The sequence below is a fragment of the Pecten maximus genome, chromosome 14 (genome assembly GCF_902652985.1).
Source record: "Pecten maximus chromosome 14, xPecMax1.1, whole genome shotgun sequence".
Classification (NCBI taxonomy): domain Eukaryota; kingdom Metazoa; phylum Mollusca; class Bivalvia; order Pectinida; family Pectinidae; genus Pecten; species Pecten maximus.
The window spans coordinates 19,454,096-19,598,274 of NC_047028.1; the positions used below are offsets into that span (position 1 = coordinate 19,454,096).

General features: G+C 35.1%; 8 protein-coding genes across 14 annotated transcripts; 4 read left to right on the forward strand and 4 right to left on the reverse strand.

The window, feature by feature from the left end:
- Positions 1-2,510: 2,510 nt before the first annotated feature.
- Positions 2,511-15,506, forward strand: LOC117342431 (monocarboxylate transporter 9-like). The gene is made up of 6 exons (XM_033904589.1): positions 2,511-2,720; positions 10,288-10,406; positions 10,590-10,733; positions 11,558-11,704; positions 11,922-13,124; positions 14,048-15,506. Exons 2-6 carry the CDS (start codon positions 10,343-10,345, stop codon positions 14,203-14,205), a joined length of 1,716 nt encoding a protein of 571 aa, XP_033760480.1. The 5' UTR covers positions 2,511-2,720; positions 10,288-10,342; the 3' UTR covers positions 14,206-15,506.
- Positions 15,507-22,619: 7,113 nt separating this feature from the next.
- On the forward strand, positions 22,620-28,456 carry LOC117341980 (putative mannan endo-1,6-alpha-mannosidase C1198.06c). The gene is made up of 2 exons (XM_033903892.1): positions 22,620-23,095; positions 24,901-28,456. The coding sequence occupies exons 1-2, from the start codon at positions 22,904-22,906 to the stop codon at positions 26,080-26,082; spliced, it is 1,374 nt and encodes a 457-aa protein (XP_033759783.1). The 5' UTR covers positions 22,620-22,903; the 3' UTR covers positions 26,083-28,456.
- On the reverse strand, positions 26,891-57,887 carry LOC117341978. Of its 5 annotated transcripts, none has more exons than XM_033903891.1 (4): positions 57,869-57,887; positions 31,641-31,811; positions 29,497-29,577; positions 26,891-28,927 (listed from the first exon to the last, which is right to left on the reverse strand). In XM_033903891.1, exons 2-4 carry the CDS (start codon positions 31,803-31,805, stop codon positions 28,607-28,609), a joined length of 567 nt encoding a protein of 188 aa, XP_033759782.1. In that variant the 5' UTR covers positions 31,806-31,811; positions 57,869-57,887; the 3' UTR covers positions 26,891-28,606. The 5 variants fall into 5 exon arrangements, with proteins under 5 accessions (XP_033759782.1, XP_033759779.1, XP_033759778.1 ...); XM_033903888.1 differs by lacking the exon at positions 57,869-57,887 and adding an exon at positions 54,787-55,070; XM_033903887.1 differs by lacking the exon at positions 57,869-57,887 and adding an exon at positions 34,841-34,994.
- Positions 57,888-62,845: 4,958 nt separating this feature from the next.
- On the reverse strand, positions 62,846-75,182 carry LOC117341981 (arylsulfatase B-like). Its single transcript, XM_033903893.1, has 14 exons — positions 75,012-75,182; positions 73,088-73,199; positions 72,172-72,223; positions 71,732-71,835; positions 70,905-71,011; positions 70,344-70,420; positions 69,609-69,710; positions 67,984-68,047; positions 67,388-67,485; positions 66,669-66,805; positions 65,926-65,984; positions 65,236-65,359; positions 64,585-64,730; positions 62,846-64,030 (listed from the first exon to the last, which is right to left on the reverse strand). Exons 1-14 carry the CDS (start codon positions 75,124-75,126, stop codon positions 63,858-63,860), a joined length of 1,470 nt encoding a protein of 489 aa, XP_033759784.1. The 5' UTR covers positions 75,127-75,182; the 3' UTR covers positions 62,846-63,857.
- A 2,163-nt stretch (positions 75,183-77,345) lies between these two features.
- LOC117341982 (arylsulfatase B-like) lies at positions 77,346-96,530 on the forward strand. 2 transcript variants are annotated; one of them, XM_033903894.1, is made up of 15 exons: positions 77,346-77,574; positions 79,065-79,176; positions 79,740-79,791; positions 80,285-80,388; positions 84,029-84,135; positions 84,470-84,546; positions 85,722-85,823; positions 86,468-86,531; positions 86,913-87,010; positions 87,737-87,873; positions 88,501-88,559; positions 89,834-89,957; positions 91,440-91,585; positions 92,565-92,796; positions 95,573-96,530. In XM_033903894.1, the coding sequence occupies exons 1-14, from the start codon at positions 77,469-77,471 to the stop codon at positions 92,735-92,737; spliced, it is 1,461 nt and encodes a 486-aa protein (XP_033759785.1). In that variant the 5' UTR covers positions 77,346-77,468; the 3' UTR covers positions 92,738-92,796; positions 95,573-96,530. The 2 variants fall into 2 exon arrangements, with proteins under 2 accessions (XP_033759785.1, XP_033759786.1); XM_033903895.1 differs by having other exon boundaries at positions 77,492-77,602.
- A 1,237-nt stretch (positions 96,531-97,767) lies between these two features.
- LOC117342124 (RCC1 and BTB domain-containing protein 1-like) lies at positions 97,768-113,358 on the reverse strand. The gene is made up of 15 exons (XM_033904133.1): positions 113,285-113,358; positions 111,831-112,055; positions 110,895-111,002; positions 110,402-110,568; positions 109,594-109,684; positions 109,068-109,135; positions 107,388-107,495; positions 106,406-106,548; positions 106,054-106,244; positions 105,434-105,489; positions 105,108-105,178; positions 104,600-104,653; positions 103,417-103,514; positions 102,662-102,792; positions 97,768-102,193 (listed from the first exon to the last, which is right to left on the reverse strand). Exons 2-15 carry the CDS (start codon positions 111,994-111,996, stop codon positions 102,053-102,055), a joined length of 1,593 nt encoding a protein of 530 aa, XP_033760024.1. The 5' UTR covers positions 111,997-112,055; positions 113,285-113,358; the 3' UTR covers positions 97,768-102,052.
- Positions 113,359-113,375: 17 nt separating this feature from the next.
- Positions 113,376-120,500, forward strand: LOC117342125 (aprataxin-like). The gene is made up of 6 exons (XM_033904134.1): positions 113,376-113,615; positions 114,246-114,364; positions 116,812-116,865; positions 117,318-117,421; positions 118,102-118,183; positions 119,994-120,500. Exons 1-6 carry the CDS (start codon positions 113,436-113,438, stop codon positions 120,073-120,075), a joined length of 621 nt encoding a protein of 206 aa, XP_033760025.1. The 5' UTR covers positions 113,376-113,435; the 3' UTR covers positions 120,076-120,500.
- A 3,133-nt stretch (positions 120,501-123,633) lies between these two features.
- Positions 123,634-135,018, reverse strand: LOC117342509 (acyl-coenzyme A thioesterase 9, mitochondrial-like). 2 transcript variants are annotated; one of them, XM_033904685.1, is made up of 14 exons: positions 134,919-135,018; positions 133,678-133,802; positions 132,843-132,888; positions 132,236-132,429; positions 131,824-131,916; positions 131,241-131,344; positions 130,550-130,623; positions 130,096-130,163; positions 128,937-129,048; positions 128,372-128,462; positions 127,884-127,969; positions 127,146-127,233; positions 126,424-126,580; positions 123,634-125,630 (listed from the first exon to the last, which is right to left on the reverse strand). In XM_033904685.1, the coding sequence occupies exons 1-14, from the start codon at positions 134,936-134,938 to the stop codon at positions 125,587-125,589; spliced, it is 1,302 nt and encodes a 433-aa protein (XP_033760576.1). In that variant the 5' UTR covers positions 134,939-135,018; the 3' UTR covers positions 123,634-125,586. The 2 variants fall into 2 exon arrangements, with proteins under 2 accessions (XP_033760576.1, XP_033760577.1); XM_033904686.1 differs by lacking the exon at positions 134,919-135,018 and adding an exon at positions 134,406-134,496.
- Positions 135,019-144,179: the final 9,161 nt, after the last annotated feature.

Below are 144,179 nucleotides of genomic sequence, written 5' to 3' on the forward strand. Positions count from 1 at the left end.
AATGCCTTATGTTTAGTAGTATGGTTAGTTGTGAGAAGTATTATAATCAGTTAAAATGCATACGTGTTTTAGCCATGTGCAAATTTTGTCTTTGCTATATATGCTATTCAATATATTTATGTTTCTTTCTGATTTTCCAGCATAAACTGTTACTGTATTGCTCTTGTAGCATGTCCAATGTTGTCTTGCAAATCATCAGTGTCAGCAGAGTTACGCCCCCTCGTACAATGTATCGATGTAGTTACATTTAAATGTATACCGCCTTTAATGTACACAGCTTATAATAAATGTCTTAACAATTAAGGTGATGTATTCATAGCGAAGTTCTTAAAGAGGCTTACCCGCAGACGGACCGGTAAACGGCACATCTCCGATCACTAAATAAACTTCAGTACACGTTTCTATGTGACAAAATTAGAGGCTTTCCGACTTTATTTCTTGAAAACAATTACAGAATATGTATTTAAAAGACGTTTTAAAACTCAACCTGAGAGGGAAATGTATGGAATATAACGGCAAATCTTCTTTGTAAATTGCCGCTGCCTTTGAAGTTATCACTGTGCGGCACTGAGCACGTGCTTGTTTCTTTGATGTGTCAATCAAATTAGACTTATTGCAGGTTGCGATTAAATAAATAATATTTAAAAATGAGGTTTTAATATCACTTTTCAGCGTTTTATAAGGAAAATAAAATGAAAAACTCAACAATTCCAACAATCTGTCATGTGTAAAAAATCTTTTTCTATTAGCCAATTTTTCTGATCTCTCTGCGGGCAAGCCTCTTTAAACAACAACATCCATTGCGATGATCACGAGGAGTAACAGTAATGTAATGGAGGTACTATCCTGTCCTCTCTGAAACCCTGTACAGTCTCAGTGATGGGTGATAACTCTGTGTTTTCTTCTGTACCAACATCTATCGCGGAATCCCCAGTAACATTTATAGCTTTCGTATACCACTCTAGCTTATAAAATGGGTTGTATTTCACTGAATGTTTTCGTATGTAGTGCCTGATTTGTATATCAAACACAACAATGTAGTTCATGAATAATCTCAGTGATAGATTAGAAGACAGTATTCAAGTAAGTATGGTTTTTGAAAATAAAGTGAAAGCTGTTTTACGAATAAAAAATGTTTTCTGTTATAAATTGATTACTTGCATTTTTGATTTTAGTTAAAAGGTAACTTTATTTAGAACTTATGCAGGATATTGTAGACTTTAAATCGCACAGAGCAACGCATTTATTGCTTAAATTATGTTTGCTTCGTAAAATCAAATTACTTGATATCACCCAGACTCCTACCCTAGCGAAGGAATTAAGTCATTTTACCAATTTAAAAACTCACTACTTAACAGGACGCATTAATCCTTTGCGTGATTATGCCGATCTGTAAACACATGGTGTTTTGTTTATAATTGCATCCATACTATCAATTTTTTATACGTTTTGTTCGTTAGAAAATCCATGTTATTTGGGATAAGCTTTGATTGGCAAACGATAACGCTAAAATGTTAGTAGTTAGACATCTTGTGTCCTATAGGCGTACACTAGCCCTTCGTGGTAATTTACCATTAGAATAAAACCTCAAAACACCTGGGTAACCCTTACCTTATAAATTTTAATTTGTCGAACACATATAGTGTTTGATACTTCATATAGCGTGTTGTATTTATTTATGATGTATGTTATCATTGAGTTGACTGGTAAAAAGCAATCAATCAAAGTAATACAAAATCAATGTTTCGTTGTGATATATATATTCAGAAAATGTATGCTGTTTTCATCTCCTCATGAACACCGTTGCTCAAGCTTTAAGTACCAAATGGAATCAAGGAAAGGAGTAGATCAATGCATTTCACAAAGCGAAAAACCTCCAACACGTCCATTTCATTTGATTACGTAAGAAGTGGTACAAATTTTAATAAAGTGTACCGTATTCCTTTTTTTTCTACATCAGCCAAAAATAACCAAATCTAAAAGTATATAGATGAGAACAAAAATATCGGCATCCGTTGAAAAATATTGTGACGGACAACTGGAAACCGTCAAGAATGACGCAATTTTAGAAAAGAAAATTAACCCTCTATCCTTAATCCGGAAACTTGCCTGATGTGATAATATGACGTGTGTCACTCACATACAGGCTTTAGATATTAGAACTGGTGTTTTGAAAGTGATTTCTTAAACCGGAAAAGTGCAATTGTCCTGTTATCCGGTTTTCATTTCAGTATTATTAAAACATAAAGTATCTGGACGAATTCAAAAAATCAACGTATACATTTCTTCACAGACCTTCGCCTAATTATGTATCTTTCATAAAAACAAGGCACATTTTTGTTTATTGCGTATAATCTGTGTCCTGAGTACAAAGTACATATGTACAATGTATATATACCCAGATGTTTCTCCGTGGTAAGAATGTGGCAGTGTTCTAATTACGTCAGAACAGGGTAACGTCTGATAGAATGCAGCCGATGAGAGACAATCGTAGCGTGTTGTACACGGTATTAACACGACGAGATAGGTTCCCAACTTACGGTGTACGACGTCGCACACATGTGTACACGAGTCTGTTTACCCTGCATACACTCAAGTCTCTGTGTTAAATGTGACCGAACAACAGTCTGTCGCAAAGACACGTTATCTCTCTACATACTTCAAAGGTCAAGGGCTGCGATCATTGGCGAGCTACGTCACGTAGGATGGAAATCTCACAGGTAGGTCTAACTTTATTGCATTTTAACCCCTTTTTCGAGAAAATTTGTACAGATAATTGATATTTTTGTTAAAATATATTATTATTGAATATATTTGATAAATGTCCTTTTCCAACATTTAATTTTCGGTGGTTATCACGTACATGAATGAAATGCTTCCGATAATTGTCATGTGATCAAAGCTAATATTCTGTTATTCGGATTCTCTCTGAGCTTATCATATAAACGAACGTGTACGACATTTTGAGTTCTTTGAGTAGTACAAACCATGACTTACGATAGTAAATATTCATTGTGTTTTATGGGTATCTTCAATAAATCTAGAACCTAATTAATGTGAGACCCTGTCTTAGGGAATTAAAAGGGTATCCAGATGAGGAGCTTAGCCATATAAAATTACCATATATGGTCTGTTTGAGTAGGAATCGAACTGTAAATCATTGGTATAATGATGGTGGTCTATATTCGGTTTTTTTTTAAAACAAACTTTGGAACCTGTCCTAATCTGATGCAATGACCTGTTTTATTATTCAAATTGAATGTATATGACAACATCTGTAATTAGAGTAAATGTATGCGTTTGAGCACAGACGTATATATCACATGTGACGTCTCTGGTTTGAGCTACCCAGAGTCTTTCCAAAGTCTGTCTTCAGTTAACAATATGTTTTATGTTTGTTTTTTGTCGATTTACTGATTATTATTACAAGTTATATGTATATGGCAACATAATTATTTATAGTAAATGTAAGCGTATTAACTACCCAGATAGTCTTTCCAAAGTCTGTCTTCAGTAAACAATATGTTCTATGCTTGTTTTCGTCTATTTACTCCATCGAGGTTTTATCGTGTTTTTGTAGCAAGATTAATGTAAGACTGTACGTAATTCTCGGTCTGATACAGATACACTGTCAGATCGAGCTACTATAAATTTCTGTAAATCTACGATATTACGCAATCTAATTAAAATCTAGATTGGTCATTCTCACTACGTTACATGAACATCTAACAACATCCCATAAGGAGTCACGTCAAGGTGACCTTTTGGATTAGCCAATCAAATGACTACTTCCAGAATCTTGGAAGTGATTTTTTTATGTCCGAATTAGCATGTCTAGAGTGCATAGCTTGTATAATCTGTCAATTTGTTTCAAGTCATTTCGTCCCAGACAGCATAGAGCTATATACTGTGCCGAAATGGTTTGCTTCAGATGCCCTTGTGACGAAATGTTTGGCTTCGATGACATCGACAAATGGCCAATTCGCCCTGAAAGTGAAATACACACATCTCAGAGGTCATCGGAACGTGACCCCTTATGGGATGTTGTTAGATGTTCATGTAACGTAGTGAGAATGACCATCTAGATCTTAATTAGATTGCAATATTGCGTTATCTATTCAAGAGCTTAGCTATTACGCAATGTTAAATCTTACATCCGCTAGGTTACCTAACGTCCAGAGAATGTATGACCAATTTATACTGTAGTCATTGCTAACAACGGTGGAATTACAGGATATCTAACGTGGTAAATGATTGGCTTTATATTCCTTGAAGCAAAACTTATAAAACACATTAATTCGCTTCACGACGAGGATATCAATCAGAGAGCCCTTATATGACACCCATCTATCACGGATTTTACCTAGATACCCTAGTTTTAACCGTATCACTGTGACATGTGATACATTAGCCCGAGTTTCCTCTGACCCTGACACCATGTCTGGTGTCAGGGCCGACACCATGTCTGGTGTCAGGGCCAGAGGAAACACGGGCTAGTGATACATGCATGTTCTAGTTAATGTGACGTTTCGCACGAATTTTTCTTTGTGTTAAAGTGAAATCGTTTGTATTTTTATACACTATATTATACACCACACCCTTTATTTCACATGTGTTATTTGCTATAGAGCGTTTTTCATTGACTGCACGTCATAATATGGACAATGACGTGACGTTATCATTTGTACATTGGCGCAACACAATTGCCGTCCTCGTTTGGTTAGTCCTCCACTATTCGACATTTAGACCCGTCAAAATAGAAGGTTTTTTTTTTACTTGTATAGGAAAAAATTCAGCTCGTAGGCTCGCAAACATTACACATAATTATTTATTTAAGATCCTACATAATATACGTGTATTATTAATATTTAATTCATCTATCGTAGAAATACCTCAAGGGAGCTAAAGGTATTCTGGCAAATCTTAGTAATAGAATATCAAATTGGTAACAAACCACAATAAAACATATTGCTTGTGAGCTTGATTACACATGAACATGCAAACGTATTCCATGTCAATGCTAATCTATTTCTGTTAAGACAAGTCATAAATGATTCACTTGTGTATGTTTGATCCAGAGGAGACGCGTTTGGCTTTTGAATTGAGTTTGTTTCTTTTATATTCATAAACTATATCTTAAAACCTTACAAGAAAACACAGCACAGCTGTTTGTTAAATCTTTCTCCGATAAGTCACGATGTGCTGAAAACATCTGTCATCAATACAATAACGTAGGAACATGTCTCCCATCGTATGTGATATCGATAGCTTTATGTACAAAATCTTCGCTTATATCAAAACTTGTCAAAGCAGCTGACTGTTTATGGTTTTTAACCAATAAATCCATTAATTTTAATTGTTTTTTCCTCAATAATGGTTTGCCAATGGTTGTTTTCCGATACCTTGAGTATATGTTTATCCTAGATTCCTAATTGTTTGTAATGACGTCACTCTATTGTTCTCTAACAATAGGTGATAGTAAGTATGTTAGATATATAAAATGTATGTGATGAAACTACCGTACACATTAACATGTGATCAAGTCCTTTCGGTCGTTTGGTTAGTAAACAGACTTAAGCTGTCGCCCCAGATAATATCATTATCAACAAGTGGAGTAACATCACGTGTGGAGCCCACATATGTTGTTAATACTCTTTTCTTGAATGAGTAACTATAACATGGCTTGTGACTACTACAATATAACACGTACATATATGAACAGCCATAATGTCCGACTACAACATGACATGGACGGACAGTTATATATGTCCGACTACAACATGACATGGACGGACAGTTATATATGACTCACTTCAACATGACATGGACGGACAGTTATATATGACTGACTACAACATGACATGGACGGACAGTTATATATGACTGACTACAACATGACATGGACGGACAGTTATATATGACTGACTACAACATGACATGGACGGACAGTTATATATGACTGACTACCAATACACGGACGGACAGACATATATGACTGACTACCACATGGCATGGACGGACTGTTATATATGACCGACCACAACGTGACATGGACGGACAGTTATATATGACTGACCACAACGTGACATGGACGGACAGTTATATATGACCGACTACAACGTGACATGGACGGACAGTTATATATGACTGACCACAACGTGACATGGACGGACAGTTATATATGACTGACCACAACATGACATGGACGGACAGTTATATATGTCTGACTACAACATGACATGGACGGACAGTTATATATGACTGACTACAACATGACATGGACGGACAGTTATATATGACTGACTACCAATACACGGACGGACAGACATATATGACTGACTACCACATGGCATGGACGGACTGTTATATATGACCGACCACAACGTGACATGGACGGACAGTTATATATGACTGACCACAACGTGACATGGACGGACAGTTATATATGACTGACTACAACATGACATGGACGGACAGTTATATATGACCGACTACAACATGACATGGACGGACATTTATATATGACTGACTACAACATGACATGGACGGACTGTTATATATGACTGACTACAACATGACATGGACGGACATTTATATATGACTGACCACAACGTGACATGGACGGACAGTTATATATGACTGACCACAACGTGACATGGACGGACAGTTATATATGACTGACTACCAATACACGGACGGACAGGCATATATGACTGACTACAACATGGCATAGACGGACAGATATATATGACTGACTACAACAGACATGGACGAACAGTTATATATGGCTGACTACAACATGACATGGACGGACATTTATATATGACTGACTACAACATGACATGGACGGACAGTTATATATGACTGACTACAACATGACATGAACGGACAGTTATATATGACTGACTACAACATGACATGAACGGACAGTTATATATGACTCACTTCAACATGACATGGACGGACAGTTATATATGACTGACTACAACATGACATGAAAGGACAGTTATATATGACTGACTACAACATGACATGGACGGACATTTATATATGACTGACTACAACATGACATGGACGGACAGTTATATATGACTGACCACAACATGACATGGACGGACAGTTATATATGACTGACCACAACATGACATGGACGGACATTTATATATGACCGACTACAACATGACATGGACGGACAGTTATATATGACTGACTACAACATGACATGGACGGACAGTTATATATGACTGACCACAACATGACATGGACGGACAGTTATATATGACTGACTACAACATGACATGGACGGACAGTTATATATGACTGACTACAACATGACATGGACGGACAGTTATATATCACTGACTACAACATGACATGGACGGACAGTTATATATGACCGACTACAACATGACATGGACGGACAGTTATATATGACTGACTACAACATGACATGGACGGACAGTTATATATGACTGACCACAGCATGACATGGACGGACACTTATATATGACTGACCACAGCATGACATGGACGGACAGTTATATATGACTGACCACAACATGACATGGACGGACAGTTATATATGACTGACCACAACATGACATGGACGGACAGTTATATATGACTGACCACAACATGACATGGACGGACAGTTATATATGACCGACTACAACATGACATGGACGGACAGTTATATATGACTGACTACAACATGACATGGACGGACAGTTATATATGACTGACTACAACATGACATGGACGGACAGTTATATATGACTAACTACAAATGACATGGACGGACAGTTATATATGGCTGACTACAACATGACATGGACGGACAGTTATATATGACTGACTTCAACATGACATGGACGGACAGTTATATATGACTGACTACAACATGACATGGACGGACAATTATATATGACCGACTCACTACAACATGACATGGACGGACAGTTATATATGACTGACTACAACATGACATGGACGGACAGTTATATATGACCGACTACAAAATGACATGGACGGACTGTTATATATGACCGACTACAACATGACATGGACGGACAGTTATATATGGCTGACTACAACATGACATGGACGGACATTTATATATGTCCGACTACAACATAACATGGACGGACAGTCATATATGACTGACTACAACATGACATGGACGGACAGTTATATATGGCTGACTACAACATGACATGGACGGACAGTTATATATGACCGACTACAACATGACATGGACGGACAGTTATATATGACCGACTACAAAATGACATGGACGGACAGTTACATATGACCGACTACAACATGACATGGACGGACGGTAATATTTGATAAATTAAAACATGACGCGGATGTTCACATGTCTGTAATGAACTTAAGTTCACAGCACCTAAAATCGATCTTTTACCTACAGGTAGTAAAAACCTAAACCTATCATACGGGTAGCATTAGTAAGAAAAACCCCATTATAATGGTTAATCAGGTACAATCTGAACCACAGGTATCATTAAAATGGTATAATTGATAGTCCCGGAAATTATGTTCGTGTCAGAGCATCGCCCATACTTAATAAACCGCCATTACCTGCTCCACCTGTTTACACCACTATATAGCGCAGGTATATCCTGATACAACGTTTAACGGTTTGTAATATATTCGTTCTGTTTTCTTAGTTTATATGTATGAAAGTGGAATACTATATACACAGAGCGTTATTAAATGCCATTAACATGATCTCAAACTTTAATTCAACTCCTAACAATCGGTTAAAGTATAAATGGTATGCAATATATGATACCCTGTGTTCAGGATGTTCAAATTCGAGTTCGTGCTAGAATTGAAAAATTGTACAAAGAAATCTAAAAGAAGTATAAAAGAAGACCAAACATTGCATAATCTGCTAGAATTTGTTAGACATGTTTTGGACTTAGCTCGTTGAAATTATAAACTTATTTTGATAATATATAACAAAAACTCTATGATCTTTACGTTGGTATGATGTTGAATTGTGGAATAGAAATCCATTATTTACCAACTGAAGTACAATGTATGCAAGAAGAAAATGAAAAACAGTGTCTCATAAAATTTGCATGTATCTGTAAAAAATGGGGGGCTTTGGAGGATACGAAATCAGTTATGTCTGTACTTACAGCAATTCGAAGATGACACTTGTAAATGATTTCCATCTGAGATAGTTGATAAATATGATGAATAAGGTAAAGGGGAAAAAGAAAATGTTTTTATTGGAAGTCATATAATGAATTAATTATTAATTGTTTACATCAGTTTATTCATTTGCAGCAAATGACCTATTGTCCATTTTGCTGTGTTTGTAAGCGTGTCTGTTGTCATTTATCTTTAATATAGCAGTATATTGTACTTCACTGTAGTAGAAATTGTGGAAATGTGTAAGAAAAGGATCCGTTTATAGGAACTGGTATATCGGCATGTAATTGTTAGCGAGCGTTGAACAACTACGTAGGTTCGTGCTAGCTGTTGGTAGGTAGTTTAATTAATTAATTTGTAAGCGTCATTGTTTGCTCGATAGTCATCAATTCAAATTAATCAGTTATAAACGTAAGTTTTGTGCCCCGAGGGTTGCCACAATCCGTATGCCGGGTTGTAAGTTATACACATACGCTTGACGTTCTTTTGAAATCCAATATTCCAAATTATGAAGTTCATTAAATTGTAGGGTTAATGCAACTTCCCCTCCAGATGTTTTTACATTTTTGTTGGGTTATTTTCGATTTTCTTCCGTCAAGTAACACTTTAGGCCCTTTGTGTCCCTGACGAGTCGCACAAGGAAAAAAGTTGCTATTTTCATTAATGGCTCTGTTGTATCTAACTTTAGATTACAACTGTAAAATCAATTTCAAGACAATATACATCGGCATTGAAAAGATGAAATAAAAAGTGATAGCCTCTCAACAACATTACGACTACTCCTCTTGAATAAATGAGATTTTAGATATAAAACTTACAAACATCGACAAGGAGACGAGAAACAACAACTCAGATAGTTTCCAAAACGGAAAAATCTTGTTCGAGATAGCATTTGGTCTTTTTAGTTTTCTTAAATCACTCTCACGTTTGACCATTGCATATAGGTTTATCCGGTTCCGGTTGACCATGCGTAAAACCTACTCTCCCATTTTAACCATATTATTTACGAACAGTGTTTTTCAAAGTTCAAAGAGAAGCTATTGCTTGTTTTTTCATAACAACTATTATTGTAGCTTCATGTATATATATTTTTTTTCATTTAAGGTGTTAATTTCACTGACTAGAGGATGACCGAGACGTCGCGACAGCAGCAAATGAAATGGAAAGTGAGAGAGAAAGATCACTTCCGGTAGACCGAGGATGGGCATGGGCGGTCCTTGGAGGTAAATTTGTTATATTTGCCCTTTTTTATCATATTTATGATTAACAAAAGTATAAAATTATTATTTTGAACTTTTAAATTAGTAATATCACATCTTAAGATACCATGATATTTATTACAGCAAAGCATATCAAGACCTATGCAAATTTATTTGTGGTGATAACATTCTAATTTCTGTTTGCAGGTTCAGTATCGACTTACTTCTTCTATGCCGGGATATTTAAGTCGTTTGGTATCCTCTTTGTGGAGTTTCTGGACAAATATCAGGAAAGTGCGGCAGTTACCGCCCTTGTTTCTGGTCTCGAGTCAGCATGTTTCACGATAGCTGGTGAGATGACGAAAATTGTTATGTAACATTAAATTATCAATAGGTAATGTGGAGATAGTAGCTTTAATACAATTTCAGAAATGAAATATTATTTAACCTCCAAATTTATCATTAATATATACCAATATGGATATTTAAATAAATAATAATCCTCACAAGTACGCGCTTGCTTTACATCAACTGGAGCAAGTCAGCGAGAGACAAAGGCGTTCGCCGGATACCTAGCCCAGTAAGATATAAATGCCTAATGTATTCTGTCAGAAAAGAAATAAACGCCTAATCTGTTCTGTCAGAAATGCTTAATTATTTTGTATTATTACAATTCATTATATTGTTTAAGTTAACGAAGAAATGAAATCGCCTATTTGATATAAACTGTAATAAACTTTAAAAAAACCAAAAACCAAAAAAACAATCCAAACTTCAATAAGTATTCATTGCGTCTTTATAGGATAAAACGGACTTCACATGTATGACAATTAAATTAAATTCGTTTTGCATTTAACCCTAATTTACGTAGTACATTAAAAAGAATCGTGTATAGGTCAGTGAAAATTGTCCTATTTTAAAAATATTGTTGTAATACAATGTATATACCTATAACTGGTATGTCATATATATGGTATGTCATACCTGGTATGTCACTGGTATATCTTTTGGAAAATATTTTGCAGCATATAAATGAGTATCGATTATAACAAAGTTAAACACAATGAAAAGATTAAAACTATCTATGCTAGTTTATATCAATATATATGTGTAATTTGTTGACAATGTCATATTTTAAATACGATAATTGTATTTTTTTATACTTATCGCCATAGCGTTGCTGTCCTTAACGTTTGGTCTGCGGTACACAAACTGCCGGACGATAGTCGTTATTGGTGGACTGCTCTTGGGCGCAAGTTTTGTGCTCAGCAGCTTTGCGCAGGATATCTACTTCCTGTTGGTGTCATACAGTATCATGTTTGGTAAGTGAGGCAAATTAAAAAATATATATATATATTTCATTAGGAATGAAGATACAATAGATGCCGAGAGTAGACTATATGTTCACCGTAACACTGAAAGCAAATTAAAGAAATTTCTATCATAATACTGCAACATTATCACACAACATCAACTGTACTTAGTTTCATTGCACCTAGGCATGCAAAATATAATGTAATACTGGTTTGTTCTTGTCAGGTTTAGGGCATGGCATGGTCGCGGGTCCGGTTCTGTGCATTCTTGGTGATTACTTCGATAAAAAGAGAGGCATCGCAAACGGAGCCGCCATGTCAGCTTGTAGTGTGGGGGGATTATTGATGGCGCCCTTGTGCCGAGCTTTACTCGACGAGTACGGCCTCCAGGGAACTCTTCTTATTATGGGTGGATTGGTGTTTAATTGCGTTGTAGGCGGGGCATTGTTACGACCAATTGACTTTTTCTCACTTGAAAAAAGAAGAGCGAAAATGAAATCTAATAAACATAGGAAGAAAAGAAGAGACAAGAGAAGACAAGAGGAAGAAGAAACAAATGGCAATATATCAAAAAGCTTACCTTTATTAGATACAGATGAACCTTTCAGAGCTAGGTCACCGACGGCTGATTCTACATTCTCGCCATTGGCTCGTAGGGCTATGCTGAAGAGAATGCGGTCTCGGACTGAGTCAGAGGTAGCAACACAAGAACCTATGTTGTCTCCACCGTTGTCCGAACAGACTCAATCACCAACTCTGCAAACAAAAGCGGTCGAGGAACCAGTAAAACTAGGAATCGCGCGATACTTCAGCAACGAAAGTCTCATAAATATAGCATTTGCGTCTTCAGCCGGCTTCAAGACATCTCGCGACAGTGTGAGATCTCGTAAAAATACAGTTTCGGAGAGTTCAGAAGGTAGTGCTTCTAACGTTAAAGAACAAAAGAGCACATTTCAAGGAATATTTAATTGTAAAATATTTTTGAATCTATCATTTATCCTCTTCGCTCCTGGTTACTGGTTTGGAAGCATAGCCGGGTCATTACCAGTGCTATATATGCCTGCCCACGCGGGGGAAATAGACGTACATGGACAGAGGGCAGCACTTCTCCTATCTATTTTCGGTGCATGTGACGCAGTGGGTCGGTTCCTGGCAGGAGTTGTCTCTGACCACTTCCATATTAATCCAAGATATTTGATTATTTTTGCTTGTGTAATTAATGGACTTATGCAACAAATGTCGGTGCTCTTTACTGTGTACTGGCATTTTGTGTTATATTCTCTTGTGTATGGTATTTTCGCGGGATTCCTGTACTCTCTGTACGCAGTGATTGTGTTACAAATGGTAGGAACTGAGGACTTCCGAAGTACAATAACAGTTCTCATGATTGGACAAGGAATTGGATTTAGTATATCCAACCCCCTAATCGGTAAGTTGTAACAAAACAATTTTGGACAAGTTTAAATCGTAATTAGAAGACACAGCCTTAGGGGAGATATACCCAACATGGTCATTTGTCTTTGTTTGTTTCCTCCAGATATAGGGTCGTTATAAAAGGCAACATTTAGACCAAATTAGAAATACAATTTATTAATATATATTTCAGTACAATTTTCCATGTAAATCACTAAATGATAAACATGAAAGAGATATACATAATATTTTTCTATTTGTTTAAGAATTCTTTCGACTTGACTCATCTGTGTAATGTTAATATATCTTTATTTCATCTTCAGTGTTCATAGGTTAACATAAGGACCGAATCTTTCAGCTCGATTTCCGGTCTGTTTGAATTCACACCATGATAACAACAAAAAATCGATAACGACTGTGTACGCATCGTTTGAAAACGGTCTAAAACATGCTAATAGCTTGCTATTGCATCATATAATTAATTATTGGTCAATCTGTGCCATATCCGACAGATATAGTGAAATGATGACTCTGGTCTTGACATCGATTGGTTTTTAAGTGGAGATTTTTTTTTTTTTTTTTTTTTTGTAAAACACTTTATGATTTACCTGTGAATAGTTGTTAATTTTACAGGGCTAACATTTCGCGATTGTCCGATCGGACCTAGCTCGTTGGCATGAAATTCGCACAACCGCGTCCTGCAAGCACCCTGCAAGCATTCTGCAGTAAAATGTTCGTTTTATTAGTTTGTGTATAGATATATTCGCTTGATTTTATTTTCGCGATATGTTTTATAACTGCGAATAAATCGAAATTACATATCCCATAGATATAATTTCTGTTTAAAATATAAGTAACAAAATTCGCTCAAAAAGGCAGTCCTTGCTAGGGACGGATATCACTAGATCTACTTTGTAACTCTGTTTTCTATTATTTCAGGAGCACTGAAGGATAACTACGGTTCCTACGACGCCTCCATGCATTACACAGGGACATGCGCATTGTTGGCAGCTATTCTGTTTAGTATAGAAGCAGTTATTCATAAACATAAATCATCTAAACCAACAGTACCGGATATAGAATTGTCACCAGGATGATCCCACGTGTAAACTTGGTGTGCAATGATATCAACATATTCCGGAAGTGAGTTCGGAACACCAACGTCAAAGACTTTCCTACCACGTTGCTATAATCAGACTTGATTAAGGACACCACTGTGGAAAATACATACTGAGACAGTGACCTCCCAAATTACATATGTATCTAGAACACAATAGATGTTACCAGGACATATGTATCTAGAACACAATAGATGTTACCATTGTCATCTCTGAAATCTGAATCAACAACAACCATTATTATCGTGTACAAAGAAATATATAGTTATCTCCGTCCTATATACCTTAGCATGATACTATCATAATGATGACAACGTAATTAATACATTCTTCCCCTACCTTGAGGATGTACAGAGAAATTTCAGGATTTCTCTGTCACGTCCTCAAGGAGAGAAAAGGTTATCTCATGGTCATGCAGCTTTATGACAACACCAAAAACGATCCAGTGTATTTTTGTTAAATATTCTAGTTTTATATCAAAAACATAATATGTAATTTACCGGATGTACATATGTCAGCCTAAGAAGAAGAATCCGATTCTAAGGATTCAGATCCATCTTGTCCCACTCCCAAGGAGTGAATGATTATGTTTACCTGATCCTGTTTCCATTCCTAAAAATTCAATATTTGAAAAATACGCATGTATCACAATAGTGACGTGACGTTATGGAATTATCAATACGACGTGATTATAGTGTTGCCTTGACCTCATGACATGGTTACCGAGTATTCGTTGTACTGTTGCCTTGACGTCATGACATGGTTACCGTGTCTTCAATTAATTGTTGCCTTGACGTCATGACATGGTTACCGTGTCTTCATTGTATTGTTGCCTTGACGTCACGACATGGCTACCGTGTCTTCATTGTACTGTTGTCTTGACGTCATGACAATGCTACCGTGTCTTCATTGTACTGTTCCCTTGACGTCATGACAAGGCTACCGTGTCTTCATTGTACTGTTGTCTTGACGTCATGACATGGTTACCGTGACTTCATTGTACTGCTGCCTTGACGTCATGACATGGTTACCGTGTCTTCATATAAAGTATATTATTGTGTATTTCATTATAATTTTAAATTTCGATCTCGGATTAACACTGGAAATAGTAGTAGTATATTTCAATGTCCGGTGATGTTACAGAATAATCCCATAATAAAACAATCCAACGCTTATGTAAGGGAAAAACTCGATGAGAAGACAACGAACTTTATATTTGTGAGAAAAAAATATTTATTTATGTTTTATCTTGAATTAAAATGAAATGTGCCATAAACGTTTATCTTTGTTTATTAGTGATTTTATTTTATATCTATAATCAGATATTCCTGTTACCACATGTACGGCATGTGTGGTATCACATAATGCTTATCTATTTCTTTAACACGTTAACAGTGACTAGAGTTCTTAAACTACCTTTGCTCACCCATAGGTTGATCTATACACTTCGGATAGAGGTTGATCTATACACGTCAGATAGAGGTTGATCTATACACGTCAGATAGAGGTTGATCTATACACGTCAGATAGAGTTTGATCTATACACGTCAGATAGAGGTTGATCCATACACGTCAGATAGAGGTTGATCTATACACGTCAGATAGAGGTTGATCTATACACGTCAGATAGAGGTTGATCTATACACGTCAGATAGAGGTTGTTCTATACACGTCAGATAGAGGTTGATCTATACACGTCACATAGAGGTTGATCTATACACGTCACATAGAGGTTGATCTATACACGTCACATAGAGGTTGATCTATACACGACAGATAGAGGTTGATCTATACACGTCAGATAGAGGTTGATCTATACACGACAGATAGAGGTTTATCTATACACGTCAGATACAGGTTGATCTATACACGTCAGATAGAGGTTGATCTATACACGTCAGATAGAGGTTGATCTATACACGTCAGATAGAGGTTGATCTATACACGTCAGATAGAGGTTGATCTATACACGTCAGATAGAGGTTGATCTACACACGTCAGATAGAGGTTGATCTATACACGTCAGATAGAGGTTGATCTATACACGTCAGATAGAGGTTGATCTATACACGTCACATAGAGGTTGATCTATACACGTCACATAGAGGTTGATCTATACACGTCACATAGAGGTTGATCTATACACGACAGATAGAGGTTGATCTATACACGTCACATAGAGGTTGATCTATACACGTCACATAGAGGTTGATCTATACACGTCACATAGAGGTTGATCTATACACGACAGATAGAGGTTGATCTATACACGTCAGATAGAGGTTGATCTATACACGACAGATAGAGGTTTATCTATACACGTCAGATACAGGTTGATCTATACACGTCAGATAGAGGTTGATCTATACACGTCAGATAGAGGTTGATCTATACACGACAGATAGAGGTTGATCTATACACGTCAGATAGAGGTTGATCTATACACGTCAGATAGAGGTTGATCTATACACGTCTGGTAGAGGTTGATCTATACACGTCAGATAGAGGTTGATCTATACACGTCAGATACAGGTTGATCTATACACGTCAGATAGAGGTTGATCTATACACGTCAGATACAGGTTGATCTATACACGTCAGATACAGGTTGATCTATACACGTCAGATAGAGATTGATCTATACACGTCAGATACAGGTTGATCTATACAGGTCAGATAGAGGTTGATCTATACACGTCAGATAGAGATTGATCTATACACTTCAGATAGAGGTTGATCTATACAGGTCAGATAGAGATTGATCTATACACGTCAGATAGAGATTGATCAATACACGTCAAATAGAGGTTGATCTATACACGTCAGATAGAGGTTGATCTATACACGTCAGATAGAGTTTGATCTATACACGTCAGATAGAGGTTGATCTATACACGTCTGATACAGGTTGATCTATACACGTCTGATACAGGTTGATCTATACACGTCAGATACAGGTTGATATATACACGTCACATAGAGGTTGATCTATACACGTCAGGTAGAGGCTGATCTATACACGCCAGATAGAGTTTGATCTATACACTTCAGATAGAGTCGGATCTATACACGTCAGATAGAGGTTGATCTATACACATCAGGTAGAGATTGATCTATACACGTTAGATAGAGGTCGATTTATACGGGACAGATATAGGTTGATCTATACACGTCACATAGAGGTTGATCTATACACGTCAGATAGAGGCTGATCTATACACGCCAGATAGAGTTTGATCTATACACTTCAGATAGAGTCGGATCTATACACGTCAGATAGAGGTTGATCTATACACATCAGGTAGAGATTGATCTATACACGTCAGATATAGGTTGATCTATACACGTCAGATAGAGGTTGATCTATACACGTCAGATAGAGGTTGATCTATACACGTCAGATAGAGGTTGATCTATACACGTCAGATAGAGGTTGATCTATACACGTCAGATAGAGGTTGATCTATACACGTCAGATAGAGGTTGATCTATACACGTCAGATAGAGGTTAATCTATACACGTCAGATAGAGGTTGATCTATACACGTCAGATAGAGGTTGATCTATACACGTCAGATAGAGATTGATCTATACACGTCAGATAGAGGTTGATCTATACACGTCAGATACAGGTTGATCTATACACGTCAGATAGAGGTTGATCTATACACGTCAGATAGAGTTGATCTATACACGTCAGATACAGATTGATCTATACACGTCAGATAGATGTTGATCTATACACGTCAGATAGAGGTTGATCTATACACGTCAGATAGAGGTTGATCTATACACGTCAGATAGAGGTTGATCTATACACGTCAGATAGAGTTTGATCTATACACGTCAGATAGAGGTTGATCTATACACGTCAGATAGAGGTTGATCTATACACGTCAGATAGAGGTTGATCTATACACGTCAGATAGAGGTTGGTCTATACACGTCAGATACAGGTCGATCTATATACGTCAGATAGAGGTTGATCTATACACGTCAGATACAGGTTGATCTATACACGTCAGATACAGGTTGATCTATATACGTCAGATAGAGGTTGATCTATACACGTCAGATAGAGGTTGATATATGCACGTCAGATAGAGGTTGATCTATACACGTCAGATACAGGTTGATATATAAACGTCAGATAGAGATTGATCTATACACGTCAGATAGAGGTTGATCTATACACGTCAGATAGAGGTTGATCTATACACGTCAGATACAGGTTGATCTATACACGTCAGATACAGGTTGATCTATACACGTCAGATACAGGTTGATATATACACGTCAGATACAGGTTGATATATACACGTCAGATAGAGGTTGGTCTATACACGTCAGATAGAGGTTGATATATACACGTCAGATAGAGGTTGATCTATACACGTCAGATACAGGTTGATCTATACACGTCAGATAGAGGTTGATATATACACGTCAGATAGAGGTTGGTCTATACACGTCAGATAGAGGGTGATCTATACACGTCAGGTAGAGGTTGATCTATACACCTCAGATAGAGGTTGATCTATACACGTCAGCTAGAGGTTGATCTATACACGTCAGATACAGGTTGATCTATACACGTCAGATAGAGTTTGATCTATACACGTCAGATAGAGGTTGATCTATACACGTCAGATAGAGTTTGATCTATACACGTCAGATACAGGTTGATCTATACACATCAGATAGAGGTTGATATATACACGTTAGATAGAGGTTGATCTATACACGTCAGATAGAGGTTGATATATACACGTCAGATAGAGTTTGATCTATACACGTCAGATAGAGGTTGATCTATACACGTCAGATAGAGTTTGATCTATACACGTCAGATACAGGTTGATCTATACACATCAGATAGAGGTTGATATATACACGTCAGATAGAGGTTGATCTATACACGTCAGATAGAGGTTGATCTATACACGTCAGATAGAGGTTGATCTATACACGTCAGATAGAGGTTGATCTATACACGTCTGATAGAGGTTGATCTATACACGTCAGATAGAGGTTGATATATACACGTTAGATAGAGGTTGATCTATACACGTCAGATAGAGGTTGATCTATACACGTCAGATAGAGGTTGATCTATACACGTCAGATAGAGGTTGATCTATACACGTCATGATAGAGGTTGATCTATACACGTCAGATAGAGGTTGATCTATACACGTCAGATAGAGGTTGATCTATACACGTCAGATAGAGGTTGATCTATACACGTCAGATATAGGTTGATCTATACACGTCAGATAGAGGTTGATCTATACACGTCAGATAGAGGTTGATCTATACACGTCAGATAGAGGTTGATCTATACACGTCAGATAGAGGTTGATCTATACACGTCAGATACAGGTTGATCTATACACGTCAGATACAGGTTGATCTATACACGTCAGATAGAGGTTGATCTATACACGTCAGATAGAGGTTGATCTATACACGTCATATACAGGTTGATCTATACACGTCAGATAGAGGTTGATCTATACACGTCAGATAGAGGTTGATCTATACACGTTAGATAGAGGTTGATCTATACAAGTCAGATAGAGGTTGATCTATACACGTCAGATAGAGGTTGATCTATACACGTCAGATAGAGATTGATCTATGCATGTTTATTTATTAATGAACATTAATACTGAATGCGAACATAAAATAACTGGGCCTAACACAACTTACAATATAATGACACGAACAAAGTATAGACGAAAAAACATTTAAATGGTAGAAAAATAAAGTAAATTAGGAAAACCGTTAATATGAACTGAATCTTGTTAACAGTGAACAGTAAAAAAAGAGGATACCGACAAGCAAACGAGATTATGATTCTAACTCAATTTGCTAAAACGAGGACACATGCGAAATATCTGAATTGGCATACATACCATACAAACTACCAGGATAATAAGACCAGGCGTTCCAGGATGGTAAGCGTGTTCAACTTCGTCGACATCAACCGTCATACAACGGTAAGTCATATGAACACACGTGTGAAGAACACGGAACCACCAGAGACATATCAATAGCTATCAAACACATCCGACTTAATACCTCACAGGGAAATGGACTATTCACCGATAATAAATTATCTTAACAAAAATGGTACTTAATGTGGATATAAGGGGGGAAAGATTGCAAAAACAATCCATGTGTTTTTTCCAGAGATAAGAGTTTCTTGAATTCTATATCGTTAAAGAATCTTTGCTTGTAAAGGTTTTTGATGAGTCCCATTTGAAACATTTTTAGGAGAATTGTAAATTATCTGACATGTCATTTAAGATTTATAACATCAAGGTCTGACATTGAGATCGAATATTCCCTTGACATCAATTATATTACCCCTACTGTAATATATTACTGAGATACATGACCATGAGTTTTGCAATAAAATGACAGTCCATTTCAACATTGATCATATCCTTCAACTTTCAAAAACTGACAGTATAATATCATTATTTTACCTAAATGACAGATATCAGTCAATAATGTAACATTAGGTAAATAACTGATAAGATTATAATAATATTTACCAGTTCTCTGAACATTAAATTATTTACACCACACTGTTGAACTATTTTATAACTGTATCAACATCTGCCCGCTCTCACTCCCGAGTGTAGTGTTTGAGTACTGGTATAAAAGGGCGAGTTTTTACAACCTGGACCAAGTAGCTGTCTACGTCCCTGGAAGATAGCCATGTTGTCCATGTCTTTGTTCTATATGATTTTACTCGTGGGTAAGTTTATATCAAACATTTGTTTTGATTGTAGATTTACGTCTGGTCTTTGTGTTATTTATAAATTATCCTCCGAAGTTATCCCACCTAAATATAGCTATAGTATCATCACTATCCCAGCTATATATAGCTGTAATATCATTACCATCTTATGATTTAAAATCATCTGACAGACATACACTAGCAGCACATCGAATCTAGAATATATCGTAGATAAGTAGATAAGTAGAATTACACGTTTAAATTATAATTGTTTTCTTGTTATGTACTTCATAGGTTGTACTTTTTATAAAAAAAATCTAATTATGAGAATAATTAAATTATTATTTTTTGTTTGTCTACCAAAAAAGATCTGTTTTGTTACACTACAATTACTAATACAATGATACTAACGTTCCTCCTATTATTTGTCGGTAATATGCGTCCCACATATTACTTGTACAGTAGGTAATGTGCGTTTCTTCTATTACTTGTAGGTCTAGTGTCCCTTCTATTATTTGTAGATACGAAACGTTCCTGGTATTCCTTGTAGGTATTATTCGTTCCATGTTTTACTTAATAGGTCTATCCTTCCTCCTATTAATTGCAGATAATCTGCGTTCCTTCTATTACTTGTAGGTTATATCTGTTCCTCCTATTACGTGTAGGTACGGAGCGTTCTTATTTTTACTTGTAGGTACTATACACTCCTCTTATTACTTGTAGGTACTACTCATGGAGTAGATAGTGATGAAGGCTGTCAGATTATCTGTCCAATGTCCTACATGCCAGTCTGTGCGGATAACGGACAGACGTTCGCTAATGATTGCATGATGGCTAGCGAGAGTTGCAAGTACGTTAATCCACAATGATGGTTAATTAATGCCATGTAATAAGATAATTGATATAATAATAATCATTACTTCATGCACAGGGGCAAATATAGCCCGTTATAATCACATTACCTTAAGGTATCGTAAGTTTAATTGCATACCAAGATCCTGTGTGCATCTTTCCACGATAGCAACGTATTTAACCAACGGGTGTGTTTTGCATAAAAATATGGACATTGTATACAATGGAGTCTATTAATTAAAAGATCCCAAGAAATAGTCGTAATACGATTGAAAATTAGACAAAAAAAAACATAGAAAAGTATATAATGAGTTATTATCCTCGTTGATTTCAGACTTAAGCGCAAACTGAAGGTTGCACACAGCGGGGAATGTTAATGGCTGAGTTGTCTCCCTTCGTCTTCAAGCTACATTTGTGTACTTGTATAAATGTAGCCAAAATAAAGAAATTGTATGAAAGTACATAATTATCGTGAATGTTCTAGCTTATTTTTGTATACATTACACTTAAAAAATAGCATAATTATTTTGATAATTTTGTATAAAAAATGTACGTACGCATTGACAGATATACAGCAAACTGGCAATATCTTCGTCACGTGTTATACTCCTACACGAAAGTTGAAAGTTAGTGCCATCTAATCCAGTTACATTATGTGACAAATGTTAACCATTTCGTAATTACGCAAAGAAAAGGAAAGGGAAATTTTCTCCAACGAGTTAGAAAAAAAAAAGATTATTATAATTTACATATATTTTGATAATAAAATGATTGACTCTAATCGCTTGAAGTGATAAGTGTTTGCAATTTTCAATAATCATTTCCAAAAAGATACCAAGACAAACAACAGGGAAGTTATGTTGTCGACACAATGATCTGATTGGGAAATATTGCTTAATTCAATAGCATGTATATAAAACTATGAACTGTGGGAGATATTTAAACCTCTGTAGGTCAGTGATAAACTTATCTGATAAACATACGAGTCCATGAGGACAATGTTTCCTATATACATTAGATAAACGACAACAGTGATTTCATTGATATAAAACAGCATATACATATACAGCAAAAATGAACATGACTCTTCGTGTCCTGACTTTCTTCTTCATTGTGGGACTTTCTGTTTCCTTCGGCAATGTCAAACTCCCTTGTACAGAGGACATGTTCCATAGCAACACAAATGCATATTGGGCATGCGCAGCACAGTTCGCTTTGCAGTCCAACTGGTTCCCGTCGCCTATAGCTGGTTTGTTCAGTTACCAGGTGAGTATTTATAAATCCTGTAGAAGATCATATTCCTACAAACAATCAACGCAAAAAAAACACTGATTATGTAATTGAGCTGTTAGTCTCGTGTTGAAGGAGGTACTCAAGGATGTTGTTAGTTTTTAAATCCTACTATTATCTGACTATATAGCCAAGGACTAGTCTCATTTGATTAGTTTATATCGACGAGGTAGCATTAAACAAGACAAGCGGCTTTTGCAAATTGCACAAAATCAGTTAGGGTTAGGGTGAACGAGTCTGTCATTGCCATGGCTGCAATTCACGACTGTGGCTTTAAATTGATTGAGAATCCACCTTATTCACCTTATCTTTCATCTAATGCCAAAATCAAAAACAGCTATTTCAGGCACCCTAACCCTTACTCTAACCCTAACTCTAACCCTAACCCTTACTGCAGTGGAGGATTTTCTGAACAGCCAAGAAAAGGAGTTCTATAAAAGTGGCATTGAGGCCCTTAAATACCACTGGGAAAAGTGTAAAGATACTGAAGGGGATTATGTCGAAAAAAATATACAATATGTCCGGCGAAAATCCTTCAATACGAGGCTCACAATTCATCAATCAGCCCCGTATATCCGAGGAGACTGCCGTTACCAATCAATGGTTGTTTTTCCACGACTGTCGTTATATATAATACAATTGCTAAATGAAGTCTGAGACGATTTTAGTCTCTATAATATTTCTAATTTTCGATAAAAGAAAGGATGGGGGAACATATAGAAGAAAACAGATGCACAGTTCTTCATAAAACACTGGGAACTGATGCCTAGTTTTCATGCTCGTGAATTTAGGACACTGGACTAGGTTAGACTGCTAAGACGCAGTAGTTTTTGGTAAGACAATGGTCAAGGTTGGTATGATAACAGTCTATTGGTGAGATGCTTGGCTTGGATAGGCTGGGTAGGGATGAAAGCCTGGTATAATGGTAGGATTAAAGGATCTTTAGTTCAAGTTCCTACACGATAACTGTTTGGAATGTGACAAGACAATGCTGGAGATGTTGTGTATAACATGGTATCACAGAATAACAGATCAAGTTGTATGTTCCTCAGGCGGTTATAAAAGATGTCGATTTGTAGTTTAAATGTCTAATAACGACAGATAATAATTTGTGTAGGAACCGATTTGAGACGACGTTGCTTTGATAGAACTACACATTAATATATAAACCTGAAATTGTGTGTATGTTCTTATGTATATCCCTTCTAAAGCTTCGAAACCTACGTGGGGCATTTGCCAGATACTGACCGCAGGCCGGTGGTTTATCTCCGGGTACTCCGGCTGTCCGCCACGTCCAAAACCTGGCACGTTCTTAATTTGGTTTGTTTTTGTTTAACGTCCTATTAACAGCCAGGGTCATTTAAGGACGTGCCAGGTTTTGGAGGTGGAGGAAAGCTGGAGTACCCGGAGAAAAACCACCGGCCTACAGTCAGTACCTGGCAACTGCCCCACGTAGGTTTCGAACTCGCAACCCAGAGGTGGAGGGCTAGTGTTAAAGTGTCGGGACACCTTAACCACTCGGCCACCGCGGCCCCCACGTTCTTGAATAACCCTGTCTGTTAATAGGATATGAAATTAAAACAAACAAAAACAAACAAACATTTCAAGTCCAATCAAACTGTAGATCAGCAATATTTGAAAACATTTTCATTGCAGAAGTAGGATAACCCCATTTGGAACGTATTCTTTTCTTCTGACAAAGGAAACTTTTAATGACAAAAACAAAATCTAATTGCTTCTGCAATTTGGTGTTTATATGAATTCTTGTCTCCTTTTTCCAGATCTGGAATGGATTCGATGGTTTCTGGCAAAATGGTGCCGTTCTTGAACCTTTCGTTAATTTCATGAGCTATGCAAACCATACCCGGTACAAATCTGTGGTACAGAACTCTCAGCGAAGCCTCTACTCCCTATTAGAGGCGTACGGACCGTACCCTTCATTTGACGACATGGGTTGGTATGGACTCAGCTACGCGAGGATATATGAGGTTTTAGGGGGAGACGACTTCCTAGATTCGGCTGTAGATATCTTTAATTGGGCTTGGGAGACTGGATGGGACCAAAGTTCAAAATGTAACGGAGGATTCTTTTTCGATAATCTTAAAAGTTCTAAACAAACTATAACAAACGTTGAGATGTTCCAACTAGGAGTAAAACTATATCGGCTGCGGAAAGATCCGGATATTCTTCAGAAAGTCCAGAAGATACACAACTTTATATTCAGTAATGAGATTGTGGATATGAAGACACACTTGGTAGTAGATGGGATATTTTTAGAAAACTGCACAAGTAACGGCGTTTATGGCCCTTCATATAATGGAGGAGTTTTTGTTGGCGGTCTGGTAGAATATTATAAGGTCACACAAGATATTTATTATCTAGAACTTGCAAAGAATATTGCGGAAGCAATCATCGAGACAAAATCCAACAACAGTCGCATTCTAACGGAATATTGTGATCCTAATTGTAATGAGGACGCAATGATGTTTAAAGGGATATTTGTGAGGAACTTAAGATATTTAATGGACGCCCTGCCGCCCAATGATACAACAACCAGAAGTAATTATCAGAAATATTTAGACACAAATGTCATGGCTATACTAGAATTAAACGTTTGTGACAAAGATCCTATTTCCAAATGCAATATAACTTTCCAGGACGGCCCCCCATTTTATAATGTGTCAGGTCCAGTTTTTTCACCAAACTGGAATGGCCCTTTCACAGTCGGAGCACCCATGCAGCAAACATCAGCTGTTGACCTTTTAGTATCCAGCATCTACCCTGGCACCACATGTGTCGGTGAACTTTGTTCATATGACCCGTCCTATCCGCCACCACAACCTCTTACCTGTGGGAGTCATCCGTGCCCGAATGATGAGGAGTGTTGTGAATACAGCCCCTATACGTCCTACACCTGCTGTGCTAAGGGTCAGAAATGTAGCAAACAAGGCATCTGTGTATAGTACCAAGCGGAAATTGATTCAAAGTGTATTTGGTCTGTGGAAACTTTAAAAGAAAACAGGAAAAATGTGTTTTAATTAGAAAATGGCATTGGTAAAATGTTACTTGGTGTCTTCAGTAGGCAACTTCCACATGTTCTTTAATAAACACTATTGTAACCATTACAATACCAGATCAGATGGTGGCTAATAAATGAGAATAATGACCACGGGAAATCATCCATTTATTCAATCATTTCATTCATTCATTCATTTCATTCATTCATTCATTTCATTCGTTCATTCCTTGAATAAAATATATATTGCAGTTGTAGATGTGAATATTTAAACCCTAGATATATAAAGGAATTGTAAATTTTTGCACCGTACATGGAATACCAGTTAGAGTTACCTACCTTTATTCATAATGAAAAAGGAAAATATACAATGTAGTCATCATTGTTTAATATGTATTCAGTATTAAGTATAATTAATCTGTTAAAATTAATAATCGATAATAAAGTTATGGTAAAATATATGCTAGTTATTCTGGTACTATGCAGTGATTCTTGGGGGATTATTGAAGCCACAGATGTCGACCATGAACATTTTTGTACCATGTATATGTAAAACGATGTAGACTAATTTATAAAACAAAACGAGTCAAGTAAATTTGCCACGATTTGACAGCTAGTACTCTGTACCGTCATCAACTAATTTCTAGTAAAATGTAGATACACTTTGCCAATGTAAGATATAACATTAACATGGGCAGGACGTTTGATTATTTCGAGAAACAAATGCATTTGAATAAAGACAAGCAACGAGATAGTATGTTTTAAGCATTTTTACTTGTTGTTGTATCCTATACGCCTACATGGCATTTTTTTTAAAGTAATAGTACATGTATAGAATATAAGTTCATTTGATGTTTAACATACTTTGGAACTCTATCGAATACCATAATAAATAGATATATTGCGATTACGCGAGTTTATGAAAATAGTTGTTTTTATTCAAAATATTCGTATGTATTTTATGATTCAAACCAGTCGATTTGATAGAAGATCGTAATTGAGAACAGGTTAACGCTCTCGATCACGGAGCTATGGCAAGTAAATCCAAAGGTCAAATTCGTTGTATGACCTTTATAAATGACCTATCGTGACATCATCAAACAATAATGATTAGACGCTAGTCACAGGTCTTATAATTGTTTGACGTCATAATAAACATGTCAAGTTCTTTCTGAATATGATAATGCAGCGAGTCTAGAGTTAAAACAACTTAAAAATAAAATATTGAAGTAATTACTAATGTATGATTTTCTATGTTGCATTTGTATATAAAGTGAATAGGTAAAATGTTAGTGAATTCCTTTCTTTTTTCTTACATGCGATGAGCTGTTTCAACCAAAAATGCTTATAAACTTGATAAAATGATAATCTTTGTTTAACTATCTATATCAAATAACAAGCTACATATCTCTAATTGAAAACATTTCTGAACTCCTTTATACTCTGAAAACTCAGACGCCTCAATTATTAGTTCCATATACAAACTATATGTATACACATAAAAACATGGCAAGATTGTACTTTGTAGAAATTCGACAAAGCCACTCTCAGTATTTCAGAGATGTACATATATGCAGTAATTCGTGAGTTTAATGTTTATGATAAAGTAAGTGATGGTGGAACAATTATTTTTTCAAACAGATGCCGATGGAAACATTTAAATACAGTACATGTAAATTGTAACAATATAAACTATAGCTCAACTTTCACAAACGACTAATCCTATCAAAATAGAATAGAATAGAATAGAATTTATTACACTTTTTATTTAAAACAGCTATGGTTCGTCAACATGATATATACTATATAGAATAGTGCTTTATTACATTTACAACTAAATACATTCTGCTTTGCAAAAACTCTTCTCTGCATTTTTACTCTCAATGCCGCACAATTGGATATCATTTGTATACTATATATACAATTGTAAGTTTGACAATGTGATAGAATGACGTCACGACCTTTTTATAAAATAATGTCACCTTCGAAATAAAATGACGTTACACTTTTATTAAAAAATGATGTCAAACCTTTATAATGAAATGACGTCACACTCTTACAGCAAAATCATGTCACACTTTCATGATTAAATGACGTTTCGTCCTTATTATAAAATTATATCTCACCTTTAAATTAAAATGACGTCCTACACTTTCCCTATAATTAGATACGATTTTATGTAAATTTATGTTAAAATGAGTAGATCGTAGTAAAGAGGAAACGCGTGTGATTTGGAATTTAGTGGTATGATCAAAAAGTAAAAAAATAATGATATATATAAATACACAAATGGGTATATCAACCTGAAAATTAAAAAAAAACAAAATTTAACATACAAAGCACATGGAAAATGCAGTACGGCTCAATGGTTAGTTTCTTTGCAGGATGACAGATTGGTTTGTGAGTTGAATAAAAGTAAATAAAACATATCTGAAGCTCTACAATACATTGATTGAGTGTTTTCTGATTTATCATATTAAAACCTGTTTGATCTTGACCGGCTCTACAGAAACAGCAGACTCCTTTTCATTTTCCAGAGTGTGATATTGCTGACGTGATGCTCCAACAGAACGCTTATGATCTATCACTGACAGGAAAAACGCTGACACCACGACAACGGTCAGACTCGTCAAGACGATGGAACTTAGCAGCAACATGTATGCCATTGGCGCATGTTTAAGAGTCAGTGTTGTCGATTGAAATGAAAAAATGGAAAATGCACAAGCAACAACCGTGACTGCTATGAACGGTATCCCAGTACATAAGATGAAGTCACCATTGAAAAACCATGTCTGTAATAGAAACAGTGATCATGATATATATCATTAGACGAGGCGACAAAAGTTTCACGGCTGGCTTGGTTCGGTTTTGAAGACAGAATTTTTTTCCCAATAATTGGTATTTAGTTAAATGACGCATGTTTGCCAGAAGCACAGATATTTATATATAAAATACCAGTCATATTATAAAGAAAAATCCCAAACAGTTGGCGCCTAGAAAACGAAAGCATGCACAGCTGAAGACAGATACACTTAGAGATCATCAGACAATCAGCAAAATGGTTGCCAAGGAAGCGATATCGTGGATAACAGAAATGGTGCCAAGGAACTACATCGTGCTGAGATCTAAATTTAATACACTTTGTGTTTGGTTGAAGACTGGAACAAATTGTGGTTTAATTTTGTTTAATACCTTGGGCAGGGGAGGGGGGGGGGGGGGGGGGGGATATATCAAATTTATCTTTGTTTTGATCATGCCACAGTCGGAATTCTTTTGATTGGTAAATTAGATTAATCGTCGTTCAGCTTAAAAAGACGAAAACAATCTGTCAAATATCGCTCATTCATAATAATATACTTACACAGATCTGTACCATATAGTATGCGGATTGTTTTTCATCCCCTGTCTTTGCTAGCCATCCGCTTGTTCCAAGTATGGCTCCCTGTAAATCATTTACTATTACTTCATGTCACCATAGTAACAGAATCATTAAGGACAAACTATTCCTAGGTTCAATCACAATCAAGACTCGGTTTCATCTTGTATAAAGAGCTTTTGTAACTTTTAACAAGACATTGCCAATCTTTTATAGTGCAATGTAACTAAAATGTGTCATAAATAGTGGTGTCTGTTGTTTGTAAAACTTTAATTCAGAAGTTTTTTTTTTAAATGACTAACTCGGTAGCTATTTCGCAGATGTTTTTCTGTCTATATCTATAGTTTTTCTTTTTAACTCTAGACTTTCAGAAATGTTATTCCCGAAAATCATGTTTTTGAATCATAAGATTTACTAGAAATTTCCCAATAGTGTGGCACATACGCCCTACTTGATGTCTTGGTATTTTAAAAATTATTTTAGGCCCCGTAATGGACACACGACTTCCATCTTATTGGACCATAGATTTTCCAAGGACGATACAGCAATACTCATAGCAGTTTCATATTTCGTTGTAAACAATTTAGTGACGGAATCTGGCTCCTTACCATCATGTGTAAATGTGATATTTCAGCATGATAACACTGTAAAGACGCTCACTAGTGGCTAGTCTATGTGTAGATATTGACATATGATATCCAAAGGACGTCGTATAATGCGTCACAAAATAGGCAAACGCTGGGCTCTTTGTACAATTTTTAACCTAAGAGCACGTTCCTTTCACTGATTAAATAAATTCACGTAGCATGTCCGAATATTACTAAGAATGTTAAAGACATTACGGTCCAGCGGTAACTTCATTAAGGACTGTAACATAATTAAGTGGAAATGTACCTAACCTTAATACCGTTTATTAATCAATTATAACCATCTAGATACAACTAAACGATGCCATCTCGATACAACTAAACGATTTCATGAAAGTTGACACCTTGCAAGATATCAACACATTTAAATGAATTATATATACAATGAAATTTTCTGACACTCTTCCTATTATACGCTAACACTTCCCCTTCGTAAATATGTTCATCCTACTCTCCCTTTTATATCATCTCTCGGCGTCCATGCATCAATTGGCACGTATAGCAAACTATCATGTTTAGAATATTCAGTATTTTCAACACAATATCTTTTCTATTCCATAATACCACAGAGTTAATCGAGTTATGTGTATTTTTTATTCAGGAAAGTGTTCCTTAGAGGTTTTTATAATTTCCTCTTCTGAAAGGATTATTTACCAGTGTATTTAATCGCGTCATGGACTGAATGCTAGACTGATCCTATTTATAGATATTTTTGCTCGAGGCTTATAATATGTTCCAAGCTTACATCTAAGCTACGTGTATTAGCAGGAGTGTAGACTTTCAATATGCAGAAATGTAAATAATCATATCTCGTCATCTCGTTTGACAATCATCTGTTATACGTGTAAGAGAAATAGTGTTAGGTAGCTAATGATCTGTTTATTTATTACTGTCTTTGTTAATTACGAGTTACTACATATCTTGAGATCAATCTTGTTCCTTACACATCAGGCCACTGGATGATGAACGAAAATATATTTCAAAAATGTTCAAACAGTGTAGTTATATAATAAATCACTAGTTTAACAAATATCAAAATAATGGAACGACATTTATACATATATAATCATTAGGAACTAATACTAAATAATCAATACAGAACATACAAGATAACAACATTGTTAAAAACTAAAAAGCAATACAACTGGAAATGTTATAGCATACACCAAGCAAAGGTTGCATATTTTCAATTATCTGATTAAAATATCAATGGAATCAAATTTCGATAGAATCCAAATAAATGGTTAATTACATACAACCTGGGCTTGGGAGATTTGTGCACGGTATGATATAGCTACCTGTTACCAGAAATACAAATAGCCTGGGCGATAGAGATGGGATTATGGTATAATTTAGCTACCTGGTACTGAAAGTTCAACACAAAGCTGGACTGGAGAGATTCGGAAATGATATCATTTAACTTCTTGATACCGGACATGCAAGATAAATTGGCTAAGAATGCAGTGTGCATATTGAACGTACCAGTGCCCCGGTGATTAATAATAATACCGACAGGAACCGGAAATCGGTATGACCTCTCCATAAGATGACACCTAGCAGAAGCACCAGGACATTCACGATAACCAGACATTTAGACTGCAAGGTCAGGTAAGTGCTTGTTTCATTCACAGTCCTCATCCTCACCATCTAGTACTGAAACAGAGAGGTATAAATTACAGTCCTCATCTTCACCGTCTAGTACTGAAACAGAGAGGTATAAAGTACAGTTCCCATCCTCACCACCTTACACTGAAACAGAGAGGTATAAAGTACAGTCCTCATCCTCACCACCTAACACGGAAACAGAGAGGTATAATGTACAGTCCCCATCCTCACCACCTAACACTGAAACAGAGAGGTATAAAGTACAGTCCTCATCCTCACCACCTAACACTGAAACAGAGTGGTATAAAGTCAGTCCTCATCCTCACCACCTAACACTGAAACAGAGAGGTATAAAGTACAGTCCTCATTCTCACCACCTAACACTGAAACAGAGAGCTATAAAGTACAGTCCTCATCCTCACCACATAACACTGAAACAGAGAGCTATAAAGTACAGTCCTCATCCTCACCACATAACACTGAAACAGAGAGCTATAAAGTACAGTCCTCATCCTCACCACATAACACTGAAACAGAGAGGTATAAAGTACAGTCCCAATCCTCACCACCTAACACTAAAACAGAGAGGTATAAAGTACAGTCCTCGTCCTCACTACCTAACACTAAAACAGAGAGGTATAATGTACAGTCCCCATCCTCACCACCTAACACTAAAACAGAGAGGTATAAAGTACAGTCCCCATCCTCACCACCTAACACTAAAACAGAGAGGTATAAAGTACAGTCCTCGTCCTCACTACCTAACACTAAAACAGAGAGGTATAATGTACAGTCCTCATCCTCACCACATAACACTGAAACAGAGAGGTATAAAGTACAGTCCTCATCCTCACCACATAACACTAAAACAGAGTGGTATGAAGTACGGTCCTCATCCTCACAATCTAGTACTGAAACAGAGAGGTATAGGTACAGTCCTCATCCTCACCACCTAACACTGAAACAGAGAGGTATAAAGTACCGCCCTCATCCTCACCACCTAACACTGAAACAGAGAGGAATAAAGTACAGTCCTCATCCTCACCACCTAACACTGAAACAGAGATATAAAGTACAGTCCTCATCGTCACCACCTAACACTAAAACAGAGAGGTATAAAGTACAGTCCTCATCATCACTACCTAACACTAAAACAGAGAGGTATAATGTACAGTCCCCATCCTCACCACCTAACACTAAAACAGATAGGTATAAACTACAGTCCTCATCCTCACCACCTAACACTGAAACAGAGAGGTATAAAGTACAGTCTTCATCCTCACCACCTAACACTAAAACAGAGAGATATAAAGTACAGTCCTCATCCTCACCATCTAACACTAAAACAGAGAGGTATAAAGTACAGTCCTCATCCTCACCACCTAACACTGAAACAGAGAGGTACAAATGTATAAAGTACAATCCTCATCCTCACCACCTAACACTGAAACAGAGAGGTATAAAGTACAATCCTCATCCTAACTACCTAACACTGAAACAGAGAGGTATAAAGTACAGTCCTCATCCTCACCACCTAACACTAAAACAGAGAGGTATAAAGTACAGTCCCCATCGTCACCACCTAACACTAAAACAGAGAGGTATAAAGTACTGTCGTCATCCTCACCCCCTAACAATGAAACAGGGAGATATAAAGTACAGCCCTCATCCTCACCACCTAACACTAAAACAAATAGGTATAAAGTACAGTCCTCATCCTCACCACCTAACACTAAAACAGATAGGTATAAACTACAGTCCTCATCCTCACCACCTAACACTGAAACAGAGAGGTATAAAGTACAGTCCTCATCCTCACCACCTAACACTGAAACAGAGAGGTATAAAGTACAGTCTTCATCCTCACCACCTAACACTAAAACAGAGAGGTATAAAGTACAGTCCTCATCCTCACCACCTAACACTGAAACAGAGAGGTATAAAGTACAGTCCTCATCCTCACCACCTAACACTGAAACAGAGAGGTATAAAGTACAGTCCTCATCCTCACAATCTAACATTAAAACAGAGAGGTATAAAGTACAGTCCTCATCCTCACCACCTAACACTAAAACAGAGAGGTATAAAGTACAGTCCTCATCCTCACCACCTAATACTGAAACAGATAGGTATAAACTACAGTCGTCATCCTTACCACCTAACACTGAAACAGAGAGGTATAAAGTACAGTCCTCATCCTCACCACCTAACACTGAAACAGAGATATAAAGTACAGTCCTCATCCTCACCACCTAACACTGAAACAGAGATATAAAGTACAGTCCTCATCCTCACCACCTAACACTGAAACAGAGAGGTATAAAGTACAGTCCTCATCCTCACAATCTAGTACTGAAACAAAGAGTTAAAATATACAGTCCTTACCTTACCACCTGTAAACATAGAGAGATGGATCCCATTTACCCCATAAAAACAAACATCTTGAATATCCCGAAGCGTTTTACTTTCTTTATAATGTAACAATACATAAATGGATACATACTTTACAAACGATTTTCTATTTACCTGATATGGATGATCTTGTATTTTATATCATACGTCTCAACGATGTTGAACTGTATCATGAAAAAAGTTTCTGTTTTGGTAAAAAAAATGTTATGAAAATATTATCAAACTTTACTTTCTTTGCATTTGTGATTTAATATAAGATTCATCAATCAGTAAAGCCACATTAAGATTAATGTTTTGTTGTAATGAATCAAGAGAAACATGGATATGTGTTTAGACCTGATCTAGTCTTACTTAAACATAATCCCATTTCAAATTAAGCCATCAAAGATCATAGAAAACTACCTCTCTGTTTTACAAGTGATAAAGAAAATTATTCGGTTATAATTGCAATACTTTAAACATACCTTACCTGTTGTAGATCTGTATGAATTTTAAATAAGCAAACCGGATTTATATTTATCGTACCTGCTTTCTGAATAAATTGGTTACCTAGCCACGCGTATCCACCCTGGAGCTCATAGTTAGTATTAACCTGTACTCAGAAAACTGTACGTCAGACTTGTATTCTGTATGTAGGCACACATGAAAGTCTTACACATACTTACGTTGTTATACAGGTTACAAAAAGATGTCCATACACTATACACTTATATAGACGATAATTCTGTGCCAATGCTTGCTTGATTTGTGATGCTCTATTTTCCATCAAGTCTGTCACACTCACTGGTCCACAAGCGTTGTGTCACTGTACACCTTTACAACTATATTACAACACCAATGTTTACCGACCTATATATCACTACGCAGACGTGTTTGTTTACAATAATGGAAATACCAAACAGTGCAACTTAACTTCATCAATACGTAATGTGATATCAATGAGCTGAGATTAATTCAAGATACTAGCCGGCGATAGTTACATAACATTGTTTACAATAGACGGACTAGAACTTTGCGGAAATGATACAATAAGGTACTATCGTAATGGTATAAGGGTATCAGAAATGGGTGACATTTTATTATTTTGTAATCAAATATTGACCGGACTGAAAATCGAAACGTTGAATGTGATATGATTGTTGTAGGCTTTTGTGTAAACAAGTTAACAGATAAATGTTCGCTTGGTAATGGGCATCATTTATATATATATCGACTTTCCATGTGACCGGACGTTTTTTTCGCAAGGGGGCTAAGTAACAAATGGTAAGATTCGAAAGATATCCAACGAATTATTACTATTCAGGAGATATAATCAGTGAAAAGTAAAACAATAGCCCTGTCTGATGTATGGCATTAAACAACCATGAATAGCAATGGTTCAAAATCTCACTTGAATGCACACCACTAATGGGTAGGACAATTTGAAATTTTACTTATTTTGAAAAAAAAATCATTATTATAATTAATATCGCAAAACCGAACATTTGCAATCTAATTGTAGATTTAAATACAGGACATCAGTTGTATATTTATTCATTGACTTATAATGTTGTTGATTTGTAAATTTGTAAATATTTTTCTTATGTATTTATTTATTCATATAGGCAACATATCATATCTGTATTAATTTATGACTATCCTTTGTTATATATTTATTTATCTATCCCTTGAACTTCGATTATAATATATTCATGAACATTGTTTATGATGTAGTCATTCGTTTGTATATTCATTTGTAATTGTTTTACTATATATTTATGTATTTGAAAATAATGTTTATCATGTATTTATTAAGAATGTATGCACGTTGCTTTCTCAATATACATACAATCAAACGTACAAATTCGATGATCTAGCTAATGAACACAGACGGGATGACACCTAGCCAACGTACATGAAAACATACTCTCCCCGACACCTCGCTGGACGGATCTCCAGTATGTCACAGACCCTTATAACATTCATTCTTTGTTAACATACTTAGTTAAAATTGTTTTAAATCGTGAATATTTATGTTCCATCAATTTATAATGACACTCATTTGCTCACATTTTGTTATAGTCAAACATATGTCCTCCATATTACTGTTAATGGCTGTCAGTAATTTGAGAGTTTTTTCGATAAATTTCATAAAAAAAGATAGGTCTGGTACATAAGAAACAATGTGTATAGATTTGATTTGATTTATAGATATATATATATATATGTGTGCGTGTATAATTCTCGTTGGTTAATGGACTTGAATTTAGTATCATGCTCTAATAAAGTCGAATCTGTTGCCGTTGCTACTTGATATCAGAGGATTTTTAGGGGAAGCCTTTCCCGTAGCCGTTTCCAAAATGTATCGGGCATGGGCGACTGCATTATGGAAGAAAACCAACGAAATCAACAGTAGAGTTCCCCGACTTTATAATTTCACTCTTTCTTACATGCAGGTATATTAGTGTGTAAACAACGTTAAAATCACACCAGGCGATATGCTCATTGGAATACACACTGCGAGGCATTGGTTAATATGTGCTTCGCACCTTCAATGAGATAGTTACAGCTGATTCATGTTAAAAAAACTGCAACATGATATGTGAAAAAACAAACCGTTAATATCTGGTCATTACTATGATAGTTATATCACTTTTGCCATGCCTTATACATGCTGGTACATGTGTACCAAGTACCGGCTCTGGATGTGTGTTAAAGTGGTATAGATGATCAGACATGTCAAAGACGTTAGCATTGTTTCATCAGAGGTATTTAGTCAAAGATGTTCAAGATGTTATACAAACAACACTGAAGTCAAGTTTGAGATGAAAATGGCTACAGCTTCTTCAACAATGACATTGATGAACTTTGTTACCAATCAAAATCCTTGCGTTATTACAAAACGATTTTACTAGATATATAACTTAGCAAGATTTTTGATAATCTAATCTAACCAACCGTCGCGGTTATGTATAGGTATATACTGACATGTTAGCAGTCCCACACTGCTACTAATGGAGACCAGGTAAATCGGGTAACTCAACCCTAGGGCAGCCAAACCTAGATGACTGTTACGCTTACTTACACATGTTATCAAAACAATTACAGTCTACGCCATTTTGAACTAGATTTAAAGGGCATACCTTCTTTCGAACGGCAGATATGACTTGCACAGCAATTAATTCGATTGATAGATGAAAGACGATTACACTCGTATTTGTGACTAAATGTGATGGAATACAAATCATATTTGTACAGAAAATACGCAAAAATCTTCCGCTGTGCACATACATTGACATATTCAGCCACGCATCCTCTGATTCATTTAAATAACACGTCATACAACAGACAGCCGTAAACAGATCACTGCACATGTAGCCAGAGACGTAGATGTATCGTTTTTGTTGTGATGATAAACCCTAATTACATGTATAGCAATTTTTTCCTCGATTGTTTAGATTGTGGTAACATGCATAAAATCATATAAATATTAACACCATAGGGCACAAACACATGTGTTTACAGACACTATGCTTCGTGTGCAAGAATTTAGTATCAAGATAAGACAAATACACAGTGTACTTGTAAAATAATTTATTGTGATTCGATGAGGTAATATAATTGTGACTGATCAGCACGGTAGCAAGGGTAACTTCGAGCAGGCTGTCGGGCCGTTTAAGTTTTCAGAAGCAATGAATGCGAATTCCTCGTTCAACTCGACCGACGCAGCCTTCTTCGCTTTCTTCTATTTGCCAATTTTATGACGTCCATTATCTTACCACGTCCTCTTTTCTCGCCGATTCCGATTCCAGTGACCCATTAGCTAATCGTTAACTCGGGGAGCCACGTACGCCATTTCGTTTCTGTTCGTGAACTTGTCTGCGCATGCTCGCATTGAAAGTCGTTGTTGGCGATTAATTTTTGCAATTCGGGTCGAAGTGACATTTTTAATAACTTATTTTTAAGAACTTTGGGTTATCTTCTGGCTTTGAGTGTTCTATTAAGGTGAAGTTTTTAACTTTTACTAGATAAAAAATACAGGTATCACGTTTACTATCAGTCTTATAGCATAAACTCATTTCAATGACGGTGTGCCCCTTTATATCTTGAGATAACCTACAGCAATTACACTGAAGCTACACCAAACCAACCAATGTTCCTATTGGTTGGTCATATCACTGGCTGCGTGAGAGTCCCAGTATGGACTAAGACCACAATTAGCTTCGCTATATTTTTCATTGTAACATTAAAATTCATAATAAATTCCCAAAATCTCATATGCAACTTTCCATCTCACCTGGCTAAGACCAACATCTGAGAAGCAAAATATAAAAGTTTCAACCCAGCATGTTGGGCATTTTCTGGAGATAGCTGTCAAAATGTGTTACCAACGTGGATTATATACATCCGGGTCAGGGGTAGAGGTCAAATCAGGACTCATCACACAGGGTCCTAGAGCACATAATAAATGATCAATATTATTATTTTACATCACAAAACCTAGATGGACATCTCTACTATAAATCCACATTAAATTCATCAACAAAAATCAAGTTCAAAGAGGCATTTGATTTGTTTTCCTGAAATACATACATTTTTTAGGGGACTTCATTCCTGGGGCCTGAACCCGGAAGTACTTAATTGTGGTCTCAGTCCTATTATTTAAATATATAATATAATATCCAAACCAAATTAGCGTGTTAGAAATTCCGCCACACGAGCCGGACTATCAATTCCTTGCTCACAAAAAATAAAAATTCATTTTACATGTAACAGGAACTTCCCTTTTTATTCAGAACCCCTGTTTATATGAATGATTGTTTCTATTTTGCCCAAAAAATCTTACTAACTGCAGTATATATGAACCAATATGTATAGCACGTAAAAAGCTAAATGATGCTGCTCAGGAGTTGTGATAAATTCTAGTTCCGATTCCCAAGGCATAGGGCGACAACGCCTGTATTTATGGACTTGTTAAATATAGACACAAGATTGGGGCGATTTCTTTCAGAAATTTAGATTTAAGACCGTCAAGGCATTGAATGTGTTTATGCTTAGTAAGAGTTTTAGGATACTCATTTGGTGAATAGTGATATAGGGCATTATACGAATAGGTTCATATATAAGTTCTACCTGGAAGAGAATTGTTAATTTGTGAATGTTTCGGGAGGAGTAACGACCTATTGGGCATTGCGGATCTGAGCTTTACATGCAGGGTTCAGATTATTTAGACGACCATGAACGTAGTTTCGCACACCCATGTAACTTCCTTTACCTTACTGATCAGGATATTTTTTTCCAACATTTTTTGGGCGAACACCATACCAAAATAAGGTTAACCCCAATTTTATACTTAAAATATTTTCTTTAAATATGACAAAATTGGAAAGCGTCAATTATCCACACACCTTCTTTAAAAAGTATAATGACTGCTCCCTTTGGAGGTAATGTAAACAAGGCGACGAAAGTGACAGGGTGTCCGTATTAGCTACCTTTGGTGGATTTGTATAATTTCTGTTAAGTTCTGATGAAGTGGGATTATTTAAAGTAAAACCATTTATTACTCGGTATTCATTTCTTCTGAAGAGTGTCATATCGGTCAGATTTTGTCATCAAAACGAACTTACTCATACGTGATATATTTAGAATGATTCTTTTAATATTTCAAAAGTACGACGAAAGTCTGGCATTAGTCACCATTTAAACGAAAAAAGCACAGCCATCTCGGGGAAAAAAATTCGTCAGGTGTGATACAGTATAATTTATGGCATTTTGTTATTTCTATATGTCTACTGACGAAGAAGGAATTTCCATTGAAGTTATTTTTGGACAATCGATAACAAAAAAAACATCTCTTTTTGAAACAATCCGTAACATTTTCGACTTAAATTGCTATAAAAATCAAGAGATCAATCCGTAATGTAAACAGAATCATTGCCCTTCCTGTTTGTAAATATTATAGGACTTAAACACCATGCTTCTTAAAAGCGGATGTCATCAGAGAGTCTTTATCACAATAAAGATAAACGTTAGGGTTTTTACGAAGGATGTACATGTACAGTTGTTTATTAAAGAGGCATCATTTGATAAATGTTGTAAGATAAATTCTTACTTTTTCTGAGTTCGACAGTGTACTTGTCTAAGTCCCATCGTTCTAATCAATAAGTGGATTGTAGCTTAAAATGCACTACTATCTTCTGTGATCATGATGGCACACCATCTTGAAAAGACAATTCCCTATCGAGTACACGACATAGTATATATTAAGTTATCTATACTACACTTTCTAACCTCCATGCTGTTTAACAGCTGTAACTTATAAGAAACTATTTTATTTTATGTTAAAGAAAAATACCCAACCGATACAAAAATACACTTCAAACTGGTGAAAAGTTCATACATGTATTTCGTAGATTATTAATGAAAATTCCACTCGTGTCTTTGTATCTTCTGTATTCAACAAATTTTCCTTTGACATTTCAACCGCCTTTGGTACTCCCTTGAAACTGATCAAAAGTATTCAATAGGCTGGAAGCTTGTCAGAATTCTTCTAAAATGAAAGGTTTCTTTCTGTTTTTGAAGTGTCGGGATTTTCGATGCTTCCATTACAAATCCCAATACACAGTCTTAAAAACATATCAGACCTTTTGGTTGCCCAAGTCAACTCCATCCGTGACATCAATTGTTGTCAGTAATGTAGTACTGTAAATAACATTCGTTGGATGAATATATTGAATTCAACGTGCAACATCCAATTTACAGGACGATTCTAGTATAAGTCATTCTTGGATATATAGAGATGAGCAATTATTCTGTATGTCCTTTTATATGTGTTCGGTGTTGTTGTTACAACACCGAACACTCCCAAGGTAAGTCTCCATTTACCCAATGTACCAAATAAACTGATGATCCATTAATATTTTTACCGTTACTTGTTATTCAAAAATAATATTAGTACATGTATTAACAAAGATAAAACATAGTTCAAAACATGCAATTAAAAGATGTGAAAATACTCACTTTCAGAAGTGAATGCATGCTTTACACATAGCCGTGTAGTAGCGCTATACGCTGTACATACCCTACAATATGTTGCTGCATCATTGGTGCATAGTTCCCTTTATATCATCTGGTGGTGGATTAATATACATTGACGTTGAGTAGTATTGCTGCAGAAATACTACAAGCGCCTTTTTTCTTTAGACGTACATCTGCACATGTTACAAATACGAACACACGAACACCCTCACATCCCTACTTCCTCCGCCAGAATTGTTTGCCTCCAACAACAAGGCTAAATCATGTATGTTTTAAAGGAAAGAGCGTAGCGCCTAAGGGAAGACTCCACAATTTTAGCCCGAGGTAGCTTTCTTGTCGGTAACATGACATAACCGCCATCAGAACATCTCTTATCCGCTTTGGATCATTTACATAAAAATTTCAGGTTGGATGAATACTAATAGCTCATATTTTCTACTTTTTTTTCTGTATTGTTCTTCTGTGACTTCTTATTATCGGTAGATGTACCTGTATTTGTATACTCTGTTGAAACACACATTATACTCCTTTACTGTAGTAGAACTTTGCGTATTGGATACGCTATTGAACCATACATTACTCTCCCTTACTCTAGTAGCCCCTTGCTTATTGGATACTCTATTGAACCATACATTGAATTCCCTAACTAAAGTAGCCCCTTGGGTATCGGATATTTCATTGAACCATACATTGTATTTCATTCGGGGCCGCGGTGGCCGAGTAGTTAAGGTGTCCCGACACTTTATCACTAGCCTTCCACCTCTGGGTTGCGAGTTCGAAACCTACGTGGGGCAGTTGCCAGGTACTGACCGTAGGCCGGCGGTTTTTCTCCAGGTACTCCGGTTTTCTTCCACCTCTAAACCTGGCACGTCATTAAACGACCCTGGCTGTTAATATGACGTTAAACAAAATAAACCAAACCAAAGTATTCCCTTACTGTAATAGCCCCTTTACCTATTGTATACCCAATTGAACCACACATTATACCCCCTAACTCCTATATGTTTGGTTGGTTAGACAACCGAAGTCTGAGTACAGCACTAATATAAATTTAGTTTGTACTCGTTCAAGTTAATATTTCAATAGTAAATGGTGATATGGCTTGAACAGAGCGCCATCCCTCTGGTAAACTGGGCGTATCAGCTGTTGAGTTGAAACCGTGACCGGGTTTGATAATACTACAACTATGTACAAGAAAACGAAATAGCAGTACCAATGTAACTAAATAATGAGAGTTGGTGGCCTGGGTAGATTTACCTCATAGCTTAACAAATCAGGTACTGTTCGATTATTTTTTTCAGAGAGGAAGCTATGCTATCGCCCTCTACCTACGTGTATAGGGGGACAACTCGTAACAGATGCTGCTAATAACTTGGGGCAGCGTACAAGGGGAACTAAATCTCATATGGTAATGTCCCCATCAAAAAGACTGCTGCAAAGTATAAATGAAGTTATTTCAGACATTTAAAGATAAAATATTACTTGATAGATTATACAACCCTGCTGTTTGACTTTATATTTATTATTGAATGCTTAGAAATAGTTGGGAACGGCTTATAATTCTAGCAAATATTCGTATGCCTTTGGTTGGTAACCATTCACTCGGGCAGCCAACAGATAGTTTGCATTTTCACAAATCAAGTTAAGTTCCACGTCACAGTTTAGATTTCCAATACTTTTCTTTAGATGAAATGACAAATTGTAAATCACAATACTTTCAAATGAACATACATTCTCCACCCGAGGCCAGAGTACAACACCTCACTTATGAACATATGTTAGACAACCGAAGCCTGGGTACAACAGCTCAGTCAATTTGAACTTTGTTTGCCCTCATTAAAAATGATTTATTAATAGTAAATGGTGTTGCGGGATGAACCGAGCGCCATCTGGACCGCTCGGTTAAGGAATAACTTGTCTGAGTGGTTCAGCGCCACAACACTAGCCGTAGCCCAGTCTAAGTAAACTAGTAAATCTCTGGGTAAACTGCTGAACCCCATTATGAAAGCATTGAAACTCCCTTTTATAATGATCAGGAAAACAAAACAGCCTATCATTGACAAATGAACTTGATCAGAGTAAAAAACAAAACAAAAAAACAAAGAAAAACACCATTTGGCCAAAATTCGCGGTCAGCATATTTAAGGAAAATAACCTCGTATTCTTTGCACCCTTATCCCAGCTGCATTGTTTACTCGGATTCTAACCTGTTTCATGGCGTCTGTGTTTCCCTTCCTATAGGAACCCCTGGGAAATCTGCGACCATACAATATGGGTTGCTGGCATTAAGGCTTTAATTTTCACTAGGTCTGCCATGATAGTCTCCTTTAGCTGTTTGGCAGGGATAAAACCTACATCTGTAGCACCACTTTTTTTGGAATTACCTCACACTAGCCCAATCCACTTTTGCCCTGTACAGAAGATACTTGACACACTTAGTCTTTGTAAGCCTAGTCGCGGCTATCCGATTACGTACAGCATTGTCAGGAAAGTCCTATTTTTATAGTAGAATCCACAATTATCACTGTGAAGTTACCTGAAAGGCTAACATCGATAATTAGAACACTGACATAGGATTGCCATTCTGAAAAGAAGTATTTATCTTGACCCTATAGTGGCAAAGGAGTGGGCCTGATGTGTTAGAGTGGGTTGGCAGTTATTGCGTCACATTATATAATGGACAAATGCCTTTATTGTCTCGAATTTCCTATAGTAGTAAGGTAGAGGAACACTTTATTCTCAACGATATTTTTTGGTGTCTATATTCAAGTTAAACCTGTTTAACGCACAAACCAACCGATTTGTGTTACGAGGGGGAGTGTTTTTTTAGGCCTTCAATAGCTTTCTTTACCACGAAAGCCGTGAATAGCTTCATATTTTGCACTGATATCCTTGCCCCACTATGGAAGTCTCAGCTGTAGAACTTGAAAAGCCCTTTAATGACATGTGGGCATTACACAATGCTAATTGGTCGATTGGTGGAGGCCACAAATCATCCATGCCTTATTCCCTGCAAGGTGAAATGCCTCTACTCCTCGGTCAAAGACTGAATGGAATTGCTTGCTAAAGAACTATTTAGTTGGTTAGCTTTACGTTAATTTGTAACTGCATGACTCTCATTGATTTTTATGTCTGTTTATTTACTATCACCACTAATGTATGATTGTCTATTCTGGGAAAGATCTTATCATTAACAAGTTCATATCTCCATATCATAAATGCCAAAACGACAGTCCCAGAAAAGTGATATCCTTCAGGATAGTTTCCCAGTGAGGGGGCCATTTATAATTAACCGAACTGTTCCTTAGTGTTGTCCCCACCCAGGTCAACTGACCCAGCCCCATCTATACAGTGTTAGAATGTCTTCACTAGCCAATTAAACCTCGTCGTTTAATGATTCTATGAAATGAGTCACATAAACTTGTCTTCGCTCATACCCTGTGTTGTAACTCTAATACGATGATAACGTTTTGCAACTCATCCCATAGCATCAGAGTCGCACAATGAAAGCATTTGTTTGTCTCATTGCCCTGCAATAGCAACTTAGGATTCCAGCAAATGCAAATTCTTTTAACTTTAGTTTGTCCCTACAAACAAAACAAAAAGTAATGTTCTGAGCTCTAATATCTTTTTCGGGGGAATTCACGCCAAGACAAGTCAAGTCCTCACAAACATTTGATAGTGCTGACATTAACTTCTGACAGTCCCCGCTATTGGCCTGTCCGGCAAAGTAAAAAGCATCAGGATAATGATCCAATGTCTCTAACTAGCTTCTCTGAGCTACCGCCCATTGCAAAAATGTAGATTTTTTTCCAAATATGCTACGTGATTTTAAGCATCCAAATGGACGCAATATGCCAATAAAAAGCATGAATGCAACTTGTAGCCTAATCAGTCATAATTCCATGGGTTTATTTGTAATAATCTAAAGGCAGACTTGATATCCATTTGTTCTATCAGTGTCCTTTCCTAGACAACTTATGATTTCAATGACTTTGTCAAAGTTAGTATACTGAACAGTACCAAAACCACGCATTTCCCCATTTCCCATGCACCATCGCTCTTTGACAATAAACCAATAGGTGAATCCTCAAGTTTGATATTGGCTTCTCACTAAATGGAGCTGCTGATCGCCAAAATCTAATTTCAGAATGTAATGTTTTCCTATAAAATATTTGGATGTTAGTTTGATAAACAAGGTTGTTACACAATTATAGATTGGGTCAGAGCACTTCACCCTAAAACTTTTAGCAAAACCTGTTATCAAATGATATGCTTACTCCCTATCAGAATATTTTTCAAGCATTTTTCAAAAATCTTCACATCTATCGACGTATTCCCTATTTGGTGTTTGCTTACTTAGATATGTACCTATATGAACACTGCATGGGCATATCATTTTCTTTGTCTTTTTTATTGTCTACTTTACATATCGACATCTGTAAACTTCTTCTGATTATTAGATTTATTGCCTTAAAATAGTTTGCCCTGGGTATTGGAGGGACCTAAATTGGGAATGACTCGGCCCTGTGGCCTCGGGTTACCAGTTGAATGCCTAAATATATTTTGTGCAATGCCCGGGGCCCCAAAGTGATTACTATTGCCCGCCCCGAAACATTGACCCAATGGATGCTTCCCCCCACCGTCCAGGCATGAGTTGGAGATGTTCCTTCCTCATTCTATACCGCTCGTATTTTCACTACCCTCCTGACTTGGCCCTGCCTGTCCCGAGCCTAGCATCACGCATATGCTTAGGCAACGCCCCAACCCTTTCTTGGAGAGCGTCTGTATGTATACAGTGAACTTGCAAAGATAAAGACTGCATTCATCCATTTTCTCATTATTTAAAGATTGCGCTTGTTTTGAATTATCAATCAGGATATCCAACTCGATATGTTTGCTATCACTCATTATTTTCTTTACCTTATCCGTGATATTTACCAACAAAAGACTCCATACATTTGTGTATCACTCAACTGATCGATTTCGTCCTAATTGACCCCATTTCCTGAAGCCTGATTACTGACCCAGGGGTAGTTCGCCTGATCTGCCTCATCCTGCAAGTAAGCCCCATCTCCCGGCTCCTGTTGACTTACCTGACCCTGTCCTGAGTGAATGAAATCGTCTCCTGGATCCTAAAGCCCAAGACCTCGTTGCTATACGTTTTCCTTTGGCTTTAGGCATATTAAATGAGGTTCAACAATCGCACAATGGCCGCCATCTCCCAGCTGCCCTACAGTATTGGTTGTTTTGTTTTTGTTTTTTTTCCTCGCTTTACTTTAACGCCCAAATCGCCTTTTTACATAAGCATGCATTGAAATCAAGTCTTTGTCATCTGTTAAATAAAATGAACCTAATAAACCTGTTAAAATATGAAAATATGCAGATTTATATCATAGCTAAACAAATTACAAACCATTCGCTTGGATTTTTCTTCAGAGAGGAAGCTATGCTATCGCCCTCTACTTGCGTGTATAGGGGGCATAACTCATAATAGAAACGAATGCTAACTTAGGGCAGCGTACTAGGGGAACTAACTCTTAAACTTAAAACACCAAAGAAAGCATATTTATGGCGAACTTTGGTATACATATATGAAGTTACTGTAGTAGCCTCTTACGTATTGGATACTCTATTCGACCATTCATTGCACTCCCTTACTGTAGTAGCCCCTCACATATCGGATACTCTATTGAACCATACATTGTTCTCCCTTACTGTAGTAGGCCCTCACATATCGGATACTCTATTGAACCATACATTGTTCTCCCTTACTGTAGTAGCCCCTTACGTATTGTACACTCTATTGGACCATACATTGCACTCCCTTACTGTAGTAGCCCCTGACGTATTGGGAACTCTATTTAACCATACATTGTACTCCCTTACTGTAGTAGCCCCTAAGTATCGGATACTCTATTGAACCATACATTGTACTCTATAACTGTAGTAGTCCCTTACGTATCATATACTCTATTGGACCATACATTGTACTCCCTTACTGTAGTAGCCCCTTACGTATCATATACTCTATTGGACCATACATTGTTCTCCCTTACTGTAGTAGCCCCTTACGTATTGGATACTATATTCAACCATACATTGTACACCTTTACTGTAGCAGTCCCTTACATATTAGATACTCTATTGTTTATTCGTAGTCTTATCAGCTGTTATAATAGCATGGAAGTCAAAGGTTGATATTTATGCCATGTTAAGAAAACCACGTATATATCTATAATAGTTTTATTTGTTTTGTTTTTTTATTAAAAAAAAACGCTTGTAATACTTTTACATGCAGTGATAGAGACAACATATTACATATTGTAAGCATTAAAAAATCAAAACCATAAACGAAGCATTTAATTACATCCAGTAGAAAATCTATTGAATCCTTTTGCATGAGGTCAATTCCAGGTATCGACCAAATTTAAAGTCTACAATTGTTCCATCATAAAGGATCGATTGACAATTTTGTTGCTTGCATGGACTGATGAAGTGAACTGAAAAGTAGTTCATGTAACATTTGTGAGGTTCACTTCCCTGTTAGCCTATGCAAGCAACAACATTGACAATCAATTTTTATACTTACTTTAACCGATTCAAAATTCTCGACTCCAGATTGTAAATTCAGTAGACATGATACAAGTATAAGATAAGTGCGTCTCTTTGTAATATTGTACAAGATATTCCACATGTATTCACACTTGCAGAACAGCTGCCAGTCAACTACTCTCGTCACCATATTGACAAAAAGCGAAAATCTTTAGATTATTTGAATGCTGATATATCTGGTTGTGACATTTCAGGACAAAAATGCTCATGTACAACAAATAGTATGCTTTTATGGTAAATAATTTCCCGTAAATACATATATGTGCAGTTGTGGTATATTGCATTATCATCTATATACAACAATATACCAACCACTGAATACATAAAACAAAATTATTTCCTCTGATGAAAATGAGAAAAACTTGAGAACGACTTGAGAGCAACATGATATGAACTTGAGAAGAACTTCTGCTGTGACGCTTCTGCTGAAGAAAAGACGAATTAGAGTGATTGACAGTGACAGACATTGAATAGATTAGCTTTAGAAAATGAACTGAAGTATAGATGAATAAAATTGTACCGTGGATACATCATTTTCTTTCTGTTAGTTACCAGCTGATCCATCGTATCAGCTATAAGCCGTATAACACATACTAAGTTGTACCACTCCGACCAAAAATAGTTCGTTCAGATATCTTTAATTTTTTTTATCAAAAACTCTAACTTATTTGGAAAGAGAAATATAATTTCATACACAAATATGCATTTTTAGAGTAAATTGACATTATCCATATTTTGTTTTTGTTTTATTAAATTCATTGAACGCTAAATGTTACTCCGAACATTGGAATTTCGCCTTGACATATGGAAAGACGGTAGCCCCATCAACATGAGCTTCGTTGCTGTTGGAACTTGTGTAAGTCGACAATGTTATTGTTTAGAATTAAAATTGACTTTCCTTCAAAAAAGTAAATGATGAGTAGTATATAGATGATCGTGAGAACAATTTTCTCAACGCTCGCTCATGAATAAGATCGAGGGGCCACCGCAGGTCGAGCTCACGATGGGAAAAAATGTTCTCATGACAACCACTGAAAAAAAACAGTGTGATAATATATAAGTACAGCATGTGCGTAATTAGGTCACTCGAGGCACAGTTTCGCACATTTAAGTAAGATCTGTGACTCGAGCTACAATACAAAAGATGCTGTCAAATAGGTGAGATATTTTTCAGAGCTCGTGAAAAAAATGTAGCAAAGCTGATTTTAGCCACAGATTAGTGGATGATTGATGTGACAATCTTGAGATATGGGACTTCACTGTCACACGTGCGTTTTGGAGTGTGAATTCTGATTAAAGGTAAGTAGAGAAACGTTAAAGTTTATTTTAAAACTTACAGTAGAGATTCCACCCACCGTAACTTGCCTTCCCTTGTCACATATTTAATATTGGCCACAGGGAAGCCTTACAATAGTGATGTGCCCCTGTGCCTCGCTGAATAGTATTACATGTGTTGCATTAGATACAGTAGATAAAATTAATTCGGTGCTCTCGGGAGCGTCGGTGTCTGTCGGGTCATGTGTGTTTAAGCTGTCTGCACTATAGTCACATTTTATAAGCAGAATAATCAGCTATTTCACTTGTACGTTTACATCAATGTTATAAAATCTAAAACATGAAAGTGCAACTCGGAGATGGTATAAAGCTAGATTGATAATGTAAACGCAGTGAAAATGTGATTTTATATTCATCAAGAAAATATCTATACAAGGAATACATGTAAATGTGTATCTTTCTTAATTAATTTTGATACACGGTGTACTGATAGCCAACATATAAAATTTATCTTCAGAATTTAACAAAATTGGTTTCAGCAGTACGCCTACTAATGTTGTAATTATTACAACATTTTAAAAATTGGAAAAGTGATGGATACTGCAGTCTCTTGCGTTTCATCTTCACTAACATAAATCACACTCACACAGGGTCCATAAGTGGTAAATATCTTCAAAGCATATTGCTGCAGAAATATGGTCGTTTAGCACAAGATCAAAGGGCCTGTTTCCAGAAATGTTAATTCTCCATAGGAGCCTGCCCCCGTATAATTTCTTATCTAGCTCAACTACAGTTTTTTTCTTTTCCGAAGAATAATTTTACAACTTTCCGACACCCAGATTTCATAATGTCAGTGAAAATGTATTTTTATAAAGTTGTCATTTTGAGCATCAAAGACATAAGGTCGTAAATAAAAGAAGGTTATCTCGAAATTGTAATTCGGAACATAGTATAAATTTCTTTTGATAAATATTTCCAAAACATCGTGTTTATTCATAAAACATAAAACAAAAATTTTCTCGGATGAAAATGCACTTGCAGAGACACAATTATGAAGAAAAATGCCATAAAATTGCAATTTTCTCCCGTTATATAGTTTTGGATGCAAATTTCCATCACAAAATCGGATAGAGCTTTACTTGTTTCATATGTGTACCAAAAATCAGCTAATTCCATGTGGTGGAACGTTCTCATATCGCCGCCTGAATGTGGTTGTAAATTGAAAGAAAAGGGGAAATGAGTAACAACCTTGCCTGAAACCCTATTATATAGCTTATTATATACAAAATTGTATATTGAATATCAGAGCGGATATTTTCATGACAGTTTTATGATATCTAACGACTAAATAAACAGTATCGATATAAAGATTTACACTGAGGACACCCTTATACATGAATACTGTTCTATCTCAAGTTGTCCTCTTTTGAATTTTCTGATCGTGTGGCCTTGTACATTTATCCGTATCTTCTTGTCTCTGTCTATACGTTTACGGAATCATTGACTCGGCGCTAGCTATTCTTGTCTCACTTTCCTTGTTTTATTGTCCCATCTCCAAAGCGTTGTGGCTCTGTCAGGGTTGGGACCCTGACTTGTCTCACTGTCTTTGTGCCTGCCGACCACGCCACATCGAATAGATAGATTATCCATATGAAATACTTATTTTGTTCTAGGTAATCAATCAATTCTGCGCTTCTTGGAGGTATTGAATGTGATTTATTATATTGTCTTGTTATTTTGTGTAATTAGTTGTTCGTTATTTATCACACATTTTCGCATAATTGTACCAAACTACTAAGTATTAGCTGTTTACAGCAATCATCGGTGGCTTGCTATTTTGTAACTTTATCGACGCTTCATAAACCAATCGTTATTGTTTCAAGATGGAGGGTAAATGTGTTGGAGAAGGCTGTCAACTATACTTCAAGAAACGTAGTGGCAATAAGAACAGAAGTGCACGCAATGTCAATAGTCCACAATATAAATGGCTCCTAGATACGCTGGTGCAACAAGGATTGATGTCAGCAAAGGAACAAGCACTTATTTGCCAGAAGTGCTACATGAAGTATCTTCGGAACAAAAATCAGCCTGAACCTGAACCCGAGCAGAACCAGAAAATAGAGGAAGAAGACGACTCCCCGTCCCATATCCTGCCGTTGCTGACCCTTCATGATCTTTTGAATGGATCATCTTCACACAAATAGTGCTGTCTCTGTCTTGTTACCTTTGCATTAAATGGAACAAAATCATCAGTCTTACCAAAACGTGCAAGACATCACCTGATCTATTCACACAAACTGTGGTGTCCCATCTCATCCCGCGTCTGCTCCATGCACCTTATTGGTAACGACTTAGATCCGTCTACAGAGGTTGTCCTTGATGGTAGAGGTTCCTTGGAATCTCAGTTACCATCAAAATCGTCCGAAATCATTAATGACCTCCTAGAGGTGTCGAACGTCCTTTCACAGAACCAGTCTGCGTTTACAATAAGCTTTTCTTCTCTTGATGACTCGGCATGCATGGCCTGGACAGGTTGGTCCAAAGATCAGTTCCTCGAAATCCACTCGCACTGTTCCCCATATCTTTCATCTGGTATATATACCAAGACTACACACGATGCTCTATTACTGTTCTGTTCTGAAAACCGACATTTCCTGGAGTCAGTGTTCTTCTCTTTTTGGAATTTCCAAGTCAAGTGTGTCCAAAACTTTCCACTCCATAGTACAGGCATTAGACACATCGATAGTCCCACAATTTCTAGGTCCGGATCACTTGACAAGAGAACAGTTGCTCGGGCACAATACTGTCTTTTCAGAAGCATTTTTGGGAGATAAAGCCACTGCCATATTAGATGGCACCTATATTTATATCCAGAAAAGCTCCAACCAAACGCTCCAGAGAATGTCTCGAAGCCTCTGGCCTCAATGCTAGCATGCCGTCATACCTGAAACCCGGTCAAAGTCAACATTCTGACGTCCAAGCAAATCCTGACAGAAATATCATCAAATCGAGGTGGATTGTGGAATCCTATCATTGTCGTCTGAAACACTGGACGTTCTTCCGAACGCAATTGGTGTCTAACAGCTTTATCAATGTCATCGAGGCTTTGCTTCGAACCGTCACAGCCTGTCTGAATGGTATTAGAGGACCGATCTACCAGCGATCTCCAGAGAGAGGTGCCAAAGATAGGCTAATGGCTGAATGTATGAAGGACCGTTTGACAACACCGAACGGTTTAGCTCAGAGAGTCAAGACAGATCCGGATCTATCTAGACGGGCAAGGTCCGAGTTTGTCAAGATGGATGCATCTTCCGTACTGTTTCCCCGTCTCGATCTCGATTACTTGAGAACCATTACGTGTGGAACGTATCAGATATCTCTGGCTCCTGGTTACATCGCCGAACATTTAAGTGATGACGGAGACTATGAGGTGTGGCTTTACCAGCACTCCCCAGACCTTCTCCGATGTCAAATACATTCTCGACGCAAAAGCCAAACGAACTATAACATTTGGATACGGTTCACCGTTTCACCCGATGATGAGGCCCCAATAAAGGACTACTACTGCCAGTGCCCAGTTGGAGAGAGAACGATGGGAATGTGTGCGCACATCTCCAGTATCTTGTACTACCTTGGGTATTACAGGGCGCTGGAAAACCCTCGACCATTACAACCACAGGTGAAGAAATTCCGACAAAACTTGAAATAGTTTTCCATGCGGCAACGGAGTGCATATGTCGAAAGTATGTTTTGGGCTCGATATGAAAGATCCCCGTTACCATGTGACTAACCAAACTTATAAATATAGGTATTATACAATCGCCCATAGCTATGAACACTCCCGTAAATGCGAAAACAACCAAAATCATAAGGAACACGTTTTGTTTGTTGTTCTGTCTATTTGTCAGCCAATGTCTTCAACAACGGGGACTTGTGAAGTAGCCATCTTGGATTTTTTTATAAAAAAATGTTTCTCTCACTTTTTTTCATATCTGTGTACATATTCTCAACATACCGAGCAAATACTCTCGTGTTTTGTTAATTATCTAAAGAAAGTCGAAAATCGTCAATTCAACCATAGCCTAATTCAACCCAAGATTTGAAAATGTTCCACCACTTACATGTTGATGATTTTTCCTCTCATCAATAGCATATTACGTACTGTTTAAAATGTGTCTAAAATGTTAACATCGAAAATGGCATTTTTGAGATTGTTTCTTCCATAAAACAGCCAAATGGCGCGATGAAAACATGATCTTTTGTCACAATCATGCCATGAATGTATTCTTTACGGTGACCATCATTTGATTAGATTTTCATAATTTTATATTTTACATAACATGCACATTTTATCAACACTCAGCCTCTGAAAGGTACAACTTTGAGGAGCCAAAAAAACAAACCAAGTGACCTAAATCTTTATACTTTATAGATTTGTGACCACAACGGCATGGGCAATGCACCACCAACAGGAAATTTGAATCAGAGAAGGGGCCATTTTGGAAACAGGCCCTTTCTAGTGAACTGCGAAACATATATAGTCATGTGATTATATACATGTATATAGTCCAAGGGCACTTCTCTCTGCACATGCATGCATATCTAGCTAACAATAATAGCAAGTGTAATTTTCGGCGAAAATTGCCTAATGATCAGTTAACAGTTCGTGAGAAGAAACAGGATGCATACATTTGGGAAAGATATGATCTGAATCAAATGGTACTAGGTTGTTGTGTGCATTGCACATGTACCCAATAGCACTCTTCCATATATAGTAACGTGTACATGTGCGCCCAGGGTGTGTGACTAATATTTTGCTATATTTTTAGGCCTGGTTAACGGTTTGGAAAATTCAGTCATCAGCTGCAACCAATTGTTTCAACGTTTTAACCAGAAATTCAGTATTGATAATAAAGCTTACAATGATATGTCATATTGTTTATCTACAAAACTGTTCGACATGTCTATATGTGATCGTTTACGATTCATTTGTGTCTTGATAAAGGGGCACATTGTCTCGGAAATTTGACAATACATTTGCCTGTACTCTCGTTATTACTACATAACCAATTATCTATAGGATTCAGTACATATAATGGTCCATACCGTCGTCATTACTTACTAGATCCTATATGTATGTATAAATTTGATCTGTAACAATGGACATGGACAATAAAGGAACATTGTGTCATGATGAATACATTACAGATCAAATTCCACAGGCACTCCGCTCCCTTTTTTTCAAAACACTAATTATGTAAATTACATTATATTGAAAAAATGTGAGAAAAGCAGCTAGAGATTCCCCATTAAGATGTACACATCAAGTGCGATTTTGTATAGATTTTGCTGGCCGTTTTTGAATATATGTAGATACAAAACTATAACATGAAGATTGTCTTAAGACTAGAAAACATTTCATTATTATATTTTCCTTTATATATAAGATCCAGTTAGAACAATATACAACCGCAAGGAATAGCATGTAGAAAAAAAGAAAACGAAATTAATTAAATATTATAATATATCGTCCTATTTACTCAGCATGTATATTGCGCGCATTCGTGTAGTTATCTTAATATCATATACAAAGAACGAGCACAATATGTAAATAAATAAACAAATCAATTCGACGGAGGCCCTTCATTATGTCCACATATTACTAATTATATTGATATATCTTTAGCTAAATCGTTTTACTTACTTGTTTTACAGCATTCCTAAATACAGACCGGACAGGATCCAACAGCGATTTAATGGCGGTGTTATGATATACTAGCATATATAGGCAGCTGGTTTCACCTCCCTGGCTCTTCTTCTCTCCACCCCCTCCAGTACCACTTAAATCCACCTTTTTATGTTCATTATATTATAACGACCTATGATTAACAATATCGGATATCCATACCAACAGACACCAAGTTATTTACATTTACGTGTGTTGTGAAATGTTAAGGTACATTATGTATGCATACAGGACAAATTATTACAAAATGTGATTTTTTGTACTCGGGCTGGCTTGAGGCACTCGACTTAACGCTGAGAGCCACAAAGCGACGATTTAAAAGAGGTTTCCATAGGGGTAATTTTCATTTTTAATTTTCATTCGAGTCATTTAAATAGAAAACAAGAAAAGCCTCGGATCATCTGCTACTGCGCTGACAAGATCATCTGGCAGGATATCTGGTAAATGGAAACATTTCATAAATCAGCCTCGACACGTTTTTGATATACTGGTTGACTATCGTTTTTTTAGAACATCAAAGATTAAATGTTATTTGTAAATCAATATTTATCAAGATGTTTTTTTTTTTATTTCATTCCACCTTTAGTCATTTTTGTGAAGTATATTTAGTTGATTGCAATATACAATATATATGTGTGAAATTGTTTTCCTTCAGGGAGCCTCAGACATCTGGCCTTACTAAGAACAATATAAAATGAACTCCTTCTCCCAATTACCTATACAATAATATAGACATATTCCAGAGTTAAGAGTTGCCAAATCGTTTCGAAGAACGGAAAAAAATGTTATAAATATAAGAAAAAAATAACAAACAATGTTTATACTGATAAAAAATATATAAAATTACATACACTAAAATCTCATTATTCAGGAAGTCACTCTTAAAAATACTTTATTTGTTTCAATTTACATCCGGAACATTTTTGTATAAACCTTTTCAGCTATTCTACTCCTATATACTACAATAATACTTAACTAAACCTATGTAATTATATTTGTATAAATAATTAATATTTATGTTGTACAGTATTATAGAAATGGCGATTGTACAATACAAGTTAAAACAACATTTGCCCAATCCTTTTCTAATCATTTACAATAAAATATGTTTTAAATAAAAATATGCCATGCCTACTGAAATCACAACTAATTGTATACAAATTTTATCAGTGAAATGAGAGGGGGTGTGGTATGCATTGGTATGATTCGGTCATATTCTTCACTAGCAATATACGTACATACACGGCGGTAAGGTTAAATCTAACATGTGGAACATAAGCGATCGGCAATCTGACAACAGGGAAGTATCCATTTCCGCAAAAGAACAATACATCTGGTTTATATTTCCATACTTAGCTCTCTATCAAATCTCTTTTTTTCATATTTCCGCATTTATGTTATCTTAACATTATACTGCTTGTGTCCTTAACTATTTTAGAGGATCAGGATTTATGTGTAAAGTACTCAATTAATTATTTGCTCTAACAATATGGATTTATTGCTTTACAATAAAAATTGAAAACAAGCTAAATGTACTAGTATATCTATTATTCTTTTTATCGGCGATAATTGACTACCATATGGATATTGTAAATATAGGCAAGCCTGGTTATGTCTAACACTGATAACTCTAAGGCACTGTTTAACATTCAGTTCCACCGGGAACATTATATGGAAAATATACTAAAAAAAAACTGATAAACTCTAAAAAAATTTCACGATGACAATTGTAGGTATCATGCTGTTTTTGCCCAGCGAATCACTCCTTGCCGGCGTATGAATATATTGTTTACATTAACAATCTAGATATATGCCAGTCCCGAGTTGCCCTATAATGTTGTAAATTTTATAACATTGATGTCGGCTGTTTGTTTGCTTATAAAATGTCAGTATAGTGAGGTCAGTCTAAATAAACATGATCTGAAAGACACTGACACGGGGGCACATCACTTCACTTTGGCTCATTTTAAACATGTGACGAAGTAAGACGCAAGTTCCGGTGAGTCAAATCTCTACCATCTCTTTGTGAATCAACATTAACGTTTCTCTACTTACTTTTATCAGAGTGAACATTCCGAAACGCTTATGTGACAATGAAGTATAATTGTCTGTTATTTTTAACTAGTACCTATCTATATATACATATATATATATCCGGTCAGGGCACGAGTCAAAAAGTTGTCTTCCTTCGTCATTTGTGTTACTATGTTATATATCTATTTATTAGCACAATGTATCATATACACTATGTGTTGGTGATCGGCAAATGGAGATTTGAATTTCGTGTCGTAGTTGCATCGAGATAAATATATATGATATATGTACAATTCGTATCTATGTATGTAAATACATTGCGATCCAGGTATTCATATCATCTAATAGACGATTTCCACAATGATCATGTCAGGGTATCGAGTCGACCATCACTGCGCCATTGAAACGTTCTTTTTTAAGAATGCCGATGTGGCGCAGAGGTATAAGCTGTGGGTATTTCTGGCTTGGCGATTAAGTGCCGTAGATCATTAGTTCGAGGCCCGGTCAGGGCACGAGCCAAAAAGTTGTCTTTCTTCATCATTTTTGTTATAATGTTATATATATATTTATATTTATACATTATAAGTAAAAACATACTCACAGTATATATCAAGGTATTCCTGGTAGATCTTACATATTTATCAATTTTGTGCTATTATTGTCATGTAATAGCTATCTGCTGGGAATTAAAACAATCATAATTAATTTCTTATCATATCTTAAGCTCTATATCTAATCTGTACAAAACAAATGCACATTGCAAGACTTAATCAAAGCGCAATATAACATTCTCGAGTGTGGCCCTTACTTATAAATTAAGATAAGTTATAGATGGTAAAGCGCAGTGTTGCCCTTTCGTTGTTGTTCATTATCGTAATACTTCCAGTTTTGCCAGTATGTTAGATCGTGTGAACTGGTGTAGCCTTGAAGAACGGAAAAAGATGCGAGGCTGACTATGCTATATAGAATCCATTATAGAAACTATTACATTACACGAAACACCTACCCCAAATCCTAGGCTAACTAAGCATAGCCAGCAAACTTCTTTTCACAACATCTAATGTCGAACGTCTGTCGGGAGAGAATCCTTCTTTCCTCAATCAAAGGTTAGAACAACATACCTTCTGAAATTATTTCCTGTATAACTTTACTTTCCTTCAAATCAGCTATATCTGCGAATCTATATTAAATCATGCTGCCATTTAAATAGGTAATAAAACTTGTATTACTAGCAACTGTGCGTACAGGTGCATTCAAATAGCACCTCTACAGATATTTATACAAGCACATAAATCACTACTCCAGTAACAGAAGAAACAAGTGTTAGTATGTATCATGGATAACAACGGAACTTGTTTTCGGACATGAAATTTGTTAAACTTTAAGATAGCAGGCAGAGTGGTGTTAGGGGAAATACTTGAACTTAAGGTTTTGGGGCTTTTGCAGAAATCTGCATATTTTGCCTCAAACTCTAATCATTTTCAAAAAAAAATAAATAAATAAATAAATAAAAAAGTAAACAATATCTATTAAGTGCATTTTTTAAGATTAAAATGCGCCTCCATGAGCTATATTTGTGTTATATTATTCACAACCGCCATTGGCATATAAAGGTAAAAACAGAATCAATGTGAATGCTTTTATATATACATATATAGTCAAACAAATGACCCTGTTACGTACTATAGCCACAATGTCATGGTTATTATGTGCAATATATGTGATAAAAATTAGCTAATTGTGTTCTAAGGAAACATGTATTTCTTCGCATGTTTTATCAAAAATAACAAACGGTTTAGCAAATGACATGTCAAAAACTAGGTCCATTGTAAATCATGATTCATAATAACAATTGATCAAGAGACTTCCGTTTAGTTACACCAGGGTAGTGTTTAATGGCTTGCAAAAATATCACTGCATTAATGCTTTCTATATGTTTTAGTAAATGCGGCTAGTGCGCCACTTCAGTGGATAAGCATTGCACTAGGCTCGAGTGTTCAAGTTATGTTGATTTCATGGACTTTAGCAAGATAATATAACTACTTACATAAGTCTGTCAGGCCATTGTAGGCTATTCATCAAAACCACAACATCTAACGATAATTCTCCACAAGCAACAATGATGTACACTGTCTACCTCCAAACCACAATGTTAGTCTCTGTTTACCTCCAAACCACAATGATGTACACTGTCTACCTCCAAACCACAATGATGTACAGTCTATCTTCAAACCACAATGATGTACACTGTCTATCTCCAAACCACAATGATGTACACTGTCTATCTCCAAACCACAATGATGTACACTGTCTATCGTCAAACCACAATGATGTACACTGTCTATCTCCAAACCACAATGATGTACACTGTCTATCTCCAAACCACAATGATGTACACTGTCTATCTCCAAACCACAATGATGTACACTGTCTATCTTCAAACCACAATGATGTACACTGTCTATCTCCAAACCATAATGATGTACACTGTCTATCGTCAAACCACAATGATTTACACTGTCTATCGTCAAACCACAATGATGTACACTGTCTATCTCCAACCCACAATGATGTACAGTCTATCTTCAAACCATAATGATGTACACTGTCTATCTCCAAACCACAATGATGTACACTGTCTATCTTCAAACCACAATGATGTACACCTGTCTATCTCCAAACCACAATGATTTACACTGTCTATCTTCAAACCACAATGATGTACACTGTCTATCTCCAAACCACAATGATGTACAGTCTATCTTCAAACCATAATGATGTACACTGTCTATCTCCAAACCACAATGATGTACACTGTCTATCGTCAAACCACAATGATGTACACTGTCTATCGTCAAACCACAATGATTTACACTGTCTGTCGTCAAACCACAATGATGTACACTGTCTATCTCCAACCCACAATGATGTACACTGTCTATCTTCAAACCACAATGATGTACACTGTCTATCGTCAAACCATAATGATGAACACTGTCTATCTCCAAACCACAATGATGTACACTGTCTATCCCCAAACCACAATGATGTACACTGTCTATCGTCAAACCACAATGATGTACACTGTCTATCTTCAAACCACAATGATGTACACTGTCTATCGTCAAACCACAATGATGTACACTGTCTATCGTCAAACCACAATGATGTACACTGTCTATCTCCAAACCACAATGATGTACACTATCTATCTCCAATCCACAATGATGCACACTGTCTATATTCAAACCACAATGATGTACACTGTCTATCCCCAAACCACAATGATGTACACTGTCTATCTTCAAACCACAATGATGTACACTGTCTACCTCCAAACCACAATGATGTACACTGTCTATCCCCAAACCACAATGATGTACACTGTCTATCTTCAAACCACAATGATGTACACTATCTATCTCCAAACCACAATGATGTACACTGTCTATCTCCAAACCACAATGATTTACACTGTCTATCGTCAAACCACAATGATTTACACTATCTATCTCAAAACCACAATGATGTACACTGTCTATCCCCAAACCACAATGATTTACACTATCTATCTCAAAACCACAATGATGTACACTGTCTATCTTCAAACCACAATGATGTACACTGTCTATCGTCAAACCACAATGATGTACACTGTCTATCGTCAAACCACAATGATGTACACTGTCTATCTTCAAACCACAATGATGTACACTGTCTATCGTCAAACCACAATGATGTACACTGTCTATCTCCAAACCATAATGATGTACACTATCTATCTCCAAACCACAATGATGTATATTGTCTATCTCCAAACCACAATGATGTACACTGTCTATCTTCAAATCACAATGATGTACACTATCTATCTCCAAACCACAATGATGTACACTGTCTATCTTCAAATCACAATGATGTACACTGTCTATCTCCAAACCACAATGATGTACACTGTCTATCTCCAAACCACAATGATGTACACTGTCTATCTTCAAACCACAATGATGTACACTATCTATCTCCAAACCACAATGATGTATATTGTCTCCCTTCAAACCACAATGATGTACACTGTCTATCGTCAAACTACAATGATGTACTGTACACTGTCTATCGTCAAACCACAATGATGTACACTGTCTATCTCCAAACCACAATGATGTAAACTGTCTTTTTTAAAACCACTAACTATCCTGTATGCAGTCTATTCCTAACCATTATATTACATGGGGTCTAATAAATAACAATGTTCCAATGTTGCTGATATATCGATTTCGGAACCGTATGTGTTGGATTAACTCTTGTTGACGTTTAAGATTTGATAAGTGAGACGTTAACTTGTATTGACGTTGAAAAGTGCATTCGCGTGAAATTGATTGTAATTGACGTTTTAGAGTGAGTATGCGTCAGTTTCACTGCTGTTATCATTTTAGAGTGGGTTAGCGCAAGTTTGACTGTTTTAACATTTGAAAGTGGGTAGTAATTTGATGTTTTTGTAGTGTTGAATTTAATGTTTTTTAGTGTTGAATTTGATGTTTTTGTAGTGTTGAATTCGATGATGTAGTGTTTAATTGAATGTTTTTGTAGTGTTGAATTTGATGTTTTTTGTAGTGTTGACTTTAATGTTTTTGTAGTGTTGAATTGAAGGTTTTGTAGGGTTGAATTGGATGTTTTTGTATGGTTGCATTGGATGTTTCTGTAGTGTTGAATTGTTAATTTTGTAGTGTTGAATTGTTGGTTTTTTAGTGTTGAATTCGATTTTTTAGTGTTGAAGTGGATGCTTTTGAGTTTGAGAGTGTGTGTACGTAGGCTTGACTGCTGGATTTGAATACTGTTTGGGATCGAGTTAGGGTAAACGAGGATTCAATTGTCCTTGACGTTTTAGATTCGATAACTGTAAGTTTGACTGCTGTGATATTTGAGAGTGTGGAGGTATGGGTATGCCTTTTTCTGGTGAGAATTAGCAAGGGCTTCTTATATTAGCTTAGTTTTGACGTGTGAGTTTGGCTGCTAACATTTGGAAGTCGGTAAATGATACAATGTTGTTGACGTTTTAAGTGTGTAATTGTGAGTTTGACAGGGTTCCATATGCTTTGGCTAGGGCTGGTTAGATTGATGAGATAAGATAGAGATCTTATTGTTGTTCTTGAAGTGGTAGTTATGTTTAAAAGTGACAATAATTCTAAACATAATGCTTAATACAATAATCCTTGAAAATTCCTCCTTATTGACACAAACCGGCTCCCCTACCCTGCCTGTCCAGATTGTGTATGTACTGGTTGAAAGGCCGTGTGGTTACATAATCGGCTGTCTCTTGTGCATGCTTAGGGGAGTCTCGCCATGCATATTTTGAAATTTTGTAATGGCTGTAGAACAGATATTTTCACATCTTCGCCTACGATATGGTCCTTTTCCCCTTTGTTTGAATCAGTAAACTCCATCCATATATATACAACGAACTTGTTATTTACACATTATCTCCCACAGTATCCAATATGGACAAAGCTTGCTTTACCACTGAACCCATTAAAAGATCACGTCAACATTCTAGATTGTCTAAGGTCTGTCTGATGCATAAACATATGTGGATATTCATTTAAACCGGGCATAAATCCGACCAGTAGAGAAATAACAAAACCCGTGAGGGACAAATGGAAGTAAAATGTCATGTCATATGCTAAGCGTATATTGCGTTTGGAGAGGTGATAATTGGTTTCCCCCTATCAAGAGTCTGTCATATGAGTAGCCAGTGTCTGCTATGCATTGGATATGCATAATATTATATATTCATAGGAAGGAAGATATTTGCTTTGTTTAAAGCATTATCCCTCGTGCATTCTAATCAATATATTTTGTGTGTCCATAATTTCTCAGTGCCAACACATGGGTTTGAGTTTTCTTAGAGAATCATTAATTCTACATACACTCATTGCACATACGGTGTACTTTAACACTCAAAACCAAAATCATAAAACTGAAAGCGGATTTTTAGATCAATTTTATTTTAGACTATAAATATTTCTTCCCAGAGAAAAACACAGATTCGGGGTTCTTGTCGGGGTAAACATTGATACTAAACGGTTGGTAAGTTTTGTAATCTACAATAAGAATTTACCATAGAAACTCGAGAAATAAATAAACATTGTGTTTCCGCTGAAAACTATTGCGTTAAGAAGTTGTACTGTTCATATGATCAATATGGAAATCATATTTCCAATTAAAGTATCTATGATATATTGAAACTACGCCAATACAAAATGGAAGAGAGGGATTATTTCTTAACTGTCAGTCACGGAGAGCAAAAAGGAATCAGAAATCCATACGAAACCGTCATTATTACTCTAAAGCGAGGAAAAGAGACGAACCAAGTACGGATTTATATGGAAACATTTTAAAACTACATAAAGAATAAGACCAGGTGTTTCGGAAATGTTACCGTCTTTATCAACAACATCCGCCATGAAAATCTGGGTAAAGTCAAGTCTTCAAAATGATAAAATTAAGATAAATTGAGGCGATGTCACAACAAATATGTTCAAAAAGAAAAATTGTGAACGAACGAACACTGCTGATACTGGTCATGTAAGCAACGTTTATAGACGAATATCAGAAAGAAAACAATCATACAATTTTCAAAAACGTAAACATCCAAACACCTTTTGAAATAAATATAAAACATAAAGCACACTACTATCTACGGTGAAGATCATGTGCATTAAACGCCGGAATATAAAATGATAAAAATACATTATTTACGTTCTATACGAAGATATTACAACCATAAAGAAGATTTGCCCTTAAGCCATTTAGTGGTGTCGTAAGGGAGATGTTTCTCCCTTCTTTTCTCATGTATTTTATTTTTTTTACTTTACTGCTTAAGGGCAAATTATAATATGTAAGCGTCATCGAAAGAAACCAAACAGTACCAGTTATATTACATTTTAAAGCAATAATATCTTAGACAACAATACGTAAAATAACTAAATGTTATATCAGCACCATCCAGGAGTCCAGAAACCATTGTAGTTCTTTGGGTCAGATGCGGACGTAGCCGGTGGGTAATTAGCCGGAATCATCTGTTTGTGGTATTCTGCCATCCTCTTCCGCAGTTTTCCCACAACATCTGGCAGCGTTTTAGACAGATCGATATATTCGTTTGGGTCATCTGCGGTGCAAAATGAAAAGCAGCAGAATGGGTTGTGAGATGAAATGTTTTCCTCATCTTATTTTCATTAATGATGATATCATTAATATCATTTAAAAACGTTATGTAAAACAAACGGCTACGTTTGGTTACTATATTAGTGACAACCTTATCCATAGTAATAATAAGCTGGGTAAAGTTAGCTTAACATTCAACATACGACATTCAACATTCAGAATTTGAATGTTGTGTCAGTGCGACATCAGACATACAATATTTAAACTTTGAATGTTGTGAAAATACAGCATTCAATATATACGGCATTCAACATTCAGAATTTAAATGTTGTGCCAGCACGACAAATGACATACGACATTCAACATTCAAACGTTTAATGTTGTGCAAACGCAACATTCAACATACGACATTCAACATTCAAATTCACACAGCTATTATACTATTATATTTAACAAACGGGAACACTTGATAAAAACACGTCCTTTTGTGTCCTGAATCTTATCCCTACGCATTCTTTTAATTATTTATTTAGTTAACAAAATTTTAGAGATTGTCACCTTTCAGATTAAACAGCTGTGTTGTGTTATCCTGGCTGCCATCGTAAGGTATCTCCTTGATGTAGTTATCACGTGTGTATGTGGGAGGAGGGTACCAGCCTGGGTACAAACCGGGGTAGCCGACTATCAGCTTGTAATCTCCCACACTGTCGACAAGGACAATGCATTTGTTAGTGAATAATTAAAATAGTATACCTGTTATATCTACCATTGACAATTTCCACATGTGAGAAATCATTTTAAATTAGCATTTGGTTTGTTTTTATCTAACGTCCTATTAACAGCCCGAGTCATTTAAGGATGTGCGAGGTTTTGGAGGTGGAGGAAAGCCACCGGCCTACGATCAGTACCTGGCAACTGCCCCACGTAGGTTTCGAACTCGCAACCCAGAGGTGGAGAGCCAGTGATGAAGTGTTGGGACATCTAAACTACTCGGCCACCGCGGCCCCCTAAAAATTAGGAACTCTCTGTAGTGTTGAAAACTACTTTATGTACATGTACCATCATTCAAGTCTAAACCTTTACCGACTTTGTCAGCAACGTCAATAATTGTTATAATTATCAATAGTTCTATAATGGATCTCTCCTGTAAAACTAATCGTGTCCCTTTTAAATCTAAAGTTATGTTCACTATTTATTAGCAAATCTCACCGAATAGCTGCATGGCCTGCTTCATACGGAGCCAGATCGTCCAGGTTGTAGACGAACTCTGTCCGGCCGGACTGACCATTCGTCCGGATATTGTCCCACTGGTTTATACCGTCAATGTTTGTGTCTAAAGAAACACACAGACATTTATTACTGATGGCGTCATGCAATGTTATTTTAGATAAATGCAAATCCCATATACATATATAATAAGATCTATTTGCGAAAACAAAATTGAAAAAAAAATAATACCTCTTGAACATATATTACTGGTGAGTGGAATCTACAAATGACAGTATCATAGTAGTTTAATTAATTATTGGGATTAACAATACCTAAACGATTATATCGGATATTGCTTTGTCGAAAACATCTATTTAATTTTAAATTGTGTAATTTTCGTGATGTTCGGTGTGAAAATATGATGTACTAAAATGAACAATTGAAAGTGTTTGGTATGGAGTTCATAGTGCTATATTAATGACAAATAAGAGCTCATATATATCCACAATTAAGTTCTGTTATAATATAAAATTATATCTTAAAAGATGCTTCAGATATCATTATCTGCAAAACACAACATTACAAGAACAATATGATGTTTCAAAATGAAATGTAATAATTCTGTAAAGGCAATAATAGAGCGTTAATCAATTAGAAAATGGCTAGCACAAAACGAGTTCTGGACATTACCGGGTACTCCGCCAGCAGCCGCTACAATAGTTGGGTTCCAATCAATGGCGTGAATCATCCTGGGATTGAATTAAAAATAGAAATTAAAACAGGAATATATATAACGGTATACTAACCTACGAAACATTCATTGGCTGAAATACTAGTTTCCTGACAATTCATATAACATTCACGTACTTGCAATAGTTCGTTATTTCACGGATCTATGAACTAACTCAATGAAAACAATTACATTTATTGTTTTCAATTAAAATCAATTTATACTTGTCACCCACATTGATAAAATGCTTGTACATTACTTATATTCCCTACATTATCAATGTAATATCAATTTTATTTAAACAATGTTAATAATTCATATATAACATTATTGCATATGAACATACATTCTATTCAGACATGTGGGTACAATCACTGCATTATACGATATACAGTTTGTAAATTTTATCATAAAGGTTTTGTTTTTAAATTTGTTATCATCAGTGTCTTTTTCTTAAAAAATTGCGGTGATATGCATATGTCATCATTGATGTTTAACAGGAGAAGACGGACCATGAGTTTTTAAACTTGTGTCTAATACCATTTGTATATTTGCAAATAATGTATGTTTAAGTCAATATAATGGCATTATTACCAGTGTGCGATCTTTATCGATCATTGATGAACTATCAACTACGTAATGCATGGCTATGTAATAAGTCCTAACAGCAATGAAGAGAGCATATATTAAAATTAAAACATACCCACTATACGTGTATTTTGTTTTCTTAAGACCAGCTCCGTGTACGAAGGCCGTCACCCTGGTACCTCCCTCGTATAGTGTTATCTTAGAACCCCTTAGTGGAAAGTTGTTTCCAAACTCGGCTGGCCAGCCGCCATTCTAAATGAAACAAAAGGTCAAATGGGCCTGTGTCGCTCAACATTGTGTAGCATATGGATTCAAAACTTTGTTTTAATTCATGTTAAATTTGAAGTTGGTAAGCTTTTGCTGCGGAACTCAAATATTGAATTTGAATGAAGGACGAACGGCGCTTAATGGAGTAACCTTACTTCCACTAAGGGCAGATAGCTAACAAAATGCTAAACCGAGCGTTTAAGTTGAACTTAAACGTATACACAAATCATATGCAGGGAAAATTAAAATACTCATAATAATGTCATCTCAAAGCAACATTCAGCACGTGATTTGACGAAATATCCAATAATTATTCACATTTCCGAAACCAATAGTTTTAGTACTTTCTTTCCTATTTTGAAATTGGTTTCTTTCACAATATTTACATATCACACCTGGAGAAACAGCTCTATGATCCAGGTGTGTTAACGATATGTCATGTATACATATTTTATTTACCTTGATGCACTTTTTGTCATTCTACGAAGGCCCACATAGTGGGTTCTGTAACATGTTGATCGGAATGAGGCCAAACAATACAAACTGAATTTACTGATTTAAACTCACGTCTGATGTAAACATAATCAGTGTATCGTCGTACATGCCATGCGCCTTCAGAGCTTGTGTCACGTTACCGATGACGTCATCCATCGCTGTTACCATTCCTACATATAAACCACACCCACATTAACACTAAAAATTATGATCACTTATTACAACGTTAGGTCACATGAAACGAAGAGGGTCCGTATGTTTTAATTCCCTGTGCTTACATTTTCCCCTTCAGTCATTTTATTTAACAACGTCTTTTACAATTTTTGAAAATTAAATTTCGAAACATTTCTACAATATTTCAGATATTTGTTTATTTCTTGTCCTCACCACACTATTTTTACCTCAATTCATATAACCATTTTAATTCGAATACTATCACTAGCATCATAGAATATTCCAAGTTTTTTTTCAGCGATGTACAAGGTCAGTAATTTGATGATTTTTTCCAAATAACTTTTGTTACGATCAACACTTACTTGACTGATGACTGGCTAAAGTAACTATTTTTTCATCCAGTACAATATCCGTAACTCTTATTGAAAATTAGGACAGCTTGTGAAATGTGTATAGACATTGACTCTGTCTAAACTATCTAAAATGTGTCTCACCAGAAAACTTTCTTCTGCCTTCATTATGAATATGTTTGTACATATTCTCATACTCAATGGGAACCTGAAATATTAATTACATCATAGGTAAATCATTATCATCACGATGTGTAAACATGAGGTATAGTTATATGTTTGGTACTTCAATATTATTTGCACCATAATTATATGTTAAACAACATGATGTATAGTTATACCTGAAAGTCAGCATTAATACATTGTTCTCATTTATAAGTCCGTAATTTCCTGGGAAGACTTCTCCATTGCTAGCACAGTCCTCATAAACTACGTCAGTCCCACATAAAGCTACATCAGACCCATATACAACTACATAAGTCCCAGGTAGAACTACATCAGTTCCAGATAAACTATATCAATACCAGATAAACTTCACCAGACCCAGATACAACTACTTTAGACCTAGATACAACAATATCAGTCACAGATATAACTTCATCCGTCCCAGATACAATGTCAACAGTCCCAGATACAATGTCAACAGTCCCAGATACAACCTCGATCGTCCCGGATACAACTATATCTGTCCCAGATACAACTGTGTCAGTACCAGATACAACTATATCATGAAATAATGATAACATGGTATTAAAAGAACATAACAGATAACATTCTCTCACTATATTACTAACGCATTTCCTATAATCTGATATATTCGTAGTTATATAAAACAAATATAAAAGATGTTTCAGAAAACTACACTAAACCCTAATTACACCTAGTAGAGTGTGACAGAATTTCATATGTGGAATTCATTATCTCCCCAGCCGAGCAAAAGAAACTAATTATAAGTGCACTTCAATATACTACCAGTTTGTCATGCGAAAACTAAATAAGATTATGATGTATGCACAATTATATAAACGCTGCTATGTATTCTCTTCAATCTAATTAAAATTAGACTTGTAGCTTCCAGTCCTCTACGATACACTGCAATTCAAGATCTAACGATGCCCCGTAGGAGGTCATCTCAGAATGGCCTTTGAGCTCAGCATATCAACGCCCCGCCTATGAAAATGTCGGTGTGATGACATTCTTCGGAAGTATAAATACTTACACAACTATTCCGAGGCATCCCGATGGTGGATAGCAACGGTAAACAACATGGCTTCGCCGACGCCGGCTCACCAAGAAACCTCAACGAATTTATAATTTAACAAACTTGTGCTGTCCGTTTTGGTTTCCTTTATCGTACGAGAGATTGACAGTGAAAGCAACAGCGTCACGAAAAAATTAGTTTGAATGGGAATATAATCATAACGTGTATTTCAAATCAAGCGCTGAATTGAGTCGTAAATACTAAAGTGACGCACGCGGAGGCGTCATTGACCAGTTTGCATTGGCTCATATTTGAAGCCCAAAGGTCATGCTGAGATGACCTCCTACGGGGTATCGTTAGATCTTCTATTGCAGTGTATCGTATAGTATCGTAGAGGAGTGGAAATGACAAGTCTAATTTTAATAATATTGGTATTCACTTTATCCAAATTAAAACCTAAAGTGTCGCGTCTTCGTGAAGTGCTTTAGCACATCAACCCCGTGACACAGATATTGTTCAAGCCCTCTAGGAAATGTATTGATCGTTTAGTATAGAAAATATCACTTACCTGGATAGGGATGTGGACGGATTGCAAAGGCATATACAGAAAAAATGGCTGACTCTTATTGTGCTGGCTAATCAATTCCAACGCTCGAGCAGTATACTGAAACTGTAAACAAGTGTTGATTTTATACCATAAACGATATAAAAACGATTTTTTTTTGTACAATAAAAGCAAATCCAATACAAAAATCTTTTATAATTTAATGCATTTCATGGACTTTAAAATAATGACTGTCTTCGAGGTATTTTAATTACGCATCCCTTAGGACCTTGTATGATTACACTGAGTAAAATAAAAGTTGTTGTCATCCACATTTGTTAAGAATGAACTTGAAGTATGACAAAAAAAAATTAGTATGAAATTAGATTCCACGTGCCTTATATTTTTTTAATTTCTAAATGCGGAGTAACGTATCAGATAAAATTGATTTTTGTGAAACTTCTGGACTATTTTTGTGTCGATGGATTTAACGTCTTAATTCAGCTATGAAAGTTTTCAGTTCCATTGAGTTTTCCATAACTTATGTGCCCTGCTCTCGATTATATATGTGGACGTGTTTGATAGATTTCAACTTTCGAAAATTATCACCACAATTCTCGGATTTATGAAACTCATTTCCACATCAAAGATTAATTGCATCATATGAGAACACTAGAAGTTAAGTTAACTAGAGTTTTGATGAAATTGACCAACAGCATGTTAGACATTAACTTTGGATTAAATTGATATTCATCTTACCGTTGAGTAAGTACCGTTCCCTCCTTTGTCAGTCTCCATATTGTTCCTGAAGTCGAAGCCCAGCTTTCCTTGATAGGCTAAAATTTGACTATGTGCGTTATTTTATATAAAATATGTATTCCCTTTCTAGCTAGCTATTGATGTCTAATGAAATGTCAAAAGGTTTATTAAGACATCGAAAACGTGCAAGGTATTAGACATGCAAACGAAAGCAATGCATATGAAATAAAAACACTAGTTACATTAAGATAACAACAGATTATTTGCTTATTACGATTGAGAATCAGTGTCTCTTCATTCATAAAAATATGCAAATAACCCAGGAACCATTGAGTCAACGTCCCTTTTGGGATGGATTTACTCTTGAGATAAAACAGTACTCTTGAGATGAAACAGTACTCTTGAGATAAAACAGTACTCTTGAGATGAAACAGTACTCATGAGATAAAACAGTACTCTTGAGATGAAACAGTACTCTTGAGATAAAACAGAACTCTTGAGATGAAACAGAAGACAGACATGACGACATATAACAATATTGTGTTGATAATAGGTGCCTACGGTTTGACTTTTTGTAATAATCCTCTTCTCCGGTGTAATAGCCATAGAAAGAGTCAAATCCACGGTAGGTAGGCGTACATTGCCATTTACAGAACCCAAGGTGCCACCTACAACGGTACACTCCTATATAGACATGGTATACAGCAATGCATGGTAAGGTAGGTAGGCGTACATTGTCAATTACAGAAAACAAAGTACCACCTACAACGGTACAGTCCTGTATTAACATACTATAATTCCTTGTAAGGTAGGTAGGTGTTTACTGCCATGTGTGTAAATCTAGATGCCACCTACAACGGCACAGTCCTGTATAAACATTATATACTATATAATACATGCAAATATAGGCATGCGTACATTGTCAGTTACAGAAACTAAAGTGTCACCTACAACGGTACAGTCCTATGTGAACATTATACACAATAATACATGGTAATATAGGTATGCGTACATTGTCAATTACAGAAACCAAAGTACCACCTACAACGGTACAGTCCTATATAAACATAATATACAATAATACATGGTAAAGTAAACATGGTATACAATAATACATGGTTCAGTAGGTAGGCGTACATTGTCAATTACAGAAACCAAATTTCGACTTACAACGGTACAGTCCTGTATAAACATAATGTACAATAATACATGGTAAAGTAGGTAGGTGGACACTGTCACTATGAAAACTAAGATGACATTTACACCTGTACCGTTTTATATCACCATTGTACATTGTAGTAGTGTATTGTGAACCTATCAATTATATATCTGTTTTAATGTCATAACTGTTTTTAATTGGTTTAATATACAATGTATTTCACACTTACTTTCCTATCATATGTGTTGCATATCCAAGCTTCTTGAGGTGTTGTGGCAGGAATGTGAAATTTGTTGGTGAACACACCTTTTGGTTAGGCCATATCACGAAATGCTATAAACATATATATATAAGTATATAACGTTTTCTTTGTGATTTTCTTTGGTTCTCTTTTAATTACCAGTGTATAACACATAAGTCATTACTGATTCACGGTATTTTAATCTTGCCTTGGTTGATTTCCAGACTTCTTTTTATGAATTGAGCATTTGGTGGTTATCCCTGATAATCAATCCATCCTTATAGCATAAATTGATGGAATGTACAATGTCTCATTAAGTTTCTAATCACTGTGTACCATTCATGAATGAGAATATTCATTCCATATTTTCTTAATATTCATGTTCTATAAAACATTTTCATCGGTGTTATATCTTAATGCAATCTCACCTGTAGTCCTGATTTAAAAGGATACATCCCTGTCATAAAAGCGCTTCGGGATCTACATTACAAAATGGTGCATTAATAATCAATGTTCAATATAGATTATAAGATATATTTAGATAACTCTCGACAAAAATGTTATACAAAAAGTCTTATAACATTATCCCATTGTCATAATATATCATAAAAACTACTAGCATGTTATCATATGGTAAGTAATTATTCTACATACATGCCCTTGAAGCCTACACAACACTGACTATAGTTGGTGAGACAAAACCTTACGGGAGGAGTCATGTAGGCGGTAATCCAGTAACTTACTAACGCGGAAGGAACACTTACTATAGCCGTTGATACGAAACCTAACGATAGGAGGAGTCGTGTAGGTAGTAAAACTGTAACTAACTAGCCAATACATACATTTAGCCCGTTTCTTCTTTGTGGGTAAATATTAAACCTCACATCTTAACTCTGTGATCAAGAATATTATAAGGAAAGTAATTTCAACAGCAATTTCCCAATTTAGGATATATTAGATGCTAAATATTTATTTCCAAATAAGGTAAAATTTATCTGAATTTCGTTTTCACGGTGTATGAAAAGTTAGCATTTTATTTAGAGGGTAAATTTAATTCAAAAATAGATCGATCACAATTTTTAAAAATAAATATAATTATAATTCTTATTTTTACTATAGCTCATATTTGTAAGAGTCTCGAAGATCTGTGACAGGAATATAAAACAACATATATCCCTTTCGTGAGGAAACCCATAGGGCTTGCCCTCGAAAAATATGATACCTCCGGGTAAATAGACATTCATATAACCCTCCAATTACGGCCATAAGTGCGTAGCATTGTATCAAACAAATAAATTGTACACGATACAAATTTGTGTTACGGCAAATGTGTAGAATACCTACGGTGAACACACAGGCTGTACATATGCCTGATCCAGTATGACTCCCTCCTTCGCCAATGTGTCAATGTTTGGGGTGTATATGTCTTTATTACGAAATCCCACATCATTCCAACCTGAAATTATGCCAGAATAGAATAGATATATCCATTTTCACTTCATTTATGAGATATTCTTTTAATGATTTTTAAATGCGTATTGCACTGAGTCCCTGTTTAATGAAAAAAGGTATAATAAAATGTTTATGGTGTGGCTTTAATGATATCACACGTATCAGTCCTTTAACCAGATGCAGACCTTCTAGTGTCAGGGCTAGGACATTATTGCCCTCTGACCAATACCGCGGTATCGCCCTGGTAAAGGGTTTAATTCCAATGTAGTATTATAATACAATAATACAGCACATGTAATCATAATAAAAAGTTCACTGAAATCAGATAAAGGGAGTTTCACAATATATATATATATTTATATATCAGTAGTAACACAATTGATTCATTGCTCTGAACACCACCATGCTGCATCGTGATTTGTATATACATTAAACATAGGCTGTACATTAAGCCTATAATTTTACTGACAGCCGCCATAAATAACTTTTTTTTAAATTTTTTTTTATTTTCCAAAACACATATATCATTAACAATCAATAATTTTAATATATCATCTAGCACACTACTGCCATCATCTTTTAACAATTATCATCACCACTCACAATCATCATCATCATCATCATCATCATCATCCAATCACCATCCACATCATCATCATCATTATCATCATCTTCAATCATCACCATCATCACCATCATCATCATGCATCATTATCATCATCATCATCATCATGATTCACCATCAATAAAACTCACAATTTTATCATCATCATCAGCAGCAGCAGTATCCACATCATAGGAACAATTCATAATCTATGACATATGTGTAATATAATTTTTTTTCTTTCTCACACACACTCGCAGTCACTACAATATACAGACTTTTGCACTTTCAAATACACACATCAACACACACTCATACCATCATCACAAACATACATACACAAAAGCAAACACTTTTGTAGCCATAAATACCTTGAAAAGCAAGGTCTCACGTGTCATCTATGTAATGACAGCAAATTATGAACAAAATAAAGATTTTCACAAAAACTTTTGAAAGGCCAAAAAGAGTATAATACTAGATGTCCCGGATAAAGGAGACACTACTATCAAATACAGGTATAGGGAATGTTCAGAACCGTGAAATTAAACTCACCACGCATACTATACATCTTATTGGAAGGCTCTATCATTTGGTTAGGGTTTGATAAGTTGTCATAATAAGGCATTCAATAAATTCATCCCTGTTTGGAGCTAAAGCTTGCTGATAAAAGCGCCAGTAGTCGGTTTAATGAAGTAGCCAAAACGACAAATGAAAACTTTTGAGTTAACATGGCCACATCGGTCAGACGCAGGCGTCAGGTCAGTGCATTAGCTAGCCATTATCGACCAGGCTACCATTCGTTGGGAAATACAGAATTTGATGTCTACCTAACATAATACTTTTCGATTCCGTTACGTAATAACTCGTTGGAAAGAGTTCAATTAACGTTTCTCTTTGGGATTTTCTTCTGAATATAGGATAATCACATATGATAAGATATAACATTTCCTGATAAGTTACCTCCCTTTGCACACATATACATATCTGGACAATTGAGTGGAAAACCCTCTATACTATACAGTATTTGGTTACCTGGGCGTTCAATAACAAATCCACACCATATTTGGCGAAGACACTTTTTGATAACTGTTGTCAGTCCTGATGTGTATTACCTGTAAGCATTAGGACTAGTATTGTGGTTTATACTATCATAATACATACAAACCACTTCCTACATATATTGTACGTCAAAACACACGACTGGCTACTTACCGAAGTCGTCTGCCACTATAAACAGTATATGTGGTGATTTGGCATGGACGTGTGCTATTGGTTGCACGAGAATGACACAAAGAACACGAAGGACATTTTGTAAATAATTCCTCATTTTCCGGGTATAACAGGTACTCTCGTCCTCATCGAACGCCTCCTCTGTGGCTTGGCCTTCTGTATTTAGACTTAACGCGTACTTCGAACGCGTCTGTATAGACCGGATTATCCCTATTATCCATAGGTGAGGCTTTTAAATACCGCTCAATACTGATGTATCAAGATCATATTAGTGTTTTTATATTATCTGGCCTTTTTTTCTATAGTAAGCCACGATTTAGACGTAAAATCTTTTTTTTCGTGAATTACCTCAGGTAGATGGGATAATATATTGGATTGTCATATGTTATGAGATAATGTTTTTCCTGCGAATCATTTCTTTACTGGTAGAAAATAATAGTGATACTACAATTTTTTTATTATTATTATTATTTCAAGAGTCTCGTTGCAAATCTATATTTTGTGTACCTAGTTTGCGCTTGTTTTATTAATTGTTAGTTAGACTAATTGTTTTCTCTATTATGTCGGTATTTTCTATCATTCTAAAATCAAGTTTTTTTATCATGTCGGTATTCTCTGTTGTTTTGTTACTATTCTTTTCATAAGTGTTTCCTTTGTCTCAGATTGTCTTCAATAATAATTCTCCAAGAAGCTTTAATTGTCAGGTTTCTTGATTTGCCCAAATGAAGGTAAAGTTTTGTACTTTATAAACGTTATAATATTCAAATTACTTCTGTTTTTAGCCTACATTCTTAAGGTCATATTTACAAATATAGTCTACTGTCCCGGGCGCTGAACATGACTCTTGGGTATGGCGCGTTAAAAAAATAGCCTTGTCTGTTATTTTGTGATCTCCTATGTTTCCTTTCCTCAACAATTGAGAACCATTTCATTAATGTTTATTTCTGACGTTAACATTTTCATTCAATATATCACTTTTGTTCCAGACATTTAGAGATTTGCCTATGATTCCAATATCGGACTACATTTCGCTGGCTCCATAGTGGTCTGAACCGCCGTTTACACAACATAATGTCCTATTTAAGTCGCCAGTATCTGCCTTATAATGGCTGTTTGTAACGGTGTTAATGATTGTTATACCTTTACTGTTCAAATGGATTTGTGCGTTATTCATAGGATGATTAGTTGGTGTCTTTCAAAAAAATAGCTTTCTTTAATCCTAATTTATAAATCTATGTGTTCTCTTAACATCATATCCTGTCAGTTGAACTTCCATCTACAGAACATCATTACATCAAATTCTGTAAGTTAAACTTTCACCTACAGAACATGATTAACATCATATACTGTCAGTTAAACTTTCACCTACAGAACATGATCATCATCATATCCGTCAGTTAAACTTCCATGCACCTACAAAACATTATTAACATCATATCGTGCCAGTTAAACAGCCACCTACATAATATGATTAACATCATATCCTGTCAGGTAAACGTCCACCTACGTACAGAACAGGTTAACATCATATCCTGTCAGGTAAACATCCACCTACAGAACATGTTTTACATCATAATCGGGCAGTTAAACTTCAACCTACGTACAGAACATGATTACCATCATATCCTGTCAGGTAACCTTTCACATGTACAGAATGTGATTAACATCATATCTGGCCAGATAAATGTTCACCTTCAAAACATAATTTACACCATATCCGATCAGTAAAACTTAAGTAACCGTCATTAGAAATATATATACGTTATGTGGAAACATGGCTGGTATAGATTTACATTTAGAGATACATATCAGGCACACAGAAATGCTGTTCTAGAATGTATCTTGATTTTCTTATCTCCCTTCTAATCTTCTTCTCGTCCTCCAATCCATTCACAGAAACATATAAACAAAGCTAAATGTAGCGCAGAAGACAAGCTATCCATCACTCTTGCTTTAATACAGATTGCATTGGAACTTGTGTCACGCCTCGCCTATCTCCATGACAATGTATTGTCTCAAACTAGCCATAAGTTTTGCTTTCCAAATTTGCGGAATAGTTAGAGCCTATGGTTTAAAGATTAGTGAGGAAGTATAGCACTGATGTAAAAATAAGCCCTGCTGAACTAATCAATAATAAATGCATAGCATGGCTTCATATATACGTCAGACTCACAAATATATTGATTGTACCACCCAATGTATAAATATATAAATAGGATAAATATATAAATAGGCATTTCTGTCCAAAAACACTGATACGAACTGTTCTATAATAAGGACATACATATGTATACAGGAGGTTGAAATATACCATCCATGTTTATATATACAGACGTTATACGTGAATGCGCAAGGTCGAACCAAGTCACATGAGGTATTTAATTACAACTTGAGTACCCGATATCAACACCCGTGATACACACTTAGAAGACCCGGAAGATGAAGAATTGTTTACAAAACGTCCTGTTCGTTGTCTCTATAATTCTCGTGCAACACGTACATGCCAAATCACCACATATACTATTTATAGTAGCAGACGACTTCGGTAGGTAAAACCCAGCGTTTTGTAGCAGGTAATATTAATATGTGTATATTATCACTATGATGTACATGCACCACAACATCACTTTAAATGCAAATAGAAAGTAAACTATCACTCAATGTATGTATGGTCAAGACCTTATCATGCCCATTAAGGTAAAATGATTAATATTCTCCGGTCAGGTATAAAGTGTATACAGGTAAAATCTAATAGCTTGTGTATTTCACTATTTTCTCAATACAGTGGTTATATATACTACACTGGCTACACGCCGACGTCTTCTATTTTGATATAGCCTGACAAAGCATTTCCACATGTTTATATCCCTTGTGTTCCACTGAATGTGTGTGTATCGGGCTCTGGGCAAATCGATAAGCAATCTTATGTATAATGGAATAGACTCGTTGTTGAAGGTGTCCGTCATATGACACGTATATAACATGCATTTGTATTGACTAGGATACAGGTTATTGCTTATAAATATCACTTATATTGATAAAGACTAATTGGGTGGGTGAGGGCATTGTAGGAAATATAAGTAATTTATCATACTTTATTTCCATGTGCAAAAGGTATATATAGCCAGTAAAATTCGTTTATGCTGGGTTTAATATCATTACCCTGGTTCTATTTTTGAGAGATTTACATCACTAGGCAATATTCGATTAAGACTATAAGGAGTAGGTAGTGGATGAAGCATATCAGTCATTACCCTCTCAAATACAAACATATGTAGATGTCTGAGAATCGTTCAGATAGCCTTAACTCATGTTCAATATGGAGTTCAATACTGGCTAGTGTGTGTATGGTTAATAATTACTCAAATTATAAGTTCTCAAAATTAACAACATTTGAATTCAATAAACAAATAAATACATGACATTATCTGTGATTAAGTATGATTTTGCATTGCTGTGTATCCATCGATTTAGACTTAGAAGTATGGTTTACTTAACACAGGGTTTGTCTTGTTATTTACAATTTAGAGTTCGTGGACTATTAGTTATTGTATTAAATTCTGTAGACAAATGGTAACAATATCATTTATCCTCTGTCAACACATTCGTTAACTGAGCAGAGTTTATAGCATAGTAGAATTTTTAACGACCATGGAATACCAAAAAGACACCTGACTGTTGCTTCTAAGCATCTGACAATCTTAGTGGTAAAGTATAATATACGCCATGAGGTTATTCTTGCTTAGAATATAACTCAGAAAAATTGAATCCTGAGTCAAGGATATGAGCTTATAGATTCATATATCAATTATCACTGAGGTCATTTGTCATACTAATATATATGCATGTAAAAATATAAAAATTTCAAGTGGTTATTAGAAATGTTTCTGTCTTAGATATTAAACAATTACAATTGCACTAAAATGCCAAAGTTTTATTCCAATTTATTGAACAATGATCAAAGTAAGGCCTATTCTGTTTTGCAATAAATAAATGAAAATGTATTATATATTTGTGTCGCAATCTACATTCCAGGTTGGAATGATGTCGGATTCCGTAATGAAAACATATCAACCCCCAACATCGACACATTGGCGAAGGAGGGAGTCATACTGGATCAGGCATATGTACAGCCTGTGTGTTCACCGTAGGTATACGACACCTGTGTGATTCCTTTAATAACAATAATAACAATGATTCAGTTAACTCTAAAGATTTAATTCTTTAATGTAACATCAAGATGCAATTTCTTCGTTATGTCGGTCAATGTTTAGTATACATTGACCGGAATAACCGCGAAATCGGAAGGATTTTTCTTATTGTGGTAGAAATATTAATAAAGCGGAAGATTTTAACAATAGATCGTTAGGCGGAAGATCAGTGTAAAAAGCGGTGGACTACCGCTGAAATCGGTAGAGGTAACATGTCTTATGTATACAATGTATACTAATGGTTATATTTTGTGAAATAAAAACTACGAATATTAATGTAACTTAAACAATTTTGTATGTCCACCTCTACAACATGGCTACAGAAACAAGAAAAAAAATCAAAACAAAAACAAAAATTAGAAAAATTCTTCGCATGAATTGCTTCCTCATGTCATCATTCTTTGTATTTTCATAACAATTTCTCCCGGTAATGTAAATAGATGGCTGTAATCGGTCCTGTAAAAATGTATATATTTTATTTGTGACATTTTATGTTTAGATCCCGAAACGCTTTTATGACAGGGATGTACCCTTTCAAAACAGGACTACAGGTAATTAAGATTTCATTAAAATAGAACATCGATGAAAATGTTTCATAGAACATAAATGAAAAGGCATTAGGGAGTGAATATTCTCATTCATGAATGCTTCCGGGCCTACAGTGATAAGATTAACGACTAGAGAAAACAACAAATTATATCAGATATGAAAACAAGAAAAAGCAGTATATATCTTTATGAATAATGATAAAAAAAAATAATAAAATAAAAAATTAAAAAATACAACACATTTTTTCGCCTTCAAAATCTATGTGATTATAATCGTGTGAAACAGTGATATTTTAACGAATAGTTAAAAATTTGCTTCTTTGTTTAAATAAAGGTGTTAAACGGTATAGAAATAATCCCGGAATAAGTATATGAATATCGCAATTAAAGATAATGCTATAAGATACAATGGCAAATAATTGTAAAATAGTATTGCATATTAAAGCAAGAGACGTGAGATGCTAATTAGGAAATTATCAGTTATTTAATGTTCCAGCATTTGGTGATATGGCCTGATCAACAGGTGTGTTCGCCAACAAATCTCACCTTCCTACCACAACAGCTCAAGAAGCTTGGATATGCAACACATATGATAGGAAAGTAAGTGATACGGAGGTTTAACCATTACATGTATATCTTAATTATTGTGCGTTATACTAAACAGGCCTACACCTGTTAACACTTAAGAATCAAAGAAGAGCACGTGGTTATAATCAAAACATATTTGTTAAACACATTAATGCAGGGCTGCCATGATGTTGAATTGTATAAATAACAATGTACATGTCATCTATAAACATGATGTTACCATTGTAGGTGGCACCTTGGTATCTGTAAATGGCGGTGTACACCTACCTAGCTTGGCCATATCATTGTATACCATGTTTATATAGGACTGTACCGTTGTATGTGGCACCTTGGTTTCTGTAAATGGTGGTGTACACCTACCTAGCCTGACCATATCAGTGTATACCATGTTTATATAGGACTGTACCGGTGTAGGCATCTTCGCTAGCCAAGCCTTCTGATTACGTTACACTCCACGAACCCTTGTCGGATATAGTCGTCAGTTCTGGCCCTCTAGCGGAGATTCGAAATTACCACCCTTTATTCATGAAATTTTTGACCAATCAAAATGAGCGTTACCAATGTACTTCATCGGTGATGTTTACAGACATACATGAAGGCTTGTGTCAATTTCGATGAGATGTGTGATCAATGACTTATATAAATTGATCAAACACTGTGAATGTTTCCCCAATGATTGTACGTCTCTGTATTTAGGTAAAATGCCATGACATAGTCGACAATGTAGTTCTGTACTGGGTGCCGCAGTTTTTGTTTAATGCGAAACCAAGCCTGAATGTAAAACGGGATTTGATTGGTTGCCCTGGGATTCCAGGGCGCGACGGTTTGAACACGACTATATTCGCCAAGGGTTCGTGGAGTGTAACGTAATCAGAAGCCTTGGCTAGCGAAGATGCGGTGTAGGTGGCATCTTGGTTTGTGTAAATGGCGGTGCACATCTACCTAGCTGGGCCATATCATTGTATACCATGTCTATATAGGACTGTACCGTTGTATGTCGCACTTTAGTTTTTGTAGTTGACAATGTACACCTACCTACCTTACCATGTATCATTGTACACCATGTTTATATAGGACTGTACCATTGTAGGTGGTACTTCCCTTTTTTGTAAGCTGGGCCAGTTGATACTGCTTTTAATTCCCTTTTTAATGCCTTGAGTACATGCCACGGGTCATTTTGGTTTGTAACACCGGCATCTTTGACAAGTTTGTTGATGGATAAATTTCTGTCGTGGGCATGAATATTTATTGTGACATCCTTTTCTGTCATTTTCTCATACAGTATCTGGGTTCCAATTTTTTCATGTCTTTGAGATACTGGATCGTCCTTTGTTGTCACATGAATATGGTTCAAAACTTTGTGAGTTTTGTACCCTATTGCCACCACACTTGAATCCTTTGCGTTTTTACGCCAGCCGTGCCTTGCATCAGTCATGATTTCAATCCCTTGATCTTGGTCTTCATAGCTGAAGCACTCTTCATCCAATGCATGACTGATACTTTCTTCATATTCTGAACAGACATGGTCCTTGTAACTGCTGAAATATTTCCTTTTCTTGTCCTGTGTTATTTGTCCAAGACCGGCTCCCTCTGCAAATCTTTTGTATTGAACTGGCAACATCCCACTGCATTCAATTCCATGAAAGATTCTATAATTTACCAGAAATTCGTTGACAGGTAAATACGGAGAAGATGACCAAAGTATAGAATGGTGTTTGTCTTTGGTACAGGAAAGTCGAATTGAAGCTGCATGACCTTTAAGAGTTACTTTTTTGTTTACTAGTTATCCCTCACAAATTTTGGAATGGTTCCCGGCTACTTCACAAAGTTTTGCCACAGAAGATTCTGCTATCACAAATAATTTTCCATCAACATCCTTCTTCTCTGCCTGTTTATAGCTACACAAGTTTGGCATTTCACGGTTTTTTTCCTTTCTTCTCATTGAAATATTTGTCCAGTAAGCTTTCTAATATATCACAGTTATTAACTGGATGACCCAGCTGTCTAAAGAGGCTATCTCTCACTTTTTGTAATTTTTCTAAAATTCTGATCTTCACATTTCATCCCCAGGTATTTCTATCCTGAAATTTGGGGGCTTTTTTCTTCCTCTTTCCATTCTAACACTTTTATTTGTATGTCCAATACTACAATGACTATGGAGTATAATATGATGCATAAGTAAATTGGTATTCCCCAGGAATTTTCTACAGCATTCCATCATCTAACATAATCTTGACCACATGAGGATCTGTTGGGGTTGCATTTCAATAGTATATTTCATTTGTCATGATACTATTAGAAAACATGTAATGTGAAACTGAAACTTTTTTTAAGCCTAATAAAAATATATTTATAAAATCTATTTTACAATCAAAGGCCTAAAATGATATTAATTTTGTTTTATTTCCCCATGCATTGCCCCTTCTAGTCAATGGAATCTTGATAAATTGCGCAATTCCACTCTCTGCCCAGAGGGCAATATGACTCTCCCACAGGTTCATGTTACTCTCTTACCCCCCACCCCAACACCACATACCCACCCATCATCCAATTTTAGCCAGCATGGCCGCGAAGGACACACATACACTTACATTGGTTGTGAATGTGGACCAAAGAAATGCTATAAGGCAACTGTTTCAAGAGCAAAATTGGGAATACTCAGAAGAAATTAATCAGGACAGCACAGTGATAAGTAATAGTATAGAAAGTTCAGGATTTTCTATTCCCCAGGATGACGAGTTGGATGAATGTCGGTATTGTTTATGTAGACCTTGTATTACAAATGAGAAAAACAAACAACAATGGTGGGAATTAACAGCAAATCCAAAACACAAGAAAAATAATGTTCGCAGGAAAGAAATTTACAAACGATTTTGGACAATGTTATATCACAGAGGAGCCTGGGGAGATCCCCGATATCAGGAAAAGAAGAGGCAGGCATTGGGGATTAATGCAAGGGAAGGGGAACCTGTGTGGCATAGGCGGGATATAATGCCAGATTGTGTTATCAAACTGGTCAGATTCTGGTTTCCAAATCCTGATGATATGGAATATTTGGGTCATTGTTGGGAGTAAGTTTTCTTTTACTTGTGTATAAGGGAAGCGCCATGTCTTGTTATATATGACTCTGCTAATTGGATTAATGTAAATTCCTGTATGTGTGTCTATGGGATCTTATTTCTGGACTTTGCCGCCAAAATGTTGATAAGGTAGGAGAATGTGTTTACTCAGCATGCTGCGTAGCTAGGGCCTTAGCAACAACACAACTTCCGGTAATAACATCCGGTAGGCAAACTGGCAAATTCAAATTTGATTGACAGTTTGCAAATTGAAACAGAAAAACAAATTTAATCAGAAAACAAACAAATTAGATTTTCTTGCATAACATGGTATACATATTCAGATTCCTCACAAAAAATATGTTACCATAACAAAATCTATGTCAGATAAGTTTTTGTTAAACATGATTTTGAGGAAATTCTCTCTCTGAAGTGAAGGCTGCCAAAAATTTGTATAACCTTCCATTTTCCCAAGTTGTCTCCCTTTTATACCCCGTCCCCGGCCTTTAAGTTTTTGTAGGTGTCAATGTACACCTACCTACCTTACCATGTATCATTGTACACCATGTTTATATAGGACTGTACCGTTGTAGGTGGCACCTTGGGTTCTGTAAATGGCAATGTACACCTACCTACCGCGGCTTTGACTCTTTCTATGGGTATTACACTAGTCATGAAGACTACTACAAAAAGACTAACGGTAAGTTAAAATGAAATATCATTGTTTACATACAGTTATATTGTCTATCATCCAGTCCTTCTCTATTTAAAGTCACACGATTTACGATATTCACGTGGATAACATGTGTCCCGTTTTCATGGATATGAATTTCAAAGTCAATAAATGTAACTAAAAAGGTAATTAATATTGTTTATTTTTCATCCTCATTATCGCAATAAAGGAAATATTGATGATTGTTTTCCGCCACTAACTATCATCGAACCGATGAGACAAAACCTAGCAATACGCGAAGTCATGTAGGCGATTACCAGTAACTAATTAACTCATATTATTCACGAAAACCAATTTGTAGTCCGGAATGGAAAACTGGGCTTCGACTTCAGGAACAATATGAAGACTGACAAAGGAGGGATAGGTACATACTCAACGGTAAGATAAAAGGCATACTTGAATATCAAAATAGCAATCCTTTTAATACTGAAAGTTTTGACGCACTAGTAAAATGTGAATCGTAGCTAATAAGTGAGAGAAGTGGGATAGTATCTGAGATAATCATGATTAGCGTTTACAGATATTTTACGTTATAGACGAATTGTTGGCGAATAATAAAAACAATAAAACACGTACATATATCATTCTACTGATGTTGCACTCATTCTTTGTACGGACGTTTTCTGTAAGTATATCAGGGTGGATATACCGTAAATTATTGTGTATTGCCTGCAGGCTTTATGATTTGAAACATTACAAAATGTCTGTGCAGAGTATACGATACTTGTCAAATCCATGTTAACTTTTTGTGTTTTTCCCTGGTGTACTATCAGGTGATGACATTGCTGTTTATGTCTGAAATAAGAATCGTACATTTACCTGAGTGGACATATTAAGAAAAAACAACAAACAAGGAAATTTAGAAATACGTATTTAGCAGTTCATTGTCAAGGCAAAACAGGAGCTAAACACACACAGCCAGGGTTTCCCATGATAGCGAAGCAATGTGCCGGAGCGGGCTATGTATAGATTTTGAATCATAAAAGCATCGTTATAGTTTGTGTGGGCAATTGAACAGTGCAGGCAATTGAACAGTGCAGGCAATTGAACAATACAGGCAATTGAATAGTGCAGGCAATCGAACAGCGCAGGCAATTGAACAGCGCAGGCAATACACAGCAAATTACGGTATTCGTCCGCCAAAAAATAAATTCATCCTATTGCTGAATTCGTTTATGTATCTTCCTGAACAAGAACGGGATGTGGGGAAATGTAGTCGCCGCACTGTGATACATACAGTGTATACTGAGGTTTATGTTATACTTATATAATGATGTAGTATCCATATTGATTCTTATCTGGCAACCTCTTACTCTATTGTGTTTGGGTCTTTGAAAATAATCGTATCATATCATTTCTTCACGATTAATAAATCACCTTCTTCTCCTACTGTGTATTGTTACGACCAGCTACACCATCATACAAAGTCTAATAAAGTTTCTGGAGGAAGAATATCAGTAAGAATTTGAATTTTCATTTTATTACCTTTGAAATCGACAACAATAAAAACATGTTTATATTGATTTTGATGTTAAATCAACATTTGTTTACAGTTTCAGTATACTGCTCGAGCGTTGGAATTGATTAGTCAACACAATAAGAGTAATCCATTTTTCCTCTATATGCCTCTGCAATCCGTTCACTCGCCAATCCAGGTAAACAAATGTTCTTTTCCCCTACTAATACATGTAATAATGTAATATATCATACATGTACATTTGTTTCTTAATAAGAGTAAATATATATCATTACACCTTTGATCTTTTTACATATACATATAGTATTTTCTCAAGAAAGACATATTATGTGATCATATGTAAAATAAATATTACGTTTGCTTTGTTTAACATGCAATCTGTGCATTAATATATTGCTACAACCAGTCAGTAGAAGAAGAAAAATGTTTGGTAATTTTGTTGTGGAATTGTCAACTTTTGTTATTTATACAACTGGGGAAAAAGAATAAGTACATATGTATAAGGCATATTTAGGTGCAATAAAAAAAGTTCTTATAAATGTTATTCTTAGAAAATAATTAGGATCTTATTATATGATATAGACTATAGAATAATTAATGCACCAACATGCGCAGACTGAATATAGCATATAATTGAAAAATATGAAATTACGTGGTGCTGATGTAATGATACGCTAATATTTCAGGTTCTTATTATATACACGAATGATACATTATTTTGATGAGGATTTGATGATGACGCAATTCATATTCCAGGTACCCATTGTATCATTTATACATTATGTTAATGAAGATATAAAGATGACGTAATTAAAATTCCAGGTACCCATTGAGTATGAAAATATGTACAAAAACATACACAATGAAGGCAGACGAAAATTTTCTGGTGAGACACATTTTTGTAAATTAAATGAGAACAAATATCTGATACTCAAATAAACATTATTCTCATAGTATTCAGTATCTATTTGAAAAGCAGACATAAAAGATTTTAAGAAAATATTTTAACGATCAACTATATTTTGTCTTGCGTTTTAATGTATTTTCAACCAACATTATAACTCGCAATGTTTATAAACATACAAAAGTTATCAAAACCTAATGATAATCTTTAATTCAAACGTTATATCTTATCTAACACCATTTATGACCAAATATTTAAATTCTGGACTTCGTTGCTTCCTGCAAGATTATAATTAAATATTATCCTTTAAAAACTCCTTTCCTACACATTTTTATCATTATGATGGATATGGTTTATATGTAGGAATGGTAACAGCGATGGATGACGTCATCGGCAACGTGACACAAGCTCTGAAGGCACATGGCATGTACGAAGATACACTTATTGTCTTTACATCAGATGTAAGTTAAACTATTGTTAATGTATCAAACATGATTTTTTAAAGTGAAGTTTTTCAAAGTCTAATTATTTTAATAACCTGCAACACAAATGTGAACTGTCAAATCCAATACCAAACGGGTTATGAAGAAAGCAAGAGAAGAGGAAGGGTGTGGCTTTAAGATGTAGTCGCCTCTAATAAGTATCAAAGAATGGATATGTACGATAAACTCTTTCAACTATACATGACTAGGGTGTGTGATCTGACAACAAGGTATCATCTAGTGAACGAAAAATCCATCCAATCAGTGTTATACTCAAAAACCGTCTCGATGATCGGAATCATGTAACAAATGTAACATTATCCCAACAGATTCGGTATTTGTCATTATAAATGATTTTTGTCTTTCCTACATTCTGTTATATTTCTATTCATTTCTAATGATGCAATCAACTTGATCTTATACCGAGCTTCTTTAATTGATAGTGTAAATGTAAAGATGTTTCTTAAAAGTGCAATACAATGTGTCATATTGTTAGGTTGTGTAACTTTGCCTTTCTAGCAACCACAGGAAATCACCTCGTCTGCCAATACACCTAATATATAATATTTTTTCGTATTAGGTGTATTGACATACGAGGCGAGTGCCTTTGCTGACAACAGTACTGTATAGTGTTTCGTAAAAGCAGCATTACCTTTTTGCAGATATCGTACAACTAAGATCCTTTTAACATCCATTTTCTCTCAGAATGGCGGCTGGCCCACCATGTTTGGAAACAACTTCCCACTAAGGGGTTCTAAGATAACGATATACGAGGGAGGTACCAGGGTGACGGCTTTCGTACACGGAGCTGGCCTTAAGAAGACAAAATATACATACAAAGGGTAAGATTTGATTTTAATCGTGTTCTTTGTAAAACGTAGTCGCTGTTAATGTTCTCTAGATACAATTGCAATTTGCAGAACGTTGACGTGTAAGCAATTGCTCTGTTATACAATACTATACACATACTCTTTAGCGTATTCAAATTTAAGCGCAAAAGCTAATTAAAACGGATTAGCGGAATAATCAATTAGCGGAGGAAAACGTAGGTAAAATTCTTCCAACCCAAAAAAAACCCGCGAAAATAAGATTACCGCTAAAATGCATGTATGTACAGTATTAAATTTGTATATGATAGTTACCTCCTATCATTTTTTTTATATATATTTTGTTCGTGTGTTGTTATTTTCGTTGACGTCATGGGTTCTTTTAGTCAACTAATAAATACACTACTTAAATTGATATGGATATCAATTCCTACAAGGTAATAATTCCACGAGTGTATCTTTAAATTTATGTTTCAACATACAATTTTACAGTTATTTAAAATGTACTTATTTTAGAAAAGATCTAAGAATATTTTGACGTCATTACCTCATTGAAATCATTGGTAACCAAAGGAATATCTAATGTTGGTTTCATGCTGTATTAGATGTTATGATCGCAGTGTGTCGGTATTTTGATTACAGGATGCTTCACGCCGTCGACTGGAGTCCGACAATAGTAGCGGCTGCCGGTGGAGTACCCGGTAATGTCTAAGAAATCGTGTTAATCACAATATATACATACTTCCTCCTGCAGAGGTGTGTCATGTACAACAAGTATAGCTCTCCTATCATAAATGACACAGTTTTGCAGGCAATAATACTATGGAATTTTAGGCAATAATATCATGGGGTACTAAGCAATATATAGCATCATTGGATACTTGGCAACAATACCACGGGGTGCTAGGCAATACTACCATCGGATGCTAGGCAATGTACCATTGGGTGCTAGGCAATACTACCATGGGTGTTAGGCAACAATACCATTGGGTGCTAATCAACACTTCCATGAGGTGTTAGGCAACAATACCATAGGGTTTTAAAGCACGAAATATAGTATTCCCTTCTCGATTCTTTCTTCCCCATTATAAAAACACAGCTCTGCAAGCAAGCATACACTCCTTATACAGCTGTGTCATTCATAACGAGTATTTCTACCACAATATCCTGTGTTATTCAACTCTCAGACCATCAGTTAATCATTACATCTGTTGATTAACAATCTGTTTATACCACACGTGGTATAAACCCTGTACGCATTTCGATTGGCTAACACTTTGAACTTTGACCCAAGCTGCAATTGTAATTGAAATCATCAATAATCTATTGACGTCACATCACCGGGTCCCGGACGTCACCGGTACACTTTATTTGCATACGCGAAATGATACTTGGCCACGTTTCCCTTTGATTCAAGCCGATATTATTGTGGTAGAAACAGGTCACACGACTCGAAATTGTTGGATATGGAATTTATTTCACACTCGTAAGTTATTTTTTAAAAGTTGCAAAAAACACTCGCTAAAGCTCGTGTCTTTTGTAACTTTAAAATAAATAACTTACTCGTGTGAAATAAATTCCATATCCAACAACCACTCGTTGTGTAACCTCTATATACATCCGTATTCTTTATAAGGACAGTTCATTGTTAATAACATAAAACGACATTTGTAACATCGCAGAACAATGCATAATAAAACAATAATATAATTAGCATTTAAAAAGTTGTTATGAATTGACATATGCTTTATGGAGACCACTAACTTTCTTTGGAAAACATTACTGTATGTTTTATTAGCTGGTACGTAATAATGCCATCAAAACGTAATTGTAGTTATAAACAATAAACAAAAAGGTAAAGACTATTTGAGGATTTTTCTGTCATGTAAACGAATATATATTATGTACTTTACATGTAGAATTGCACATTTACAGCCTATTCTATTGTCGATAATTGATATTTCTGCTACTTTAGAGACAAACATTGATGGTATTAACCAGTGGGACAATATCCGGACAGGTGGTCAGTCCGGCCGGACAGAGTTCGTCTACAACCTGGACGATCTGGCTCCGTATGAGACAGGCCACGCAGCCATTCGGTAAGATTCTATCTTAAACTCTAAAACATTGAAGATAACTGAAGTCATATCGTTGTGTAGTCTGCTTTTGCAAAACATTTAGGGTCCTGATCTATAAGGAGCAAAATGTGTTATTTCTTATATTGATGGCAGTGGGTTGAGAATTAAGTTGTTTACTATGGCTGGCAAATGTTTAAAACCAGTAATAGATTGATGAGTGGTCTCTAAGTGAACTGTATAAAAGCTTTATTCAACCCCCCCCCCCCCCCCCCCCCCCCCCTAATAATATGAAGAGCTACAGAAACAAAGAATAGAACAAGTACATCTCAAATAGCATTGAAAGAAAAGAAAATGCAACCAGGCTCACGATCACACCCTTACACAGCCACAAACACATGCACTCGGACACACACAATCTGATAATAATAACGCGCGTAGCATACCATAAAGTACAATGATACAATGCAGCGATATGATAGTACGATTAAAGTTATTTACAGTGATACTTACGATGACATACAGTGTAGAAATCATACATTAAACCACAGCGTGATATAATAGATAACTGCAATTATCATAGATTAATATATACAGTAATATCCTGTTTCGTACAAATTGATAAAGAAATATTGTAATAAATAGTATTACACACACCATACAATAGATTATACAGTATTAGATAAATAATATTATAGATCCATAACTCATAATTCAAACAAAATTGAGTACCGGTAGGGCAATAAATCATAGAACATAGAGATAAATGATAATCCAAGTAAAACAGAAGTGTTTTTATTTCGAATTCTGAAAATTTAGATGGGGATATAGAATTAAAATTTGATAATGAGTTCCTAAACTGAAGTAATTATCATCGACACTTGGGTGTTACTTTCAAAGGTAAATGGGACGACCATATTGAAATCAGATCAACATCTCTTCTTAAAAAACATGATCTTAGGAAATTAAAACATATGCTAAAACGTGATGCACTATTAAAAATATATATAACTTTTATCTTGCCGGTTTTGGAATATGCCTCTGAATTATGGGGTGAGTGTAATGTGTTAGAATCCAATTTAATGGAAAAGGTCCAACGTGAAGCGACAGGTATTATAACTGGTTTACCTTCATATGCTAGTAGTAATTTTTTTTTATATTTTGAATCTGGTCTAGAGCTTCTTTCTGATAGATGTAAAAGAAGAAAACTACAAATACTGTACAAGATGAAAAAATATTTAACTCAAGCCTTTTATGAATTCGATATTGCTTGAAATGGTTGGTCAAAATACATCGTATGTACCGAGAAATAGGAATGATTTTGTTTTGATTATAGGCTTTCTAGTATGAATTTCATATATATGCATGCAAATATAAAAAGTCAGCGCCCGTTTGTATGTACTTATTTATCTTAAGAAGTTGTTTGTCGTATTTGCTACTTCGATCATGCTTATATGTATTATAGCAGGTAAATGATTCATTTCACTTGACCATATCTATCGACAGTGTGGGAGATTACAAGCTAATAGTCGGCTACCCCGGTTTGTACCCAGGCTGGTACCCTCCTCCCACATACACAAGTGATAACTACATCAAAGAGGTACCTTACGACGGCAGCCAGGATAACACAACACAGCTGTTTAATCTGAAAGGTGACATTCTCTTTAATTCGTGAAATTAACCACTTAGAAATGATTGATATATAGATTGCTTCATGCTTTCATTGATGTTTGAGTATGAGATGAATTAATATAAGATTATATAGCTTGTTTTCCAATCCTACTGACTGATTGATGTAATTGTATTGTGATATAGTGTGTGCATGTGTAAGTGTATTTGAACCAAACAGTTTAAACTAAATAATTTCAATTTTATATTTTCAATTCAATCTTTTTTAATTCAATCTTTTTTTTATATATATATTGAACCGTGTTTTGTTTTCATGGGCAATCTAAACTCTATCATATTGTCCTAAGCATCAATGACAGTCCTAGTTGGACAAAAACGTTGTATAATGCAGTTTTTATACCTATTCATTGAACATGCTTAAATGTGAACATCACTAGTTTTCTCCGTCATCCACAGAGCCAATGTAGACCGTGTATTATTCACTTTACAAACTGAATCGTAAATATGTAAACAATATAGAACTTAGTAATAAGAGTAATATAACCTCTATTTCATGTTATTGTCATGTAAGCATGTCTATGAAATAAACATGCTGATGGTGTATTCGCATTATATAAAAATATTAAAATTTACGATGAAAGTTCAATCATAATTTAACAAGTTCCATCACGCCTAACTCCAATAACGAAAGCAATGTAAATATCCAGTGTATGGAAGTGTCATATATTCTCTTCTCCGTCCAGTTGATAATAAGTCGTATACAGAACAGACCTAATGATAGTTTAGATAGAGTTTGTGCATTATTCTGTATAACTGTTTACTGAAACAATATTGTTAACCATATCCTATGACTATCATTATCTAGTTCCTATTAAATCATATAGCGTTGCATCACTTCTTGCTTCACAGCAATAGAAAATATGAAATCAATAGAAATAGTACCAGAAAACAACAAAAAGATAAAAATTCAGTTATTCCAACTTTTCATTTTGTTTCTATCAGATGATCCAAACGAGCATAACGACCTATCGCAAAAGTTGCCAGATGTTGTTGGAAAACTGCGGAAGAAGATGGCGGAATACCACAAACAGATGGTTCCGGCGAATTACCCGCCGGCTACATCCGCATCTGACCCAAAGAACTACAATGGTTTCTGGACTCCTGGATGGTGCTGAAATGACATTTAACGGGTAGTTAACCTGTTGGTGTATCTTATGGTATTGCATATATCTTCAAACAAGAAAATGCAGCAAAGCTGCTGGACAGATTCATTAAAAAAAAATCTTCAAAGACATGTAAATCATGTAGTTGTTTTATGCATCACTAATGACTAATCTCAAGAGATATTTACCATTCAAAATTTTAGTGTCCTACGTTAACTTGGACGTCTTTAAAGCCACATACCCCCGAACAACCTAAACTTCTAGTTGCACACATGCATTAATGGCAATCCAAGATGCTCATTCACGCTCTCCTAACATTAAAATGACTACTGGCCTGGACGCTTGACCGAGGGAGTCCTTGAGACATCAATGTATAAAATAGCCTAATAATGCTTTCATTTAAACATATTAACAGAATATTCACGTAATACACTGGTAAACAAAATAAACAAACATAGTTAACATTTAAATCCTTTATTCTATAATATAGCAAAATGCAAACAACACATTGATAAAATCATAGATCGGTAAAGTTGACAATGTTCAAAAGCAAACCAGCAAAGTTCCAGTGAATCATTTCCTTTCCTAAGAAAATACTTGGGTTTTGCAGATTCCACACACTTTTGTGTCTTTTTTTTTTGCAGAATCTGTCTGCGTTTTTGCAGTTCCACGCTTGCGGCGTTCCACCATTTTGTATGGACTGTAAAACCCGCCGTTGCATTGTGGGGCTAATTTTCAGAGAAACTTGGTCCAGCAGCCACAGTTATCATTTTTTGGAATTCCCCGTATACTTTCATAAATATACATTTTCTTTCAGTTTCTGATTCACATCAATCTGGTAGGTATGCATCAAGTCTGAAAACTGTAAAAAGCTCAAAATGTAAACATTGATATACCGGTATATGTTTCTTTGTGGGTATGTGGCTTTAAGTGCATGTCCATCCTGTAATTACAGTCACTTTTCTTTTTTTGTTGAATCTGCAAAATACAAGTTTTAAATTTTTAACTTTGCAAGCATATAAGTGTGTTATAAATTAAAGATAAAACTATTAATTTCAAATGATACAAACTTTCTCTTGGATTCATTATCCTTTTAAAATGACTAATCGATATAGTGAAAGAAGTCAATCATCAAATTATCTCTCTTTAGAAGTATATATGTTCTAAACTATGTATTACTTTCATGTATTAATTATCAAGGATTCTTGCATGGTGTGGTTCATGGAGAGCAATTCTCACAAGTAGATATAAATTATTCCTCCTTTCCTCACAAACTAATTTTATGCACAACCATTAAGTCATTGATTCAATCCATTTAATTTAAACTATCGAAAATTCTTTTTGCAATCATAAAACTTTCACTAGCTAAATTTATAACCATCCGTCAAAACTATATAGTTATGAAAGGACTAATATATATAAAGGCAAATATTCCTTAGCAACAATATTGTGATTGATCAATATTACATATCCCTTAACAGCATACGCACAAATCCATTTGATAAGGTACTATCACTATCTGCATACAGAAATAAAGTCCAAATAGCTACATGTACACTCACTGGTAAAAAAGTGTATAAGGTATTGTATATATATCTATACGTATAATCCATCATAACTATTTACAGAATGGATTAAAGTAAATCTCTATTAGAAACAACTGGATATTTATGTAAACAATTATTGATGTCTGCAGCAATCTTTACAAAAATACTATGTGAGTTTATAATTACATTAGTCAACCTTTGTACTTCAATTGATGCAACCCTAGGTATTATAAACCCAATATTCTAATCTACTGGATAAGGGGGGGGGGGGGGGGGGGGGGGGGGGGGGGGGATTTAGTGGTAATCCGAGCGCCATAGGCGCGAGCAGAATGTTTTTGGCCAGGGGTCTGGAGGATAAAATTTCGGAAAATGAAAGGATAATAGCAAAATTTGCAATCTTTGCAAGATTTCTCGTCCAAAAGAGAAGTTATTTGCTCTAGAATATACCCAATTTAGATATATCCATTCTCCAATACACCGAAATGCAACAAAAACTACAAGCAAGAACTTCTGGAACAACGAAACTGTCGTCTGTTGACTCCAGTAGTAATATTCTGTGATGCACACATGACAATTTTCAATGTAAAAAGTTTTAGAAATTTTAAGCAATAATTGTATCTAACAAAGAATGATAAAGAGTCTGGATGAATATTTTTCTCAGCACTTTCTTGCTAGACTTCCAGTTATTATTTCAATTAATATTGTATATTCAAATTACCGCAACTGAGCCTTCCGAAGTGTATGTAAACATGAATATGATCGGTTCAGTATCACTTCATTCAATAAACGTTATCAATGAACGTTTAAGTCAGCACAAATAGTCTTCTATCTTACCTGAAAAGTCCATTATATCCTTATTTAAAGATGTAAGTTGCATAAGAGGCTAAAATTAGCTGATATAAACACTTATAAACGAACTTACCTTTCAAATTGTTCCCGCAAAACAAACTCTCTCCCCTCTATCGCCGAGCGTCTGCTTCCACTTGGCAACCATGACACCTTGTCGATTTCCGGCCTAATCTCGAACCAAATCCAACTGCCCGACAGATATTTCTACTAAAATACTATAGAACTTCAACTACACATTTACTTTTATAATAAAATATCTATTGTATGAGAATTCTCTCGATTTTAGCTTTTGAAATCAGTTTATTTATGTTTTTTATTCATAAAACCCGCGAGATCTCGAAACCGCGATTTCCGGTTTACAGTTACTTCCGTTTTAGAGGAGCAAAAACAGATTAAAAGCCTCTCGGCAAAGACCGGCCTTCGGCCGATCTTTCGCGCGCTCAGGCTTTTAAAAAAATGTATGCTTAGGTGAAATTTATAAATTAAATTCGTAATGCTTTATGTTCTGGTAAGATAAGGTTATGATAATATCATGAATACGTAAGAAGGAAAGGTGGAAACAACATGCTACAGATTTAGCAATGTCTTCGCCACTGTACGAATAAGTGTTTTACTCACTGGTCACTAGGTTTATTGGTATAAATTATATAAATGTATCGTCACTAATGGTGATTTCTGTACTAATCATATCATTGGTATACAGCTGCACGTGATAGATATTAATCTTAATGACGTCTCTTTGTTCAATTTGTCGATTCATAGAGATATCTCTGCACATTGAAACTTTTGAAAAAAAAATGAATAAAGCTGTCGTAGCTGCTTCATGTTAAAGTTTTGCTAAGAAGACATCCAAAGTACGTACATCGCTATATATGATGAGCGAAGTCCATTTTGTGTATAAATATCCGGTATATGAAAGTGTTATTATCTCTTTCGTCCAGTTTATGATATGTCGTATACAGAAAGGAATTAGTGACAGTTAAGATGTATTCTAATTAAAATACCATGTTCGTTATACTCTCCGTAAACACGGTATACGGAGTGGTATTATATATAACGGAGTTTACGGAGTGGAATAAGAACATCTAATTTTAATTAGATTGCTCCATAATACATTTATACATATGAAAATTTAGCAATGGTCTAATGATAATGAGCATGTGATAATTCTGAAAGTATATTAAACAGAACAGAAAAAGAGCATGTAAGAGGGGGAAAACGACGGAAAGGGGAAAGAGAGAGTGAGAGAAAGGATACTAGTAGGTGAAATGAGAATACATGTACATTGTAAAAGATAACGGACATGTAGATGATACTATGGATACTAATTAAAGCAAGTATATTGACCTGTGTACTTATGTAAATCTTTCGTTATCAACAATAAAGTTTTGAACATGTTTACAAAAAGCCTTAATTGTTTGATTTTTTTTAAAGGAATTATCACTATTTATTACTTGTACCTGTAAAAATGGACAAAGCAGCAATAATTCTTACTAGTGTTTTCAATAGCATCTGTATCTCATTTGTTGCAATCATCCCAAACCTCAAATGCATATTCTAGAAGAGGCCGGACATACACCAAAAACAATTTCTCTGAATTTTTTTCTGTTTGAAGTATATCTTAGTTTTCTAAGAGTTGATAAATATTTCTTAGTTTTACTTACAATACTATTAATATGGAGTCTCCATTTGGCATCCTCACTTACTAGTATATCATTGCCTTGCTGCTTATGAGAACCGACTATCGGAGTCGCGTTTGTGAAATTCATGTTCACGAGGTCGGGTCATATATGAGATTAATAATGATTCAGTTTTAAGTGTATTAAAAGCCATTAACTATTTGTCATACCAAAGTTTTAGCTGCTCCAAATAAAGTTTATAACTGGCTCTAATTCTGCCAAATCTCCTGTTTAATGTGCTAATGCAGTATCATCAGCATATCTGAAATATCATATATGAAATAGAAATAAAAGTGGCCCTAAAACTGAACCCCGAGGAACATAGCTTCAAGAACCCTTTCAGAAGAAGTACACTTTTTTCTAACAACTGATTATTTTCTGTCAGAGATGAAGTTGTTTTCTTTCAGAGAGTTCAGAGTGTTTAAACTATTTCATAATTTTTTTCATTTCCAAAATTAATCCTCTATATCAAACATGATCGAAAGCTTGCCGCCAACAATGGTGGGTTAAGGGTATGTAATAATCACTAGCAGATTCACTTCGTTGTTTTTAATTCTCGAATTCGAGAATAACTATATCATTCCTACTACTGCTATTAGTTACACGTACATCGGTTTCATAAACACGCTTATTACTGTATAGTTGTTAAGTTAGAGGGGGCTAATGTTAACGTTCCAAGGCTGTCACAATCTGACCTAGTCTTGGGTATTAAATTTTGCACAACAACGCCTGATTAACATTCTGCAATATACATTCATACATTTATTGGTATATATATATATATTCTCTGGATGTGTTCGCGGGAATTAAATGAGGGCGAATATAACTAACTATACACTAATCGTCCACGCCAGCGGCAGCGGTAGTTTATCTAAATTTAAACATTGTTGTAAAAATGAACATTGTTATGAATTGGAAAATCCAGATGAAATCAGCACTATTAACCAATACATAAACAACACATTAATTCATGAGATTAACATATTTAATAACGTCACACACTTTTGGCTCTATTGACCATTTTATGGTTCCACTTCACGTGGCAATAAGTTATGAACACACACGAGAATTAACAGGTTAACAACAAATAAAACTGCTTTCAAATTGTTTTCTACACATGTTCTGTACAATTAAAGAGATTTTTTAAACCGACCATTGTTTTTTTTTTCAAAAACAAACCTCCATTCATACTGAAACAGTCAGATTGTCCTTCGTTGAGACACAATGAATATGATATAAAGCACCCATCGTCTTAAACTGAACAATTGAACATCTTTCCCACATAGAAGTCACAAACATATGTCATTCAATGGATGAACTATATGGGGAATACTTTAGATAACAGTTTAAAGTATAAACTGTCAGTAAACGTACAATATCAAAAACATGTACCACAATCAAATACTTCACAGTCTAATAGGTTGTACATTCAATTCTTACATACATATACCACAGACTTATATTACATCATCATCGTCAGCTGAAAGGCCATAGGACCTCAACAATTACATCATCTAAGTCCGTGCATATACTTAGCATAATTTTACGCTTAAATCTTCAATTGATACATTGTACAGGTATACATGCATTCCTAGCCTCCTTCAACTGCTATAAATGCATGATGTACATGCATATATTATTCATTATATGCAATGAGCTTAAACTTTCATGAGTATACAATCGGAGACATATATCACATATGACATGTGTTATATACATGTCTGATACAATGTATTTCAATTCATGCTTCAACTACACAATAAACATACAATGTATCTTCAACAAGCTTCAAAAAAGACATACAGTATATTTTAAATGAGCTTCGCTATAGACATACAATATATCTTCAATGAGCTTCACTATATAGACATACAATGTATCTTTAGTGAGTCTCACTATAAACATACAATGTATCTTTAATGAGCTTCAATGTAACTTCAATGAGCTTCACTTTAGACATACAATGTATCTTTATTGAGCTTCTCTAGACATATAATGTATCTTTATTGAGATTCTCTATAGACATACAATGTATCTTTATTGAGCTTCTCTATAGACATACAATGTATCTTTATTGAGATTCTCTATAGACATACAATGTATCTTTAATTAGCTTCTCTATAGACATACAATGTATCTTTATTGAGATTCTCTATAGACATACAATGTATCTTTAATGAACTTCACTGCTATATACACACAATGTATCTTTAATGAGCTTCACTAAAGATATACAATGTAACTTCAATGAGCTTCCCTTTAGACATACAATGTATCTTTATTGAACTTCACTATATACACACAATGTATCTTTAATGAGCTTCACTATAGACATACAATGTATCTTTATTGAGCTTCTCTATAGACATACCATGTATCTTTAATGAGCTTCACTATAGACATGCAATGTATCTTCAACAAGCTTCACATTTCATGAATTAACTATGACAAATACACTTTAAACATATCTGTATCATTCTGCTGGATATCTTATCTATTCCAGTATGACTTCCACATAAAATCACACAAAACTAATATTATATAATACATGCTTACAACATGAAAGTCAATCACCAGGAAATGATAAAATGCATATTCCGTTTTAACTTAGAACTCACTCTTTCTGACTATTATTTTAAAATTTAAAAACTAAATTGTGAAAAATATTAATAAAAAATAGATATCAATAAATGCATGAAATTTGAAACAATAAAATAAAACAACATAGTCAAAATGTCATAATTTAAAAACAAAGTCATACAATGGTTTTGTGTTAAATAAAGAAAAAGCTATTAATAACAAAAAGCATGATAAAGTCATATTCAAGTTATTAGAACTGACAAATTCTGTTCTCATTCTAACTAAATAAAATGTAGTAAGCTTGTACTTACTTGGATTGTGAGCGAAAACAAAGGACAGCATGGCAACTAATTCGATATTTTTCTTTAATACATTGGTAAAATATGTCGGGGTATATTTATTATGATATAAAACAAAAATTTACAGTGAGCAAAATGAATAAAATAAAGCTATTAGTAAAATATCTAGACTAAAAGAATAACTGAAAATATCACACGGGATTGGATATGTAATATCACCCAGCACCAGTGACGCATAGGACCTGTTTGTTTATGTGGACAAACCAGTTTGTCCGGTTTTATCTGTAATATTTCAGGTATATATCTTGACAGACTTGCAGATGTTGATGCAGGCCTTGAATTTTTTTTTCAAAGCTCGTCTGAAAACAGCAAAATATTACCAGGTCCCCCCTTATTTCATAAACAAACAACTCTGGTCAAACCGTTTGGACCGTGATAAATGAAAAGGACCCTTCAAATATATATTGACAGATTATCTTTTATCATCACCTGCATGATTAATACTACCATGTAAGTTAAATATTCATAAAACATCCTTCAGATTTGTACACCCACAGTGGAATGTTGGGATCACATGCCTGGCTGTACTCTCCCTATCTATCTAAAGTTATAATAGGAATTAATAAGCAACATTTGGAAAGACCAATTTATCACATTCTGAATATCGGAGTTCCTTTCAAATAAAAGACTTGATATAGCAACGGTAACCTGATAACCATCTCAGTAGTTAAAAACTTGAGTAGTAATACCCGACATACTTATCTATTTAAAAACTGTGCCATCAAAATCTTAACCAATAGTCATTTTGAGGGAATTAGAACAGTTAATTAATGAAATAGGTATACTTAATTATTTTATGGTTTTAACAACAGAACTCATTAAATGATGGTACTTGTGGATCTGTAAGCATTAAAATATGATAAAATCCACACTGACTCAAAATAAATAATCACACAAATGCAAAATTATAGTACCAATAGCTATTCACATATCCATATGCTTCTCTTGACAACTCGTCCATCTGAGGGAATTTGAGGGAGTTTGAGGGAAAGCTTTGTCCAGATTTACTTCATTGATATGGAATGGTTGATATGATACATAGAGTATTTATATAGAAGGAAGCAGGTAATAGAGCCAACACCATGCTTTTCGTAGGATGGATAGAGGGTCCTCCACTTCTCCACTGGATACCCAATGGTATGCAGGGTGATCGAGCAATAGGAGAAATACGATACGTGTGTCGATCACAACAGCAGTCGAAGTGGTAACTTTTTAGACTTTTATTACTTCGTCGACCGGTTTCGCCTTATGTCGGCTTCATCGGGACAAATTCTTACATATATTTTTACCCTATTGTACATTAAATGCGGCTCCGGTATGAGTCTAAAAATAGTATGTGATTATGACAACATTCTTCATGTTAGACTCATACAGGAGCCGCATTTAATGTACAATAGGGTAAAAATATTTGTAAGAATTTATCCTGATGAAGCCGACATAAGGCGAAACCGGTCGACAAAGTAATAAAAGTCTAAAATGTTACCACTTGGACTGCTGTTGTGATCGATACACGTATCATATAATGGTATTTAAATACATACACTATCTGTTTACTATCATGATCGTTTTTAATTACAAACAATATTTAAAACTTCTACCAAACATCACATGAAGCAGATGATAATTGCCTTTAACATAAAAAGTCTTATTCAAACTCTGATTTTGGTGTCCATACCAGAGGGAAAAGTAATTTTTGGAACCACACTAAAATTAAGCAATCTGCAAAAATATTAATTTAGAGAGCATTAAAATTGTCATCTCTCAACTGTTTAAGTAAAGAGTGCTTAAAATCTGGATGTTAAATTGGAAAAGCTAGGTAAAAGGAAGGTACCCAGAATGGTAATTTATGTTAAAAGTGATGCCTTTTCTTCTAAACACTTTTTTACTTATCGAATAATAGTCAAGGAGGTTTTGTTTTCAATTAATTTTGTATTTTATTAAAAAAAAATAAAAAAAAATAGAGAGACTGTTTGCATGTAAATCCACAACTGTTATCAGGAATGTGTTGTCCAATCATTATATAAACACGGATATGAATATGAAACAAAAATGTCTCAATGACAAAAAATCATGAAAGATGACATTGTAGTAATATAATAGGCAAAGTCTTTTAACTCGACAAGAGGAAGACCTACTGCAGATATCACTTTGTGAAATGTTTGTTATCACATTGTTATTGACACAAACATGGCCACTCTGGCTAAACATAATCAGCATAGATTACAATAATATTTGTGTAATTAAAACAAAGACAAAATCTATCAGTTTGGTCCATTTCAGTATGCCTGAAATGTTTTTGGTGCTTTAAGTGTTTCAGTATCTGAAGGCCCCACATGAAGCAGCTTTACGTATAAATGCCTTGACGACAGCTTCATCCAAATTACCAAAAGCCTCAGTTTGAGTTACTACCGTCATGTGGTTCAGGGCAAAACGGAAACAGAACTCTTCCAGCTCCTGTTTGCAAAAAAAAATATAACATGATCATGAAGATTTTAATAATGACCAACTGCTATAACATAACAAACTGCTAATCAGCAAGTTTATGTAGCTGTCAAAAGTATTCTGATGATTTTTTGGTTTTTTAGTCTTTTTTTTTTTTGCATTTATTGAAAAAATTCTCCAACTCAAATTGACATACTAAAAAGTAATTCTGAAGTTTTTGGTTTTGTTGATGCAATTAATGCTAGATAAAATTATCAATTCTAACATATTGATATTGTTGATACACTAAAGAGAAGTCGACTTTCCACTAGGTGACAACTAAATATAATAGATTCGCTTAAATAAAACTTTACTTGATCTGAATTGAATTCATGGTGTTGCAGAAATATGACATCACAAAATAAAAGAAGCATGAAGACAAAAGTTCATGTATCACTTGTCAATTTTAAAAATCAGTAAAAATCATCATAAAGTTATTACCTTTGCCTCAAATTTGATGGCAGCAGCGTACAACATGGCCACATTCTCCACGTTGATTCCCTTCTTTATAATTTTCTCACAGTGTTTCTTCAGTAAACATTCACAGTAGGAGTTCGAAAGGTCCAGCAAACCTTTGCATAGATCAATAATTCTTGCATTAGCAAAGCATTTATGCAAGTTGTTTAACAGTAATTTCATGTCATTTTTTTTTCAAATACAAAATGACAAGATAAAGGTTAGACAAGGTATGGGTGTAGAACCTAGTTGGAAGATTTGAATATCACATACAATTTGTAAAGTGATATTTTTCTGGAACCGTAAGCCACTACATATTTAGTGCATAACTAGAGACACTAGTCTCATTTACAAAATTATCCAATATGTAATATACATGTAATTTATAAAACTTTTTTTCTTCTTAGCACAGATGATATTGTGTAAAGGGTCTTACTATGAGAGGAAACAGGAAGGCCTGGAGAAAACTGACACAGCCAAGCAAAAATTAATAATTACATGTATACTATAATTTGCTTATTTTTAACGCTATCGAATATGATATTTTTCTTCGAGGCATCCCAAAATTTGATGAAACCAACCATTACCAGAATTTTTCATGTTTTGATTCAGTTGCCTGTCCAACACCAGACACCCATTTAACAATGTAAAAATATAATGTATACAGTGTATAATCTAAACTCTAATGTTAGATCCAGATAAAACCTACATTTGAGTCAGAGAATAGACACTTTCCTTACCTATTGCTTCCTCTGGCTTAAGGTCCACCACATCCGTGTAGAGGTATCTGAGGAAGGCCCGATACACTATGTAACTAAACTGGCTGATCTCTATGTTACTGTGGGAAACACAATTTGTATCTGATAAATCAGCTCTGTCATATGGATCAGAAAACAGAGATTATTTATTGCAGTAATATGCTGGGTAAATATGGATAACAGAATCTTTCAATTCCTTAGGGGTGAGAGAGGGGATTTTTTTTCCCTGGACAGGGATATCCGCAGTTTTACTTGGGTGAGATTTTCTTATCTCGCCCTAGGGAAAAGGCAAGCTACACGTGCTCTTTTCACGTTCTCAACAATTGTATTTCGCCACGTCAACAATACCATGACGTCACGGCAACAGTACAATGATGTCACGTCGACAATTCAATCAAGTCACATCAACATTTCCAAGCATTAATGTAATGTCAATATTAAACACATACATTGTAAGAGGGTAAACAGGGTAAGAGAAAAATAATTATTCACCCCCATGGAAGTGAGACAGGGAAATCTCAATCCTCGGGGTAAGATAATTAAGCTGCCAAACACTCGGCAAGCCTCGTGTTTGGCAACTTAAGAATCTTCCCCTCGGGTTGAGATTCCCCTGTATCACCCCCAAGGGGGTGAAAGATTCTATTAATCTCAACCTGAGGGGGAAGATTCTTAAGTTGCCAAAGAGGAGGCTTCCATAGGGATAAATGATTATTTTTCTCTTACCCTGTTTACCCTCTTATGTATCTAATATTGACGTTACATCAATGCAAGACAGTGTTGATATGACATGATTGAATTGTCGGTGTGATGTCATTGTATTGTTGCCATGACATCATACAATTGTTAAGAAAATGCAAAGAGCATGTGTAGCTTGTCTTATTGAAATTATAAACAAATCTATAATCTGAAGTCAGTGTTTTTAACATTTTAGCTATGATCCAAAACTCTCCTAGTGACTTGTTTTCAAGGTGGCAATCAGTTTGATTTAATGTGGAGTGGCTAAGTTAGAAGTTGACTTCAATGGTTGTTTCAAAACTTGATCTCAAAAATTTAAAAATTGCTTTACTAAGTATTTCGACTTTCAAGCAATTATACTTTTATATTTACTTTGCATTGATTTTATAAGTTCTCAACATTTATTTGATAATGTGATTGTATTACTCACTCTTTGTCATCCTCCTCCCAGCAAGACTGGAACATGGTTTTAAAATGTTCACACCTGTTTTGTAAGAAAAAAAACAGAATTAGATCATTTCAAATTGATATAACTAATTATAACACAGAAAAAAATGAGCATTACTTATACGTTTTTAAAAGTCCAACATTAAATTCATGTGAATGAAATTGGGAAAATTCAATACTCAGTAAGTCAATTATATTGTATCTGATCTAAAATAGGGAAAACACTTTTTTTCAGAATTGAATTAAATACAACTGCAGAAAACATATTTCTACATTTTGATATTTTTATATTTTATCACTTTTCCCCAGAAAGTGAAATATATAACATATATCTAATGAGAAAGAACAATAATAATACCAGTCACATTGTCAATAATTTGTATGAAAGTGAAATTAGTTACAGCACCATCAGATCAGAACCTAACAGCCCTGCGAGATGTACACATTGTCAAGTAGTGTAACACTGATATTAATTCATTTAAGAATTATACCTTATTTTCAGAATGGCTTTATGGACATGGATAGTTTTTCCTTCCACAATAAACTTCATGTCAGATGTAGACTGTGGACAAAATTATGATTCATTAAATATTGGTCTTACTATCAATACTCACAGTCCACTTTCATCAATGTATAATGATAGTACATACCAGGTATTTCAAATATCTCAGCTGAAAGAGGGAAATGAAAAAGCTGCTTGATTATTTTTGTTTTGTCTTTTTTTTACCTTAAATTTACTTAATCTAACATTCAGCTTTATGTATTCATCCTAATATTTACAGAGCAGTATTTCTTATCTTGAAAGATTATCACTCACCGGATCATCAAAGCTCTTAGAGACATTCTCTGAAATCTTGCTCCCTCTCATTTGATCTACAAGTTACCAATACACAAGGTGATAGATTGTATATATTTAAAATATCTAAAACTGAAAATCAAGATATAACATTATACAGTCAGAACATATTTTTGATCCCAGCATAAAGTAAAAAAAAAATATACCTGCATAAGCATGTTGAAGTAACCAAATTACTAAATATCATTACTGTTAAGTAATTGGAAAATGCCTTGTAGCCACAAGACTGTAACTGGAAGATTACATGTACATATCATTTAGCAATTAATTAATTTAAGAGAGAAATATTTATAATTTGGCAGATTACACTGGACTTTACATGACACATTCAAACAGTCCTTCTCAAATTTGTGTATAGATGATTATAATCTTAAATGAATTGTATTTATAAACTGAATTTTGTATCTAATGGAAGTATTTGTGGACTCAATTTCATTTGTAATTTTTTTTTTATGTAATAGGCCAAGGGGTGACATACGCAGTGGAGATTATCTTAGAGTAAACATATCTTATTGTCTTAAAACAAATGGATTGTTCACAAGTTATGTAACTGATATTTTCCCCATTACCTAGTTACTTACCCACGCAGTACATTCTCCAGGTGACAGGAGGCGACGCGAACGCTGCCAGAACATCATCAGTACAATGGAACTTTGTGCTAATGGCTGATGTGATGGACTGACCACGACACTGACCCCACATATACACGTTCCCATTCTCTGTCAGTGATGCTGAAACGTGGGCATAGTGGCTCGCTGCAACCTCCACCATCCTAACAGGGTAGATAACTCTGTATTATATACACTCCAAAATTATAACTCAATAATATGTGAACAGACGCTCTTACATTATAACCAGTATAGGATTATACCAATCTGAAGAAAATGTTTCAAAACCCATATCAATATAAATTTGCCTTTTAATTATACCCACCTTTCCCCATCAGTTTCCACCTTTGTCGGTGCCACCTGGTTGGCCTTGTTACCAGTACCCAGTTGTCCGTACGAGTTTGCTCCCCATGTGTACAGGGTACCTTCATCTGACAAAGCCAGCGTGTGGGCGTACCCACAAACCACCTTAAATAGTCAAGCAGTTAATTTCACTTTTGAACTAATTATCAATACTAGCTAGTGTTTTATAAATGTCAACATATTCATCATTATTATTGAAAAATAAGTAACAATATACATAATGCCTTATTAGATATTAAGTCTATCCTGATGTTCAATGTAGTTATTTTGAAAAGTCAGTTGTATCTTTTCAAATTGTAATTTCAACAACAATATCTTTATACATATTACTTAGCTTTTGATTTGAATAATTACATAGTCAAAATTGCAAACACTTAAAATGTCTCTTTACAGCAAATCTTGTACTGCAGCAGTTTATACATATTCTTGTGAAATCTATTTTATAAAACTAAAGCATTAGATCTTGACAGACTCTGGCTGTACACAGTGCAATAAACACAACAAACAAGAAAACTTTTTATTTACTTGTTTCCGGGGTTTATTGGCCCATCAACAGCCAGGGTCATTTTGAGAGGGGATCTCATTGTAGTAGTTGGTGACTACCTCACTGTAACATACAGTAGGCCCATCGCATGCCATATACAGCAATAAGAGTAAAGTGTCTTGCCAAAGGACACAACCACGACAGCAAAGACTGGTCCATTTCTCGCTCCCCAAGAAGCACAAAGGACTATGGATACAGACATTTGAACCATGCACCTCGACCCTTAACCTGAGGTTACGTAGCCAGCACATTTAACTGATTGATCTATCGCAGCCTCTCATAAAAACAACAAAGTCTTTTCCCTACAGTAAAGATATCCACTACAAGACATATCAGTTGAGCATTAACAAACCAGAAGTCTTCCTTCAATTTGCTGAACATGACAATATCTGTAACCCACCTGTGAGATGATGATGCCCTGCAGACCTTGTACCTTACAGGGATTCGGCTGGTTGACATTGTTGCCCAGTCCAAGTTGACCATTTCCATTGTACCCCCAACCAAACATCTGAAATTATCAAATAGGGTAATGATAACATCTATGTGTACAGTATGTATCCAGAAAATCACTGTGAATGTGCCTGCTGGCTAAATGTACTATGTGTAATTTTGATAACTACCTGGTATATACATAATTGCACAGACTAAATATAGTTTAATATATTTATTTTAATAAGCACTCCCACATTTCACAGATCTGTTTCCTGTATTATCCATCTAGAGTTTTTCTGTCAATGAATGGTGTCATGTTTGCTTTCAGTATTAGGTAACAAAAACAAAAGCTGTGCTGCCGATGAAGAAAAAATATTACATTAATGATTTATTGTACTTCAATAACATAACTATTTTAATTTGAAAAGTAATGGCAAACAAAACACTCCCCACTAGGAAGGTGAAACAGAAACGGACCAGTGAAAAAAACGAAATCGACAGGAATCTATTCTCTAGGTATGAACAGTTTTTCTGAATTAAAAATGGGGAAAATATCAATATTCTAGATTCTTCTTGGTTTGAGATTGGTTTCTTTATCTGAATCAAAGTAGGGAAATATTCTAGATTCCTCGGTCTACAGTTGATACGTTTCCATCTTAGAAATAGGGAAATATTCCAAGTTTTGCTTTTGGTTGGTATTTTTTATAGTTTCTTGTATACATCTCTCTGCTCATACACACGTACCATGACAACGTGGGATATATCTCAGACCTACCTCACCGCTATCCATCAGATCATACACACGTACCATGACAACGTGGGATATATCTCAGACCTACCTCACCACTATCCATCAGATCATACACACGTATCATTACAACATGGGATATATCTCAGACCTACCTCACCACTATCCATCAGATCATACACACGTATCATGACAACGTGGGATATATCTCAGACCTACCTCACCACTATCCATCAGATCATACACACGTATCATGACAACGTGGGATATATCTCAGACCTACCTCACCACTATCCATCAGATCATACACACGTATCATGACGTGGGATATATCTCGGACCTACCTCACCACTATCCATCAGATCATACACACGTACCATGACAACGTGGGATATATCTCAGACCTACCTCACCACTATCCATCAGATCATACACACGTATCATGACAACGTGGGATATATCTCAGACCTACCTCACCACTATCCATCAGATCATACACACGTACCATGACAACGTGGGATATATCTCAGACCTACCTCACCACTATCATGACAACGTGGGATATATCTCAGACCTACCTCACCACTATCCATCAGATCATACACACGTATCATGACAACGTGGGATATATCTCAGACCTACCTCACCACTATCCATCAGATCATACACACGTACCATGACAACGTGGGATATATCTCAGACCTACCTCACCACTATCCATCAGATCATACACACGTATCATGACAACGTGGGATACATCTCAGACCTACCTCACCACTATCCATCAGATCATACACACGTACCATGACAACGTCGGATATATCTCGGACCTACCTCACCACTATCCATCAGATCATACACACGTATCATGACAACGTGGGATAGATATCTCAGACCTACCTCACCACTATCCATCAGAGCCATAGTCGATGTCTGACCACAGGCAATGGACGTCACAATCTTTGTTCCTGTCCATGAATACACAATTATGGAATTAATCTTATAAAAAAGGAAACAACTAACAATGTTATTGTTTTCAACAGTAAATGCTTGGTACTGTGAATATAGACCATACAAGAAATATATATCAACAAAATGGATTGTCTGGTACAGATCTTGATAATATACAAATGTGAGGATAAAACCAATGGCATTTGTATGTACTTGGGTGGATCCAAGTGTTCTGGCCCTTCTACTGGATACTAGGAGGTATGCAGGGCGAATGAGCAATTACCTTAATAATATAATTGTATATTTGTAATACACTTAATATCACAAAAATTGTTTATCACAACAACTAAAATCATGAATGCTAACATATTCATTGTCCTGTTTAGATGACAAAACTCTGTCTTGTTTTACAACATCCATAACGTACATCTTTTTCTGTAGCTCTAAAAGAACTTGCCCTATTAGTAGTACTGACCTATGACAGCCATAACCTTCCTAGGTGTTGGCTGGTTAGTCGTAGTACCAGACCCTACTTGTCCACAGTTGTTCTGGCCCCATGCGTAAATCTGAAAATATGAAGTTATCACAGGTTAAGGTTTCCTAAAAAGAATAACTGTAAAATAATTATGTGTCATCTTTTTAAAACTTATTAAGCCTACAAGACATCAATGTGAACCTGTACTTTATTTCTCATGAATACACTTTTCATACCAAGGTAGAAGTATTATTTCTTCCCATACCTGTGGGAGAGCAAAATAATTTATTTTTCATGGATTACCTCCCCTTCCTGAATGATGACAACAGAGTACCTGTACTTCTCATAAATAGTTACCTATTTGTCTCATCTGAGGATAGCAAAACTTCTTTTTTATATATATATTAAATCCCCTTCCAGTATGAACATAGAAATTATTTACCACGAATATACGTTGATAAGGATACAATTAGATAGAGAGAAGTAAAGTTATCTCCCCTTCCTGTGTGAGAACAACATGCACAGTTTTAGTTTACTTTTGATGAATATTGTAAAAAGTATAAATGTGTATTCATACCTTCGGTAGCCTGTCAAGACAACATAATTTACTTTTCCTGAATTAATTTTATTCCTCTGTAAAAGCTTCATATTTTATTTTCCATGAAAATCTATTGTCCCCTGCTCTCCAAGAATGTAAAATTCAGAATAACACATTGTAAGATAGCAAGTGACAACAGATGGTTTTTTTTTCTTTTTCCTTTTTATGAATACATTTAGATTATGATTCTCATCACTGAAGTCTAATTACCTCCCCTTCCTGTGTGAGGGCAACAGAATGGTGACTGCCACAAGCGACCTTGGTGACCTTCTTTCCCTGGAGGTTGGTACTGACAAGGAAGGGAATTAATCCTTGCATAGATCCTCCATTCCCCAACTGACAGTAACCATTGTGACCCCAGCTGTAGACTTCACCAGCTGTGATGGAAGGGAGATAATTCATAAATATCAAACATTGATAAATATTAATGTACATAGGAAATGGTTTTGATGGGTCACAAACTACATCATAATCTCTCCCAGGGTTCTTTATGCAAGCTTATTTGTAATGGAGGGGACTACCATGCACAGAGACTTATTACATTAATTAGATGCTTGACCTAAAAATTAAAACAGTATTCTACAAAAAAAGTTTTGACTAAAATTTTCCATAAAACATTAATGATTGATACATCAATATCTCCCATCACAAGAAAATTTTAGATATATCAATTTTGTTGAATTTAACATTTTCTAGCTCTTACCAGCAGTAACGGCCAAAACATGGGGTCCACTTCCAAATGCTATATCAATCACTTTCTTCTTACACAAAACTTCTATCTTCTTTGGCTCAAAACTGCTACCAGCATCACCTAATAAAAATACCACCAGATACATCATATAATTCTGAATCATCTTACTTACTGTTCCAGATAATTACTATGTGATTACTGATATCTTGCAATTGGCTGATTTACCAAGTGCTGCTAAAAAAAAAGACTTTTTTTTTCATTGTTCACTTTAAATTTGTAAATTGAAATTATGAATCTTTTTGTATAAAAAAAGTTCTGATTAATTTTAACTGTTTATTGATGATAAATTGTGGATGGCCAGAAGATACATGTACCAAAGAAGTCAACAGTACATATTTTGCTTTATAAGGCCAAAATAAAAATATAGTTGGTTTAATGTAACCCACCCTGACCCAGAAAAAACTTGCAGACTCAAAAAATTTTATTGTGAAAAATGAAACATTGTTTTTTAACGATTTGACCATTCCGGATATTTATGTCCGGAAGTTCCTGTGCAGATTTGAGACTACATCTCCCAAACCAAAATAAATAAGGTTAGTGTGTGTTTCTGTTTCTCACAAAATAAATACTGATTCCTATATTCTGATTTGTTTTCGTATTAATGGTTGAAAATATCTATTCAGAACTGAATAAAAAAAAAATTCAGCCCTACCTACCTACCCCTCGTCAGGTTACAGCAAAGATATTTTTAAGGGCTGCCCAATATATACACTTCACATTTGTGGAATGAAGCTCTATGAATTACCCTCATAAATTAATATAACAGTTTTCGTTAGATTTAATCTGTGAAAATCTAAGATGTTTTATTTTGTTTTAATGAAGTCAAAATAAGCATCAAAACATGCGTGTGATTATTGTTAATGTATATATAATTATCAAGCAGTTTACCAAGTCCTAGACAGGCACTACAGTTAGATCCAAGGGCAAACACCTCGTCATCGTCATTGATATAAATAGCTTCATTGCCAGAGCTTCCGAACACACAGATCTTTTTCACTTTCAGCAGTTCAGCTGTGTCCAGGATGCTGAAAATTGGCCATTTGCTTGCATCCATTACAGCTAGTTTCTGATTGTACAATCACATGTTAAGCTGGGTTCCATATATCTTTGATCCTAAAAATGCAAAATTGAAGAGAAAAACGAAAAATAGGTTTGTGTTATCATGGCACAATACTGATACAGAATATATATTATTAATCTATGGTTATGATAATCATGCTTTCAATCAATCAGACATTTTCTGACTGTAAAAATATTTTTACTTCTACCAAATATACATCTATTTTGTTTCTATAATTAAACACACTAATCATTTTTTAAACATCTGCAGCATCATTGATGGTTTGTTGCATTTGGTCTTGTTAAAACCCTGTTTCCTTAAATAATGGTCGAGGACACAGCAGCACTCCATAAGAGAACAAAATGAACAAGTCTAACATTTGTTACATGTATTAGCCTATTATGTATAGTTATTTATAGTGATTATGTAAAGGTTTGGAAATGGCCGGATGACAAATCAAACTATTATCAGACATCTGCCCAAGGAGGAAACGTCATGTGATGTTTGCATAGAGAGCAATGGTCTTAAACTTTTGGCGTTTGTATACAGTATTTATATACGAAATCAGTTAACATGTAAATAAAATCTGTTTAAAACTGTTGCCATTTTGCCAAAGGAATGCATGCAGACATAGAAACTTTGAGAGCATGACAGATAACGAGATCAGAGTTAAGAGATTGTCGTTACCTACATTCTTTGCCCTTAGACGGCACATTAGAGTTGATGAAATGTTTAATTACCCTCTTAAATAATTCCGCTATTCATGAGATACTCAGAGACAGTTATGTCATTTTATTCATCACCAATCATATAACATTTGTGTAATATAGCTATCGTCATAATTTTTATTTCATTCCTATCTGGATTACTAATGTGCATGTTTACGTTTGTTATATTTGGCATCCATTTTGGTTTCTTGTGCTACAATTATATCTACATTGTACTCATAGCAATTACAATGATAACCCTCAGTTATATCAATGGCCTTATCGGCAACATACAATTATTATAGCTTGTTACAGTGGTTATGAACTGGTATCCATATATACAGACCACAGTAAGATTAGATATTTATACCTGGACTGAATATTGATACAACCCTGATCAATGTAAATATCTAAGTCTACCCAAATCACTTACATGTATATATGTATACTAATACTTCTGATTTTAACTTTACACTAAATCTCTTCTCTTTTGTTTTTACTCTGTAGGAAGGATCCTTCAGAGGTTCTCCTGAGAGAGGAGGAAGTTCACTACAAGACAAGACATGGCTACTTACCATCTCCGTTCTCTAAAGACTACACCGGAAGTTTACATCGATCAGCTGCCGTGAGTTTCCTTTCTTCGTGAAGCGTATTTTGATTGGTCGATGTTTAAAGATCCACCAATGAAACACGTCGTTACATTTTCTTTAAGGCAGTAGTATAAACATGGCAGCCTTCGATGCTCGTGGTGAAAAACGAAAAAACGAGAGCTGCAATGCGGGACCTAGTTCAAACAAGAAGCCGACCTTTGCCTGGAACAAAGGTCTACTTGCTTCTATGGATGACCCAGAACTGCAGGAATATGTAGATGAAAGAGTTGTGATAATTAAAGACAAATACCCAAAGGTAAAACAGTCTCATTAAGAATGCTGAAGTCAGCATATAAGCTTACAAGTAGGTATCAATACATTCCGCTTAATGTCATCTTACTTATGACTCATTTCGGTTAATATAATTATTTCTTAAATGACACGGTTTTCCTGTATCGTAACAAAAGTAGCGTCATTGTCTGATATTAGTGTATGTAATCGAATGTTTGTCTATCGAAAATTGAAAGTTTATTTGTATGTTAATTTGATCAACATCTGACAGTGTAGCTGCGATAACGTAGCTCTGGACGACGGACGGACAATTTCTGACAGATGGTCGTCGTCAGAGAACAGTGTAGGCAGGGTATGCATATTCGTTCTACTTACACTGTAAGATGTTAATCAAATTAACATACAAATAAACTTTCATACAGTATAGCCAACATGATTTTTACAGCTTTTCAGAAAAGCAACTATATTACATGAAAAAGTTGATTCTTTGATATCAATCTATTCTGATCAAACAACACAGCATATAAACTGTATGTATAAGGTCTAGGATTTAGATACTCTTAAGCACCAAGTTAAAATCAAAATGTACATTTTTACTAATTTTCTGAGATTTCTTTAAGATACATGTACCTGTAAGCTTTTGTTTTTACCTTAGGCAAGGCACCATTTTCTTGTTTTGCCAAAAGAAAACATCCCCAACCTGAAAAGCTTGAAGCCTGAGCATATAAAGCTTTTAGAGTATCTCCATAAAAAGGGGGAAGAAGTCATCCACAGGTAAATATAGCAATGTTGTCCGTGTGATAATATTTAATATTCTACCTTCTTGTTACTTAATTCATTCTGACTGATCTAATGATCATGAGACAATAGACAAAAATACCTCTTTTGATTAGTGATCATGAGAGCCACATGTACTTGTGGACATGATTATAATGTTTTTAATTAAAATGTTACGTTATAGACAAGTAAATTATTGTTTGTCACCTGTGGTGAGAGATTCATAATTCATGCTTCATTTTTAGCTCACCTGCCCGAAGGGCAAGTGAGCTTATGCCGTGGCGCGGCGTCCGTCGTCCGTCCGGCCGTCCGTCCGGCGTCAACTTTCCATTCAAGCAACTTCTTCTCAATAACCAAAAGGCCTAGAGACCTAATATTGGGCCTGTAGCATGCTGGGGTGAAGGGCTACCAAGTTTGTTCAAATGAATGACCTTGACCTTCATTCAAGGTCACAGGAGTCAAAAAGGCTAAAATCTTCAAACGACTTCTTCTCAACAACCAACAGTCCCAGGGAGTTGATATTGGGTCTGTAGCATGCTGGGGTAAAGGGCTACCAAGTTTGTTCAAATGAATGACCTTGACTTTCATTCAAGGTCACAGGAGTCAAAAAGGCTAAAAAAAAATTAGACGACTTCTTCTAAATAGCCAAAAGACCCAGGGACTTGATATTGGGTCTGTAGCATGCTGGGGTGAAGGGCTACCAAGTTTGTTCATATGAATGACCTTGACCTTCATTCAAGGTCACAGGAGTCAAAAAGGCTAAAATCTTTAAACGACTTCTTCTCAATAACCAAGAGTCCCAGGGACTTGATATTGGGTCTGTAGCATGCTGGGGTAAAGGGCTACCAAGTTTGTTCAAATGAATGACCTTGACTTTCATTCAAGGTCACAGGAGTCAAAAAGGCTAAAATCTTTAAACGACTTCTTCTCAATAACCAAGAGTCCCAGGGACTTGATATTGGGTCTGTAGCATGCTCGGGTGAAGGGCTACCAAGTTTGTTCAAATGAATGACCTTGACTTTCATTCAAGGTCACAGGGGTCAAAAAGGCTAAAATCTTTAAACGACTTCTTCTCAATAACCAAGAGTCCCAGGGAGTTGATATTGGGTCTGTAGCATGCTGGGGTGAAGGGCTACCAAGTTTGTTCAAATGAATGACCTTGACCGTCATTCAAGGTCACAGGAGTCAAAAAGGCTAAAATCTTTAAACGACTTCTTCTCAATAACCAAGAGTCCCAGAGGCCTAATATTTGGCCTGTAGCATGCTGGGGTGATGGGCTCCCAAGTTTGTTCAAACGAATGACCTTGACTTTCATTCAAGGTCACAGGAGTCAAAAAGGCTAAAATCTTTAAACGACTTCTTCTCAATAACCAAGAGTCCCAGAGACCTAATATTTGGCCTGTAGCATGCTGGGGTGAAGGGCTACCAAGTTTGTTCAAATGAATGACCTTGACCTTCATTCAAGGTCACAGGGGTCAAAAAGGCTAAAATCTTCAAACGACTTCTTCTCAATAACCAACAGTCCCAGGGAGTTGATATTGGGTCTGTAGCATGCTGGGATGAAGGGCTACCTAGTTTGTTCAAATGAATGGCCTTGACCTTCATTCAAGGTCACAGGGGCCAAAAAGGCTAAAATCTTTAAACGACTTCTTCTCGATAACCAACAGTCCCAGAGACCTAATATTTAGCCTGTAGCATGCTGGGGTAAAGAGCTACCAAGTTTGTTCAAATGAATGACCTTGACTTTCATTCAAGGTCACAGGAGTCAAAAAGGCTAAAATCTTTAAACGACTTCTTCTCAATAACCAAGAGTCCCAGAGACCTAATATTTGGCCTGTAGCATGCTGGGGTGAAGGGCTACCAAGTTTGTTCAAATGAATGACCTTGACTTTCATTCAAGGTCACAGGAGTCAAAAAGGCTAAAATCTTTAAACGACTTCTTCTCAATAACCAAGAGTCCCAGAGAGTTGATATTGGGTCTGTAGCATGCTGGGGTAAAGGGCTACCAAGTTTGTTCAAATGAATGACCTTGACCTTCATTCAAGGTCACAGGGGTCAAAAAGGCTAAAATCTTTAAACAACTTCTTCTCAATAACCAAGAGTCCCAGGGAGTTGATATTGGGTCTGTAGCATGCTGTGGTGAAGGGCTACCAAGTTTGTTCAAATGAATGACCTTGACCTTCATTCAAGGTCACGTCGATCAAGTATGCTTAAATCTTTAAATGACTTTTAGTGAAAAGCCAAAGTGCAGAGAGACATTATATTGGTCCTGTAGCATGCTTTCAAATAACTGCAGGATCCATATATGAAAAGATCACTGCATTGCAGGTGAGCGATTTGGGCCCATTGGGCCCTTGTTTTTTTTTTTGCAACAGGTCCATCCACATTTACATAATGCATTAGCTGAAAGTCTGACTGAATTTGTGTATATTTTAATGTTTCAGAACTGATGAAACCCTGAAGTTTCGACTTGGTTACCATGCCATTCCTAGTATGAGGTTAGATATTAGATTCAACTCTCTTTAATTGTTATTGAACAACAGATTATTTTTCTTATTCTATAAGTAGCTATAGTTCGTTTGTAATGTATACTAGCTTTTTTTTTTTTTCTTTATTTTTTTAAATAATTCTTTTATTCAATTTTCCTTTTAATAGACAAAATATAACAATAAAATACATACAAGACAATATCTGCACATACAAAATTAAGGAATACACATTTCAATCGACATATTTGAACTGCTATGCATAATACATGTACATATGTGTATTTAGATTTTAAATGATAATTGTCGTTCTGATGGGGTTGATATAGCAAGCCACAGATTTCAATATATATGTAATGTATACTAGTTATTCTTTAAATAGTTTTTAATGGATATCCATTATCTAATTTAATAGAATTGTGTGTTTTGATCTGTAGAGATCTTTGTAATGTTTGTGATTTCAGCCATCTACACCTCCATGTCATTAGCCAAGACTTTGACAGTCCATGTTTGAAGAATAAAAAGCATTGGAATTCTTTTACTACTGAATATTTCTATGATTCTAAAGGTAAAACTTGTTTTTCTTTTTGTCACAAGTAAACACTCTTTAAAAAACTTTTTACATGTACATTAGTCACATAATAGAGAAATATGTAGTATATGAAGATTTTTGTTAAAAGGAATGGAAATAATTTGCATTACTATTTAGGCAATATTAGAATCTCATACCTGTCAACTGAATGTTCATAGACTGATACATAATTAGTCAGTAAACATACAGTGTATAGAAATTACACTCAAGGATGTAAAATTTGGATCGGAACCAAGGCTTGTACTGTCAAATACCTGATTGTGACTTGTATTGTCAAATATCTGACAGTGACGTGTACTGTCAAATAAATGATAGTGCTTTGTACTGTCAAATACCTTATCATGACTTGTACTGTCAAATACCTGATAGTGACTCTTACTTTTCTATATTTTATTATGACTTTTCTTGTCAAATAATAGTGATTTGTACTGTCAACTATATTTGATAGTGTTTTGTAGTGTCAAATATCTTATAGTGACTTTTACTCAAATATCCGATAGTGACTTTAAATGTCAATCAAATTTCCGACAGTGACTTGTATATTCAATTATCTGATAGTTAATTGTACTGTCAAATTCATGTAGTTAATTGTACTGTCAAATACATGAATGACAAATGGGGAAAATTAATATGAATTAAATATTTTAATATTTCAGACATAATAAAGATGTTGAAAAATGAGGGGAAGGTTCAGCTGGACAGCACGAAATTCCAAGATGTGCTCAAACGAAATCTCAGGTTAGCTTATCAATAATCCTTTCAACATTATTTATTTTGTCAAATTGCAAAAATAATATGTGTAATTAGTCATTTGCATTACACTCCATTAGTGCAAAGGTAATTAGTAAGATGCAAAATCAACTTTATTTAATTTGAAAGAAACAAAATATTCAACTCCTGGGCTGTATTCACGAAATCATTCTCACGCTCAATCATGAAATCTGTGCTCAACCGAGCTTCTTTTATAAACTCAATTAAATCATAAAATAGCGTGCACATTGAAAATAATATCTCACTTGAAGTCCTTCCGAAATTCCTTAAAATCATTGAAACATTTTTATTAATTCAGTCAATATATTTCTATTTAGCCCCATTTGAGCATGAATATGGTGTCATGAATATGGGCACTGGTGTCAGATTACGTACAATATAATACTCTCTTTAATTAACTTCCTGCCCCTCACAGCCCATATCAACCTGCCCCTCACAGCTCATATCAACCTGCCCCTCACAGCTCATATCTACCTGCCCCTTACAGCCAGTATCAACCTGCCCCTTACAGCCCATATCAACCTGCCCTCACAGCCTGTATCAACCTGCCCCTCACAGCCCGTATCAACCTGCCCATATCAACCTGCCCCTTACAGCCCATATAAACCTGTCCCTTACAGCCCATATCAACCTGCCCCTTACAGCCCATATCAACCTGTCCCTTACAGCCCGTATCAACCTGTCCCTTACAGCCCATATCAACTTGCCCCTTACAGCCTGTAACAACATGCCCCTTATAGCCTGTATCAACCTACCCCTTACAGCCCATATCAACCTGGCCCTTACAGCCCATATCAACCTGCTCCTTACAGCCCATATCAACCTGTCCCTTATAGCCCGTATCAACCTGTCCCTTACAGCCTGTATCAACCTGGCCCTTATAGCCCATATCAACCTGGCCCTTACAGCCCATATCAACCTGTCCCTTACAGCCCATATCAACTTGCCCCTTACAGCCTGTAACAACATGCCCCTTATAGCCTGTATCAACCTTCCCCTTACAGCCTGTATCAACCTGCCCCTTACAGCCTGTATTAACCTGCCCCTTACAGCCCGTATCAACCTACCCTTATAGCCTGTATCAACCTGCCCCTTACAGCCTGTATCAACCTTCCCTTTACAGCCTGTATCAACCTGTCCCTGTATTAACCTGCCCCTTACAGCCCGTATCAACCTGCCTGTTACAGCCCGTATCAACCTGCCCCTTACAGCCTGTATCAACCTGTCCCTTACAGCCCGTATCAACCTGTCCCTTACAGCCTGTATCAACCTGCCCCTTGCAGCCCATATCAACCTGCCCCTTATAGCCTGTATCAACCATCTATATTTGATTATGGACTTGTATTTCTCAAACCATACAGAATCTGATAATGACTGGTATTAGGATATAAGTAGGTGTCTAATATGTACATCGAGGAAAGCTATATTTCAGTGTGATTCTAACATTCTGATATTTATGTGAATCCATCACAGTGATCTATTTGTGAAGTAGTCATGTGAAACCATAAGAGTAATATACTCAACATGTGAATCCTTCGTTATAATTTAGTCCAAATATTAATCCATTGTGGCCTAGTTGTATGAAGGCATCATTATGAGGTAATGTTAAACCATCATTGTGAAACAGTTATGTGAATCCACCAGTTATGTGAATCCACCTTGCATAAGTATGTGAATCAATCATTGCAATATAATTAGTTGTATAAGGAATTCTAAATCATTGTGATAATGTGAAACCAGGTATTTGAGATAACAGCTATATGTTTTTGTTTTATAGGTGCCATGTGTGTAGAAAAGAATTATCTACAATGCCAGCCTTAAAGACACATATTAAGGTTCACAGCTATAAAGTAACGTGACAACAGTGGGAATGACAACAGTGGGAATCGTCATGTAACTGTCTCTTATATCTCCTAGTGTGCCAGCAAAATTAATGCAAGTCATGTACTACCTTGTAGCTTTGTGCCTTTTCATGTATCGAGCAAAATGACCAATGATGATGCTGGAAGTTTGATAAAACTGAAATCTTCAACTCGACTGTAATCTTAAATTTCCTGGATGCAGTAGTACTGTTGAAGATATTTCAATTCTCTGCCAACTTCACATGTAATTCACCCACAATATTCACTATGAAATCATTTAAAATGTGCCAGAGTAGCAAGATTGTGACATCCAGCCGTCCAACTATTGTAAGATACAACATCAGCCATCCTGCTACCTATTGTGACATCAAACCATCATGCTGTGTTCAAAATGATTTCCAGATTTTGCTTTTAGAATTACATTTTTAGCCCACCATCATCAGATGGTGGGCTATTCAAATCGCCCTGCGTCCGTGGTCCGTCGTCCGTCCCTCCGTCCGTCCGTAAACAATTCTTGTTATCGCTAATCCTCAGAAAGTACTGAAGGGATCTTTCTCAAATTTCATATGTAGGTTCCCCTTGGTGCCTAGTTATGCATATTGCATTTTGAGACCAATCGGAAAACAAGATGGCCGACAGGCAGCCATCTTGGATTTTGACAATTGAAGTTTGTTATCGCTATTTCTCAGAAAGTACTAAAGGGATCTTTCTCAAATTTAATATGTAGGTTCCTCTTGGTGCCTAGTTATGCATATTGCATTTTGAGACCGATCGGAAAACAAGATGGCCGACAGACAGCCATCTTGGATTTTGACAATTGAAGTTTGTTATCGCTATTTCTCAGAAAGTAATGAAGGGATCTTTTCAAATTTCATATGTAGGTTCCTCTTGGTGCCTTGTTATGCATATTGCATTTTGAGACTGATCAGAAAACAACATGGCCGACAGGCAGCCATCTTGGATTTTGACAATTGAAGTTTGTTATCGCTATTTCTCAGAAAGCACTGAAGGGATCTTTCTGAAATTTCATTTGCAGGTTCCCCTCGGTGCCTAGTTATGCATATTGCATTTTGTGACTAATCAGAAAACAACATGGCCGACAGGCAGCCATCTTGGATTTTGACAATTGAAGTTTGTTATCGCTATTTTTGAGAAAGTACTGAAGGGATCTTTCTCAAATTTCATATGTAGGTTCCCCTCAGTGCCTAGTTTTTCATATTGGGACCAATCCGAAAACAACATGGCCGACAGACAGCCATTATCTACTAAATCTTAAATTTTATATATATAGGTTCCCCTTGTTTGAAAAGTACTAGAGGGCTGTTTCTGAATTTACACAGATTAGTAAGACTTAGAGGAAGGGAAAAGTAGAGAAAAGATCAATCTGACATAGAACTTATAAAGATCATTCAATGGTGGGCGCCAAGATCCCTCTGGGATCTCTTGTTGTATTAACTTTCACATAAGATAATCAAATGTTTTTTATTTCATGTTTCAACGTGATCTGTGACATATATAACTTGTATAATGTATGCGTAAAAACGGTGAGCCCAACACAGAGATTCATTCAATGCTCCGATTTATTGGAGATCGTTGTTGAGATGTATCGGCTATAGGGTAGCCGTCATCAGAACCCCTGTATTGATAACTTATATAAGTATATTTTTACTTATTTTTGTGACTGAAGAAATGGAAGTATAATTTCAAAGGTCGGGTTCACAATAATGTATTAAACCATAGTAAAAATGTTGGTGTTGTACTATATTGAATATCTCACAACATATTTAAGGAGTTTACTTCCTCAATTTTTTCTTGTGCACTTATTCCATAAATACAACATACAATAACAAAACAATATGCAATGGGGGAATTTTTGGGGCCAAATGACCTTTGCATATTTAGTGTAAATTTGCCCCTGATGTAAATTTCCAAATTTACAGTGAAAAAATTCATGTTGTATGTAGCTTGTCGTGTCCGAGTAGCATTTTTATTTGTCAGTTTTTGAAAATTGACTGATGTCTTGAAGCTTGTTTAGCTCTATTATCAATACTTAGTTGCTTTCCTGAACATCGTTCTAATTTCAATTGTTTAAGAGTTGTTTCCCCTACTTTTTCTAGTACATTGTATTTCAGTTCCTTTCAGGGATCATCTCACTTGATTTGATTTCTCTGCACATCTGTAGGCTTTGTAAGTGTGACATTGTAGATGTGCTTACTTAAGGTGCATTTCCATTTTACAAATCTTTGTTGCATATGTATCAATATTTTACACAATTTTTATAAAAGAATGTAATTACTATGTCACTTTGCATGATATTGTTCCATTGCTTAGTGTGGCTATCAGTTGATTTTTTTTCTTTTTTCTTTTTTTTTTTACATAAGATTATAAAGGTTTCAATAAATGCTACCAAACTATAACATATGCATGCATTCCATATCAAATATTAAGACCCAGACTAAATATAGTTTACATCCTTGGATACCCATGGTTGATTACACTACACTACACTTACAAGTGTAGTATATAGCATAGTGAAATCAACCGTGGATATCCGACGATGAGTATACTGCTTCTGGCAATTAAAGTTGTTGACACCTTTTCTTACGTGACATATTGTTAGTTTTTTCATCTGGGCACTTATAGGGCAGCAGCCAATGGTTGTATTTCACATGTTATTTTCCATTGTTTCAGACTGTATGATAAGTTTATTGTGTTTTATATTGTCTTAGTTTGTCATTACTGCTATAAAACATCAACAATATTTTGAAAGATTGCTTGTTGGCTTGTTTGTATATTAAAGAGAAACATTATTTTTTAAGAACGAGAATGTGGCGCAGTGGTATAAGCTGCAGGTATTTCTGGCTAGGGGATTGGGTGCCAGAGATAGTGCATTAAAGGCCCGGTCAGGGCACAAGTCCTAAAGTTGTCTTCCTTATCATTGGTGTTACTATGTTATATAAAGAGTTTCATTTTATATACAATTGGACAACAATAACAACAGATACCAGAGGGATCTTGGCGCCCACCATTGAATGATCTTTATAGGTTCCATCTCAGATTGATCTTCTCTCTATTTTTCTCTTCCTCTTACTAATCTGTGTAAATTGAGAAACATCCCTCCTGTAATTTTCAAACAAGGGGAACCTATATCTGAAATTTGAGACTTAGCGATAATGACTGTCTGTTGGCCATTTTGTTTATAGATTGGTCCCAAAATGCAATACAAAGGACCAAGGGGAATCTACATTTGAAATTTGAGAAAGATCCCTTCAGTCCCTTCTATAAAATAGCGATACCAAACTTCAATTGTCAAAATCCAAGATGGCTGCCTGTTGGCCATGATGTTTTCAGATTGGTTCCAAAATGCAATATGCATAACTAGGGACCAAGGGGAACCTACATATGAAATTTCAGAAAGATCCCTGCAGTACTTTCTGAGAAATAGTGATAACAAGAATTGTTTATGGACGGACGAACGGACCACGGACGCAAGGCAATTTGAATAGCCCACCATCTGATGATGGTGGGCTAAGAATAAGAAAAATGCAGTATTACCATCATTACTGCATTTAATCTAATTTGATGGATTAAGAAAAAGACAACTATCTTATATTAAGTGAATCATATATTCCACACAAATCATTGACATAATAAAAATAAAAACACTTAATTAAAAATTTTGGTGACACTTTATATGGTTTCATAATACAAAAGGTCAATATATATTTAATGGCAGTTCTATAAATAAAAAATATATAAACATTGGCATACAAAATATTGTAAAATGTTGATACTACTAAAGTAAAGACACATTTACTGATGGTTAGATTTGATGAACAGAACTAATAAAATCATAATACAAGACATTTATTTTTGTCATATTTCCAAGGTACATGTAAACAGAGATAGGATAAGTGTAGAGAAACAGAATCCTTTGATCAAATGTTAACACAATACATGTTTATTAAAACAATAATATCATCAACAAAAATATTACATACAGCAAATTTATGTAAATGTTATGCAATTAAAGTTTTTTTTTATTTTCAAGAGTCCTAGATATTTATATCTACTATATAAGTTAAACCATCAAGATAATTTATTGATACAAATTCTTAACTACCAGAGTATTTCACTTTTTAAAGTAATGATCCAGAAAATGTTTTATTTTATTAAATGTTCTGTATGTAAGATAACAAGTCATATTTCAAGAACATCGAGGGAATATTCTCAAATTTTGTGATTCCAAAGCCTGGTTCAGAAAATAATACAAATTTATAATACAGTACACTACTGTATATATATCAAATAGACTCTTAAACTTGTCACTTATCATTATCTGAATTCATGATGATCTGGTTAAACTGTTAATAATTCAACATGTATAAACAGTCTGGATAATGTTAAGTGTAATATAACAAGGATTTCAACAGAAACATAAATAAGTAATTCACAGCCCAGCTTACACCTTAAATCATATCTCCTGAAGTTGATTGTCACTCCTTAGTTTAGCAAATATCATTTTCTGACTCTTTCGTATTCCTTTATAAAACAATTTATATATATATATACAAGAAATGTATATATATATATACAGTATTTTTCAAAAAAAAAGTTTCTTGACAAATGAAATTGTTTACGAGGATGTTACACACCTAAACAGAAACCATTTGGATGTTAAACATATGCTGCTGTACTGCATTGCGTAGGATGTTAATATGAACCTTTCACCACAGTGAGTAATGTATAAGACTTGTATACATTTCAATATAATACACTTACTATTAATTCAAAATTTTCCCAGAACTTTTCCTGTTTTAAGCAGTCTAGATAAAAGTAATACTGGAAATTGTACATCAATATAATTTAATGCTTTGATGTATTTATTTCAAAATGAAATTGTGGATTAAAAACATTTCAACAAGAGGTACATGGACCTAAATGGTCACCTGCGACGTTTTATCAAATATGGTTCAAAACTTTTAAATAGTCAAATACGTGAATGTTATAGCCAATTCATGATGATTGACAAACTTAAAGATTATATTGCTGCACTCGGTCAATATCTTTGGTGAACTTCAAACTAGACTAGAGACATATATCAAAACTTTTACACGATTGGTTATACATTACGAAATATATACCATAAGTCCTATGGTTAGATAGCTGCTGTTGGATAGCTATTGTTACAGGGAACTAGCCTAAGGGTTAGAAACATTTTTAATATATGTTTATGTTGCTCCAACATCCTCATATCCTTTCACTAATTTCACTTACATTCCTCTGGCTATTCGCTAAATGAAAAATAAAATAATGATAATACTAGGAAGTTAACAGTACATATTACATACACTGTCAAACTTACTGATGTACAGCTCTCTGTACTCACAGATCGAACATGTATGTAAGAAATAGATCTAATGTCTTGTTGGATATGAAATTAAGGAAAACTGTTTCGGCTTTTCAATAGGTATCACAGTTTTTTTTATCACTATCGTTGTCACATCATCAGCTTTCAAAGTGTCTCTTTCCATCCAGATAAAGCATTGATTCTGTAACATAGAAAGGTCACCTGTCAACATTGACACAAGTATCACATAAAAAATTCAGTTTATTCAGGTAAAATTTTATCCTTCTTTCCCTATATACTGTATATACATTTGCAATAACTGCTAATTTGATAACTAACATAAATAACTGATAACTACATGTACTTACCGTATTTATTCTAATAAACGCCCCAGGGGCGTGAAATTTTTCCAAGGGGGGGGCGTTTAATGGAGATCAAAATTTCAGAGTCGGTGGTTATTTCCATAGACCTTTGCATATTTAGTGTGATTTTCCCCGCAATAATTTCAACATTTACAGTATCAGGTTTAATAACTATAGAAAATTTCTGCCTTTTAAACAAAATTAAATATACTTTTCATTACAGACTTATGGTCAAAAATGTCTCTAATAATAATCAAAGCAAAGACAACTATGCTTTAGGCAGAATTGCTGAATTTTTAATTCACACAATCAGAAATTAGATTTCTAACACTCTTAATTTTAATCAGAGGAATTCGGCTATATTGCACAACTTGTACATACCACTAGAATGAGATGTTTTAGACTGACAGTTATAAAATGACTCCTGCTTTGATGGAAATGAAGATAAACGCAAATTTTAATAAAAACTTCTGCCAGTAGATTCTAAAAAATGCCTGAAGAAACATAACATGTGTCAAAATTGTTCCATATTTATCATATTACCATTTGAGGGATTTGAGGGCTTTTATCCATGTTTACACAAACATCTGAATTGATCTGCATTATTTTAAGGAGGATAGCATAATGATTTACCAGCGTAGCTCTTTGGCAGAACTGTTGTAACATCTTCATTCTGACGTGTGTCAAAGGTGAAGTAGAAGTTGTTTGTGGTGGCCCGAGTACAGTCCACCACGTTAACCACCTCTGCATGGACCTTCATTTGTAACATTGACCCAGAAGTATACACAACCTGAAAATTACAGTACAGATTTCCCAGGGGAGCTGTTAAGGAATTCCTCATAGAGAAAATATTCACTTTCTTCTGTCAGATAGGTAATATTTTCTGGAAATATTTTGCACCAAAATAATACTGACAGAAAAACATGAATCTTTTAACCAACAAAACATTTGATAAAAATAGTCAATGACGTAATTTGAATTATCAGAATACAATGTACATTGTATGTATATAAAAATGTATTGATGCTGTAATACATTATCGATTAATTCACTTTTTACGTTTTGTTTCTTTTAACTACTAATAAGATATGAAAAATGCAATACAGTCAAATTTCAGTAACTTAAACTCGGAAAACTTAAAAATAAAAACCTGTTTAAAATAAAGTACATGTACATGTATTTCTTTGGTCCTGGCCAAACATCCTCGTAATCTTAGTAATAAAATATCATACAATTCAAACTCTAATAACTCTGACATTCTAAAATAAAATGCCGGTCCTGAGAGTACTAAACATACATAGCTTTATCTGTAATGGTGGCATTAACACTTATACTATTGTAATCTGGCAACTCACCTGGGAGGATAAAAACAAAACCGATCCAACTTCTACAGGTTTCATAAACAAAATATCATCTACTGCTTTTACATATGGCCGAGACTTACTGAAAAATAAATAACAGGGAGGTAGAGTTATACTGACAGTGTAGGAGTTTGGAGGTTTCTGGGGGTGAAACCTTTGTTTACAAAGTGCCCATACATACAAAAAGTATGGGAATATTGCCTTAATGGTGAAAATACAGGTAGGCATTGATACTGAAGTAAACACTTCCGTATCGATATTGGCATTATTATTTTAAAACTAGAAAACATTTACATATATGTCGCTGCTTTCACTATTTATTTTACAACAATTGCGAAACAAGTTTAATATATTAATTTATATTAATCACGCTTGTTGTCCCAGATGGAAGCGCTGGAGGGGTCTTACTGTGGGAGCAAACTGGAGTACTAAGAGAAAACCTACATGGTCGGGCAGGTGACACCGTACCTTTTCAAGTCTGTTCGGGGAATCGAACCCCAGTTGCTTAGGTGAAAGGCAAGTGTGTTACCACTGTGCCACCTGACCACCAATCGGAGTAGTTAGTTACTGGCAATTTGTCTGGTGGCATAAGTTACAATTATAAACTATATAACACTAGTGACATAAGAAAATTAAATATCACATGGTCAAAATATCTGGAGAACAGGCTGATAACGTGATAATTAGCTATATATCAGGGTACATAAAGAACATCCATTACTGTTGACTTACCAATACATAGCAGCATTTGTCCAAGCCAGCTCAAATGCTTTTCTCATTAAATAACCACCAAATATCTTGTTATATAAATTTCTTTGCTGAAAAAAGTAATATGGTATATGTCTATATGATAATCATTCCTTGTATAGGTCCTACATATATGCAGGTACATTTAACGAGATTAGAAAAATGATCATATCGTACCATATTAAATATTAATATCACTACATCAACTAATCTATCAAATTTGACAAACTGTCTTGAAAAACATGAAAAAAATTATCCCCAACAAATCCCAGCAATGGAATTCTCCAAATACATATATTTTATCATAACAAAGAAAAATAATAGTATTTAGTACATTGTAAAATTTAAAACAACATGAATACCAATAATCCATATATGGTCACAAACAAATAAAAATATTTAAATTCAATATAGAGAGAATATAAGAGAGAATATTTTTGAACTATGTGTACAATGATTTGACTGTTATATACCTCGGGGAAACAGATTGTAAGATTCTTCAGTAAAGTTTTCTCCATCCATTCACTGTTGTCTGGTTTTACTCGTACACGAAAACTGGACGCACTGTAATGACAAGAAGGCAATAATAGTAAAGTCAAAGTCAAAATTATGTTTAAAACCAAAATTATATCTATAATCTATAATCATATTTGAATTTAAAAGAACATTTTTTTTAATTATTACATGTAAGAATCTTCTTTGAATATGCATGTACAACATGATAATAATATTCACAAAGGTTAAAAGATTTTTAAGGAGTTCAGTCAGGAAATATTCTGAGTGGAGCATATATCTTTATAAAAAAAGTATAAATCATTTTGATTATTTGTTTAATACTTACTTTGTACGGCAAATAAATCAAAATTTCTGATGTGTACACTGAGTTTCAAATAAAACTTATCTGATAATGTAACTCTTATTAGCCTTTTTTAATTAACTCATTTTCCACAAATTCTCATAGATCAATCAATTTTTGATAATTTAGCTAGAGATTTAGTGGAGTGATATAGCCAGAACACTACATCCATATTTCTGTACCTGGAGTCTAATGTTTGAAGGAACAACTTATGTATTTGTTCACGTTCTTCCTCTGACGGGGGAGTTTTCAGAAGAGTTCGCTCCCCTTCCAGCTGCCTCTTTTTCTTGCTACCTATACATAAAAGGAATGCAGTAAAATTAAGGAAAAAGAAAGATAGAGAAACATTGTTATACTGAACTTTTAAATAGTTCAGTCTGTGCTTAATTACCTTTTGAAATAGTTCAGCCTGTACTTAATGACCCTTTGAAATAGTTCAGTCTGAGCCCCACTCGATTTGCACTCTTCTCCTTCTAGAATATATCTTCCGGTCACTCGATTTGTAGCTCTTCTGCTTCTGGAAGATATTCTACCTCTTCCGTCTTGAAGCTGGAAGATTTATCTTCCAAGATGGCGGTGACCATGTTTCAGTGTGCGAGTGATAAGTTTCACTAGAGAAGGATTTATGACACATACATGCACATGTTTGTGTCATAGTGTTTGTGAAAACTTTAAAACTTGTTTGTTTTGGGTTATTTTCTTCCGATTTACATATAACAGAATGCGATCTTCTTAGAAGGCTTCTCTTCCGAGAAGAGTGCAAATCGAGTGGGGCTCTGTACTTAATGACCTTTGAAATAGTTCAGTCTGTACTTGTGGGTTTAAACTGTTTTTAGGGCACATTTTAAATACACAAAACATGCAATTTATGCTGAAATACTACTGAAGGATATATGTAGTATACAAATGTAAACATGGTGTAAATATGAAGGGATAAATACAAGGTGCATACTTTATGTGACCTACATCAACTTCTTTTTCTCTCCTTCGTACACCCACTTCCTATATATAGGTATCTGACTAATACACACATGTAAACACACAACTTTGAGATATTAACTTTAATGAAAGCAGAGCTGGAAATTCAAAACACAGCAAATAACGATTTCCTTGTCACATTTATCATACTAAAGTATACACTAGAAATTTAAAGCTTGTACTAAGACATAATAATTACCTTGTTTTCATGTTTGTAATAACAATTTTGCAATAAAACAAATATTTTGATTTTTTAAATACGTTGAAGCACCAGGTATTATTAGCTGGGTCCAAGGCCGTGGAGTATATTTTTACAATTAATATTTTTCTTGAATGAAATCAATATCAAGGTCCATAACTTACTTTCTCCTAACTTAAACAAGCTTTCCTCTTCAGGACCAACTGGTTGTAGTTTGTTCACAGGTGCAGACCTTAATAACAAACAAAAATATTTCAACTGGTAATTAACATGTACACATTGTGAAGTGATGAATATGGTGTACTTTTGATGGTCTAATTTACACTTATTTCTAGAATACAAGTTACCACTAAACACGTTTTAACAATTACTCAAACTTTGGAGAACTTTCTGTTTAATCATAAAGTACAATGTTTGTACCTAAGCTATGTCTATATAATCATCCATTTCATACTTGATGATATCACATTCTTGTGTATTACAATGTATTAATTTTAATAGTACCAAATCTACAATACTAAAGTAAACCATGTTAATCCTGTTACCAAATTAACTTATGAACAAAGAAAATAAGTCATCATTTTACAAAATACAAATAAATATTAAACATCTCCTTACTTCTTTGTAACAGGGTTCCGGGCCACCATCACAAACTTGGCCTCTAGTAGTTGTCGTAGTGATCCTTCATACTCCTATAATACAAAGCTCACAAATCACCAACCGCGACCAAAATACTAGCTTAGTCTAGTAGCTAAACCAACTCAGTACAGTAGAAAAAATTAAACCATTATTTAAATAATAATATCTGAAGTAACACAAAATATGTGTCATATTTTACAAGGATTCCCTTCCTGTCCATCCTTGTCTGGTCATGGTAAGCAAGCATTTTCCTGATTGTCTTGTGATAACTGTTACCTGGTCACTCATGATAAATAAATGCTTGTCTTTTAACACTAAAGATCACATGGTTTTATTTTTAGAGAACAACTAGTTCCCCAAATAGTTCCCCAGCTATACTCTATACATACAACCATCTTCAAAACCAATGAGTTACCCGGTATGATCTAGATCAGTTATCTTGCAGTGATTGTTTGTGAGTATAACCCCTGGGATTCCGAAGATGGAATACAACTGGACATATCAATTTCCACAATGGGTTTAGGGTAAGTTAATTAGCAAGTCAGTCTATAGATAGAGATAAATTCCCATCGGATAGAGATACATTCCCATCGGCTTAATGATAATTGAAATAATTGTGTGAAATACATGAAACAAAAAGCACATATGTGAGAGATTATAATACTGGTACCTGTCTCAACTTCATGGTGACTTCTAAAGAGCTACTTCCTGCCCAGGTCACATGACCTGACATTAAAATATCTTTGTCTGCTTTAATAGGATGTTCCTCCAATTCTGAAACAAACAAAAAAGTCTTGTTGAAACTATAATGCATCCTTCCTGGTATAGAAACATTTTGTACATTGGGAAAATTAAGAACTGAAAACATTAATTGAACCTTTGACATTGAGGAAGATGTTACAGTGACCTTCATTTTATAATTATAGTACAATACAAGTTTGATTAATGTACATTTGTATATGTATGTGCATAGGGCAACCGAATATATTTCCAATTTCTTTGTTTCACTAACAAATTCCCACCTACAGACAGCATCAGTTTACCACTTCTATACCACAAACTCAAAAACAACTGTCAGAAAATAAATGTCTGACCCTCAGATATATACTGTCTTTTTACATTATACTAAACTTTTCTAAATCTTAAAAAGCAATATCTTGAAAATTTGGTTTACACTGATGCAATATCTTTTAAGGAATTCTGCTGCAGTAGTATCTTGTTTGCAATGCTTGTAATAAGGTTAACATAATTACCAATCCTGTCCACCAAGGCCGTTACTATGGCGATAGGAGACTTGTGGTCAGATGTCTGGTCATCATGGGTTGTGTGGGTATAACTAATTAACACTTTAAAAAAAGATCCACAGTTTAAAGAAATTGATTAATCTCCCGATTCATAAAACAAATGAATTTGTTTCCCATTTTGCAATTCATCCTTTTTCTGACTGCTATAATACATTTTAATTTACTAGACAACATTGCTTTCTACTTAAATTATATCTTTAACCATGAATAACACAAGCCATTGAGAAGAACATATGTGTAATATTAAAAAAAATATTTAGGTTTGATTTTAATTTTTTTCTCTGGATTTTTCATGGACGGAATGTTGTATATAAGAATAAGCAATGTATTTGATATCAATGAAGTACTACATAGTAAGTACCAGCAAATGTGTCAAGATCCTCCAAAATTCGGCCAAAACGTATTCCCTCATAGAAATTGACATATTTCTCCCTGGTAGTAGGGTTTGATCCAAGGGGGATAACTGCCTCTTGGTAGCTGTCTTTCATTGTTCGCACAGGTAGATCATCTTGTGTGAAGGACAGTTGTGGCTGGCTAGGAGTTTCTATCTGTGTTCTGTAAAATGACAAGCATTTATTGTACCGTTACATTGCATACATTAAATTTGGATTACATAGCGCCTTTCTTAACTAGGTAAGTGAAGATAAGAAGGGGAAGCAAAACTTTTTATGGACCAAAAAGATATCAACTATATTGTAAGTGCCTTCCAAAGATTCATCTTAAATGCACAAATTTCACAATTAAAGAAAAAAAAATGTTCCTTTATACTTTATCAGCCAAACTTAATATTGTACAATGTACACTTGATTAATTGCATATGAAGCAAATTCAGAGTTATTCCAAAAATGAAATTCATGTAGTGGCGGTCACTTTTCCACAAATATATGAAAAATGTATGTCACTGTCACACACAACCTGACTACAATGATCACGTCAAAGACAGCCAAAGTCTATATATAATTACTTACCCCCATATTTGTTGAGCTCCTACAAGTTCTTTCAGCACTTCTCTGGCTGAGAAAAAAAAGGAAAAATGATGTAATAATTATTACTTCAACTCATAAAATCCAACACAATTGTATGTGAGACAGGCACATACATAGATTGCTGCACAGGGGCTTGACATGTTCCTTTGATCCAGAATGAAAAACACGAACCCCAGGGTCTGACCCCTAGATCATCTATTGATCTGTAATTATTTATTCTGTGTCATAGGGACGTGACAAGCCCCTGTGGATTGTTGTGATATATATTAGCAATGGAGATTCCAGACTTGTACATGTGGTATTTAATAGAAGACCTGTTCAGTTATAATTATGCAAGTGAACATTTTATAACCTACACCAGTACTATTTGGTATGTTTGTCAGTGATGGACCATACATATACTTATCCTGTATTCTACCATGATTTTAACACACTTTAAATGAGTGTATTTATACAAATCTGGCTTTATCCTTTGGTGAGTTTGCATGTTTACTTTTTACCATATCATAATATTAAAACAGAGGAAATTTGGTACACCAGAAAAAATAAGCAAGATATTATATTATCCGATATTATTGTGATAGGACAGGAAAAATGCATGGCCAGACCAGGGTTTGAACTCGAGACCTCCAAACACTAGCCGAATGCTCTACCCATTGAGCTACCTGGTCGACCCAGTTCATGCAGTTCCACTACATTATAATAAGTATAATCAGCCACTGAAACTATTAGGAACCATCAAGAACCAGGAATCTGTTTACCATGACATTTTTATCAACCACTATAGACAGGGTTATTTTTTTGCCCTGATGATTACCCTGTTTTATCGTGGTGAATTCCTGTGGATGACTCGACGTGCACAGATACACAGTGGAAACTCTTTGACGGGGACATATCCTCAGCAGCTGTAGCTTCTGTATAGTTCTCGGTAATGTTCGGTAACTACAATGTAAAACGCATATAACTAAAATGTAGTTTGATTAAAATGGATCAACAGAGCATTTTACCTACCAGCACAACGAGACCCTATATATTATATTCAAATTACTGATCAGGGATAAACATGTACATAGTCATACTTTAATACTAAATAGCTTTTTTATTATTTAATTAGTAATCTTTGCAAATACCCATTTTCGAAAATTACTGCAAAGGTATACAAAATGCATTTCATGTTATGTTGTAGGCTATAACATATGTATATGTGATTGAAACAGCTTATAGACATTCGCATTTTATCCGTCAAAGTGTCTAGCCATTGGTGCTTAGCACGTTTATAAGTCCAAGACCGATTACAGACTAATACAGATATATTAGTCTATAATTGGTCTTGGACTTATAAACGTGCTAATTATATATATATATAAGCACCTATGCTCTAGCGCAGGTGTTATGGCCCGAGGAAATTAGGCTGGCTCTCTGGAAACAGCATCCCATGTAACATCAGGGAATGAGCAGGTAGAGCTGTGATATCATAGTTCTACAAGATAGCAGGTTTATGACTGCCCCATAGCTAGCTATATATATATACATAATGTAACTTACTGTTGTAGCAGAAAAGCGTGTCACTTTTGACTAGATTGTAATCCCAATTATTATTATTCTGAGAATGAGATCACATGGGCATGTCTAGTCTTAGATGATAAAAATAGCAAGAAATACCGAAATAGACTTTATATACACATGATGTATAGGTATCTCTTGGTAATTTTATCATGCAAAACCAGCTAGATATGTCCATGTTCTGTGGTGGGAGCACACGAGTGCGCACATGGGTTCGTTACACATGATATGATATAGGAGATGGGTCGCACATATATATATGTGCGACCTATCATCTCATATATAATATCATTTGTAACGAACCCCTGTACGTGAAGTTCTTGCTAATATACCTAACGTTATTACAGTGTAAGCTTAGATGCATCCACATTCTGTCGACCTCTGATTAATGTACACGTGTGCCGATACATTGGCATGTACTGTACAATCACACATGTGTTAAGATATGTTGACATTTAGATTAATCTAACATGTACACAGGAAAAGAAAACCTACCACACTTTCAAAAACGACATCTTGCGTACATTTGTCAACAAATACCGGAAAAGTTTGAAGTTTTCTTATGGATAAGGAAAACATTAGAGGAGCTCCGAACAACACTTTAGGCGGTGGTAGAGAATTTGTGTATCCCGAGCCGAGCCCGAGCTGAAGACCCGAGCCCGAGCTTTGGATATTTTCGTTTTTCTCCTTCATTACTGAATGGATTAAAGTGATTTTTTCTACAAAGATTTGATTTCAGGGTTTTAAATCAATGTGATGATTCATTCCGAACCTTTACTGTTGTTTGCGACATCTTTTTTAACCCCCCCACAAGTTGAACGATATGCAGGCAACAATTCTTGACGTTTGAAACTTCGAATTTTGTGTTATCATGTTATCATGATGATCATGCATAATTATATGAATGTTTCAGAAACTCCATACGTATAATTCAAAATGAAAATTGTTAGTACTATATTCCATATGAAATAAGGAATCTCTCTTCAAACATTTCATTTATATATAGGTGTTCGTTGTTCGGTAGTTTTTCATGCATAAAATTTCGAGATTGTCTATGGAATTGAAAAAAAATGGTTGCTGCGTAATTTCAAAAATATTTCAGAAACCTCTCGCATTACACAATAGGTTAGGCTAAATGGTAGCCTCACGTTGAAAGAAGAAAAACTGAAACAGCGGTGTTCTGGGCATATTACAATGCATATTATTCATTTACTATCGATCGAAATAATTGTCAAAACAACAGATACATTTCTGGTGGAATGAGCGAAAAGTTTTATATATAGATTATCGATGAAGATCACGTGTTGAGAGTCAATTACTCTAAACATATTTTATTAACCAAAATCGGTGAAAAGGATCAGACACAAGGTATAGAAACTTATGAAGCCATCTCCTAACAACAATTATACAGACAACCAGACGACAGCATAGACTGTTAATTACAGTACATCAATAAAATACTAATTTGTATAAAATCAATATCATAATTAAAAACCAATTGGTGGTATTAATTACATTCGTCAAAAAAGAATATTTTATTACATTTTGTATATATATGTCACAAACATTTGGTCAGAGACGTGTATCAGAAATACACGTCTCCGTTTTGGTGTAATATGATGACAAGATGCTTTTATAAAAAGACGGAAGGGCGTGCCATATATCTTTTTCGGAAAATAAAGCTTAGTCTGGTGTTTGATTTCCCTCGTCGACATCCTAGCTGACCGTTACAATTCGTTTTCGATATTCTTATCAAACATGTAAAACCGTGGTGATCAAAGTACGAAAATACAAGCCATACATCATATATGTTCCTTTTATTGTTATGAAATAACTTAAAGTTAAACTAAATTGGGATATGAAAAGAGTATATAGTGTAGTAGTTGAACTTTCTTGCCTGGTGGGACACATAGGAATACAAACTTAATTTTATTTGATGTTTTACGAGAAAACGATACTTCAACGTTAAAATTTTATACATAATCACAATATCTTTTCAAAATATTGTTTGTTTATGGTGGTTTATATTCAAGTAGCATAAATGCAACAACGTTATTAAAGAGTTATTTCCCTTTATTTGTAACAGATTTGGAGGGGGAAGAAGAGGGGGTGGGGGAGGAGCTTCCAGTTAACCAGTTACTGTTTTATCACGTGTTATGTGGAACAGGAAAGGGGTTCAGATTTATTTTTGTTTTATTATAAGGCCTTTGATAGGATATCACACGGTGATATCACACAGCGGTCGTTATCATAAACTTAAAACATGCATACAAAAATGTATACTGTATATTGTAATTATGGTTGACTTACGTGAGTGTGAAGGTATTTTGGCATTGGCCATTAAAAAACTTGAAAATTTAAAATATAATCCAAAATTTCAAATATAATCCTTATTATTTTGTGTCCCTGTGTTCTTATGTCATTAAACCTGTATGCGCACACAGTGAAGTTCGTTAATCAATATTTTTTATAAAACCACGTCCACAGTAACTTATATGACCTTACTGTGAAAGGTTATACATCTTTGAATACATCTATATATAATAATAAGTGTGGTTAACTAGACACATCAAATAATAGGGAAACAATAATGGCACTAAACACATACTAAATATCAACAAATTTAGAATTAGTATTCTTTGTTATATTAAAACCAGGGGTTATCGTAAATTAAAATATACACTGTATTTATCTTTTCAATTACACTCCTAACAAGGTCCAACAAATAAGATTTTTTTTACTTCTTCAGTTTCTTCTCTGTCACATGCCTTAAAACTTATTTACACTATGGCACGCCAACTTAACATTTATTCATGAAGAATTGTCAATCCTGTATGTCATTAAGTTGAATAAGTATAAGATATGCCATATCGTACATATTATGTATACCTACTGTACCTCATGCTGCAATACACATTGTTCGTGACAAACAAAGTGAATTCCGATATACAAACGTAACTCTGGGAAATTTTAAACTGAAACTCGATAAAACGAAGGAAAAACACAAAAAAAAAACGATTCGAAGGAGAACATGACCGGGCGTTTCGGAAGGATGAGCTTTGTTCGTTGTTAAGATTGAAATGATGATATAAAACTTAAGTGATAAATTGATTGATATTTCTGTTATCTTTCAATTATAGACTGTCGTGTTACCCAGTGCATGGACATACAATTTATAACTTTCAGGACACCTGGCTGGTTGGCCGGTTGTGTATGTCAGATCAGGTTAGTTGATGACCTCTACGTTTAGGGAGGCGCAACTTTCTTCCATGTCTATTTTAATCTGATAATTGTTTAGTTAGTTATATGTTCACGTAAACTTATGTCGAGAGAATCTTGTATGTAATAAGTCAGCTCCATTGTAAGCCTCTGAACTATGCACACGTATATGTAAACCTTCAAGTATAATACAAAATAGTACCAGACAATTGGAGTTTATTGTTTGCACTACAGTATCCGGAACTGTGAGGGTAACATTCTTCATCAACAACACCCGTCAAACCTGTACATACCTGGATCAATACCGGTCCCACAATCACAGCGATAACCAGAACGGTGACTCCGTAACCAACATATCTAGCTAATTTGAACACTAAACATTGTTCTTTCGTTTTCTTGAGAGCCCAATATACAATGGTGTTGGGGTCATCTGTTTACTTCACCATTATGGTAATGATAACCATATTGATATTGTTTATTGCTAAACTCCCGTTCTTGTGATGGGACATACAATACTAGATACTTGATATTGAAAACCCAGGTTTCGAATCGTTTATGATCTAGTAAGCCTGGCACTCATACAAACATTGGTGTGTAATTAGTAATTAATTATCTATAACGTGTTATGTTTTACTTGACAAAGCTTTTTGATGTGATAATGCTTATAAACATGAGCGGGGTATCGGTTAATATAGTTGTTGACGTACAGGTCTTTAATTTGTTTCGTAATCCTTTAATTATATTTTGAACTGGTCTGCTTAAATGAAAATGTATCCTGGTTTTTAATTGAACATATAAACCAGACCATTTACTACCATATCTCATAAAACAATGTTGGTTTAAACACTACAAATAAATTCATGTCTCGATATCTTAAATGTGTAATACATGTATTTTAAATAAAACTATTAGCTATTTTGGCTGTGTGAATGTATCTCAGAAATGATAATAATTGTGGGTTACTTCTCTTGGTATGTTATGATTTTATATTTTGTCGTTTGAAAACAAAGTTTTATCTATGCTCTACCACATGGAAAGATTCAGTTTCATTCACTATTAGGCATGAATTGTATGTATTAATTGTATTATATTATTGACGTACTTCCTTTAATCAGTTTAATTTATTTTTTGACTGTATACTGTATCTAGCTTTCAGTTTGTATGAAAGCTTCTGATGTATTGTGTGTCTTTATTTACATGCTAGCATTTGTTAATGACCATTTTGATTTCCCTTGCCTTGGCCCTTTTGGATTCCCAAACTCACAATCTTTAACATTATTAAAGAGTTCTAGAAGGACGAATGCTTGTGCAAAAGACACACAAGACATCGATACCGTTCTAAACAAATGAAGAGTTACATTCATATCATAAATGTAGATACTGTAGAACCGAAATAATGTTCCATTTGATTTTCTTTATTATAAGATAAATTATATGCTTTCTTCATAAGATATATTATCTACTATCTTATATACTTTACGAGTTATCTTAAATAATATATAAAAGATATTTTATAAATAAATGTATACAAGATATCTCATAATGTATATACGATACTGTATCTCATAAAGTATATAAGATGTCTAATAATGTATACAAGATATGTCATAAAGTATATAAGATATCTAATATGATTATATATGATATATCATATAACTTAATTAGTCGATTACCAGCTGGATCAACATTGCTCAATGAATAAATGACAACTTGGATTGGCATACATTAATCAACATCACTGACGAATCCTGGAAGGACGTGACACCTATATGGTAAAGTATAAATATTTATATCATAAGATATCCTACATACTTTAGAAGATATATTATATTCTAAATAAGCATTGGATCAACATTGCTCCATGAATAAATGAGAACTTGCTATATACTTGTATGTTGAGGGTCTGAAGTGATCATAAGGCATGACCAGTAACACTCTAAATAGGTCAAAAGGTTAAAAAAAGATGTATGGTTTTATATATACATTGTCAGCATACAAGGTAACAACCGAATTGATTCTAATCTAACTCAAAGTCAAAGTATTATTCACGCGTGTTGTTCGTAAATCTATCACATATGACTTTCTCGTGATGTAACACACAATCGAAAGATGTAAAAAAAAAATAGAAAATAAAAGAAAGAAGAAGACTTAAATCCCCTATTTGTGAAAGAGAATGTCAAATTTCATAGATGTTATTAAATTTTAGAGTTCAGATACAAAACTATAGTAATGTTATTACACGTTTTTTCTCTTTAATGTTGGTATTTGTTATTTGTAATACAAGTTTCAGAAAAATGTACTTTTATATTTTTTATATTGTTTGCGTAATACTTCGACTTAAGTTATTGAAACTGTCACGAACAGGTGAATCATCGCCATATGCAGATGTTTAATCCTGAAATATTATTTAACTATAGCTGGTTATATGCATATACTTGACCATAAATAAAAGGCTGTCCCTATATTTACGTGAGACACCCCGATGAAATAGGAGTCAACTTGGTATTTTTTTACTTTTAAATTTGAATTTTTTAATTAAAATGCAGATCTTTTAGTAAAATGATAATAACTTCGTAAGTAAACCTCAGGGAACGTGTTGTGACAAAAGCACAGCTATGTCAAACGCGGCTGTTGATAAAAGATCTTTCTCAAGTGTAAATACAGATTTATGAATGGGCGATTGGAAACCGGAAGGCCGCTTGCCATATGGCATGCGTATGACATCGACTGACCTTCGGGAGGCACCAAGGGGGTAAGATGAGCTCAAAATACATTAAATTTGGCTGGTGAAGTGCTTTGTAACAAGGAATGGTCTTTCAACATGATTTTGTTAATCTGAAAGAGGGAAGTGTTGCGGTATCTGTATTAAGAGCCACATCGTCAAAATCAGTAAAACCGAGGAAATACATCTTTCAACATTCAGTTTGGTGATGTCGGAGATTATTCGAAAAAGCCCTGTGTTATTTGGTTGCTGTCAGCTGTACATATATATATATGAAATACGACCAGTCTTTTTATTTCCAAGTTAAGTTGAATGGTGTTACATTATACATAAAGGATAGCTAACATCCGAAAAAAAACACTTGATAACACTGTGAAATCTCAGCATGTAAAATTTGTGTTTCTTTTATCAAAATTTCAACAATTGGCTATGGAGTAGTATGTCAACTTATTTGATAATTAAATCAGAAATATAACTTCATTAAAAAGGAAGTCTTATCGTCCTTGTATGCTACAAGGTTCTCTATGCTAATCTCTGTACCTTGTTCATATATTACCATCGTTTAATCGATTTTGAGTTAGAATTACGGTTTATTATTATATCGGTATTTTCTGTTGTTTAAGTAGCTACCTGATAATTATATGCCGAGGTATGAGAAAAATACATCGTACAGTTGTGTCGTCCTTAATGGCTTGTATGGGCAGCAGAAATTGTTGAGGTATATCTCAATTGTCCTAAGCCAGTTAAACTATAAACTTCATTTGAAAACAAACGGGAAATAAATAATATCATCTTATATTAGCCATTCTTGTTGGTCCAAATGGAAGCCGTACAAACTGTAGTCGGACAGGTTTCGCCCACGCCAGTCTTTTTACACCAAATAGGGAAATCGCTTAGGTAAAAGCCGAGTGTGTCACCACCGTGCCATATGACAACCCGGACGGTCTAAACAAATACCAGATATTATGTATACAGATCTATGTAAATTAGGAAATGAATACTTTAATCAATTGAATGATTATTTTTCTTATAAATACATTATCATATACTTTTCGATCAGGAAATATAAATTGATATAGTTCTAAAATAAGTTATTGCCATTATATCGAGGGTTTAACGCACATAAAATTGACTAATACAAGAATATACGATAAGGGACATTATATCAAGCTTGTACTGCATATCAATTCAAACAAAACGAGGATAATCATATTCAAGTTTCCATGATAATAAACATGAGATTTTTTCAACATTTGATGAAGGACCATTCAATAAAAGTTTAACCGAATCCATTTAAGTTATATCAATCTTTTCATAAAATCACGTTCACAGTGACTTTTAAGAACTTACTGTGAAAGTCAATACATCTCTTTAAATACATCTTTTACCAAACTAGACATATCAAATCATTGGGAAATCACAACGACACTAAACAAATGCTAAACATAAACACATTTAGAATTAACTCTCTTTGTTATATTATAAACAAAGGTCATCGTAAATCAACATAATATATCCTATTTATTAAATCTATCCTATTGCAATCCTTTCCGGGTCCTGTATTTTACAGACAAGTTTTTTTTATTAAAGTACTAAAGAATATATGATAAGGGACCTGATATTGAGCTTGTACTGTAGATTAATTCATAAAACCTGGAGCATCGCATTCAGGTTTCAATGTACATGACGATCATCAAAATTAAATTGTGCAATGTTTGATGTAGGACCATTTAATAAATGTTTAACTGGATGAAGGCTACCATATTATACTGATATTTGGTCTGTTTACAAATGGCAATAGAAATAAAAGTGATGTTTTATGATGACCATTTTATTAAATGTACATGAAGGAGATTTATTATATGATGTGTTAATGTAGTTATTTATTGCTGCATCATCAACGACATTACTAAAGGGCTATTTATGTGCTCTTATGCCTAGTTCACTGTCTGTATTGTTAGCATAACTCGCTAAAACTAGTATTGTCTTCTTTGTTCATTATAAGCATTGTCACCTCTGGTTTCTGTGGTAGCAGACTGTCTAGATGAAAAAACGTTGTGTTTTTCTGTATCACTATCAGAACTGCCTGTAACACCTTATGTAGCGGTTGCAAAGACATTAAGCGACTAATTTTAAAAATAATGTTTCGAAAATATAAACCTTTGTGTTCATTATTTTTATGCCATACTTGATTGAAAAGTCCTGCTTACAAAGTGATTTGTTGTAGTTTTGCATAAATCAAACTATAAACAGACACTTTCTAAACATGTTAATAATTTAACTAATCGATATCCTGATGTGTTAAAGTCTTTTCATAACGAAGATATCAATTACATTTCTAGCACTGTGTCAATTAACCAGCAACAATGTTGTTGCACTTATACTACCATTCCAAACAATGCCTTGTACCTCAAAAATATTGGTATCTGATGACTGAAGTCTTGTCTATTTGGAAAACAATGTGAATATGAAAGTCTATTGTTTCGAGCTCTCGTTATTCCCCGCTCCTCGTTCTCGGAGATCTTGGAAACCCCTCGGGATTAGATCCCTATATCCTATCCTGTCCACGGTATTGAGGCTATATTCATCCCGTCACAGAGCTTTCACCTACATAATACAGGCTATGATTTTCCTGCTCAAATATTTATTTCCCGATAGTGATAAAAATGCTTATAAACATGGGGACGCATTTCGAGTTTGATCGATGTTCGGATGCTTAAGTTTACCCTTGAATATTTTATAGTGAGAAAGGTGCCTGCCCAACTATCGCAGATTGCTAACGGATTTTTTACGGTTTTTGTGAAGATAGTGCACGTGTCAATATGGAGTTGATATAATATGACATATCGCACCTTTCCACACATCGCGAGCTCACGGCTGTCCTGGTGTAAATAATATATCAGGAGAGAGGAATTGTTTGCTGTCATGTCCTGTCATACAGGTACGACATGTGTCCTCGCTCCGCTAGGTGTCGCTCTAGTGGCAGCAATTAGTGGCAGCCAGCATGGATACAACATTAACATTTCATAAGACAAGGTTTGTAGGAGCTGGTGACGGGTTTATCATCATGAAAATCGCCAATTAAGGTTTAAACTCTTCGCTTCACTTTCTGTGCCCCAAATATATGTACATATGAGTTATTGTGACAAAGAACTCATTACATTATAAATAACAGTAGTTTAAGTCAAACGAGGAGCAAGCCACGCTAGCTCACGCACGGTATTAGAAAAAAAAAACAGGCGGTAAAATTACGTTTGATATATTACTTTATAAAGACCTAACTGGTTAATGGACTGTCAAAAAAGACAAAAACAAATCTGTTTCTTGTTGTTGTTGGTTTTTTTATTTTTTGTTTTTTTACCTAGATTATCTTGTCTACTGCATATTCCTATCCTAGATTATTCCACTTTCTTACAAACAACTCAGCCCACTTCACATCTATTCAAATATGTTTCACGTTATTATCGAAATGTCCTTGTATCCTCAACACAATTATTTAAATTTATGGAGTGGTGCATGTCGACCTATTTATCTGTATATTTGTTTAGTCTTATTTTTAAATTTGCAACTGCATGCATTTACACGTTTTTTAGACCACACAGATGCATTACGATGCAGGTTTCGGCTACTTAATCATATTCGGGTACTATTTACATGTACTTTATAAAAGCATTCCTGAAGCAATTCCAATTATGTATATATAATTTACACGTGGTTATATAATACCCTGCTAACTTTAAAGTAGACGTGATATTTAATCAATATGGTCTATCAAATATAAGAAGTACAATTTATGATTATATCTTGTAAAGGTA

Excerpts from the sequence above, each read along its gene's own strand:
- LOC117342431 (XM_033904589.1), top strand. The coding sequence starts at position 10,343 with ATGGAAAGTGAGAGAGAAAGATCACTTCCGGTAGACCGAGGATGGGCA. Across the intron at positions 10,407-10,589 it reads GGCATGGGCGGTCCTTGGAG|GTTCAGTATCGACTTACTTC; the intron begins GTAAATTTGTTA and ends TTCTGTTTGCAG. Across the intron at positions 13,125-14,047 it reads TATATCCAACCCCCTAATCG|GAGCACTGAAGGATAACTAC; the intron begins GTAAGTTGTAAC and ends CTATTATTTCAG.
- LOC117341980 (XM_033903892.1), top strand. The coding sequence starts at position 22,904 with ATGAACATGACTCTTCGTGTCCTGACTTTCTTCTTCATTGTGGGACTT. Across the intron at positions 23,096-24,900 it reads CTGGTTTGTTCAGTTACCAG|ATCTGGAATGGATTCGATGG; the intron begins GTGAGTATTTAT and ends TCCTTTTTCCAG.
- LOC117341978 (XM_033903891.1), bottom strand. The coding sequence starts at position 31,805 with ATGGTGAGGATGAGGACTGTGAATGAAACAAGCACTTACCTGACCTTG. Across the intron at positions 29,578-31,640 it reads TATTAATCACCGGGGCACTG|GGAGCCATACTTGGAACAAG; the intron begins GTACGTTCAATA and ends AATGATTTACAG. Across the intron at positions 28,928-29,496 it reads ACTATATGGTACAGATCTGT|ACATGGTTTTTCAATGGTGA; the intron begins GTAAGTATATTA and ends TTTCTATTACAG.
- LOC117341981 (XM_033903893.1), bottom strand. The coding sequence starts at position 75,126 with ATGAGGAATTATTTACAAAATGTCCTTCGTGTTCTTTGTGTCATTCTC. Across the intron at positions 69,711-70,343 it reads GGAACGGTACTTACTCAACG|TTTCAGTATACTGCTCGAGC; the intron begins GTAAGATGAATA and ends ACTTGTTTACAG. Across the intron at positions 68,048-69,608 it reads CCGTCCACATCCCTATCCAG|GTTCCCATTGAGTATGAGAA; the intron begins GTAAGTGATATT and ends TTAATATTTCAG.
- LOC117341982 (XM_033903894.1), top strand. The coding sequence starts at position 77,469 with ATGAAGAATTGTTTACAAAACGTCCTGTTCGTTGTCTCTATAATTCTC. Across the intron at positions 77,575-79,064 it reads TATAGTAGCAGACGACTTCG|GTTGGAATGATGTCGGATTC; the intron begins GTAGGTAAAACC and ends TCTACATTCCAG. Across the intron at positions 85,824-86,467 it reads CCGTTCACTCGCCAATCCAG|GTACCCATTGAGTATGAAAA; the intron begins GTAAACAAATGT and ends TTAAAATTCCAG.
- LOC117342124 (XM_033904133.1), bottom strand. The coding sequence starts at position 111,996 with ATGGATGCAAGCAAATGGCCAATTTTCAGCATCCTGGACACAGCTGAA. Across the intron at positions 105,490-106,053 it reads CTGGAGAATGTACTGCGTGG|ATCAAATGAGAGGGAGCAAG; the intron begins GTAAGTAACTAG and ends GGTAACTTGTAG. Across the intron at positions 103,515-104,599 it reads TGGGAGGAGGATGACAAAGA|TAACATAGAGATCAGCCAGT; the intron begins GTGAGTAATACA and ends TGTTTCCCACAG.
- LOC117342125 (XM_033904134.1), top strand. The coding sequence starts at position 113,436 with ATGGCAGCCTTCGATGCTCGTGGTGAAAAACGAAAAAACGAGAGCTGC. Across the intron at positions 117,422-118,101 it reads ATATTTCTATGATTCTAAAG|ACATAATAAAGATGTTGAAA; the intron begins GTAAAACTTGTT and ends TTAATATTTCAG. Across the intron at positions 118,184-119,993 it reads GTGCTCAAACGAAATCTCAG|GTGCCATGTGTGTAGAAAAG; the intron begins GTTAGCTTATCA and ends TTTGTTTTATAG.
- LOC117342509 (XM_033904685.1), bottom strand. The coding sequence starts at position 134,938 with ATGTCGTTTTTGAAAGTGTG. Across the intron at positions 132,889-133,677 it reads ATTCACCACGATAAAACAGG|CCAGAGAAGTGCTGAAAGAA; the intron begins GTAATCATCAGG and ends TTTTTTTCTCAG. Across the intron at positions 127,234-127,883 it reads ACAAATGCTGCTATGTATTG|TAAGTCTCGGCCATATGTAA; the intron begins GTAAGTCAACAG and ends TTTATTTTTCAG.